The sequence below is a fragment of the Mustela nigripes genome, chromosome 7 (genome assembly GCF_022355385.1).
Source record: "Mustela nigripes isolate SB6536 chromosome 7, MUSNIG.SB6536, whole genome shotgun sequence".
NCBI classification, from domain to species: Eukaryota; Metazoa; Chordata; class Mammalia; order Carnivora; family Mustelidae; genus Mustela; species Mustela nigripes.
The window spans coordinates 56,531,322-56,675,500 of NC_081563.1; the positions used below are offsets into that span (position 1 = coordinate 56,531,322).

General features: G+C 39.1%; 1 long non-coding RNA gene and 1 pseudogene across 1 annotated transcript; both read left to right on the forward strand.

Annotated features, from left to right (window-relative positions):
* Window positions 1-11,030: 11,030 nt before the first annotated feature.
* Window positions 11,031-37,515, forward strand: LOC132022532 (uncharacterized). The gene is made up of 3 exons (XR_009405607.1): window positions 11,031-11,222; window positions 30,236-30,605; window positions 34,186-37,515. It is a non-coding gene; the product is annotated as an uncharacterized LOC132022532 (long non-coding RNA).
* Window positions 37,516-39,272: 1,757 nt separating this feature from the next.
* Window positions 39,273-118,763, forward strand: LOC132022348 (hsc70-interacting protein-like; annotated as a pseudogene).
* Window positions 118,764-144,179: the final 25,416 nt, after the last annotated feature.

Here is a 144,179-nt window from a genome sequence, read left to right on the forward strand (position 1 = left end):
CTACAAAGAGCTTTAGCCATCACTCCCTCCATATATTATTCTCAGGTTTTCATTTGCCTATTCTGAATCTAACATCTGAAGCTCTTTGCTGCACACTGATGACTTCTTTCCAAGCCCCTGGTTGCTATTATTGCCTTTGTTGTTTCCAAAGACAATGTGTAAATATTTGTTTTCATTCTGTGGAAAGGGATGCTGCTTCTGATCTCTGACAAAATATGTTCAGAAATACCAAATACTCTATCAGATTCCTAATCCTGGGCTACATTCCCAATTTGAGGAAACTATACTATATATGCCAGAAAAATCACATTTTTCCAATGATTTCCAAATTTACTCCAGGGTTTTCTACATGAAGGGAAGGTTTCCAGGCCATGTGCATTCAAAATGAAACATTATTATTTAGAACATGTATTTGGTTCTTTAAAAGAAATAAATTGGGGCAATTTGAGTACAAATCCTGCCAGCGTAATTTCCTATTTAAACTAAGCGGATTAACTCTCTTTTTTAAACATAACCAATTTTAGCCCTGCCCTGATCACAGGAAATGGGGGAAAAAGTATCTACCTTTTAAAAAATGTGCCAGTCATATCCTTGGCCACTCATGTTGTTTCCAAGTACTGTTACTTCAACTATAAGCTGTTATCAGCTCCAGTGATTAATTAATGGATTATTTACTAAAGTTAGTTTCTTTTCTTCTTTCCTCCTGAAAAAGATGCAGGAGACAAGTGAAGGAAAGCCAGACATGTGTATTCCATTTGAAATCCATGATTAAAAAGCTTAAAAATTCAAACCAACGTAAAAAACTGTTTTATTTTAATACTCTGGAAGGTTTCAGTGAACTCCATTATTTTCACTCACTATTTGCTTGAATAATTTAGGCAAGAAAGCTAAATTATACATAAAGTGTACAGTTAGAAGAAAAAGTTCATGCACAGCCCTAGGCTATAGCCTCCCCTAATGATGTCTGAAGTCAGTGAAAAGAACTCGTTAGACTGAGAGTAATTTCTCAGGGTTTAATTTTTTTTTTTCTTAAAGCAATAATGTTCTTATAAAAATCTGACAAATAATACACTAAAAGAAAAGCCACAAAAGAGAGTCTCCAGTTAAGGCCTCAGCCCCCGTAAACGTTCATTTAATTTCATGTAGCAGTTGGCTTTCCACACATCACAAAAGATGGTGTTGGCAGCCTTGAGTGATATGATTCAATAAGGAAAATACACGTCTTGATTGAATAGCGTTGCCATTTGGCCTCATTAGAACTCCGAAGTTACGGGGTTAAAAGGAGATGCTTCAGGCTTAGAGACAAACTGGAGATCTACCGTGGAAAGGAGATCAGCAGTCACTCAGTGTCCCTGGCACTCGCTAGGGTATCCTGCTTCAGGAGCAGCCCATACCATTATCCATTTGGGGATTCACTAATATGCTCAGATTCCCTTTCAGTTTAACAGAGGATCTGACTGCTATAAGATGGCAGGAATATCAAAATGGTACAGTAGTCACCTTTGATTTTTGAGCTGCCTTTGTTCTTAAAGTCTCATGATTGCAGAATTTGAAGGATGTAGTTCAGCTCCTTCATTCTACAGATGAGGAAACTGAGACCCAGAGAGAAATGAGGAGCTCAAGGCTAGGCAGCTAATGTCTTTGTTAACTCATTGCCAAATGTTTGTATAGACACGGAAAGGAATTCCAAGTAGAGACCAGTCATATGTAAATGTAAAAAAGGGGGGAACCAGCCTGATGCTTTGGAGAACAAGAGATACCAGTTATCACCTGGTCAACTCTCATCATAACCAACCCCCACCCCCAGCAAAGGAACCTTATGGAATCTATACCATGGCAATATAAGCTGGTAGGTAAGCACACAGAGAGTCTGGAGCCAGACTGCCTGAGATTGAATCCTGACTGTGTCTTGTAATAGCTGTGATCTTAGATCACTTCCTTCTATCTGATTTATTTTCCCAAAAGAAAAATGATGTTGGGTAATAACACAACCTACAGCTTAGCAATAAGGGTTATTTTAAGTCCATATTAATGCATATAAAGTGCTGAGTGACAATGTATAGCACTGGGAATTAGATAAATATTAGTTGTTACTGTTAATATTAAGAGAACATAAAGAGGATTTCATATTAATTAAGTCTTCTGGTCATAGGTAATCAGATAAGGGGTGGTGGGCAGCTGACCTAGGTGGAGCATTTCTCAAGCAGTCAATATTCTATGACTTATGTGGCCTGCATTTGAGGGGATAAATTGGTCCATCAAAGTAGGGCCATTAAGGAACTATGAAACAGACCAAGATCAGGGCTAAGTTAACCAAGAGACTGGGAGGAAAACTGATTGAGAAGAACCAGTGGTAGTACAGGCATTATGGTCTCAAGAGAAATGAAGTTTTACAGTTTGGGGGAAGCCAAATGTTTAGAGAGAAACATTGGACTCACACCACCCCCGCCCCCCGAACCTTGGTTCCTGAACACTTTATATGTCTAATCCAATTCTATGGGTAAAAAACTAGCTAACCCCTCTTTTCTTAGAGGTAACTGGAGTGAGCCTCAGGTCCTTGCAATCAGAAGAAACTATCAAAAACAGTTCTGCAAGATATGTGCATGACACTGGGGTAGAGACAGAGGTGAATTGCGAAAGGCTGGGTGTGCCAAAGTGGGTTTATATTGCCTCTTGAAAGCCACTATAAGTTACTAAAGGATTGAAACAGATGAGTCATGTCTGATCAAACCTGTCATCAGCTCTATAAGATCATCCATGCAACAACGCAGAAGGTAAATTTGAAGTACAAAAACGGTTAGAGGAGGAAGGCTAGTTAAGAGGGTTTGGGTCTAATCTGGGCTAGAATTCATCAGGACCTGAACCAAGGTAAACGAGACAGAAATAGAAAGAAAAAAACAGATGAGGAAGGTCGTAAGAACCTGGTGACATGTGGGGCATAAGGAAGCTGTTGGGAGTCCAGCAAAATTTCTGATTTGAGTGTTTAGATAGATGAACTTCAAAACATAGTTTTGGGACTAGAAATTGAAAGGTTCACCTATCCATAAACTGAGAGTTTGAGGTATCTTTAGGAAATTCAAGTGAAGATGTTCCTTTGCATTTGGATATGGAGTTACAGGGTGATAGATTAGGAGATATATAGATAAATCTATATTTGGATAAGAAATCTGGGGTGACAGATTAGGAGACTACAGGATAATGATGGTAGCTGAGACTAAGGCTTTGGCTGGTATCTTGTGAGGTGAGTGTAGATAATGAGGAGAGATGACCAAGGTTATGGTCTGGAGAACACCAATATGTATGGGGTGAATGAGAAGAAGGGCCCCTGGGAGAGTCTAAAAACAGGATGGAGAAAGCAAAGAGATCCATGAAAAAGTAGGAGTGAGCCTTAGGAACCAAGATGGAATGATTTTTCAAAGTCAAGAGAGTAATTAGCAATACAGAACAAAATTCACAGACAGCTAAGGGTACAGAACCATTCCCTGAACGTGGAGCATGGAGATTACTTCAGACCTAAGCTAAAGGGTGAGAACAAAATGAGGATGACAGTGGGTTGAGGCATGAAGAAGGAAAATATAGGAAGAAAGCAAGTCTACTCCAGTTACCAAAGAAAGAGGGCTGAAGAGAATGTGGGTTCAAATAAGGATTATTTGTTTAGTACAAACCAAACTTGACATATTGATGAACTGAGTCAGAAGAGAGGTTAGGGACGCAGGACAGAGGAGGCCTGATGGAGCCAGGTGTCTGCTAGGGAGGTAGGAAAATTCAAAATTCAGGGCATAGGTGGAGGAATAAGCTTTGGATGGGATTAGGGCAATGCTTCCATGGAAACAGAAGGAGAGAAGAAAGGGACAGAGGCCAATAACGCGAAGATTGCAGTTGAAGATTCAATAAGTTAAGGTCGCTTTGTATTTGAAGGAGTTGTTTTTCTCAGGGAAGTAGGAAGCAAGGCATTTTCTGAGAACAAGGAGAAAAGCTATGGTGCAAGGGGTTTGAAGAGAAAAGGGAATGTTAGAAAAAAAAACTGCTGGAAGGACCACGAGAGGGGCCGAAGAAGAGCTTACAGAATTATGGGGCCACGTAAGCGCTCAGCTGAGTTTTGAAGACCCCTGGTGTATGGTGGCACCAGTCTATGTGCTGATTTGATTTCTCCAGCAGTAGGTCATGTCCCAGACATGGGAGGGGAGTACTCAAAGATGGAGAGTGCAGGACAGGTTCAAAGGAAAAGCAAGAAGACAAGTAAGTGCAGAGTGATGATAGAAGAAAGATAGGTTCAGGCTTCAAAGGAATAGAAAAGACTCAAGAACGGGGTGTCTGTTTGGGAGGGATGAAACAGAGGGTTGTTTTGGAAGCTTTGCGATGGGTGGTCAAAAAGTGGGATTCCTGAGAAAAAAAGAGGGGACAATGAGGACAGACATTTGTCATCAGTGTGTAGGACACCAGAGTTGGAAATTTCAGAAATAAAGCAGTTCTTTGTTGCCCAAACCGAGAGGGAAGGCAGGTCTCCTCAGTTAGTCACAGATTTCCTTCTCTTAGAATGCCTCTGGCTCCTCTGAAAAGTCCCAGAGCCAAAACTAGAAGACCAAATGTGTTATAGAATGGCACGGACATTTGCCAGGATAATTTACCCTCTTTCGTCACTCAAGTTCCAACTGAGGCTGGGAAAGATTGAGAAAGTTTAATTACACTATTCTTCCGAGGCCATTGCAAGGCATTAATAAATAACTTGCTGTGATATTAGCAGTTTCACATCTTACACTAGCATCATTTTGTCACATTAGTTTAATAATGCCATCATGTAGCTTAGTATTAATGTGATACAGGAGTAAAATTACATGTGCACTTTTCATATTGTTATATTGAAATCTAGTGTGTCTATGACACTAATACTATTCAAATTCCATAAAATATACAGTCCCAAGTACAAAGACATTTTAATGTTATGTTAGAATAAGAATGCACATCATTACACTTATAGAACCACGCAGCGGAGGAGGAATGAACCGAAGGGCTTACCATTTGTGAGCCCTGGGGAAAACAATCTGAGGATGGTTTCTATACATGACAACTCAAATTCTCCCTTCCCTGGTGATCAGAGCAGTGCTCACGGCCTTAGAGAAACAAGAGTCAGAGAATATTCTCGAAGGGATCAGTCAGTCAATATTTTTGGCTTCGTGGACAATACGGTGGCAACTACTGAACCTGCCTTGGAAGTGCAAAAGCAACCGAGGGCAAAACACAAATAACTGAGTGTGGCTATGTTTTAATAAATTTTTATTTCTAGACACTGAAATTCAAATTTCATATGCTTTTCATACATCATGAATGAATAGTCTTCATTTGATTTCCTTTTCAACCATTTAAAAACGTAACAATACTCTTGGCTTGGGGGCCTTACAAAAACAGGTAGAGGATGAGGTTTGGCCCTTCAGCCACAGTTGGCTGACTTCTGTGTAAGAAAATTCTGAATCTGCAGGGGCACCAATCCAGGATTATGAATCTATCGGGGCACCATGAGTGGATTCAAGTTCTCTTGCCAAACTTACATATGCTAGTATGTATATTTCTAAACTGTCTTTGGTGGGGAGGAGACACAGTCTTTCCTCTCTGTATTCTCCACTACCCCTCCTTCCACCCAGAGAGAGCTGGCTTTTGGCTGAGGTGGCGCGCTCACAGCGACACATGCTCTGAGAGCCTGGCCAGAGCACTGAAGGAGGCTGTGACCTCATTTGTGAAAAATAAAAGGACCTAATTCTTTAGTTTAGACCAAGCCTTTGGCTGCCCTTCCCTTTCTATTCAGTAGCAAAATATTTCCCAAGCAGAGGCCAAAATTATGCTAGTAAATGTAATACATTATTTTTGAGCTACTCTATATAATTTAAAAAATTTAATTACTTTTTCTTAGATGTCATGTCAGGTAGCAGGCTTCAGATCAAATTTAAGACCATCTGAATCCATTTCAAAGTAACATTATAAAATTTATCATATCGGAGCTCTATCAGAAAACTAAACTTCTTCCCTCACCTTCTTGTTTTCTAACTTAGATCCAATAATGAAGGATAAAGACAGTCCTAACAGACAAAGACAATCCCAATCCAAAAGGATCTAAGTAAGGCTCAGGCACACTTTGGGAGGAAACCTAGACCTAGACTATCTAGAGCATTTCCTCAATGGAGAAAAAGAGGAGACTGGGGCTCATAGGTGGTGAAAGATGGCGAGGGGAGAGATGAGGGGACAGGTGGGAGGAGCTTCTCCTTATCATCCTGCATCTCCTTTTCTTGTGTTGCTCCCTCTAGACCAGTCATCACAGACCTGGCCTTGCCCTCGCACCATGGTGGGAGTGAGGGGGCCGAGGCACTGTCAGTAGTACTTCTGTGGGATGAGGACTACAGCAATGGGAAAGCTAATCATAGGAGTGCCATGACTTTAGACTGATGTTCTATGTCCAGAAGTGGGTCTAGAATCAGGTTCTTCTTTCACTTAGGCCTTGACCCAGAGATAAGAACTTACTGCAGTCTCATATCCCCTGGACATGCTGTAGGAAAAAAGTAAGCTTGCTGTCAAGAGAGGGAAGTTAAAATTTAGTTTCTGATGGTTTCACAGGTGGGCAGATGGAAAGCTTCTAACATCCCGCAAGGCCCCAGGACATTGAATCCCTCTTGTCAATTCTGGGGAAAAATATATTTCCAGTAGTGGGTTTCCATAGGTGTCAGGCTGCACTTGTTACCCCAGGCTACCCCAGAGAGTTGGGCACTGGGGCCATTCTCTATAAAGCCATTTGGGTGTGGTCCTGATTCTCCTTGAGGGCTAAGCCTTGAGAGGGGAAGCTTCCTAGTAACAAAGAATCTACTCATCCTTTGAAAACATGTATCTAAAAGAATAGGCTGACCATAGGAGCGGGTTTGCCTGGGACAATGCCAGGCATTTATAGTCTAATTGTTAACTATGCCCCTTTCTTTTAACAACCAAATGGGATAACAAATTAAGTTACCAAATTCCAAGGTTAGCTTTCTGTGTCATAAGCAAATCACAATCACCCACTTATAAATTGCCCACTTTACAGGGAAAGCCTCTGACCTTCAGCTACTTTAGGCAACAGTCTGTTTCAAAGTGCCATTTGCTTGGGACGGCTAGCCCATGTGACGAGAGCCATACTATCCAGAGAACAAAGTCTGCTGCAGTTGGGGGACAGAAAAGACTTCACAAAGAAAATATTTTGAACAAAGGGGAAGGGTGTTGAAGGCAGAGGGGACAGCAGACAAAAGGCTCAGATGTGCAACTTTTGGAGCATTGAAAGGTGATGAGTATGTTTGAAGTATATGGGAGTAAGATGGATGGAGGAGCCCTAAGAAAAGAGACTAGAGGGGAAGGTGGGTTCTGGATTACACAGGGGCCTTGATATTTTGCTGGGGAGTTTCAACTCTATCTTGCAGGTCACTGGAGTCACTCATACCTGACTAGTCTTCTGAAAACTCAGAAAGAATTTTAGATGCAGATGTATTCTAAGCCAAACACAAAATTTTTTTTTAAATGTAACTAAGGAATGTAAATATGTACCGAGTATTGAATATGTTAAAAAGAAACTATCCTTGTATTTATAATTTTGCAAAAAAAAAAAATCCAGTGTCCTAAATTTTTCTTTTCGGTGATGTATACTTAAGAACACAGGGATTAAGGGACGCCTGGGTGGCTCAGTTGGTTAAGCAGCTGCCTTCGGCTCAGGTCATGATCCCAGCGTCCTGGGATCGAGTCCCACATCGGGCTCCTTGCTCAGCAGGGAGCCTGCTTCTCCCTCTGCCTCTGCCTGCCTCTCTGTCTGCCTGTGCTCGCTCTCTCTCCCCCCTCTCTCTGATAAATAAATAAAATCTTAAAAAAAAAAAAGAACACAGGGATTAAATAATAAAATGTCAGGTTTTACCTCAAAATATTCCAACAGAAAAAAGGAGCAGGGATGAAAAAAAAATGGGGGTAGGTATAGGAAAATGCTGATGGTTGCTTAAGTGAAGGGATGATATATTTGCACCTTTGAGTATTCAAAAATTTTCTTAACAATAAGTAAAAAAAAATAAAATGTGTATGCCCTGGGTTTTACCTCATATCTACTGAATTAAGATTACTGGGTAATAAGATGAGATGTAGAAACTGATTTGAGGGGTGGATGTTGGGCAAGAGGCAGGGGAACCATCTGGAAAGCCAAAGCAATTGTCCAAGAGAGAGACAATGAAGGGTTGACCCTCAGCAGCGGAGGTAGTGAGAGGAGGTAGGCATGAGATGCATCTTGTAGTTTACGAGACAAGACTTATGTCTGATCAGATGGTGAAGGTGAAGTTGAAGGTGCTTCTTGAGAGAATGAATGAGAAACACAGAAGGAACAGACAGGAAGCATGAAAACCAGAGGATTTGCAGTTTTAGCTATTCTAAGTAGTAAAAGTATGAGTCGCCTCTGTTAATATCATTTCAATATTTTTGTCATATTTCTTATTACTTTAAATCACCCCAAGACTTGAATTCTATGCAAGGAATATAATGCAAATCTCTGTTCCATCTTCCAGAAACATGTCTATATTCAGAGTTTCTAGCACATCTGCCTATGAATTAATTTGACTTGATTCACTACTTACAAAGGCACATATCCTCAACCTCATAGCATCCCTGATTTTTTTGCTCTTTCCCTCTCTGCCTTTCCCACTAACCCACCACTCTTGCCATTAGAAAATAAGCAACAGGTCAACACATTTTAAACACATTTTAGTGCACAAATACAGTGTCCTTGCTTGTCTTTAATCCTCCCCCAAAGTGTGGAGGTGTACGCAAACACACCTCTGAGACCCCAAGACCTACTTCATGTGTGCTCTCAGCATTTCCCCCCACCCCCAGCCATTTCCTTTTTTGAGTTATAAGAACCTGCGCCTGAGACATGACATCTTTTAGGAAATCCAGCTAAAGCCCAAGCTTTCCAACAACTAGGTTTATATTTGCCCAAGGGACATAATGTGGCCTGTGTGTTCCCTCTGTGTTGAGAACCTCTCTGGAGACCTAGGGTTTTCCTGTAATCACCATAGGCTCTTTGCAGAAAGCTATATTTCTTCCAAGTCTTTCTTTTCATCCCTGTCTGAACCTGCCTTCATCTTCCTAATGGCTAATTAAAAAATTACAACCAAGAGCATTAAATACTAAACCCCTTCCCTGCTGTTCTCTGTTTAATTTCTGAGGCCCCAAGCAAAATGTCTTAAAAAGAGTTAGAAAGAGCCACCTTTCTGCTTGCAAATTGCATGATGAACAGCATTCTAGAAGGGGCAGAGGCCTTTATTCTAATGGGTAGCCCTTCAATGCAAGGTATGCTTGGATATTATTTACATCATGTTCCAGGAAGATAAAGTTTTGCGGGGGGGGTCACATTCCCTCCAACATTATGACTTCACTTGTGTTAAAGAATTTTGGTGTGTGTGTGCGTGTGCATGTGTGTGTTTCCTTTTCCCTTGGTGCCTGATTCCATTCCTGACTGTGAGTTTTAAAACTCACATTTCTTTTTCATTTAAGTTGGAGGTCTGAGCTTGATGAAAATTCATCCCAATTCATGATGTGCACACTTAAGCGGCTGCTTGATTTCATTTGCAAAGAGAGATCTTGGAAGGCAGTGTCTAAATAATAATCAACACAGTGCTCTACTTGCATTTGTTTATACAGTATCTTAACACTTTATTACATATTTTAATAGGACGGGAGTTTAAAAGCCGGAATCAGACATAGCCAGCTCACTCTATTTTAGATTGTTCTTCATCAATTGTTTTTTCTTGTGATTATACAGTTTTACTTTATCATCCCTTTGATAACAATTTCTGCATGAAAATTGACTTTATATTTCATTTTTCCCGTCTGTTATCTTAGCGGCATTCATACGCAAACACCCTTTGTGCTGTGCTGGTAATATAACTGATCAGGCGAAGCTGTGCCATAAGAAATCAAAACCATAATAATGTCTTTGGGTTTTGCATTTTAAATACTGCGTTCATTGTTGCACTGAGGTTTCTGATCCCTTTCCAGACATTACAGAGATTACCTTTGGTAATGCCTATTTCATTGTACTTTGATATAAAATAATGTGTGTCATAAATCATCTGAGTGACTGTCATTAAACAGAAAAGCACCTACTTAGGATATGTAACAATTTGCTTTTCTAATTTGAAGAAGATTGAAGCATTTTAATTATAGAAGATCTTTATAAATGAGACTGGAATTCAATATAAAATCATACTCTTTACAGAATTGTGGGTTAGAAATAATAAAATCTGTATTCATTAATTTTACATTATTTTTGCAAGTGCTAAATAAAAACATTCTTAAGAGGGTTTCCTAAATAAAGCCTTATACTTTTGTCACCATTAATCTCAGAAAAAAATTTGTTTACTTATTTGAGAAAAAGGCAAAAAAGAATCACTTGTTATGCGGGTAAGTTCACAACCGAGAATTTAAAAACTTTTCAAATGTAAAGCTGGGAACGTCATTACCTACAAAGTTGAGAAAAAACAAAGAAGGGGCATAAAATGACAAGGGGTGGGAGGAGAGAGCTATTTAAAGTTATTGGTGTGCTTCATAGTTTCAAGATTGCTTCCATTTGGAAAAGGATGGAAGTTTGGAGCCCTTCTCAGTAAAAAACAATTTAAAATTATTGGAGCCCTCCTCTTTAAAGGTGATCAGGGTTCTGCACACAGACACTGTAGCAAGATTTAAAATTATGAGAGCTCTTCACATTGTTTAAGACATTGATTTTTTTATAAAATGGATTTCTCCGTTTCATTTCTTCAGTGACTAGATAATTATAGTAGCCTAGAAACTGAGGTACTTCATTCTGAAACTAGTTTTTCTCTTTGGCTCCTTCTCTTCTCTTTCCTTCTGCCTTTTTTTTTTTTTTCCCCCTTAATAACTTTTCTCGTTTCCCTTGCTGCTGGGATAGACACATCATTCTTTGTTCTTGCTCATAAATCACTCTGTGACCAAGGAACCAGGAAGTTATTAGGGGTGAAGGGAAGGTCAGGTCGAAAATTCAGATTGATCTAACCTGTTTTTGCAAAATAGCACTTTACCTACCCCAAACCTAAAGCGAAGCGCCAATGCAGGGCTATTCCAATACGACTTCTACTCACCCTTCACCAGGGAAGAGGCTTCTGCAGCCTTTCCAGAGTGTGTTACGAAGAGTCGTAGGAACCGCCAGGTTGCCATAGGTAAGTGTTTAGTTACAATTACACTTGCCCACGCACATCGCTTCAAGTACACTTTTCCTTTTCTCTGTGTGTCCTTTCTCTCTTCCCTTCTCCCTTTGTCTCTCATTAATATGGACAGCTAAGACAGAAATCCTGAAGATTCCGTGTGGAGGCTAATTAAATTGTGGAGGGGTCCTTCCGTTGGGAATTGCAGTTGTTGCTTCTTCCCCTGTGTTAGAAATTGAGTCTACTGTGAACACACACACATACACACACACAGAGTCTTACAGAGACTATAGGGATTTGATAAGAGATAATTAATTCAAGGTCCTTAGTTGGGATAACAGATGTGTATTTTCCCCAGTCTTTCTCTCCATTCCAAAAAGAAAATTCCTTCCCCGGCTCTGTCCTCTTCCCTGTTGGTTAAGTTTTTACGTACAAGGCGGAAGCAGTGTTGTATGTGTTTTGTAAAAAGTTATATCAAAGTGAATGGAACACGGTATTAAGTTTTTGTCAGCTTGAACTCACACCTGCCACACACAAGGTTTTTTGGCCTTTCGTGCAAATCATAACTTGAGTCTAAATCTAAAGGAACAGGGAAAGCAATAGAGCAAAGCTATCCAGATGTTGCTCAGTCTGTGCGATTGTAAATTTCAAAGTACCAGCTTTCCATCCAGATTTTAGTGCATTGGGAACTATATGAAAATTCCAAGACATACTGGTTTATTGAAATGTCTGGCCATTTCTATATGAATTTTGCAACAGATGTACTGAGGTAAGCAATAAAACTGTGATAATAAGGAACATTTCCACATCAACTCACTAAACTACTAATCTATAATGAGGACCAAAACTCAGCAGTGCAGGAGGGTGATTTTCATTACTATTATTTTTTAATATAGTGTCAAGTGTTCGAATTTTTCTTTGATTTCACTTCTGGTCAGAATTTCAGGAGGCTTTAGGCTGAATCATATATATAAAATATATCTTGCTAGATGATACATGGTGTATGTGTATTTTATGTTATTCCAAATAAATTGAAAATTGAATTTCAATTGTCCTTTTTTTTTTTTTAGTTTTAATTAATTTTATATTTAATAGAGCTGGTTACTGGTTTTTATTTTTATTAACATATAATGTATTATTTGTTTTAGGGGTACAGGTCTGTGTTTCATCACAATTCACAGCATTCACCATAGCACATACCCTCCCCAATGTCCATCACCCAACCACCCCATCCCTCAACCTTCCTTCACTTTCCAGCAACCACCAGTTTGTTTCCTGAGGTTAAGAGTCTTTTATAGTCTGTCTCCCTCTCTGATTTTGTCTTGTTCCATTTTTCTCAACCTTCCTCTATGTTCCTGTCTTATTTCTCAAATTCTTCATATCAGTGAGATCATATGAAAATTGTCCCTCTCTGATTGACTTATTTTGCTTAGCATACATAATACCTTCTAGTTCCATCCACATAGTTGCAAATGGCAAGATTTCAATTTTTGATGGTTACATAATATTCCACTGTGTGTGTGTATACATAGTTTGAACAGCTACACACACACACACACACACACACACACAGATAGGTAGATAGATAAATCATCTTTTTTATCCAATCATCTCTTGATGGACATCTAGACTCTTTCCTTAGTTTGGCTATCGTGGACACAGCTGCTATAAACATTGGAGTTCATATGCCTCTTCATATCACCACATTTGTATCTTTGGGGTAAATACCCAGTAGTGCAATTGCTGGGTCATAGTGTACCTCTATTTTCAATTTTTTGAAAATTTTGAGGAATCTCCATACTGTTTTGCAGACTGGCTGCACCAGCTTGCATTCCCACCAACAGGGTAGGAGGGTTCCCCTTTCTCCACATTCTTGCCAATATCTGTCATTTCCTGACTTGTTAATTTTAGCCATTCTGACTTGTGTGAGAGGTGTTCTCTCACTGAGGTTTTGATTTGTATTTCCCTGATGCTGAGTGATGTGGAACACTTTTTCATGTGTCTGTTGACCATTTGGATGTTTTTTTTGCAGAAATGCCTGTTCATGTCTTCTGCCCATTTTTTGATTGGATTATTTGTTCTTTGGGTGTTGAGTTTGACAAGTTCTTTATAGATTTTGGACACTGACCCTTTATCTGATACGTCATTTGCAAATATCTTCTCCCACTCTGTCAGTTGTCTTTTGGTTTTGTCAACTGTTTCCTTTGCTGTACAAAAGCTTTTGATCTTGGTGAAGTCCCAGTAGTTTCATTTTTGCCCTTGCTTCCCTTGCCTTGGGCAATGTTTCTAGGAAGAAGTTGCTGGGGTTGAGGTCGAAGAGGTAGCTGCCTGTGTTCTCCTCAAGGGTTTTGATGGATTCCTGACGCACATTGAAGGCTTTCATCCATTTTGAGTCTACTTTTGTGTTTGGTGTAAGAAAATGGTCCAGTTTCATTCTTTTGCATGTAGTTGTCCAATTTTCCCAATACCATTTGTTGAAGAGACTGTCTTTTTTTTCATTGGATATTCTTTTCTGCTTTGTCAAAGATTAGTTGACCATAGAGTTGAGTGTCTATTTTTGGGCTCTCTATTCTGTTCCATTGATCTATGTATCTGTTTTTGTGCCAGAACCATACTGTCTTGATGACAACTTAGTAATAAAGCTTGACGTCTAGACTTGTGATGCCACCAGCTTTGGTTTTCTTTTTCAACATTCTTCTGGCTATTCAGGTCTTTTCTGGTTCTGTACAAATTTTGGATTATTTGTTCCATTTCTTTGAAAAAAAATTGATGGTATTTTTGATAGGGATTCCATTAAATGTGTAGATTGTTCTAGGTAGCATAGACATTTTCATAATATCTGTTCTTCCAATCTATGAGCATGGACAGTTTTTCCATTTCTTTGTGTCTTCTTCAATTTCTTTCAAGAGTTATCTATAGTTTTCTGAGTACAGATTCTTTGCCTCTTTGGTTAGATTTATTCCTAGGTATCTTATGGTTCTGGGTGCAGTTGTAAATGGGATCGACTCCTTAATTTCTCTTTCTTCTGTCCTTTTGTTGGTGTACAGAAATGCAACTGATTTCTGTGCATTGATTTTATATCCTGAACTTTACTGAATTCCTGTATGAGTTTTAGCAGTTTTGAGGTGTAGTCTTTTGAGTTTTCCACATAAAGTATCATATCATCTGCAAAGAGTGAGAGTTTGAACAGCTGTCCTTTTTTTAATCATTAAAAATAGTACAGGAACATAGTACAGGCCTTTGAAGTTATCTTAACAAAAATTTGATATCATTTTATCATTATATGTAAGACCCAAGAAGCCCAAATCTGAAGCTTGGAGTCCCTTAGAATTCAAAGTTTGGGTCTGATTCTCACGGTCTATGCTGGGAGGAGAGTATCACATTCCAGAAGCTGAGGGCTTGGCCTGGGCATGTCTTTAGTGGTGATCATTGACTTCACAGGTCATACCTCTGCATGAAGAAGGGGCACCATTTTGATAGGCTTTTCTTACAGCTTTCTCATTCTTAGCCACTTCCCAGCTGACTCCTCTATCTGAGGAGGAATAGAACATTCCAGGATGCAGTCCCAGGAATGAGATCACTGGGGTTGATACTAAACCATTTGTATCCCTTTCAGGGATTTGCAAAGCTGTGAGATTAGAGTTTGGGGATGAATGCGCCTACAATGAATTTCTCACCATTCCCCTTAGCAAGACTGACTATCGATCAAACAGGTCTTGAAATTCAGGGAAAAATTAAACAATTAAACAAAACCAAAAATGAAATCTCATCACTTATTTGATAATATGTGGAGCTTTTTATTCTTTCTCAACCTCTTCTCCACTAACCTGGGGTCACTGGAAATTATATATATATATTTTTAAATGATTAATTTAACCAGGAAGACTCCAAGAGACTCGGGAAGTACAGGAGGCAGTCTAGGGTCCAAGGAAGGGAGTGGAGGCAGGTCTGCAATCCAGGATATTGCTATAGGAGAGCAGTCTGAAGGGCCGGGTTGTAGGGAGGCACATCATAGAACACATGCAAAGCAGTTACAGAGGCCTCAGCCTTGTCCTCCTTAAGCTCTATTTTTTGGTCATATTTGGGAAATATTAGAGCTATTAAGATTCATTTTCTCTTCTCTGGATTTTGAAAATTATTTTCCTGACATTACTCAGTTTTCCCCAAGTAGGTTTTGTTTATATCTTTTCTTTTATTTTTTTTAACTATAACATGGTTTCACTGGTCACTTCATATATTTCCCGTTACTTATTTTGGAAGTCTGGCAGCCCTAGGAAAACAAACAAACAAAAACGCCAAGCCAGAGGAGGAGGTGGTAGATATAAAAAGAAGAGACCTCTATTTACTGAGAAAATCAGCTCGGTCTTCTCTGAGCAGGGTAGCAGAGGTGTTAGTGAAGCCTGGAGCAATTCCTTTTTTGTTGTTTTTTGTTTGTTTCTTTGTTTTTCTTCGGAAACTCTTAGTATATTAAAAAGCAAGCATGGTCAAAGCATGGATGAAAAATTGTAGTATACTTCAAATATTTACATTTAATAATCAGTGGTTGTGAAACCCAGAAATACAATGACCACATACTGAAATTAACTTGAAGATCAAAAGTCAAATTTGAGGCTTTTTTTTTTTAATGATTTTATCCATTTATTTGACAGAGAGAGAGAACACTAGCAGGGAGAGTGGGAGAGGGAGAAGCAGGCTTCCCACCAAGCCCAATGTGGGGCTCAATCCAAGGACCCCGGGATCATGATTGGAGCCAAAGGCAGACGCCCAAAGATGGAGCCACCCAGGCACCCCAAAACTTGAGGCTTTCATGAATGTGAACGGTGGGACAGATTCCCAGCTTCTCACTGCCCAGCTCTAAGCAGGACATAGGCCTGTCTGTGACTGTGTTACCTACATATTGTGGGCCAGGTACCTCACCTAGGGCTTGGCCAATGGCAGAGCTCAAAGATAGATTAGGTTCCTTTCCCTTCTGCCTTTTTTTTTTTTTTTTTCATTTTATTTAGACCTATCCTAAATAAGTTTTGAGCTACCTAGGGAAGTACAGGCTTTATTCTGCCACCCTGCTTTCTCCTGTTGTCCTGATGAACTATTTCTGAGAACCTAAAGCAGCTTTGATGTGCTTTAGTCGGCTTTGTTCTTTTTTTTTTTTTAATTTAATTTTTACTACAAAAAATTTCAGACATACACAAAAATAGACTAATATAAGGAACCCCCATTTACCTACCACTGATCTTGAGTGATGATCAGTGATGCACTTTAAAATATACACCTGTGGTAATGGCTGCAGAAAGATGGCGGTGGGTGCTTTTGCTCCACCACAGTCTCTGTTCACACCTGTGTGTTCATGGAACGAAACCTCATATACCTGCATCCACAGAAGGCTTCGTAATTGCTTTTGAACCAGGAAGACTGTCTCATTGCCATGGAGAGGGAGAGTCAAAGTGAATAAGGTTAGAATGACTTACTCCTAAGTGGATGCTTTCTCATTCTTAATTTCAGGCTTGGAAGTAGCTTAAAGATGTTTATTAACAACCAGGGGTAAAGAGGGAAAAACCACTGGCTGTACTCTGAAACATGTTTTCTTCTTAGTTGTTTGAGACAAGCCAGTTTGAGTGTGTCTCTATGAGTGTGTGTATACAAATGGAAAGGAAAAAAAAAAAAAAGAAATGGGAAGAAAAATCAAGATGGAGAAACAGAAATACCTCAAGAAAAGTGAAATTGTAGCTGTGCTAATCCATAGACTAGGATTTTGCAGAGCATACCTGGTTTCTGGAAGGGAGGCTTTTCTTCCTGTCAGTGATAATGTTAAGTACAGGGCAAAACAAAGGGTATTTAACAAGGCCATTGATGTATCCCATTGTGTAAAGGGAAGTATACAGCTCCATAACCAGGTTTTCTTTTTTTTCTTTTTTTTTTTTTTTTTTTTTAGTATTTTTATTTATTTGTCAGAGAGAGAGAGAGCAGAAGCACAGAGAACTGCAGGCAGAAAAGGCAGAGCAGGCAGAGGGAGAAGCAGGCTCTTCGCTGAGCAGGGATCCCGAAGTGGGACTTGATCCCAGGACGCTGGCATCATGACCTGAGCCAAAGGCAGATGCTTAATCGACTGAGCCACCCAGGTGTTCCTGTATCCAGGTTTCCCTTAGATATTATTATCATATGATGATACGGTTCCTAATGAAAAACTGTGCCAAAGATGGAGCAGAACTGACTTGGCACTAAGAGTGCTTATTTATGTGCTGTTAGTACGTGCCAGTTTAGTAAATAGAAGGACAGGGTTGCAGCCAGCTTTGGTGGCAACTGGGAATTGTGATACCCACTTTAGGGCTTTACCACCTATAGTGAAGGCTCTAACACTGGAGAAGTTACTTAATCTCTGTGCATTTCAGCTTACCACCTGTGAGAGCCTAAATTCTTGCGTTCTAGAAGAATGAGTGCCAAGAATGTTGAAAGGGTGATGGGTGGTTGTGAACATAAAATGCTATGGTATCCTTAAAAAAAAAAAAAAAAAAAAAAGGATGCTCTCTCCAGTCCATATTTTGTCCCATTCCACCGAAGGCTCCAGATTCTGGGCTGGCTTCAATGGCTATGCAATATATGCAGGCACAAGTGTCCCAAACTTGGTTAATGTGATGGCACCATCTTGAAATTCTTAATAGTTGAACAAAGAGCACCCCATATTCATTTTGCACTGGGCCCCACAATCCTATAGTCAGTCCTGTCCAGAGGCTGACATCAGGAAAGCTAAGATTCTAAAATATATGAGAGGAAAACTTGAGGTCAAGTGGACCTCCGAGAAGTTTGTTAAGAACTATCTACCCTGGGGAAATTAAAGCAGATGTCCTATAGAATGTCATTTCTTGGTGCCATGTTGACATTTCCAGGGCTCATTTTTTTTTTTTCTTTCTGCTGTATCATTTCTCTATGTCAAGCATTATTCGAAAAGTTCAAAGGTTTTTGTAGTCTTTGAAACACTCTGTTCTTTAACATTGGTTACATTTTGTTGGTTAAAATTTGAACACATCTTACTTTCAATGAAAGCAAACTCTTTTTATTATATGGTTTCTTCTAAAACTTGGATTTTCAAAAGAACAGCATTATTTGTGGTCCTATTTGCCTGCTCAGAGCTTGTAGGACCAGGGGTGATAATGAAACATCTTAGATTACATGTGTTTTTAGTTACTTCTGAAGATGATTAAGGAAGGAACACCACCTATCTTTAAGAAATTTTTTTTAACAAAAAGCTTTACATCTCAGTATTTGGGGAAAAGAGAGCCCTCAGGAAAACAGCTACTGAGGAGCCTGCGGCCTAGGTTAGCAAGATGGGGTGAGAACCCACTTGGTGGGCCATGGGAGATATGTGGGGCCCGATCAGAACCCAGGTCATCTATGGAATCTGCATTTTTATGAAGTCTGCAAGAGTGCCAGGGCACCTAGTCAGCACAGTGCTAGTTCTCTTCCACATTTCCCCAGGCTACAGAATAACTGGCTTTTTAAATTGCTAGAGGGTTTTCATTTATTTGTTGTGTAGGAAGCAACACCTCAAGTACCATAAAACCTCTTTCCTACCATGAGAACAGACACAAAGTGGGATTGCCCCCAGACCATAACTTGCACAGGCTGGATATATGATACAGTTGGAAGAGTTTAAGAAAAGATTCTTCCTTTTGTTCCCACTCCAGTTTAGCACTAACTGTAAGAGAGACCTAGAAGTCAGACAGATGGAAACTAAAGTATCAGCTTTGAAAAGCATGCTCATGTCCATGGGCAACTCAGCTTGCAAACACTGTAGCTCTGGATTAGAATCCCATTCACTGGTCATAGCAAGGGAAACGTTTGCTTGAGAAGTCCAAGGCAGGTACCCTGGGCCAGCAGAGAACTCCATAAGACAGAAAGAGCAAGTGCCAACCATTCCTTAGTTCCTTCTCTCTGGCTCACCAATCCAACAAAGCAATAGAGATGTGAGAAGAAAGCAACTCTGATTGTGCAAATTACTTCATATGAAAACATGAGGATTGAGAAATAACTGTTTCCCAGCAACAGAAACAGCTATTCCTCTTGAGTTTAATATAGGATATCAAAAAGTAAAACGCCATGAATACACATGCCAATAATTGAGAAGTTTTTTTTTAATGTTAAAAACATGTCTTTAAATCCTGTAAAGAAAGAACATGGACTAGCCCCAAAAATCCTGCGTCGTTTAAGGAAGGAAAAAGCTTACTTTCAAGAACTTTTAAGCTTACTTTAGTAACATGCAAAACAATGGCCACGTTAATAACGTTCTTATTTCTTATTCATGAAAATTTCCATTGGACTGTCTACATAGCTATACTACAAAAGACCTGTTCAAGGTTCCACACACTCTGGAAAGTAGACAGGCATTTCTTTAGGAAAGTCTTGAACTCATGATAATGACAGCAGTGAACCCAACAAGGATGTCTCATCTGCCTGAATTAGGGGTGCTTTACATATCAGTAAATCCAGGGTGGTGACACAGGGAGAAATGTGCTCACCCAAAGATCTTTTATGGCTTTTGTCACTGGGCTGCCTGTTCCCTAGAGATGTCAGTTTCCCCTTCAGCTCCTCCATAATGAAACTATTCATTTGGCTGAGGCACTAAGAGGCTCTCCAAGGCAGGAGGGCCTCCCCGGGGCCAGTCTGATGTGCTGGTCCTTTAAGACTGGCTTGCACAGGAGCCCATTCAGGCTAACCTGAAACCCAGCAGTGCCAGGAGTAGATTCAGTTCTGGTTTGAGTTAAGCTGGGTCTGAGAGATTCTCTTCCTTTACACAGAATGTTTGCAAACATTAAAAAGTGCACTGGGCTTCTTATTTCAGCGTGAAAGCTTTATGGTGTTATGCGACAAAGAGGAAGGTAATTCAGTTACGGAGTAACACAATCACCTTTGATAAACTACACTTTTAGGTCGTCTTGGATGCGAAAAGGGCACTGGATGGGGGCAGGGTGGTCTCCTTGACTAATTTATTCCCAAAGTCTGCCAGTGTTGGAAAGGAAGGGTTCTGGCTGGCTGTCGGGTTTTCTGCTGCAACATACCCTATTGGAGGGGATGTTTTGTCTATTTGCAGAGGGCAGCAGCCTCTCTTTCAAGTGATTTGTTATAATGACGATGATTATTGTTGGATGATTATAGTCACCCACTGGCAGGATTATAGTTAAAAATTTGGCAGTGTTTGCATTATAAATGACTATTTTTACAGCTCAGCCATAAAAGTTTACTTAGCTCTGAAATTTGACATACAAGTTCTCTATCCAGAAGTGCTTTCCTTTCAAACAGAATTTTTTAAAATGGTTAATAAAATTGGTCTGTCTAATTTTCCTGAGTTATATGAGTATTTTGGAAAAACAGAAATGTATCATTTGTATAGGACCTCTCCACTTTTCCTCAGTTGGCCTTGAGTTTAAACAAGATGCTATAACATTTAAATTATTTAAACTGAGCTTGGATATATTGGGAAGAAATGATATTGTGCACAGGGCTAGACTAGAGAAAAGGAGAGGAGCACACAGTCTTTCTATTTAACTTTAAAAACTCTATCTATGGCCCACAAGTGGAAGCCCTTTTGGAACAATTATCACTTTGCATTTTCATTATGCATTTTATACCTCTAAGTACATAATCACCTGCTCATGTCTATCTGATAAATAATGAGATTTTTATTTCACATTTGCATTGTTAATTACAGTATATTACAGAAGTAAGATACCAGGCATCTGTTATTAATAGAATGTAATTTTTTTTTTTTTAAATAACAAGGGCACTTTAAATAGACAAAGAAAAAGAACCCTTTATTGGAGGCCACCCAGATCTGTTGATAGCTTTTCATTTGCACTTTAAGGTAGATGAGGCAGGAATGGAGGAAAATACCACAGGAATTGAAGCTATCAAGATAAAATATAAATGTGACTTATAGTCTGGCAAGAGTTTATTTCCTTATCCTTGACGAAGTAGTCAGTTTTGTAAATGCCAATGCAATTAGAATACACTTAATGCTGAAAAGATGAAAAGTCCAACCCATGAAATTCCCTCTAAGAGTTTGATAATCTCTGGTCACAATATGAGGGTCCAGTTGAGAGAGCCAATTTTAATAGTCTCAGGATCATTATCTTTACTACCGAAAGATGATTCTTCTCAGCAGGGTCATTTATTTTCCCAACCCCCATGCCTGGGGTCTTACTGAGAGTAGTGTGGTGAGAAAAGCAACAGGCAAAAAAAATCTAGGAGCCTGGGAATTCTCCATCTGCCTACTACAATGACCACCTGGACTGGTGGTTACCTCTCTGAGTAAAGTAGGAATACTGGAACTGTACTAAGCATCAAAGTGCAATGAAGACACCAGGAAAAGCCGATGCATGATTAGATTGCAAAATAATCAAGTAATGACTGACCTTTGGGGAACACTCTGCATAGGTCAGTGTTGGGTGTATTCCTTTTGCCAATAGATTTACCACCTTATCAACTGCCACAGAGGGCTACAGAACTGTTCCAGAACCACAGACTCCCTCAAGTTACTTCTTACTAATCACACCCTCTATCCAACCCTAACCTGATGTAATCTCCATCACTATGATTGTCATTTTGAGAAAATTATAGAAATGGAATCATACAGTGTATAACCCTTTGAAGCTGGTTTTCCACTCAGGTAATGCCCTTGAGATCCGTATAAATTGTTCATGTATCAATAGTTTACTCCTTTATATTGCTGAGTAAATTTTTATTGTATGGTTGTAGTGCTGTTTGCTTATCCATTCACTCATTGAAGGACTGTTGGGTTGTTCCTGGTTTGAGGTTATTATAAATAAAATTGCTATAAATATTCATGTACAGGTTTTGTCTAAAGACAAGTTTTCATTTCCTTAGGAGAAATACACAGAAATATGATTGCTGGGTCATATGGTAAGTATATGTTTAACTGTATATGAAACTGCTTGTATAACTGTTTTCCAATACAACTTTGCCACTTTACATTCCTACCAGCAAAATATAAAATATGCAGTTGTTCTGCATCCACACCAGCATCTAGTATTATCAGTATTTATCCTTTAGCCATTTTAATAGGTGAGTAGTGGTATATGTCCTTGTAGCTTTAATCCTAATTTCTCTGTTGGCTAGTGACACTGAATAACTTCTCATGTATTATTTACTATCCATATATCCTCTTTGGTGAAGTGTCTGTTCAAGTTATCTGAAATATCAAGTTCAAGTCAAGCTTTGAAGAAGTTTTCTTCTGTGTTATATCTGCACTCTCCCTAGTGTATCTTCACAAAAAGCTGTAGTAATAAATTAAATTTCTCTCCAACTATTGTGAATACTGACCATGCTGAGATGGGACACAAGGCAGCATTTAAAACAAACAAACAAACAAACAAACAAACTTGTCATTTTCTTCTAATATATCTTTTCTTGGTTCTATATTCCATGTCTGTATGCTAGGAACATTTCTTTTGGGTCTTTCAGCAGGAACAGAAAAATCTCACTAAATTCAGATAACAAAAGGAAGAGGGAGAGTGGAGCCAGGATGCCACAAGCAAAATTGTAGGGGAAAAGACATTTTTAGAGAGATGTAGGTAGATTAGAAGTCTGACTCCTATCAAGAAATCATCAGTTATGTGTAAATATTAAATGTACCACAATAGTTGCTTTGGTGGGTGGCTAACTCCAGTAAAAACATAGAGTGAGAATTCAGAGTTGACTTTACAAAAGGAATCTTTCATCCAGCTTTAGAGTGCATTCAAAATATTAGTTGTCTTGAAAATCTCAATTTTCCAGGTCTGAATCTTTTTCTTAAGATACATCTAAAAATTCCTAGGAGAGTATGTTTTAAAAATTTACATGTGTAAATATTAAAAAGTATATTAAAGTAATCTAAGTAAAATAAAATTTATCATAATCTTACTCTGAAAATCTAACCAAAGCACACATCTCCTTTAATGGAGAAGAAAAGGTGTGACTTAAGAAGTAAAGAAATAATGAAAGATCCTTAATATGAAGAAGATTTATTTTGAGGATCTTTTATATTGGAATTCCTTTACTTTAAAGCTACCCCCTTACACCTGGGAGTTCAGACTCTGCCTTGTGTGCTACCTGTTAGAGACCCTGCTTTGGCCCAATACTGGTGCTTCCCTCCCTTCAAGGGGAAGATTCTGAGCAGTCAGTGGAATGCCCGCTTGGAGCCTGTTCTACCCCATCCCCCTTCAGGAACATCTCGGAGCCCAGAGACCTGGAATTCCCTTCCTAGAGGGACTGAATCTGCTTCCAGGGCCAACACATGCCTCTTCCTTAACACCTCTTTCATCTTCTTCTCCAGGGCTAACCAGGCTTCTGGGATGCTCACTGAGAGGGTCCAAGTGTGCCAGGAGTGGCTTTCGTGGGATATGGTTGTGGACTTTGAGTGTGAACTACATGCTAAGGTTTCCCGTTCATGTGTGTGAGGCCTTCCCTGTCTGGGATGGGGCCGGCCTTCGGCTAGGGTTAGGGTAGGAGGTGAGGAGCATTTGTACTCTAGCTCTAGGTCTCACAAACAACACTCGGTTGTAAGATTGACCTGTAAGTTTTCCGAAGAAAAACATTTCAAGCTCCACCTCAAACTTCACCAGTACCACAACTGAGATATTTCTGCTTTTTAATTCGTGCGGTGTGTTTCATATCGTAACAGAGGTACTCTGACAACTCCTATAATACTTAGTCTGTACTCTCCGTTTAGAACTTAATTCTATTCTGTCACTTACAATGAGCTGTTGTTTTATTTGAGTTCTATTTTCTTTTGTCTCCAACTAGAATGTAAGTCCCTAGAGACGGAAAAGAAGACTTATGCTACAGTGGTACATACCTACTCTATCTAGCAGAATTTTGAATACAAAGTAGGCAATAAATATTTGTTGCTTGATTGATAAACTTGTAATGCCTTATAAATATGTTAAGCAAGACTTGGGCTCACAGTTTTAAAACCCAAGTTTGTTGAGAAAAAGAAGCCGTTTCTCAGGTACAAAAGGAAACAATAAATTGGGGAAGGAAGAGTAAAGTCAACGGAAATCATTTGAGTGTCTGGCTTAGTTTGCACACACCCCTTCCCCTTCCCTGGGTCCCACCATCACCTCAGTCTTTAAAATTGATAGGCAGACCTAGGTAGGATCTAGGAGACAGGGCCATTTCAGTTGTAAAAACAGTGGTAAGCAAGGGATTTGTAGAGCTCTGTTGTTTCACAGCAAACAACTTATTTGTGCCCAGATCAAAAGTAAATAAACAGAATGGTTTTGAGTGTGATTAAGAGGATTACATGTTAGAGAATCTGCTTTTGCTATTACTGCACCATCAACAGAAACTGCCTCTGCTTTTCTGGTCTGACACTACCAAGTTTTCCCATTAAAATATCAACAAAAGTCAGTTTATTCTTCTCAAAATCAGTTTCTGTTATTTTTCTAAGGTTGGTAGCATGGATTCTTTGACAGCTAAAGGCTTTAATTTGCTTTATAACATAGCGTGATTTGAGGTGGCTGTTTTTAGACTCGACTAGCCTTGCCAGCTGCCTGTATGACTGGGTCTACTCTGATAATGGGACCATGCTGTCCATATAAAGCAGAAGATCTCAGAGTGTGGTCCAGGGAAAATGGAGAGCCCCAAGACTCTAAGGAGGTATGCAGAATCTATGCAATTTTTGTAATGATAGTGACATGTTATTGGCCTTCTCACTCTCATTCTCTTATGAACATACAATAGAATTTTCCAGAGGCCACATGACATGATGACACCTTTGCTCTGATGAATAATGGACTGTGTCTTGTGTATTCTGGGATCTTAAAGATTTCTCAGTCTCAATTTCTTTCTTTCTTTTTGTTGTTGTTGTTTTAAGATTTTATTTATTTATCTGAGAGAAAGATAGCAAGAAAGAACACAAGCAGGGCAGGGTGAGTGAGAAGCAGTCTCCCCTCTTAGCAGAGAGTCCACCATAAGGTGAACTTGATGCCAGGACCCTGGGATCATGACCTGAGCCGAAAGCAGACGCTTAACCATTTGAGCCACTCAGATGCCCCTTAATTTCTAATATAGAAAATACCTACAGACATAACCCACATAAATAAAAAGCTCTTTGGGGTCCTCAATCTTTAAGAGTATAAAAAGGGTCCTAGGAGTAAAAAGTTTGAGAAGCACCTCCTTAAAGACAAAAAAGACTACCTAGATCTTTAGTTAGTACTTGAGTATACCAAAGTTCAGGGGAAAATGAGAGAAATTTGAAAGGTAGAAAATCAGGTTTATAAGAAGAGGTGAAAGCAATGGGGATTGATCATCCTGGAGAAGAGCAGCTGGAGAGATGCCTTAATAATGATCTTCAGGTATGTGCAGGGCTGCTGTACAGAACAAGGAGAGGTTGGCTGACATGCAGTGTGTGAGATTCAAACTGGAGATAAAGCAGGCTTCTCTGACAGGCGCTGTTAAACAGCAGAGTGGGTGACTGACAGGCTTGTGGCATCTCCTCCTCTGGAGGTCTTTAAAAACCAGCTAGATTTCCATCTGTCTGGTCTGATTTAACTCTGGCCGTGCCAGAAAGCCGAGGGGATGGAACAGATGATGTCTTGGGCTCTTCTTCCAGCCCCTTGATTCTGTAATTAACTTGATGAAAGGAGCTGTGGTGGTTTGCAGTGCAGGGTTTGGACAGGAATGTGCTTGCCGATGTTGGGATAGGTCTTGTGTGGGAAAGCCAGAGGTTAGCTTCATGGCTGGTGGCGATCTGTATCATCCAGTAACATGATTGATGCCTGGAGACACCCATTTCAGGTCAGACTTAGAAGGATTGAGCCCTAGCTCCCTGCCCAACCTTTCTCCTTATCTAAGATCAGTGAGAAAATGAATTTGATAGGTTGATTTTAGTCAGCTTAGGTGGGACCTGGAAAATTTCAAATATTAGATGTAAATGTAGGTTTGTGGGTGTGAAATTCTCATGATTCCAAAAGAAAAGTAAATGCAGTTCTTAATTTTATAGAAGGACAGTATCAGAAAGTCCAAATGGAAAGTATGAGAATAATGCTCTTTGTGGACATAGCCTTTCAATTTTCCTGTATGGTGGTGCTTTCTTTTTCCTTACAGAGTCAGAAGAATTACATTCCTTTTTGTTTTCAAAGATACTGCATTTTGAAGAGTAGAGTTTGACATTTCCCTTTATTGGGTCAGAGATCTGGAGCATCAACCAAATTCCAAGGCAGTTTGTTTCCTTTGCTTATCACTTGAATTTCCCTGAACAAAGTGCCTGGGCCAAAAAAAGAGGAAGGAAGGAATGCAAATTTGCTGGGCTTACGGCTGGATCCTGAGCATAGGGACAACACAGAAGAAATCAGTAAAACCATCTGGGATAATGAGCTGGATTAGAGAATATAAATGAGATTTTATCTAAATGTAGACCCAATCACCACGGTCTGTGTTGACACTTAAAAAATATCTGGATCATGCATTAGCCTGTCTTTGGTTGATTGATAGAAAGCAGAGAAAGACTACAGAGCTGGGAAGACCCCCTTGGGTACTTTTCACAGTGTAGTTTGATCAGATATCATTCAGGAAAACAACCCTGGCAGATAGCAGATAACCCCATTGTGGGAAACGATTACCAGGCTCTACCTATCTCCAAAAGATTCCAAGAGGCTACTGACCTCTCTTTTGACACAGCCTTGGTGTTGAATGAGATGGGAAGACCAGGCCTGGGGCAACACAGTAAATGCGCTTTCTGTCCCAGAGAAGAGAAAAGTGGGATAATTTCATAGAAGCTGTAAGATAATAAACCTCTTTAATTATTAAGACTCATATCATGCAAATACTTAATTATGCCCCTTGATGTTTGAAAGAAAGGGGGTAAAAAGGGAGAGAAGAAGGGAAGGAATTTCTGTTTGAATTAATCTAGGAAAAGTATAATTCCAAAAGTTATCTAGTAAAATATCACAGATGGAATTTTAAAATGAGTCTGACAATATCCTTCTGTCTCCTAACCACTCTTGCAGCAAAGCTAGCTAAAACAGCAAAGGTAAGGACAGGCTGCTGCATAAGAGCTTATCTGCTTCATGGCTTAAGAAGGAAATACTCTTCTTTCTGGGTCCAGAAAACTTGTGACCCTGGAGATCTGAGTAAATTTTATGCCTAGAAGAGGCAATCATCACCGCTTTGCTTGTTGTTTTTTGTTCTGTTTTGTTGTTGGTGTTGTTGTTGTTTTAAATCCCCTTTTAAGCCAATGGCAACCCAATCGAGAGGCTATGGGTGTGCATTAAGGAACTTCCCAGTTTGAAGCTTTGACCTTCCTTCGCTTCATTGATCTAAGATGTTCTTCAAGTCCATCTTTTTGCCTACTGTGCTCTTCATTGTGCCTTCCCCCAACTGTCTTCCAACCAAAGTTTTACTCTTTTTCCAAGACTCAGCTCTCATTCTATTGTGGCCTCCATACCTCCCAGAGCCTTGGACCACCGCCTACCTGCTGCGTAAACCTATCTTAAGGCTTACTACTATTTGCTTGGCATCCGAGTTAGCTGTGAGTACGTCCGCATTTGTCACTTAGTTGTGTGCCCCCACAGGGCAGGTGCCAAGTTATTTTCTTCAGATCTGTCTTACACCTAGTAGTTGCCCAATTAACATTTACTACCAAGTCAACCCTGACCTTACACATCTTTTCCAGAAAAGGAATAAGATCCAGAAGCTAACTAGTAGATTCACTTCTGGATATATATTTATTAGACCATTCAGTAAAACAACATAACTTATACATTCAAAAATAGAAGTAATGCGAAAATCCATTTCTAAATGCACATTTGTTCATTATAATTCAACAGGTTAGTGACTGAAAGAATGCACATACGTGAATGCACATGTATGATATTATGTTTATGTATGAATATAGACAGTTCATATCTATATTTTAGTTTTTCTGCCACAAACCAAACAAAATCAAGAAGCACTAGAAATGAACAAAACATTTAAAACATCATTCTAAAATCCTTGGTGAATCATATCCTGATTTTTATATGAAAAAAAATGAGGAAGAGGAGAATAAGTTACTTTATTACTTTGTAACTTCCTAACATAATTTTCTTAGTTTTATAAAAGTACTGTGCTTTCAAAGACTGATACATTTTTAAAATTTTTATACTAATAGTTACCTGATGAAAAAATATGTAAAGATGACATCCAAAATGTAATATAGTCACTGTTTTTATTTTTCCTCTGTCCTTTATGTGGGGAAAATTATGAATTATTTTCAAGGGAGCAACATGACATTTCCACAGATGGGTACTTTCTAGGAAAAATGTAAATTGTAGAACAAATAATCTTTTTTCCCATGGGAAATGATCTCTGTAGTTGTTACAAAGCATTGAAAAATGAAAAACACGTTGAATAATTGTTGGAGGAGATAAAATTGCATTTAAGTTTCTGCATGACCTGAGTATTTATTCTCTCCCCTTCTGATTCCTCCACCAAATTTCTTTTTCAAATCAGGTTTCAAACTTGCATTAATTTCTGCTTTGTGTGAATTTAGATGTTTGAGAGTCTGCGCAAGTGTATTTTATGTTACATTTTTAAAGCTTCTTTTGGGAAATTTGTTTTTGGAAAGTTCACTATGCTTGATCACAAAGATTTTTTTTTTTCTTGTTAGGGGCAGAAGTCACATGCCAATTTTTTTTTTGTTTTAATGTACAGAACCAGAAACACAGAGTGGGTCCCACAGCCTGGCAGTGGCAGAACTTGGTTTGATTGCATTTGGGGGTTATTTTCTATATTCCACTCTTTAAAAAATTTGCATTGGTTTGCTTATTTTCCAGCAAAATAATGCCCTTCGAAGAGACTGTATCGATCACAGTGTTCATGAAAAGTGCAGAATCTGTGATCTAAAGAACATAGGCTCTAAAAAGATTGACTTGAAAGCATTTCTCATTTTATCCTTCAGTTTTCCAGAAGGTCCTGGGGAGAAGCACTTTTCAACGTTGATATGAACAGGATTCTCAGTATAGAATGGACTCCAAGTTTCATTTATTCTTCTTAAGTGGGTAGGAGAAGAATAAATGAAACAAGATGGGATTGGGAGGGAGACAAACCATAAGTGACTCTTAATCTCACAAAACAAACTGAGGGTTGGTGGGGGGGGGGGGTTTGGGAGAAGGGGGTGGGATTATGGACATTGGGGAGGGTATGTGCTTTGGTGAGTGCTGTGAAGTGTGTAAACCTGGTGATTCACAGACCTGTACCCCTGGGGATAAAAATATATGTTTATAAAAAATTAAAAATTAAAAAAAAAAAAAAAGAATGGACTCCAAGTTTGGTTAGACCACAATGAAGTGTGTTGAAAGCTATTAGCAATTAAGAGCATGGCTCTGTGCTGATTTGCTTTATGGTATATTTCATGCTGCTCATGCACAGTAGGTAATACACATGGATTCAGCATAAATTTAATTTTGCACATTAAGTAAAGTGCAATAGATAAATTATGCCTGAAGAGGAGCCACCAGCTGCTGTAGCCACTTCAACTAATGTACCCTGGAGGTGCCTGAGCACATCACTTGTGTCGAACCACTAATGCATCCTGGATATCTGCATGGATACATTTGCTGTGTGAAGTCAGGAGTAGCCTCCTGGCTCTCAGGGAGGGGCCAAGGAAGGGAACTGTTCCAGCTTCCTGGGGCTGAGCTGCCCTCCCCCGGGCCCCCTGGGCTCTTGAGCATGCTTTGCCATGCCTGGCCTCATTCAAGGGCTTGGTGGAAGGGTCCTAGACAGGATTTTCCCACGACCTGGGGAAGTGAGAAGGAGCAGAAGGGACCCCAAACATCTCTCCCCTGGCTTACTTGAAGAATCCCGAGTCCATATGAAATGGGCGTTCCACTGAGAATTCAGAGATCGGAAAGGATGCATTATTGCAAAGATGGCTGAATTAGAGCTGCTGGGGGAACACTTACTTTTGAATTTCTTGGCAACCTTGGACCTCATTTCTCAACCTTAATGTTCACTTTATGGTCATTTTTTTGTATTTAATATATCTACATCCCATACAGGGAATTGAAGCAGAACACTCTGAAGGCTTTAAGGAAGAAAACAGATCTCCACTCTGTGGCAAGATTCATTCCTGTAGCCGGGAATGGTGATGACATGCTTTAAGTTATTTGAGATGAGTAAGCAGTTACAAGTTCCACTGGAAATGTGGCTCCAGTCATTTTCAGCCAAACCCTGATAATGGAAGTTTCATCCTCTTGGCCATCCTCTCCTGGGGCCCTGTGACTGCACCTGTTTCAGGCCTCTGCTGTTTCCCACAAGGTGTGGAGGAATGCCTCGTCAACGCCTGTCATCGTGTCCTTTTGCCCATCGGAAGCACCCTACTAGGACTGGCTTTCTCCTACTAGTCCATTTGCCATACCCTCTTCTGAGGTAAACTACAAAAGTAGCTGCTGCTGCGTCCTAAAAAGGAAACCTAAACACACTGAGGCATGTGACGAGGGCAGACTGGACAATCAAACTGTAGTAACAGGAACCACTTAACACACATCACCCCCATGCTAAGTCCTTTACATGTATGATGTATCTAAATTCTCATGGAAACCCTAGTATCATTTTCATTTCACCCGAGGTTTTGAAATTCAAGTTACTTGTCCAAGGGCTAATGCGACTAGTAAAAAAGAAGAGCCAGTGTTCAAATCGAGACAGCTGGATGTAGGACCCATGTTCTACACCATCACATTACTCTGCCTTATACTGAACTTCAGTGCGCTTTGCCTTTTGGGCTATAATTCTTTTCCCTGTAAGCCAGCAGATGTTTTCTTCAACTCACTTTTTAATTTTTTTTTTTAAATTTACAGACAAAGCAGATCACTTTGCCTTTAAATGGAAACTTTCTTTTGAAAGGAAACTTGAGATATTCTTCATGTAGGAAATCTATTTGTGATGAACTGTTTCTGTTCCGTCTGATGTTCCAGAGAAAGATTCTAAGATAAGAGCGAAAAGAGACTCCTGTTACCCATTAGTTAGTTGACTGATTTAGAGATCAGCCTCACTTTGGAGATTTCCAACGCTCCTTCTATAAGAACACAAGTCACAAGGTAATGGATTCTTGGTCTGTCAAGGCCCTCCCTTGGGCTCACTGAGAAGGATCTAAGAGGGACCCTCCCAAGGGTGCCCTGGAGCCTATTTGCATGAGCTTCAAGAGCGCTTTGTGCATCCACTTTCCCAATTCTGTAGGCAGTGACATTATATCGGTAGCCTGAAATTGGTCAAGGAAGGAGTCTTTATACCATAGAAGTCTGTAAGCACTACAAACCATGGCTTCTCTCTCTCTCCCTCTTCTTCTCTTTTAGAGAGTCAGTTGTGAAACATTTACATATACCAGGCCAGCACCAGGAATATCCTCTGTGTCTTCATGGGCCTTTATGACTCTTCTGGATGCCTGATCATTCTTGCTCTACTAGCTCTCAATCCACAACCCTTTTTATTTTTTTTTTAATATTTTACTTATTTATTTTGACAGGCAGAGATTATACATAGGCAGAGAGACAGGCAGATAAGAGAGGGGGAAACAGGCTCCTTGCTGAGCAGAGAGCTCAATGCGGGGCTCGATCCCAGGACTCTGAGATCATGACCTGAGCTGAAAGCAGAGGCTTTAACCCACTGAGCCACCCAGGTGCTCCACAGTCCACAACTCTTGAAGAGAGAAATAACTCTCATCATCAGCATAAAACTCTTTATAGCATATAAAGCATTATTCTTGTGTTGGGTTTTAGCAATGCTGAAATTGGGCATTATTTACTGGGGCAAACAGAAGGTGTTGCAATACTAATAACGATGTTTACGTCTAACCCTGAAAGTGGGTATATGGTAGTGGAGTGCTCCAAAACTTTTCCCTAAGTACAACCATGTTAGCCTACACAAGAAAGAGAATATTCTAAGTATTTTAATGAAGAAATAAGAAAACATATTTTTTGGCAGAGATTATTGCTGTCGACAGAAATGCTCTTCACCAATGACTAGTTCTCCTTTGGATCCTGTTAACACTGACTAGGATCACAATGGCTATAAACTGGGCATTAGATTCTCAGGATTCCACACATAACTTTGCCTAAAATTACCCACAGGGCCTAGCCGCATCACTTGCATATGAATTGCCTCTATTTCATTTAGGGTTCTGCAGTTCCAGGCAATAGACCTTAATTACAGCAGAAAAGAAATTTACTAGATAATTTTTGGATGGCTCAAGGAACCGATGGGAGAACCAGACTCTGAGAAGCATAGACCAGTTACTTCCTTGGTAGCACACAACCACTGGGAAGGAATCAGCCACAGCCACATCCCCTCCGGTTACTACAGTCTGTTTAAGATATGGTGCTGGGAACTTGGGAGGGATAAGGACAGAGCACCTTCACACAAATAGGCAAAAGGCAATTCCCCTAAAGGGAATCAAGATGCATTACCAAAACATAAAAAAGTAGATGCAGTATGCTCTCCACAACCATCAATGGAGAAGACTAGCAACTACGGTTCACAGATTATTTATAAAATGTTTTAAACTTAAAAAAAAAAAAATGATTTGAGAGCAAGAGCATGCACGCACAAACAGGAGGGGTAGGGGAAGGGGGAGAAAGAGAATCTCAAGCAGACTCTGCATTGAGTGTCAGCTGGTACAGGACTTGATCGCACAGCCGTGGACCAGGAGATCATGACTTGAGCTGAAAAGCAGCAGTTGGATGCTTAACTGACTGTACCACCCAAGCGCTCCTAATGTTTTGAATTCCTATGATAAAGTCCTGAAAACCTTATTCATGAGCCTCATACTCTTGAACAGGTTGTTTTTAACTCGATACTTCAAAATCAAGTCAAATTTGTGCTTCATTTATTCAAGTCTGTGCGCTTATATTAGATCCATTCCTGGTTCCACTTATGTCTTTACCCTAGTGTTTTCTTTTTTGCTTTATGCCTACTTCTAATTTATATTATGTAGCTATATTTTATATATGTTCCTAAACTGCCTAGAATATTTCTTTTATTTCTTTTTTCTTTTCTTTTTTTTTTTTTTTTGGCAGCAAGGCAGCCTATAAATAGATACACACAATCATTTCTTAGGACTCTTCTAATTTTAATATCCTATTGTTCTCATTCGGAAAAATTGGTTATTCAAGGGAAGAGAAAATGTTCTCTTAAATTCAAATATAATCTCAGAGTCGACTTGTCTTGACTGATACTTACTCAAAACAGAGTTGCTTTTTAAATCTCTTTACTTAAATTCACATGCAGGGGAAAGCAATACCATAGAAGTAAGAGGAATGGTAATTATTTCCCCAGAGAACAATAATTTTGCAATAAATTTCAAAAACAGCACGATTTAGCAAATTAAGCTTACAGCCAAGGATATTAAATAGAGTTAACTTTGTAGAAATAAATTCTGATACCACAGGCTTCAAACATTACTTTAAATGTATTCATTTTGGGGGAAAAAAAAAGAAAGCTAGTGAAGGGGCCCTAAAGGCTCTGGTTTGAGATGTTGGGTTTTGTTTATAAAGGCTGAAGGAGTGAAACCTTTCTCACACCAGGCAGGATATAATGAATATATGTCTATATGAACACTTTATTTTGATACTACAAGGCTGCCAGTAAGCAATATTGATAGCAGCATCCCCTTCAAAGGAAACTTGTACTTTGCAGCCATGCTTCTGTGCTTTGGCAACTGCACATGGAAACAGTATTTCTTTGATCCTATATTTAGTACTGATATTGTTTATGTTTAAATGTTAAAAATAACTCTTTAAAGCCACATGCCAGAAGGTTAATAATAAAGGCACATTCTCACCTTTAAAAGGGTTTACAAGACATCGAGGGCCACTGTCTGTAGCCATATTCTAAACTAGAAGTCTGAGAGGACTTGAATTGAATGATAATTCATTATGAAAACCTTCCTTTTTGACTCTCTCCTCAGTGCATGTGCTTAGGCCCACTGAATTGTCATTTGGATTTTTTTTTCTAGGTCCAGTCTTTGCTGAAGAGAACCAAAGCATCAGCCTAAAAGGGAAAAAAAGATAAAAAGAAAAAGAGAAAGAAGGAAAAAAGAAGACGAAAAAAGATACACCTTGAATAACACACATACACCGCCTCCCCCAACCTGTCTGTTGATCCAGTGATCTCTCTAGTGATCTGGCGATCTATCTAATAATCTCAATCCATCTAATGGACACTGTTTTTTTTCTCTGCTTTAATCTGGGGAACAGTTCACAAATGGAAAGACAGAAGTTGGCCCTCTCTTACTTAAGCTAGAAGCATTCCTCCCAAAGTGCTGATGCTGGTCTATTGTCAGACAGCATTGCTCTCTCTCATTAATATTAACCATTTCCTCTAAAGTGTCTTCCTCTTTGACTTGCTCTGTTTTAAGGAGCCATTATTCTTATAGTGGTTGCTAAGTCACCATCAAAGAATTCTAAGATCTTTGAAGCACGAACATACAGGAAATCGGCATTATCAGTTCCTTAGTCTTTGCAGGTAGTGTGAATTTATTTTTGAAAGAGGTAGAGAAATTGTGGTTGGGTCCATCTAAGTGAAAATGCATTCTACTCCAGAAATGCATATCACTGAAGAATTAACCACACTGTTATCAATGTTATCTGCTACAGCATGTGTCATTAACTTTTACTGAAGCCTACCTAAATGTCTGTGTGTATCTCTGCATGTGTGTGGAGTGTGTTTCGCTAAAGATAACGTATGTTCTATTTATAGCTAGGACATTTTTGTAGAAGCAAACTGAGATTATACTTTGCCACTTCTACATAATCAAGTTGAGAATTTTTATTAATCTATTTACTGGTTGATAGGCTAGTTGGCTTCCAGATAGGGATGGAGAAGGTTCTGTTTAGTTTTTGTTTTGTTTTCTTGGGAAGTAAAAAAAAGGTGACTCTGTGGCTTAGTAATCAGAGATGAACTATTCATAAAAGTGTCTGGTGGAATGCTTTCTTTGATTGCTGCTGATGAATCAAATCTCTTTAGTTTAACCTTGGCCTCCAAACACAAACTCAATCCAAACTTGCTTCTAGAATACCACGTGTGGCAAATCTGTGATCCTGCCAAACCACCTGAAAAGAATTATTTTCCTTGCACACAAAAAATAATTGTCAGCTCTTTAAAGTTCAGACTGTAGAGGTTTTGATCAATTAAAACCGCTTCCATACCTCAGTAGCATTCCCAAAGGTTAAATACATTTCTGTTCTTGCATCTACAGGATAATTATGGGAAAGTGAGTGAATTTCTACTCTGAAAAGATATGGAAACCAAGTAGTTATTTGTGCCTGCAAATCCTTTTGGGTCTAAAGAACCAGCAAGATAATAAATTGTTTTGCTAAAAACAGGAAGTTTGGCAAAGATGCAAAAGTACAGCTAAACTTTGGCCAGGAAACCCAAAACATTGTGTTCTTCTTTGAAAGTATTTCCAGTGAGAAAAAAAAAAAAGCGGAGTGCCTTGAATACATAGTTTAAGAAACAGTGAAGGCATCTGGCAACATGAACTGCTTGCCAAACTTGTGGTCGTGCTGTGCTTGCTGATGGAAAGATGTGCCAGTTTTCAATGACTTATGTCATGCACAGCTGGAAACCCACACATAAGATCTCGAATGTTGTGAAGTCCAAAACGATTCGAGAAAATATCTCCCTTTCCTCTCCCTTCATCCAAACTGTAAAAAATATTAAAGAAAAGAAAAAGAATTACGTGGAGTTTAGATGGGGAAAAACCAACTTCAGATTTCCCTGGGAAACCTGTTTCAAGGCAGGAGCGTTCAATCAGTTGAGACATTCTGGAAGTTGTTAGGTTTTTTCCTCTCTCTCCCCTCCCTCAAATTCTTCATACTCACTCTTGCCAGCTTTATTAATATGATTGTGATTATGTGGCATCTGTTTTGGACAGAGCCGATAGGATTGTAATTTCCACTTCAGTCCATCAGTCTGGAAAGACTTCAAAATGTGGGCCAGAAAAAATAAGAAATTAACCCAAGACGTCTGGAAAAGAAAGTATTCTGCTTCTGTCTATTCCAGCTGCAGGGAACTCTGGGACATCTTGATTGGAGGAGGATGTGTTGGAGAAATGATGCTCCTTGGGCATGCAGGGCCTTTTCCAGCTGGAAATGGCAATGGGACTCCTTTTATTCTCCCTTTACAATGATTAGGCCTGGAGTTTTGAACTCAGGATTCAAGGAGAGGAACTTCCAACTTTAGTTCCTACCATTTATTTGGGGTGGAAGCAATTGTCCAGCTCCCTTATTCTCTCATTTGAGCAGTAGAAGGAAACAAAGCAACCCATCAGGGTCAGCAGCTGGAGTCAGCACCTCCAGCGAGGGACCTTATGAACACCTGTACCAGGGATCCAGAGGCAAGCAGAGAGGAAAGTTTCCCCTTTCTTTCTTCTTCTGAGATGGGCTTTCTTTAATCACTATTTTCTCCCTCTGTCTACTACTCCGTTGTTTGGTTTTACCTTTGATGTACCTCTTGGTCTTAACTGCCAATTGTTTTCTCTTGGTGGGGGAAATATTGAGCAGCTTAGTGTAGCCATGGAGTAGGGAATATGGACCTCTGGCCCCGGTTTTGTACCTGGTGACCAAGACAATTCTCTCTCTAAATCAAGATCTCTTCATCTGTTGGTGAGTCATTGTAATGGTACGTCAAAGACGTGGTGAATGGAACAAGGCACAAACTGCAACCCTCGGTGGGTTGCATGGATTCATATGTGATCAACAAATGGCCCCTATTGGGATGAAAGGAGCGAGCCCACAAAGTGATTTGCTCTACCCAGGAGTCAGTCTAGAAAAGTTTTTGGTTTTTCTCAGCATTAATTTGTTCTTTTTAGAAACAAATGCCACCAGCTTTGAGACTGTCATATTAAAAAAAATTTTAAATATATGGTCTTTAATTGCTGATTAGAAAATGACTGGATAATTTAGAGATTTTCAAGAGAGAAAAGAAACAAGAATATCCTTTAATTTACTACCTAGAAATAACTGATTTGTATGTTGACATAATTCTTTCAGTCTTTTTTCTATGATTTTGTTTTAAATTATCAAAGTGGCACACTGTTATATACCCTAAGCATTTTACAATACATTATTTTGTAAACATTTTCCCACTTTAAATATTATTTTTTAAATGCCTAAAAATATTATTCTAAAGGGCACTGTATCATCCCATTGTGTGGCTATTCGTACAGGAATTAAGGATTAAGGGTTCTTTCTTTCTTTTTTTTCTCTTTAAAAACACCGTGATGAATACCTTTGCATTTGTATTTCCTCAGGATGAAATTACTAGATTAAAAAAAAAAAGTCTTTTTAGGAACTCTTGATAAGTGATCATGAGGTTTGGAAATTAAGAGGGATTTACTTTCCTTAGAAAGGGTGGAGGGAAAGAGCTCTTACCACAACATGAAGCAGGGAATGCTGGCTGAAGCACACTGGGGGTTGAAATGGCTTCTTGCAGAACAGGTGGCCCAAAGCCCCTGCCTCCCTCTGTGTGTGTGTGTGTGTGTGTGTGTGTGTGTGCGCGTGTGTGCGTGCACGCACGCCCAGTATATATACTGCATGCGTGCATGCTCTCTTCCACTCCCACCCCACTTACCCTGGATTGGTTCTGATCTCCAGCAGGGAGGGACTGAGGCTAGAAGATGGAGAGGTTGTCCTTAGGGCAGACTTAGGGATTCTATGGGCACAAGAAATATTGCCTGGGAGGCCAAAGCAGCAGAGCGGAGCAGAGAGCTCTTCTCTCCACCTCTGCATGGAACCTCACACCACACTTGCCCCTTGAGGACTGACAGCTTAGGCTGTTTCGGCAGGCAGCACCCCTGCCTAGACAGGACTATTTTCACAGTCAGCACTTCCAACAGTGAAAACTGCAAAGCTTCCTCAGGTGGCTTCCTGAGTCCCTGAAAGGAAGGGAGCCTTCACAGTAGGAAGTCCACAGAACAGATGCCCACTGTGATGCTGCCAGCAGCGGGGTCTGTGAGCACTTGTAAGATGCCTCCGGGGAAGCTGGGGTCCCAGAAACAAAATCTGTTAGGGTGTCTGCAGGGACTGGACTTCCTGTTTGAGCATGCGGGGGCTTTTGCCAGGAAGAGGTGGGTTTAACTGCTTCATGACTTTATTTGTGCCACAGAATGACCAAGCTGCGGGGTACTGGCTGTCATAATAGGCAGTGCCTTAGTCAATGAAGTGATGAAAATGGAGCAGGAATTGAGAAAAGAGGGAAAATTGTGATTAAAGGGAAAAACTGAAGCCGTGCAAATCTAAAGTTTTAAGGAACTGGAACCTGGGAGCTAAGTGGCTGAGCAGAGCTACTTAGAATTACAGAATGTGCAGGCTGGAAAGAAGAGTAGAGGGCTTCTGTTTCCACCCCCTCATTTTACAGGGGAGGCATCTGTGGTCCCAGGGAGCTGTCACTTTGTCCAGTCATGCCGTCAGCCTGAGCCAGAGCAGAGTTCTGCTGGCCCTTCGCCTAGAGCTCCTCGCTCCTGCTGCCTCTCTCATCAGTGCCCTGATGCACATGGGGGCTCTTAGTGGGGGGGGAAGGGCAAAGCCGTTGTCCCCCCCCCCCCCCCCCCCAGTCTCTTTGGGTTGCTTCAACGACAGTTTATTTCTCACAGTTCTGGAGGCTGAAATTCCAAGATGGGGGGGGCGGGTTGAGTTCTGGTGAGAACCCCCTTTTGTGTTGCAGAGAGCTGACTTGTCTTTGTATCCTTACACAGCTGAATGAGAGAGGAAGGAAGCAAGCTCTCTTTCTATTCTTCTTATATGGTCCCTAATCCCATTCCTTCCTTATGACCACATTTAACCGTAATCACCTTCCCCAAACCCCACCTCCAAATACTGTCACATTGGGGGGTGGGGTTTCAACATAAGAAATTGGGTGGAGAGGACACAACCACCCCGTTTATAGCATCCCTCATAGAAAGTACACAGGAATGGGCTTCAACATTTGGTCCATGTTCTCCTGTCTGGCTTGAGAGCCCCCCAGACCGTTCTACAGTCCTGATGCCCAGGCTGCAAGCCAGACTGGTTAGGATCTCAGAGAGATCAGGATCTCTCTGGGGAGATGCCAGCACCAGTACTGTGTAAAGCTCGCCCATGTGACAGGAGCATTGTCACTGTGTCGGCGGCAGGCCCCAGGTCCCAGTTTTTACACAGCGTCAGCAGCGTGCTGCTCCGACCACTGGCCTGTTTGTTACCTGGTGATTGCAGTGCTTCAAGTCAGGACGGCGGGCTTTTTAAGACCCTCTCAGTTCTAGAAGCTGAGAGTCTGAGTATTAAGAAATACACACTGTATCCACATAGACTTAACGAAGCACACCTTTTCTGTTCCCTCTAATTCTCTTCTCTTCTTTCCCTACCACAAAGATTCCCATGACCTCTTCACTGGTCCTCAAAGAAAAAGAAATGAAATGTGTTGCATTGCCCTGAAATCACTGAAAGGCCAAACAGCTATTTGGTGTTTTGGTGATAACTGAGGCATGAGCCTTGCTCACTCTGTGTGCTCCTTGCCAACATCCCCCTCCCCCCACCTCCAGAGCCCCTCCTCACAAGACCTAATTTTGGAAACACCAACGTAATGCTTATGAAGTCACGCCCCATGAGGTTTGGTCTTGGAGAAGTGTTACGGCTGAGAGAACACAGTCCATGCAATCAGAAGTAATTTCAAAATAAATCAAGTCCTCTACTTGCACTTCTCAAATGTCCTGTGTGAACGGAATACAGTGGCCCTAACACTTCTCACATTCTCCCCTTTTCTTCCCCCATCCATTGCTCCCGCAAGCTACAGCTGGTTTCTAAAGCACTCCAGCCCTTCACTTACACTGCCCTTACATTTCTGTGGTCCTTTTCTCCTGCTCATTTTTACCTGAATCTCTATCTGGAAGCCCAAGAGTGTCCCCTCAAAAGGCAGCACTGACCTCAGAGGGCTGAAGGAGGTGAGCACTGTAAAGCCAGGATATTTGGAACCACCTTGAGGAGGCCCAGGGAAGAAAAAGGCAAGGAACACTCAGCGGCTAACAATGGCTATCTCTCCATACAGAAGTCCCTGGTGTGGCTACTGGAGCTCCAGACATGTCATGGCTGGGAATCAGAGCTACCCTGGTACTGAAGGGGTTAAGGAGGGAGAGACGGTGTGTGGGCCTTTGCTTCTTAGAAGCAGAGAGCTGGCTTGGGTGACCTCCTGAAGCTCTTCTTTACTGGGGACTGCTCATCTTCTCCCTTTTCACATACGGAAAGTATATTTGGCAGTATCTCGCCTTGGGTTCACTAAGTAGACTATCACTGTCTTCAACACAGCTGGCTGTAAAGCCAGAGTTCCATTAGGCTCCCTGACTAAAGTTCTTTGGTGAAGATGTTAGAAGCAGAGGCTGAGTAAAATCGGTTTAATGTTTCCTCAGTGTTTTCCTGAATGACAGGAAGAGAGCTCTTTCTTTTTTTCTTCTTTTGGTTTATTTATTGCCCCCATTTTTTTTTCTTACTCTAGCACTTGGGGTAAAGGCTGAGGGGCTCCAGAGAAAGCTCTATTTCCATGATTTAATTTTATGGACAGAAAGTTCCACTCTCCTCCTCTGTGAATGTTGAGAATATCCTATAACATGACATGGGGCTGGGCTCTGAAGATGGCTTGGAGCCCTCTTTGGAATAAAACAGGATGGAAGGAACTGTGTGGAGAGTCATCAAACACTTTATGGAAAGGGGAGCAAACTGTTGAAGGTGCCTTGGAAATCTACTGACTTGTTCAGCAGGGCAGTTAATGTTAAAACATATTCTAAGAGTATTAGTTATTCTGATATAAAAAAGGGGGAACTGAGCCATTGATGCCTATTTCATCCACAATGTGTATATCTGGACCAGTTCATGTTACCCAATATTTGTTTTCTCCCTGCCTCACTGACTGCCTTGGCATCAGGGTAGGAATGACAGAACTTGGAAAGCCACTCAAGGAGGTCCAAAGCCAGTGGCCACAGGGACTTAGAAGAGTAGGGAAATTTTATCTTATAAAGACCTGTTCTCTACTAGGCAAATTTCTCAGTGAAATGGGGGTGGGGGGGTAGTTAAAGGGGGAGTAGATTTTGGAGCTAGAATGACCTGGGCTTACATGATTCATTAACTCTGTGAGTTTGGGTCTCTAAGTTTTTGCATCTATACAAAATGTATATTAATAATTTCCACTACTTTATCCAGCCACTTAAGAATTAAATGAAAGAACATTTGTAATGTGTCTGGCATCGTGCCTGGCTCATAGTAGATGCACAATAAATGGATGTTTCTCTCCTTAGATACACATATACACACCTGGAATAATACTTCAATGGAGTTTTCTCAACGGGTTGCTTACTTTTGTTCTGAAACACCGGTTCCTAGCAGGCAGAAATAATGAGTGTACAGAACTGAGTTATTTCCAAAATATGGGTGAATGTACAATTTCTAAGTAAATAATTTGATGGGTGTTTTCATTATGAGGTGCTAAAGATATATAAAATCCAGCTTGCTTATGCCCTCACTGAGTATACAAATGGTGAAGCTGAAAAGATAAGTATATACACAGTCAACACTCTGAGATGAGGAATAAAGACATTTGAGTCCTATCCCTATCTAGTTTAGTTATTAAAGCTCTCAAATATGCCATTAGCCACCCTAAGGCAGCTAGTTCCTACTCTTCTCTTGTGTGGGGCCATGTGTAGCCTCTTTCCCTAGGTGACTCAGCTGCTGCTGGGAACACCACCATTATAACTCTTCCCCCAGACACCCTGAACTACTGCTGCCTCAGGCCCTGCTCTGGTTCCCCATCTGCTCTGTTTTGCTCTAGCCAGTCCCTGTGGAGGCTGCAGATTCCTCCCTGCCTAGGCTCCAGCTGCTCCACTAAGAACTGTCATTTCTCCCCCTCTCAGAGGATAAGACTCTACACATAGCACCTGTTTCAAACATCTTAAGATAGTAACATTAGTGATTACTAGATTGACTTTGGAGTCAGAATGAATGGGATGGGTTCAAATCCTACTTCCACCAACTCCTAACTATTACTCTATGCAAATTAACAATTAAGCCTCAATTTCCATGCCTAGAAACTTGGGGCTAATAAATATGAGGACTAAATGAGATGATAATCACTCAGCACAGCATATAGTAGGCTACCAGGAAGTGTTTGCTCTTCTTTGTTAACAATTACAGTTTTGGAGTGTTAGGTATGTGATTGATTTACTTTTTTTTGTTGCATTTCCTCAGAGGCTGGGCCAGTGGTCCTCTCCTGGTCTTCCTTCCCAACTCTGTGTCCCAGAATGGGACTTAAAATCTTGAATTCAGCTCTGCATTTGGGAAAGCTGTTTTCCTTCTAGGACCACTTCTTTTCTTACCAGGCTTTGCCACAGTTTTTAAATCCTTGTTTGAGGCTCATAATCCTAAGCATCAAGGGAAGTACTCAAGGTACTCAGCATCATTTCTTCCAAACACAACCCCAATTTTCCCATCAAAAGATCCATTATTTAGCCTGGAGCTTTAGCCTAAGGGAGGGATTACAGGCTTCCCACAGATCTAGAGGCTAGGGAGGTACTCCCAAGGAAGGTAAGCAAGCTCAGTAAGAATTCCCAGGAAAAAGCTTATGCATTCATTTGGAGTCCTGATCTTTGTAATTGTTTTTCATAGATTACCTTCAGATCTCCTGGTCTGGAGGCCAGCAAAGATTGCAATTGCAGTCTCAGTGGACTGCAAATATTTGCATAACTTTGCATAAAAAAAAAAGCTGTAGAGAGTCTGGCTTCTAATCAGCTTGAAAGTAAAGGTGCTGAGATTCTTCCCTTTGGGTCACTGACAGGTCTTGGTACTCTCTCAACAACAGGAGCATATCAATAATAGATCAGATAGCTTGGACAATCACAAAGGTTTAAGAAACAATCAAGAGCTAGAAAGTTGAACATGAAATCATCACCTACACAAGGCCATTCCTTCAAGACAGGGAGAGGTATAGCTATTTCACCTACTGCACAGAAATGAACAAAGAGTCAAGCAAAATGAAGAAATGGAGAAATATTTTCCAAATAAAGAACAGGATGAAACCTCAGAAAAAAGCCTCAATGATATGGAAATAAATTATCTATTTGATAAAGAATTCAAAGTAATGGTAACAAAAATGCTCACTGAACTTGGGAGAAATGAATAAGTACTTCAACAGACAGAAGATATAAGTAACAAACAGAAGTCACAGAGCTGAAGAATACAATAACTGAACCGAAAAACAGACTAGAGGATTTCAACAGCAGACTGGATAAAGCAACTTGCTAAAAAAAAAAAAAAGATTAGCAAGTTGGAAGAAAAAGCAGTGGAACTCACCCCCAGCAGCAAAAGAAAAAGAAAAAAATAAGGATAATTTAAGAGACCTCTGGGACGATATCAAGTAGAATAACATTCACATTATATGGGTGCTGAAAGAAGAGACAGAAAAAAAAGCAGACAATTTATTTAAAGAAATAATAGCTGAAAATTTCCCTAACCTAGGGAAGGAAAGAGACATCCAGGTCCAGGAAGCCAAGAAAGTCCCAAAGAAGATGAATCCAAAGGAAATCACACCAAGAAACATTATCATTAAAATGTAACAATCAAAGATAGAGAATCTCAAAAGTAGTAAGAGAAAAACAACTTGTTACATATAAAGGAAATCCCATAAAGCTAACAGCAGATTTCTCATTAGAACATTTTCAAGCCAGAAGGGAGTGGCATGACATATTCAAAGTGCTGAAAAGAAAAAATTTCCAAAAACAATACTTGAACCAGCAGATTTTCATTCAGATTTGATGGAGAGATATAGAGTTTTTCAGATAATCAAAAGCTAAAAAAGGTCACCACCATTAAACTGGCTTTATAAGAAATATTAAAGGGTCTTCTTTAAGCTGAAAAGAAACAGCACTAACTAACAAGAAAACATATGAAAACAGAGGCACCTGGGTGGCTCAGTTGGTTGGGCAACTGCCTTTGGCTCAGGTCATGATCCTGGAGTTCCGGGATCGAGTCCTGCATCAGGTTCCCAGCTCCATTAGGCATCTGCTTCTCCCTCTGACCTTCTCCCCTGTTATTCCCTCTCTTGCTCTCTGGCAAATAAATAAATAAAATCTTAAAAAAAAAAAAAAAGAAAACACATGAAAATAAAAAATCTCACTAGAAGAGGTAAATACATAGCAAAGTAGTGAGTTAGTCACTTATAAAGCTACCAAGAAAGTTAAAAGATGAAAATAAATATTATCTAAAGCTACAACAATTAGTTAAGGGATACATAAAATAAAAAGATATAAAAAGTGACAAGATGCCTGGGTGTCTCAGTTGGTTAAGTGTCTGCCTTTGGCTCAGGTCACGATCCCAGGGTCCTGGGATTGAGTCCCACATCAGGTTCCCTGCTCTGTGGGTAGCCTGCTTCTCCCTCTCCTTTTGCCTTCTGCTCCCACTGCTTATGCTCTCTTTGTCTCTCTCTCTCTCTGTCAAATAAATAAATAAAATCTTTTTTTTTTTTTTTAAGTGACAACAAAAACATAAAATGTGTGTTGGGGGAGAATAAACATATAGAGTTTGGAATGTGTTAGGTTATCAATTTAAAATAGACTTATATACATAGGATGAGATATGTGAACCTCATACTAACCATAAAGTAAAAACTCACAGTAAATACACAAAAGAAAAAAAGAAAGGAATCCAAACGTAACACTAAATGACAAAAGAAAGTCATCAAACCACAAGTGAAGAAAGAGAAGAAGGAAGGAATAGAGGAACTACAAAACCATCCAGAAAACAATTAACAAAATGGCAATAAGTACATATCCGTCAATAGCTACTTTAAATATAAATAGACTAAATTCTCCTATCAAAATATGTAGAGCAGCTGAATACATAAAAAATAAGACACATCTATATACTGCCAACAAGACACTTACTTCAGAAATAAGGACATGCACAGACTGAAGTGAATGAATGAAGAAAGACATTCCATGCAAATAGAACTAAAAAGAATGCTGGTGTAGCTATACTCACATCAGATAAAAAAATACTTTAAAACAAAGATTAATAAGAGACAGAGAAGTCACTACATAATGATAAAGGGGTCAATCTGGCATGAAGATAACATTTCTAAATATATATACACCCAATACAGAAGCACTGAAATATATAAAGCAAATACTAACAGACCTGAAGGGAGAAACTGACAGCAATATAATAAGAGTAAGGGATTTTAAAACTCTACTTATATCAATGAATAGATCATTTAGACAGAAAATCAATGAGAAAACATTGGTATTAAACAACATATTAGTAGATATACATAGAACATTCTACCTGAAACAGCAGAATACAGTTTTCTCAAGTGTACATAGAACATTCTCCAGGCTCACATTAGGCCACAGAACAAGTCTTGATAAATTTAAAAAGACTGAAATCATATCAAACATCTTTTCCAACCACAAAATATAAACTAATGAACTGCAAGAATGGAAAAACTACAACTATGTGGAGATTAAACAACTTGTTACTGAACAATTACTGGTTCATAGAAGAAATCAAAGGAGAAATGAATAATAGCTAGAGACAAATAAAAACAGAAATACAACACACCAAAATCTATAGGATGCAGCAAAAGGAGTTCTAAAAGGGAAGTACATATCAATGAAGGCTTTCTTCAAGAAACAAGAGACTTCTCAAATAAGCACTTTAACTTTACACCTAAAGGACCTAGAAAAAGAACAAGTCTAAAGTTTTTGAAGGAAGGAAATGATAAAGATCAGAGCAGAAATCAATGAAATAGAAACTAAATGGACAATAGAAAAAATAAAAGAAACTAAGAGCTATTCTTTTAAAAGGCAAACGAATCTGACAAACCTTTAGTTAGACTCATCAGGGGGAAAAAAGGATGCAAAGAACTAAAATCATAAATGAAGGAAGAGAAGTTAAAATGGATACCACAGAAATACAAAAAATCATAAAAGACTACTATGGACAATTATACAGCAACAAATTAAACACCCTAGAAGAAATGGATAAATTTCTAGAAATTTATAATCTTCCAATACTTAATATGAAGAAATAGAAATTCTGAATAGAATGATTACTGATAAGGAGCAGGAACTGGTAATCCCAAACTTCCCAACAAAGAAAAGGTCAGGACCAGATAGCTTCACTGGTGAATGCTATAAGCATTCAAAGGTTTAATACGTATCCTTTTCAAACTTTTCCAAAAAAACTGAAGAGGAGGGAAAGCTTCCAAACTCTTTTTATGGAGCCAGCATTTATTAATTTATTACCCTGATGCCAAAACCCATACAAGGACACCCCCCCACACACAGTTATAAGTCAATATCCCCAAAGAGCATAGATGCAAAAATCATCAACAAAATATTAGCAAATTGAATTCAACAATACATTAAAAGGATCATACACTATGAACAAGTGAGATTTATTCTAGGGTTGCAAGGGTGGTTCAACATCTGCAAACCAATGTAATACACTATACTAACAAAATGAAAGGTAAAAATCATATCATCATCTCAACAGATGCAGAAAAAGCATTTGACAAAATTCAATATCCATTTATGGTAAAAATTCTCAACACAGTGAGTATGGAGGGAATGTGCCTCAACATAATAAAAGCCATGTATGACAAACCTGTAGCTAATATCACATCCAACAGTGAAAAGCTGAAAGCTTTTTCACAAGATCAGGAATGAGACAAGAATGCCCATTTCACCACTTTAAAAAAAAAAAAAAACAATATTGAAAATCCTAGCCACAGCAATTAGGCAAGAAAAAGAAATAAAATGCATCAAACTGGAAAGAAAAAAAATAAAACTATTACTATTTGTATACAACATGACACTATATGTAGAAAATCCTGAAGACCACACAATAACTGTTAGAACTAATAAAAAGATTCAGCAAAGTTACATGATACAAAATTAATATGCAAAAATTGTGTCTTTCTATACACTAATAATGAGCTATCAGAAAGAGAAATCAAGAAAATAATCCCATTTACACTCACATGAAAAAAGAACAAAGTATCCAGACATAATTTTAATCAAGGAGGTGAAAAACCAGTACACTGAAATCCGTGAAACACTGATGAAAGAAATTTAAAAAGACACAAATAAATGGAAAGATATTTCATGCTCATAGATTGGAAAAACTAATATTGTTAAAATGCCCATACTACCCAAATCTACAGATTCAATGCAATCCCAATCAAAATTCCAATGGCATTTTTCACAGAACTAGAACAAATAATTCAAACAGTCATATGAAACCACAAAAGATTCTGAATGGCCAAAACAATCCTGAGACAGAACAAAGCTGAAAGTATTTTTCCTTATCTCAAACAGTATCACAAAGCTATAGTAATCAAAACAGTATGATATGGGCATAAAAGCAGATATTTAGATTAAAGGAAAAGATTAAAGAGCCCAGGAAGAAACCCACACAAATATAGTTAACTAATTTATACCAAAGGAGGCAAGAATATTAAGTAGGGAAAGGACAGTCTATCCAATAAATGGTATTGGGAGAACTGGATAACTACATGCAAAAAAATGTAACTAAACACTATCTCATATCACACACAAAACTTAACTCAAGATGGACTAAGACTTAGATGTAATACCTGAAACCACAAAATTCCTTAACCTGCCCTAACCTCAACACAAAAACATAGGCAATAAACTCTTTGACATGAGTCTTTGCAATTTTTTCTTGGATCTGACTCCAAAAAAGGGAAACAAAGCAAAAATAAGAAAACTGGACAACACCAAGCAGAACGAAGGAAGCTGTCAACAAAACAAAAAGGCAATGTGTGAAATGGAAGAAGATATTTGTAAATCATGTATGTCATATGGGGTTGATATCTAAAATACATAAAAAGAAGTCATATAACAGAATAACAAAACAAAGAAAGAAACAGTCCATTTTAAAAATGGGCAGAATATCTGAATGGATGTTTTTCCAAAGAAGTCATATAGGTGGCCAACAGGCACATGAAAAGATGCTCAATATCACTAATGATCAGGGAAATGCAAATCGAAACCATGAGATATCACCTTTTACCTGTCAGAATGTCTGCTATCAAAAAGACAAAAAATATCAAGTGTTGGAAAGGATTTGGAGAAAGGGGAACCCTTGGACACTGTTGTTGGCAATGTAAACTGGTATGGTCATTATGCAAGACAGTATAGGAGTTCCTCAAAAAATTAAAGATAAAACTACCACATGATTCAGCAATTCCACTGCTGGGTTATCTACCTGAGGAAAATAAAAATACTAATTTAGGGGGCGCTGGGAGCCTGGGTGGCTTAGTGGTTAAGTCTCTGCCTTCAGCTCAGGTTATGGTCTCAGGGTCCTGGGATCGAGCCCCAAATCGGGCTCTCTGCTCAGTGGGGAGCCTGCTTCTCCCTCTCTCTCTGCCTGCCTCTCTGCCTACTTGTGATCTCTCTCTCTCTCTGTCAAATAAATAAATAAAATACTTTAAAAAAATAAAAATACTAATTTAAAAAGATAGGTGCACCCCTATGTTTACTGCCTCATTATTTACAATAACCAAGATATGAAAACAACTTGAGTGTCTATCAGTGGATGAATGGCCAAAGAAGATGTGGAAAGATGTGATATATATACATGACGGGATATTATTCAGCCATAAAAAAAATGAAATCTTGCCATTTGCAATAACATGGATGGACCTTTAGGGTATCATGCTGAATGAAATAAGTCAGACAGAGAAAGGCAAATACCAGGTGATTTCACATACATGTAGAATCTAAAAACCAAAACAAACAGAACAAAGCAAAACCTAGACTCATAGGTATAGAGAAAATGTATTGAAAAGGGGGGGGGGGTTCGGGGGGGGGGGGGAATGGGTGAAGGGGATCTAGAAGTACAGACTTACAGTAAAGTAAGTCATGGAGATATAATTCAAAGCATGGGGAATATAGTCAATTATATTGTGTTAACTTTGCATGGTGACAGATGGTAACTAACCTATTGTGAGGACTATTTGGCAAGGCATACAAAGAGTGAATCATGCTGCACACCTGAAATAAAATATGTTATGCCAATTACACCTCAATCATAGTAATAAAAAAGAATGATACAAATGATAAATCCTCTTGGAGTTCAGTGAAAGAGCTTTGACTCCGTTTAAGGGTGGACACTGATTTAGAAAAATCTAGGGTTTGAGCTTCATCAGCTATGGCCTGAGAGAAATCAGTTAGGGTTGGGATTTTCCAAACACAAAATGGAGGTACCCGACAAGGGTTATCCTGACTAGAGAAATCTTCAAACATTGGCTACCAATGTTTTTAACATTTTGGAGTTTTTGACATTGAACTCCAAATGGGGAGGAACCAGGGACAGGGGTAAGAAGAGTTTGTTAATTCCATGGGGAGCTAGAAATGTCAATCAGAGAGTACTCTAGCCAAAGAGAACAAAAGTAGAAATGAGAAAGCAGAGGAATGAGAGGACAGAAGGAAAGAGGAAAGAAATCTAAAAAAACAAAGCTGTCATTTAATATAAGGAAGAAAAGTTGAATGAAAACTTGCTCAAGTCTCTGGTATTAAGCAACTTCAATCAACTGCAAAGCACAATGAGCATCTTGAAATCATCTAGTCTCAAGTGCGTGCTTCTTAGAAGTGGATTTTAACACTACACAAGAGCACATAGGTGAGACATTATGGGGCTTGGAAATGACATCACAGGCATCACAGATCCTTGCTCTGGACACTCAAACTTTAATTTGATCAAAATGAAAGTTTGCTTGATTCTCCAATATGATCTCATCCCTGACTCACAATGGTGCTTTTTGGAATGACTTCTATAGGTTTTCTTCTGCCATGTTATAAGATAGGACTGATTTGCTTAAGGAAAGTGATTTAAAAATATATCATTGATCTTGAGAAATCTTTTAAAGTCTATGACATTTCTTGGCTCAGCAAGGTCAATTTTTGTTCCAAAGTTTCTAAAGAAAAACTCTTATCTCTAAAGGGTTGGTTGATTTATTTTTAAATAGCAACATAATTCCTTCATGTACCCTATAAGCCATCTTTGTTTTAAATTTAGTTCTCTAAGGTCGCCAAACTCATTGGACCCAAATGAAAGAGCATCAATCTCTCTTTCATAATTCCTTCTGATGACCTTAAACCCACCAGGTGCACCAATGTTTCTGGAAATGAGGAAGGTGGAATTGCCCCAAGGTGTAATTGGGCACTTGCTTGGGGCCCTGTACTGTAACCTGTACTTTTCCAGGCAAGAAGTAGTTATAGGGCTACCTTGAGTCTTAGCCTAGTATCTGGCCTGTGGGATGATTTTATACCTAATGTAAACATATTGAATATAATCGACTAAGAAATCATTAAACTACCTGTTAAAGTGACAGAAGATTAGTAAAGCAAGGACGTACTAATGTTAAACAATGGATTTGATATTCAGAGTTTGATTTCCTTCAGTGTTCCTGAGCCTTCACCTGTATAGCCATGGTTCTTCTGCATGCCCCCTCATTCTTCTCTACTCACTACAAGGTTATCCCCAAAGCAGGAGACGCATCCCAGACTCTTGTACTGCACTAGCTGCATGACTAACCAAAGTTCCATATGCTACCAGGATGATGATGTTGTGATTTTGATTTACTTAACCCACATCCAAATTTCCTCCTGCCTACAAGAGATAAACCAACACTACATACTGTTTGTATGATTTTGGATATGTCATTGAACCCCTGGGGTTTCATTTTTTTTTTCTGTGAAATGGGGTAATTGGGAGGATTTGGTGATATCATGTGTGAAAGGCTTTAAATGCTATATATATCAAGAGGTCAGTGGCAGGCCTGCCCCCTAAAGTATGTGCAGTCTAAGGCAAAAGTATGACTAGAAACCCACATACCACATGTCTACAACTTTAAAAGTTACAAAAACAGTTAAGTATAAAGTTCAATCTTGTTGTCTTCAGAAAGACCTGAGGGCACTGTTTAAATTTAGAAATTCTGGACTCCTAATAGTTCTATGCAGGAGCATGACCCCTTCTCACACCTCTTCGCTTTTCTTTATAACCTCTGTTCAACCACAACCTTGTGTGGGCATCTTACTTCACTGGCTCAAGTTCTCCCAACATCTCCTTCTTGGCTAACCCCACGGCCCAGAATTGTGCCAAGACCCAGAAGTGGGAACTAAGAGTCATTCTGTTTATGATGCTCATGGGGAACGATGGAGCCTGTTCTCTCTTTTCTTTTCTCTCCTCTCCTCTTCTTTGGCAGTGAGTTCAATTTTTTTTTTTTAAAGAATTCATTTGACAGGGGTGCCTGGGTGGCTCAGTGGGTTAAAGCCTCTGCCTTCAGCTCAGGTCATGATCCCAGGGTCCTGGGATGGAGCCCCACATTGGGCTCTCTGCTCAGCAGGGAGCCTGCTTCCTCCTCTCTCTCTCTGCCTGCCTCCCTGCCTACTTGTGATCTCTGTCAAATAAATAAATAAAATTTAAAAAATAAAAAAAAAGGAATTCATTTTCCAGAAAGAGAGAGTACAAGCAGGGACAGCAGCAGGCAGAGGGAAAGGGAGAAGCAGGCTCCCCACTGAGCAGGGAGTCCAATGCGGGGTTTGATCCAGCTTGATCCCAAGCTGAAGGCAGATGCTTAACTGACTGAGCCACCCAGGACCCCCATGAGCTCAGTTTTCAATGGTCAAAGTTCAAGGGCCATTGGTATGTGTACTAAGAAGTCAACTTACTGAGACCATTATACTTAGGGCATTTTTCTAGCACAGATGACCATATACCAAAAATATCCAATGGCTGAAAAATGAATTTTGTATTTGTGATTTTATCTTCATATACTTGTGGAATTCCAAAACCAAATTCATATTCTCTGGTCCTTTTCTTTTTCTAGCTTTTACTTCTATTTTAAACAAGCTGCAGTTCAGTAGCACAACTGAGACTTGTTACAGTCTCAATGCAAAATACTGTCCACTTATGGTTGTATAACTGCTATCAGTTATTACGTTTAGTTAATAAAGTGCCCTAAGAACATACAAGGTTTTTGGGATGATTTTAAATTTACCTGGAGATTGCTTATTTCTTTATCAAATATTTCAGGCTCTCTCTCCTTAGTGTAATGGTTTAAGATACAAAAGGTAGGAAGACATTAATGTAGGAAAGTAATGATCTGACTCTATTGAACCTTTGACTACTACAGAGAGAAATATCACCACAGTTAGCACAAAGTTGGAAGACTGGTTTTTAACTGGCTGTCACAACTTAGAAAATTAAAGATTTGGAATTGCTGCCTTTAGATAGTGTGCCTTAGTAATATCAGTCTTTTGTCCACCTTATATGTATTTGGATGCTTACTATAAAAAAGACCTAACTTGAAATAGCACAAGCCATGATTTGAGCTGATCTCCTATAGACCCTATGGGATCAGAAACCCATCTAACATCTGTTTTATGCCTGTTAATAAGGAAAAGGTAAAAATTTGATTGATTTCTAGAAGATAATAAAACAGAGTTCAGGGGGTTCTGAGTTTGAGGTCCAAGGGAACAAAAGGATCCTCCAAATCATCTGTAATTCAAAGGCTGCAAGAAAGGGAAATGACTGTCCCATCTGTGCAAGAAATCAGGATCCTGGTCCAGGTCTGGTGAAATTCAGTGATTGATGCACACCAAGAACAGAGATGTTTGTCCTCTACCAAAGTCCATGGCTGTTGGTTGCATCAAGGCCTGGAAAATCTCCAGAGACAGGATGGTCTCTGGCACTGATCCACCAGCTCACTCCCTCCTCTCCCACAACCTGGGGTTTTTGGATTGAATGTCCAAGGAACTGTTGTCATCTTGCCTGAAGTTTCCAGTTCCACAAATCTGATCTCTCCCCAAGGTTTACCTTGATGTTGATTCCAAGTCTAGTGTATAAGGCTGATGATGATGTAAGAGACAAATGCTTGAAAACTGAACTTGGATCCTTTTCAGGCTATGGCAGAACTGAGGGCAAGGCTTTACTTAAGAAGTCAGAGGGGCTGTGTGTATTGTGAGGGAAGAAGACTAAGTAAGTATATACCAGATTCTCTAGCGTGTGTTCCCTGCAAACTTGAATACACGTGGTGCTGCAATGAGCAGCATAAACATCCTGTTCAAATCAGTGCCAAATGCAAAATGTGGCTTCCCCAAATGCATGTGGGCTAATATCCTTAGGTGCTCTGGCGAACCTCTGAGGGACAGTGGTGACAAACAAGTTTGCAAACTCTTATTATACACGAAATATTGCAACACTGAATTTCAAAGAATTAAAATTTAATCCATGTAAATAATGGGCATAAAAGTCATGGGCATGAAAAGTCATTTCACTTAAAATATTGAACTCATTTTTATACTAGCCTTTTTAGATGCATGATTATTATGGTGATAATTACTAAAGGCCACTTTTGGGGCACCCGGGTTGACTCAGTCGCTAAGTGACTCAGGGAGTCTGCTTCTCCCTCTCCTACTCTTCCTGCTGTGTTCCCTCTCTCGCTGTGTCTCTCTGTCAAATAAATAAATAAAATCTTTTTTTAGAAAAAGATCACTTTTTTATGTCCTTTATCATGTTCAGTGAATCTTTGTCTTGATGCTACTCTAGCCCAGTGATGCCCAGATTTTGAATTTCCTGGACTGGTAATATTAAATATAAATAACAAAAACAATGATAAGTATGACAGATATAATAGTAAGAGGGGATTGACATAAGATTTGGAACTTTAAAACTTTTCATTTATTTTTTATTTGCATGAGTAGTAGCTGAATATGTTAACCTTATTAAAAAATGTCAAACAATTTAGATAAAGAAAAAGTCTCTGGTGACCTCCATCTAATCTGTGTCTTTGAAAGAGGAAATCACTGTTATCAGTTTGCTATTCCTCCTTCCAGAATTTTCTCTACACATTTACATACATACATAAGTCTATATAAAAGTATATATTTCTGATGATTTATTTATATACATGGCATCATACAGCACATTTATTCTACATTTATTTAGGTTCTTTTTGTTCTCAATCTTGGTGATTTTTCCATAACACTGCAGCTCTATTTCACTCTGTTTAAACTGCTGTACCTAATTCCATAATGTGACTCTACCAGGTCTATCTAACATTCTGCATTTGCTTATCTGTGCTTCTTTTCAACCATGTGTGGGCATGATAGAGAAAGACTTTCACATATGCACAGGGATATGCATGCAGCTTGCCATTTTTTGTGAGTAAGGGTTTTAATAAAAGACAAGTTCCATTTGCTCTCTTCATTATTTTCCGAAATATAAAAGGACAATCACATAATTTAAAAGAGATAAAATTACAGGGAAAAAAAAGATCTTCTCCAAGACAGAATAAATGGACACCGTACCATGTTTTCATGGCAGATCAGTGAAAATGTCATCAGGGATGAGCACTGGTACCAGAATCAGATTTGGAGAACCACCACTCCAGTCTAAACTCAAAACCAAACGGGCTCTTCTTCCACCAAGTAACTGTTCCAAAGAAAATAACAAAGATGATAGCCACGAATACCAGGTTGTGGTGGCTGATCTCCCTAGTCCACTGAGCTGCTTGCTGCCCCCAGTCCCCAGCTCCCTTAGGAGGCTCCAAAGGGGCCAGTCTGTGTACACTGCCAGGAGGGTTCACTCACACCCATCAGCTTTTGGCCCTGTCCTGCTCTCAACAACAGCTGGTCTCTAGCATGGTGCTGGTTCCTAAATTGTGGTGATGTTCCCAGGAGTATGGTGAATGAACCCGTGAGGTCGCAAAACGGAAAAACATTCTTCATTATAAGCAACATGTATTCAATATGATATAATAACATACATTATTCGATATATAATAACTTCCTCAATATATGGTAAATAAATATTAGTTTAATATTCATTACCAAAAAACCTCCCGAAAAGATATTTAATATCAATGCATAGAAAAATCACCAGGGTTAAAGTAAAGCAAGTACTCTGTATGATCTGAGCAATTTAGTCAGCTTTCTGGATTCCCAGTCTTGTCTTCAAATGGGCTCAATAATACCTCCCTCATGACAACGTAACACGGGTTATATAATGTAAATCTTAGAAAGTGCCCGGAACACACAGGGTGTTGAGTATAATGTAGGCTTGTCCACTGTTTTTCTACTTTCTTCTCTTCCTCCTCCAGGATTCCCTTCTCTAGTTCCTAATCCAGAGTCTCATTCTGACCACGTTTGGAAATTTTGTTAGAGTCGAACTAAGGTCTTAACTGTCAATAACTATATTTGTACTCAAATGGGCAAGTTCTGAAAACTAAAAAGTCTTGTATACTCAAATGAATGAATCTCTCAGTGATGGGATTTCAGGCCCAGAGATGAAATTCTTGAGGAGGGAGTGATTCCTAGAGATGTCGAGTATTTGTTACACCTGGATGGGGTGCAGAATACCTGTCTGCTGTGTTTCAGTGAAGATCTGTCACTTCCTCTGGACCAAAGTATTTACTTTCTGGCATACAAACCCAAGATAAAAATCTATTAAGATCGGAAAAGGAAAGTAGTTTTTTGGGAAAAAAAAAATGAAACCGGCTATAGCTACTCATCTAGGATAATCTAGGGGAAGTGAAAGCTCCTGGTTCAGTTTTAAAACTGGGTTTTATTTTCCAGTGGACTGGAATGTACAAAAAAAGCCCAGCTTGCAGGAATCTCCCACAGGCCTCCCAGAGATCCTTTGTGAAAATGTAAGTTATACGTATTTTCACCCAGAGTGAGAGCGTCGTATATTGTCTGGAAACAATTAGAGGTATTTTTCCGTCTTGATCTGACAACCTCAGACACATAGGCAATTGGCGGGGGTGGGGGTGGTGGGGGTTGGGTTTTCGAAGTCTAAGTTCTACTGTTAACTATTTAAACAGTTAAAGCATAAAAACGAATTAAGTCGAATATGCTTGGAGCCCCAAAGGGTGGACACTGATGGAACAGGGAGGCTCAGAGAGGTTTAAAAGTCACCAAGAAGAAAAATCTTGGAGCTTGGAAAATATTTTGTGGCCGCTAATGATTTTCCAAGACCCTTCAGGAAAATAGTGTGACAATGAAAGACCATTCAGGGAAATGCCTAATCTGCCACCAGAGGATGCGTGCGGACCTTGGAGACTGCCGGGAGCCTGGCGTCACCCTAGTTCAAGGTATGACACCAGCACTATGACCCCAGATAGGCTGCAGAATGAAAGGTCTTTTTGTCAAGATGTACCAGTCTCTTGGAAATGGCATTTGGATTATTAGAAAGAGAAATTCTGCTGGCTTACCTAGTAGTTTGTTTTGAAAGAAGGTTGGCATGGGAGGAGAGGTCAGAGAGGGGTCAGGGTAGTCTGAGAAGGCACTTGGGGAAAGTGAGCCAGTATGGACAAGAGATATGCAAAACCTGAGACAGACTCATGTGGCAAGTTTCATGAAAAACCTTTTAAACTTTGCTTTCAAACTAAAGTTAGAGACAAATGTTCCCACCTCTCTCCTGTTTCTCAGCGAAGTTCAAATTGCCAAGTGCTATAAAGGACAATTGTGTCAACAGCACCAGGATTTGCATGTGCCAAATGGTAGTAAGCAAAAAGGCCTCACACTTGTGTAGGGACCTAACACTTGGCAGTGTGTTTTCGCAGCTATGGTTTAGTGTATCCTAATGGTAAACTTGCAGGGGAAGCAGGAAAGTGACACCATTTCAAAGATGGGAAAACAGGGGCTGGGACAAGTGGAAGATCTCGTACAGTACCACAGAGCTAGTGAGCGGTGGAGTGAGGATTCACACCTGGTCTACCCACTATAGTCAGTCCCTGTCCCCGCGCCATGTGTGGCTGCTGCGCTGCCCTCCAGAAAAGAGTGTGGGTTACTCAATGAGCTCATGGGGTGGGGAGGTGAGATGGTGACTAACATCCTGTCATCAGGATACAGCTGTTCATTTCTATTCCTGCCTTCCTTCCCCTTTCCTTACTTCCCAGGTATGTGTCTGCAGCCTCCAAATGGAAATGAGCAAGAGGGACTTGACTTCAGCCTGGGAGCAGAAGCAGAATAAAAAGCTATGGTGTGAGAGGCCTGAGGTCCTAAGGCTCACACCTAGGTGAGGTAGCACATTTCAGTAGGGCTTCAGAATAAACTTTCTAAAATACACAATTTGACAGAAAAATCTCTGACTGCAGATCCATCAGCAGACTGGGCCAGGAAAAAGAAGACATCTTGTTCTCCATGGAGCATCACTTAGGACCACTGAGTTCTTGAGAATATACCCTCTTCTTTAAAAATACCAGCTTTTCTAGGGGGTGCCTGGGTGGCTCAGTGGGTTAAAGCCTCTGCCTTTGGCTCAGGTCATGATCCCAGGGTCCTGGGATCAAGCCTCAAACTGGGCTCTCTGCTCAGCAGGGAGCCTGCTTCCCACCACCCCCCACTGCCTCTCTGCCTACTTGTGATCTCTGTCAAATAAATAAATAAAATCTTTTTAAAAAATGCTTTAAAAATACCAGCTTTTTTTCAAGGATAGATTTTTTTTTTCTTATTCAATAAGAACCAAATTAGCATTAGAGACCAGCATTATTAATAACATTGGTTCTATTCTGAAGAAAGCTAGCCCATCTTTTCTCAGAAGAGGGACTTACCTTTAGTCACAGGGTCTCAATTTTGATCAGAGATGAACCTTAGAGTCAGTAATATTTGTGAATATGACTCTTGGGTTAGGTTGATAATAAAGCTCTGTCTCCCCATCCATGATTCCAGAGTTAGCAGGGTTGCCTGTGCAGAACACCATAGAACTGTAGGCAACCAGACGCACAAAAGGCTTCCAGTGAGAGAAAAGCAGGAGGGCCCAAGACTACGTACCACAGCTCAGGTGATTAGCAGGACCTCTTGGTCCCTGATCTGCATCTCTTTATCCTCATTTTCCATAACATTGAAGTAATGTATCATTTCCTCATTTTGACAAATTTGGAGGATAGAAACTGGTCCACAGGAAAAAAGTGAGAGCTGAAAGCCTGACAACACAAGTAGCATAAGATGCACAAGACACCAACATAAAAACTACAGATATTCATCATTCTGGGGCCCTCTGTCTAGGAGCAAAGACTACCTCAAAAGACTTTAAAGCCAACACTATCCTCTGCCTGGTACAATAACTGAAATTTCAAAGTAGGAGTCGAATAAGATTCTGCACACACTATTTGAGGAAACAGGAAATGTATAATGTTATTTTTAAAAAGTATTTTTATCCACATAATAATAAATCTGTCAGTCTCTTTTGTTTTTTGGTTTTTTAAATTGTGGTGAAAAGCACATAACATAAAATTTACCATCATAACCATTTCTAAGTGTGCAGTTCAGTAGTGGTAAGTATATTCACATTGATTGAAACAGATCTCCAAAATTTTTCCATCTTGCAAAACTGTAATTTTATACCTATTAAACAAGCCCCCCCTTATCCCCCTTTCCCCAGCCTATGGCAACTGCCATTGTGCTTTCTGCTTCTGTGAATCTGACTACTCTAGATACCTCATATAAGTGGAATCCTACAGTATCCTTTTATGACTACCATTTCACTTAATAGAATGTCCTCAAATTTCATCCATGTTGTAGCACATTGAGGATTTTAAAAAGGATTTCCTTCCTTTTTAAGGCTGAATAATATTCCACTTTATATTTATATCCCACATTTTATTTATTCATTCATCCATTGATGGACACTTGGGTTGCTTCTACCTCTTGGCAATTGTGAACAGTGCCGCTATGAACATGAGTGTGCATATTATCTCTTGGAGACCCTTCCTTTGAGACCCTGCTTTTATTTTTTCATTTTTCATTTTTTAAGAGGTAATTCCTCTGCTACTCAGAAAACATGATCATCAAAAATAACTTGAAAGCGAGCCCTTTTTAAATTTAAATTATTTACAGAGAGCTGAGTTTCCCTCACAATCAGTACTTTTGTAGTTGGGTTAGTGACATGATAGGACTGGCAATCTTAACCTCTGTCTCTGAACAAGAATCTTATTCTCAGCCATGGCTGACCTCTTCTGTTTCCATCCAAAAGCTTCCTGTGTGAACACTTCATTCTTTCCTTTCTGTGTGCCTCTGCTTCCACCCTCTGACCTTCATTTCCCTAAACAGATAAAAGTCTTGACCTGTCCAGGGCCCACCCCCATATTTACCTGGAGGGGACCGCCACCTGCCTCACCTCATTGGTTATCATTATTACGTCATCCAGATCAATCACTGGGCACTCGCACTGTTCTAACTATTGCTTTGATCATTCGTTACACTTTGTTAGTCCCCATCAGATCCAGGCCCCACTAATCGGAAACAGCGGCCTTCCAAAAGCAAGGCAACCTGGTGACCAGGGGCAATTACTACATTGTTTGGTTTTTAAATTAGTCCCTTCTTGGTGCTCTGATCACCATCAGGAGGCTGGTGATTCAGAAACCCACGGGGTGCCTGCTGTCTGTTCCTCAAGCAGCCAGCCTGGATTCACACACACCCTGACAGTAGTTCCCAGCTGATGGTGACTTCAGCGGACCTAAAAATCACAGTCCATGACCTAGATGCTTAACCTCCTCATAAAAGAAAGCCCTTCCTAGGACTTCCCACTGTAGCAGACTTTCTCTGTGAGAAGCTTTGGGATCTTGTCATTAGGACCATGCCATACTACAGCTGAGGACCCTGGCTCAACAGAAGCCTGTTTCCTTCTGGCTCACACCTAGAAGGGGCCAGGAGTGAGAGTAAATGGAAGTGGACAGCTCCCAGATTTCCATATTACTGAGTAGGTGCTCAGGGTTCTAGTTCAAATGCCAGAGGCCAACCCTTGGAGGGAAGTTTGAGAAGGTCATTTGCAGGAAATTGAAGGGAAATTATGCCACCTTCTAGTGTGTCATTTTCTTCAATGTCAGTGTTTCCCAAACTTCAGGAATTTATGTAGAACTTCCATGATTCTTGTTATACACAATCCTCTTTTTTATTTTAAAGGAATCATTTACAAGAAAACTATTTCCTACTGTACATGGAAAGAAAGTATTTCTTGTCTTTCATTCAGCAGTGTCTAAAAATGTCATTTATTCCCACCTCAACTAGCACCTCGCCCCAGGGGTTAGCACATAGATGAATTCCCCTCATCCAGTTGTAGTTTCTGTCATGACTTGGGGTGGCAGTTTGGTGGCCCCTGAATAGCATGAACTAGATTTGGCAGATTATTATTGCTAATGACCCATGGTAGCTATTCCTGTTAAGGATTTTTATTACATTGGTATAGTAGAGCCTTGTCTTGGAGGAATGACTTTGATGATTCAATGACAGGCTGTTATAAAGAATAGGATAGAAGCTTTTGGGACAGAACACTAACTTAGCTCTCTTTGGAGTTGATATCAGGCAGGGTCTTATCTTCTTGTACTTGAAGGGTACCCACTGGAGCTGGTGTCCATTCTTCTTATCCTCTCTCTACACAATCCACCTACTGTCTCTGGGACATGTATCAACTCATACTTTCATTGGCCAGAAAAGTGGCATTCTTCTGAAACAAAGTTTTAACTTCCAAAATGTCCACTTGGGGACCTTCAAACTGTATCCCAGCACATCCCAAGTTTGCTGTTTTAGAGTTCAGCACAAATGTGGCTGGAGTAAGAGTGGTCTTAAGCTATTCTTGATTACCTCCTAGATGGAGGGATTTAAGTTTCTAAGAGAAAAATGTCGTAGGAAGCACAGGAGAAGAAATGCATACAGCTCCTGCTTTCCCTCTTCCATCTCAGAAGCTGCAGTTAGCAGGAGGCATGTAGCTCAAGCATGCCTTTTGATTTAAGGTAAAAAGGAGATATTTTGTTTTTCAGTAAGGCAGAATATATCTTAATGTAGTAATTGAATTTAGTTCTATTTAGTCTAGTTTGATGGGGTAGATCTAGAGTTGGGAGGGAAGAACTGACATTGTTTAATACTTAACAGATGGATAGAAAACAAAAAGTTTAGGAGATAAGAATGTCAGAAGGTTACCAGCTGCTGTGGGTATAACAGTATAATGAATTTATTTGAAAGGTTAGCTTGTGTTTATTAACACATACCTCTCTTTCCATTATATTTTAGATTTGCAAATTATTCAAAAGGAGAGCTATTATTTTTGGCTAAATCTTGAATAGGCTGCTACGTTCAAAAAGGTGTATTTGTGTTTCATGTGAGCTGTACCTTATTACATAAGAAGTAATGCTCTTGAGTGGTGGAGAATTTGGAGTAGTAATTTGTTAGCATGTTAACTCTATGAAGCAATAGTCATTGCTTTCTATTCTCAAATTTGGATGTCTGAAGATCACAAGATCAACAATTATAGGAAGGTAAGTAAACTCCTTGACATATACATTAATTTTCATGTCATGATACATGAAATTCTACTTCTAAGGCAAGGACCTTAGAATTCTACATTAAGCAAGGCACACTTCTATACTCCGGTAAGGGTAAATTTACCAATGAAAATGAAGGGAATTATTCCATTGGAAGTTTGTGTGAATAGAAGCCCCTTGGCACCAACTCCTCTCACATTATGTCTTGTATCAAATATGGAGTCAGTCAAATTGACAGCAGGCATTGAGGTATGATGTGAGCCTGATAGGAGGAGCTTAGCATTTGGAACCTTCATGGAGTCTGAGGCAGTGACTTCCTCAGGGATGTTGGTCAACGCTTAACCTGTGGAATCAGTCTCCCCAGCTTCCTGGTGGAGATTCAGTTGCTTAACTATTTAGCAAGGGTTCTTTAAAAAGCAGTGTATTACTCATTGGCTGAAAAGCAGTTTGAAGACATACTAAGTACCACTGTGGTTAAATTGAGGAAGGCGACTTTTATGCACACCTTCTGTAAAAACCATTAGATAATTCTTTGGGTCAAAAGGACAATGCATTAGGATAAATAAGTACGAAATAAGAGAAGTCATCGAATAGAAAGTGGAACACTTGACAGGAACTCCACGTGTGGTAGGATGGATGGGTTCTACGGTTACATGGGATCGCCAAAGGAAAATAGATTTGTGAGGAGGGCAGTAGGAGGGAGAAGGATGGGCAGGCTATTGATGAAAACCTGGCTAAACAATTGAAGCTCCAGGAACTTAAATATAAAACCAAACATGATATTTCCTTAAAGCACCAGCTCTTTAGGTCTTGGAAGCAAGTCATATCCGATCAACATTTATTTGTTGGGTATCTGCTATGCATTTATTACTGTGCTAGGATTTGTGAGAAAACTAAAGGGTGAGAAATTAGGAGTCTTAAACTTCAAGGAATTTATAAACCCATTGGGGAGCCAAGGGTTACATATAGTAAGAAACTCTCAAGATAGCAATACAATCAAGCAATGTAATCAAAGACAAATGCTAGGTTTTATGGAAAAGGATGTATTGGTGAAGGCTGCAGTTCTTATTAATAGAAACTTTGGGGTAATTGCCAAAGACTTTACAGGAAGGTGGTGTTTGACCTAGGTCTTGAAGAGTTTTACTGTTCACCAATTTTAGATGGAGAATTCTTCACTTTAAGCCATTTCTGTTTCAGACCAAGATTGCTATTTGTCATTCTTCCTTTTACAGATTTCTTCTACTACTTTCCTTTTAAATGTTGACGTTCTTCAAGTTTTGTACTTGACCTTTTTCTTTTCTACTTACAACCAAACACTATCAAAATGATGGGTTGAAAAGTTAAATGAGAACAGAAAGTGGAGAGATAATAAAAGATAAATCCAGTATATGGGTTATAATAAGAAGTTATGGGGCTTGTGGTAAATGAAGAGTTTTTGTCTCCCTAAAGGTATTCAAATTTAAGTTTAAGTTTACACACAAACATATTCTTGTTCAACAAGTCACCTCTAGCAGCTGGGATTTGGCTTGCCATTGGGTGATTTATGATCTAACTACTGACTTTTCCAAAACATTGTTTTCTAAACCTGAGCTCTTCTGAGTTTCAGACTGATTATTTTGAGTATCTGGTAGCCATCGGCACAGAAGTCCCCCAGATATCTTAAACTAGGGGTTGGTAAACTATAGCCTATGGGTCAAATCCAACCCACTCGCCCACCCCATTCTACTAATACACAGCCACATACTTTACATACTGTCTATGGCTGCCTTTGTGCCTCAGAGGCAGAGTTGAGTAGTTGTGACAGAGACTACCTAGCCAACAAAGCCCCAAATATTTACTATCTAATGCTTTATATAAAAAGGGTGCCAAACCCTGCCTTAAACCAACATGTTCCCAAATGAGCTCATCCTCTTCTCCCCCATACCAACTGTCTATTGGCTTTAAAGTTCCTTAGGTTCTTTCTTCTACCTCACTTCCCTCTTCTCAAGATCTGTCCCAAGACCTGACATTGCTCATATTCTCCTTATCTATACACGAACACCAGGTTTACATTTTTATAAAAATAAAAAGAGCGTGCCTGGGTGGCTCAGGTGTTAAGCATCTGATTCTTGATTTCAGCTCAGGTCATGACCTCAGGGTCGAGGAATCGAGCTCCAAATCAGGATCTGCACCGAGTGTGGAGCCTGTTTAACATTCTCGCTCTCCCTCTCCCTCTCTCTAAAAAAACCCCAAACTAAACCAAACCAAATCCATCCTCCACAAATCTGATCATGTCACTTCCCTACCCAGAATCCTTCAATGATACCCTGTTTCCTCCCAGATAAAGCACTTCTTTCGAATGGTACAATCCCTTTGATCATTTATATCCCTACCAACATGTTTAGCCTCATCTCCTTCCATTCTCCCACTTTCTCTCTGAAGTCTCTTACTAATGTAGTTATCACTGTCTTGAATGAATCACCCCCCCACCCCGTGCCTCTGAAGATGCACATACTGTTCTTTTATCTCTTGGTTTTATATCTAAGGAACATAATAGTCAAAATTCAACTTCAGCATCACTTCCATTATAGCACTGTTCCAACCCTGATCTCTCTTCTCCCTCTGCCCTGTGTGCTGGCCCCCAGATTTAGGGCCCCCTTCTTCCAATTCTGTAGTATAAAATGTCCAACTCTGTTAGGATGTGTCTCAAATTACATTTAGTTCTAATTACATACATTCAGTTCTCTCTCTCTCTGCTTTAGGTGTGAACTCCCTGAGAGAGCCTGTCTTTGTATATTTATATCCTTAGAAGTGATCATAATGCTTGCCAAATATTAGGTGCTCAATAAATGTTCAGTCAATTTTTTAAGTTGATTTTAAGTCAGTAAGTCTTTAACAAACAAGGATTAATCCCTAACTGAAATGTAGAACATTTGCTGAAGGACCACCAACCCTGGGCATAAGTTGTAAATACAAGTCCATGATTGATTAAATGATACGTTAATTCAGTAGAAGAGAGACCCTTTTGAAATGCAAATTACACCATGTTATTCCCACTCCTAAAGTCTTCCATGGTTTCCTTTGCACTTAGAATTAAAACTAAAAGCATTGAGGTAACCAACATCAAGCTTGATTCAGAAGTCCAGCCTCTAATCACTCCCTTTCCTAACTCACCACATTCTAGGCACATTGACTTTCTGTTTCTCAAAAGCACCACTTTTTCTGCCTTGGGGTCTTTGTACCTGTTTTCCATCTATCCTGAAGACTCCCCCACTCTTCCTCTGGCCAAATCCCATTCATCTTCACCATCACAGTCCAAAGGTCATGTCCTCTGAAGGGCTTCTCTGACCTAGAATTCTCCACTCACAGTGTCTGGTCTTTTGCATTCAAGTGCTCACTACTATTTACAATAGCATGCTTGTTTGCTGGTTGGTGTTTAACATCTGTCACTTTTTCATGTCATGGGAAGCTCACAGAGCTGAAGATTTGTTCACTATTGCCATTGCCTGGCACATGACAGATGCTCCATGAGGATTTTCTAAATAAACAAATAAATGAAAAAGGGAATATTCTGGATTTTTCTGAATAGAGAGAGGGGTGGTTAGATCTCTCAGCAAACTGTAGGACAAACTGGAGTGAGCAAGGATTAACAGAAGGGAGAGGCATTAGGAAGCCTTTGCATGTAGGTGAGGCAAAAGTATTTCAGATCAACTGTGATGAAGTGGAGATGGAAAGGAAGAGCAAAACTTATCATTCTTTCAGACTCTATTCTTTTCTACCCAGAAAACTCAAAAGAAAAGCCTCAGAGAATGAATAAAAAAGTTATATATGTTTGCCATTTTCAAAAATCTGTGTCCTAAAATCATAGTTTTGCTACATAATAGCAACTAGTTTGAAAAAGATACAATGAAAAAGTATTCTATTTAAAGTGGCAAACAAAAAAATTAAAATTATGAATAAACTAAATAAAAAATATATGATACACCCTTAAAAAAAATAACAAACTTACAAAGAAGACTTCAGTAAATCTTCAAATTACCAGATTCTTTAGTAAGAAGCCTCAATCTTACTGAAAGTGAATTATACCTACATGAATCTATATATAAATGTAAGGCAATTCTTTTCAAAGTGCTCAGCGGATTTTTACAAAATCTGACAGAAATAATTTTGAAGTTCATTTGAATGAATACTTTTTTAAAAGATTTTATTTATTTATTTGAGTGAGAGAGAGCATGTGTGTGCACATGCACGCCCAATGGGAAGTTTGGTGGTAGAGGTGAGGGGCAGAGAGGAAGGGAGAGGGACAGGAGACTCCCCACTGAGCATGAAGCGGGACATTGGGCTTGATCCCATGACCCTGAGACCATGACCTAAGCCAGAATAGGAGTCAGATGCCCAACTGACTGAGCCACCCAGGTGCCCCTGAATAAATGTTTCAGAATAACAATAGCACTATCAAAAAAGGAAGCAAAGAGGAGGATGCTGTCTTTCTAACTATTAACAATTTCAAGCTATAATAATATGTTTGGCAACCCGTGCAAGAACAACCAAAGGGAATACTGAACCAAACGGAAAATCCAGAAATGGAGTTAAGTATTTATAAAAGATTTTAATATGATAAACAAGGTATTTCAAATGACTGAGGCAAGGATAAATTATTCAACAAACAATTTTGATATACTATAAAAATAGTGGAAAAATTGAAATTAAATCTGTATTATACCAAAAATATTTTTTTAAGTATTTATATATATTAAAATGTAGCACATATACTATATATTATGGTATCAGATGATATATTTAAATGAAACCATTAAGATATTATGGATAATATTCATATAATCTTTTGATGGGAAAATACTTTCTATAATAATACCAAAGACAGAAATACTAAAAAAAAAAACCTGATTTATTCAATACATAAATTTTTAAAATTTCTTTGTTAGAAAACAACAGTAAGGTTAAAAGAGAAATGGTAATCTAGAAAAGTATTGGCAACATTTCATAATAAAGTTTCATATTCCTAACAGATAAAGAACTCCTAAAATTCACATTTTAAATGACTAATGTTCTCAAAAATTGATAATAAGCAATTAACATATATACACGTACAAGAAAAGAAATACAGATGTTTCACAGCATAAGAAAAAGTTTAATTTTACTAGTAATCAAAGAAATGCAGATGACAGAAGTAGCAAGATATAATTTTCACCCACCTACCTGACAAAACCAACATTACATGATAAATTAATATCCATTAATAACCACACTACTGGGGATGATATAAATTGCCAAAACTTCCCTAGAGAGTACTACATGTCAAAAGCCTCAAAACATATAAAAAGCATAAGCCTTTGAATCAAAAATCCCCTTCCAGAAAATTTTCCTTCCCAAAGTAAAAGTATATAAATGAAATCATTTGCAACTGTCATTTGTGCATTACACTGAGCACCCACCAGGTTCTGAGTATTGTAACTAAAGGGCGAGACACAGGAATAAATGGGAAAGAGACTAATCCCTGCCCTCAGAGAGTTTATGTCCTTACAGGAAGCACAGGCAGTAAATAAGGAATCAAATAAATAAATACAACAATTAGGGATTAATATGCTATGAAGAAAATAAGCATGAAAGCTGTTATAGGGAAGGCTTTTCAGGCTTTTCATAAGAGATCATTTAAGCAAGAGCTGAAGACTACAAAGGAAATATTTATGCAAAGAGCCAGGCAAAGAAAACTGCAATATAAAAGCCTCTGGCAGGAGAGAGCCTGGCACATTTAAGAACCAACAGAATCCAGGAAGCTGGAGAAGAGCCTGGTTGGGTGGGATGGTAGAAGGAGCAGGTAGGAGTGGTATTTCCATCGCAGTGAGGGCTGAGGTGGGCACTGTCCCCTCAAACAGGACTTTGTGGGGCATGAGAAGCTGTTTGGATTGTGATCTATCTACAATGCGAAGCCACTGATGGTTTTTATGAGGGAAGGGTTGGGGTCTAATTTGTACGTCAAAAAATTTCCTAGGTGACTATGTGGAGAACAGATTTAAGGGGTGCAGGTGAGAAAGCAGGAAGACTGTTTGGGAGGCGATGACAAAGTCAGAGAGAGAGGCGATACTGGAAACATGAGGATGGGACAGAGACGGTTACAGTGCTACAATATTTGGAAAAGGCCTCCACGTTCTGTGAGAGAGGACATACTCAATAAAGTTATGAACTCCTTATTAAAGCTGAGTTGTCAGAAACAACATTGGCATAGCAGGCACCTTTTGAATCTTAGGTGAATAAACTGATAAACAAACTGAAAACGTGAGGAAATAGCTGGTGGCACCAAGTCCTGGAGAACATGAGGAGTATAATCAAAAGCTGAGGTGAAACGGTACCCCTTGGCAAAGAAAGTCGTTTCTTCCCAGAGTGACCCCTGGCTCTACCTGCCCAGGACATTTAGTGTGCTGTGTAGACACAGTTCTAGTGTGTCGTGTTCTTGTGTAAGTATCACTGTGTCCCCTTGGACTCTCAGAAGTGTTCTGGGTTTGAATGGGAAACTGTATGGCCACTCCCCAGTGTGTCACAGGGAACAGGAATAAGGAGAGAATGGAAGTGTTGTGAAACAGTGGAGAGACGTTCACTGAGGACAGTGAGAGAGCTCAGAGAAGTGATCGCAGCCATCGTAGTGAAGAAGGAGGTCAGAGCGTCAGAATGCCTGAGAGAGGGTGGGCTGGGTCTTGAGCGGAGTGGACAAGGTTGGTTCCACCTGCGAGATGAACTCCTAGGGAGCCTTGGTGCATACGAGCACAGAGATGCACAGATGTTTCCAAGGGTGGACAGATGTCATCTACTTCACCTACACTACCAGCCTTGATCTTTTGAGTAGTAATGTTCATAATTTAGACTCAACAAAGAAAGGTTTTGTCATCTTTGGTATCATGTTTGTGGTAAACTTACATTTGTATTCTTTGAAAACGAGAAAACCGCGTATCTGAAATTCCCTTAGTCAGAATACTCAGAGCATTAGACAGAACTTATGATTCAATCCTTTTAAATAAAACCAATTCCTTGTATCAATAGCCATGAATTTCATTTTTTTATCTTTTTGTTTCTTCAAATACTTGTATATCTTAGGACTGTATCCCTGTGAGACAGCTTGAAACTGTCTCAAATACTGTCAGTCTGTCTATATTCCCACCTTCCTTCTAATGATAGACACACTTTCCAAAAGCCATTTTCCTTCATATGTCACACACAGATTCTTTTTTCCCTCTCCCAGTCTCAGCCTCTCTCCAACAAGCACACATTATTTTTTCTCTTTCAATATTTCTGTGTTTTCCTACATCCTCAGAGGCTAATGCATCAGATTTTTTTTTAAAGCTATACACACCAAGATTTAAATGCGGGTGTTTACAGAAGATTTCTTCATAATCTCCCCAAAGTGGAGGCAACCCAAATGTCCATCAATGAATAAATGAATGACAGCATGTCCATACAGTGGAATTGTACTCATCGTATAAAGGGACAGATATGTGGCTCAGTACGAATGAGTCTCAAAAGCATAATGCTGAGTGAAAGACGTCAGAGTCAAAGAGTTGTATACTTTATGACCCCATCTCTCTCTCTTTCTCTCTCTCAATATCTCTCTCTCTCTCTCTCTATATATATATATAGTAGAAAAAGCAAAAGTATAGAATTGTAAAATGCAGTACTTCAGATTAGGGTTGAAGAGAGAGGACTGACTACGAAGGGGCATGAAGAGATTCTGAAGGCAATTTAAATACTCTACACATCTTACTTGTTAGATGACTATATATATTTCTCAAAATGCAATGATGTGTATGTGCAGAAAGGATAAATTTTATCGTATGTAAAGCATACCTTAATAAACCTGACAGCTAAAAACCTCTGGCAGACTAGTTTTTGTTCTTCTGAATGCACAAACACAGAAAACAAGAGGAAAGGAGAAACAAGAGAAGGGAAGAAAGAGATGGATAAGATGGAAAAGGGAGTGGGATTTTTGTTAAGATTCTTTGTAAAGCAATCTAATTACTCGTTGACTGTAACAGAAGTATGGTAATGAACTGCTTAAAATTGCCAACTACATTTGTCAAGGACATATTAGATGAATAAAAGATCTTCCATAAATAAAATGTACTTAAAAATGAAAGCTATATCATTATAGAATAAAACAAAAAAATTGAGACCTCTCTTCAATTATGACACAGCTCTATTACAAATTCCCTCCAGGCCAGAAGACTTGTGCTCATCTGCACAGCTGTCTTAGAATAAAACAGACATGTTCAGGCCAACCCTCCCTACCACCACCACACATACTATAACCTAAAAGCCAAGGACACAGTAGTGGCTAACTAACTTGATTCCCAGCACCATCCTCTTCACAGACACAGCCATGCAAAGGCATTATCTAGTTCAGGTTATGGCCAGCAAAAAAGAGGGGTGGACTTGTGTTTTTGCCATTTAGAGGGTGTAAGTAAAATTAATATACAGGATTATATATGAAATCCACATATGGCATTAGATTGATTTTTCAATCAGAAAGTGGAGCTACACTTGGAAACACTTGGGCCTGTTAGTATGCATGAGTCCAAAGATAGCATAGAAAATACTGGTATTTAGGTAAACAATGGCAATTTAATTTACAGAAGGAGGCTGTCTAACTTGAGAGATGACTTGGCTTCTGGAAGGCCAAGACTTGACAGTGTAAAATCCATCCCCGCTCAGTCCCAGTCCCACCCCCAACCTTTCTTTCGAACACTCGCATTAGTGTTCTGGCTTGTTGCCTGAGAACTTGAAAATGAAGGGATAAAAAGTGAGCTTAATGTTCTTTCCTAGGCATAAGTCCCCTTTCTTCTTCAACACAGGCCCAGAAGCTCCACTGGGGATTAAAGAGTAAGAATCCAGTATTTTTAATAGAATGATTTGAGGGCAGCATCATAAGGATTTAGTGGGAGCCATAGGAATAGGGGCCTCTTTTAGTCTCTGGGGTCTGTTCCCCAGACTTTGGCCATGCTGTTTTCACATATGGGAAAATGCAGGTAGAATTTTCTTTCCAATCTTAACATCCTCTGGTTAAATCATATGCTTGTCTTTCTCAGCCACTTCTGTCCAAATATGTTTTCCTAATGAGGCATTATAGTCCTATGAAATCAAGCAGTTTTTCTTCAAGAAAGAGTATTTTTTTTTTAACTCAAACCTTATTAGTTTGTGGACAATAACATTATTATTTTAAAAACTGTATATGATGATACTCCCAAATTCTGGCAGCCACCAATTTTAATTTACTTGTTTTAGAAACACATTTTTGGAACACAGTACCCCCCAGAATTTACAATATGGAATACATTTCCAGGCTAGCCCATATAATTGTGTCTAATTAAAAGGGGGGGGTGAGTCTATAATAATACTATTGTAATGGTCAAAGAAAAACAAAACTGAAAGCTTTGAAATTACTGAGATAAAATGATATGCAAGAAGACAAAGCCCAGAGAGATTACAGAAAAAAAAAATCAGAAATTAAACACATCAAAACAAACATCCAAAGAATTTTTACATCTTGAATAGTTCAGAAAAAGTGACTAAATTGGAGGAAAATGTTTTAGATAGACTTGTGTGGAAATTTGGGCCAAGAGGATGGTCTAGGTACTTTCAGGAGTTGAGCAATTAATGGCATTGTTCTTTATTAAATTATATTCCTACCAAAATGAACAGATTTCCTTTTTGTTGGAGCTGCTAATTGCTAATACTAGGCTTCAGCTGGTGATCCGCCAATGGGGAGGTGGATAGGAAGAGAAAAACTGAAAAGCCGTGGTTTTCTTCAGGCTAGAGAAGGAAGCAGATTTCTTGCAATCTTTTCTCGTTACATGAAAACAAAGACCCTTCCCAGCCTATCTACACCTCTTCCCCAGGTGGCCTCTTTCTCACCTGTGGCTAAGCACTGGCTGTTAAATGCAACTAATGAATTGTTGAACACTACATCAAAAACTAATGATGTAGTATATGTTAGCTAATTGAACATAATAAATAAATAAAATATTATTAATAAAGAATGTCTGAGCACCATAAAAAAAAAAAACACATCCGTAGATTTACTTATTCATTATAAACTGATGACTTTTAAATTTGTTCCTCAAGCTCACACCATCTTTCTGAACTTCAGAACTACTTCATGCTACCTCATACAACCACTGAGTTGTCTGTGCCACAGATACATCATGTGGCATTTGCTCAGCAAGGACACTCATTCCTCCAGGAGTCCCCCCTCCCAATCCCCCTACCCCCAGAGGACAAGAAAAAAAAGGCCCTTCTCTTCCCATCTTAATTGACAGCCATCCTCCCCACCCCCATCATCTGGGCCAAAGTACTAGGGTCACAAGGACTTTTCTCCCTGAACCTCATATGTAATCAGGTCTCACATCCTCTCAGATTCCACCACCCAGTGTCTCCCAACTCCACTCTATCAGTCCCTTCCCCAGCCCTACAGCAATAACTTAGTTATTGTAATAACTGATCTGCCTGCTTGCAGGCTTGCCCCTTGCTGTCCATCTTCAAGACTGCCGACAAAATGAGCACTGCTCAGTTCAAAATCCTTCAGGGGCTGTCCATCACGTACCACAGGGCTGCACAAGGGGAGACCGCCTGCCTTAGAGCCAGTGCAGGGGTGAGGGGAGGTGACGCAAGAGCGTGCCCATTAAACTGCAGATTCCTGGGCCTTGCCCTGGGACAACGGAATCTGAATCTTTGGGGGAAGAGGAATTAGTAAGACCTAGAAGTTTGCATTTTTAAGCAAGTTGGGGTGATTTTTAAATACACTTATGTTTGAAAAGCATGCATTTAAGAGCTGATATCTACTCCCTTGCATGTGGTGCAAGGTCTTCCATACTCTCTCCACCTGTCCACGCATGCTCAAGCCTCATCCCCCTTCACTCCTGCACTTCCTGCTCTTCCACCTACACGGTGCTGTTTCCTAGATTCCCTCACATGCATCTCTGCCCTGCCTGGAATGTCCCTCTGGCCCCCGCCTCCCTGGTGAACATGATTCATCTTTCAAACCCCGGCAGATCCTGGCAAACTGAAGCAGAAAAAAGTAATTATTTGTGCTGAGGCCTCTGAGGGTGCTCCTGGAAATTCTTAGGGTGCATTTCAATAGTCATTTCCTACCTTTCCTTTGGTTTCCATTAAATAAATTACCAGAAACCTTCTGTTCCCCAACCCTTATTTAAGAAGAGAACCAGTGATCCTATTAAAAAATAGGACAGAAAGATAAGCTCACACCTGCCCCCATACATTTACACTAGGGTCACAACTCAGCCATGTATAAACAGGCTTTTTTTTTTTTTTTTTTTTTTAATGGCTTTGTAAAAGGAAAGACCCTCAAAAAGCAAGAATAATTATTATTTGTTCTAAAATCGAAATGTATATTTTTCCATCCTTTTTATTTACAATATAAAGTGCTTTTCTCAGTAAATCAACAAATATGAGTATTCATGTCACCAAGTGCTGATGATTAAAAATAATTACTTTAATGGTAGCTGGCCTGATGCCAAACATGATCAGGTTTTGCATTTCAAGCATGATCGTGGATAATTTACATCTCCTTTCTCACCAATACCCCACCACTCTTAATGGATTCTATTTTAGTTTTTATGAATTAATAGAAATTTAGTGCCTAATTCCCTATGTTATAGTCCACCATTTGCTTTTAGAATCCACAGAATTATCTCTCTCTTTTTTTTTTAAAGCGGGATGGCCTGACATCACATAACTCAAGTTTCTTATTTTAAATGTTTAGCTATCTGCTTTCCACGAGTCCAGACAGGAGGTGCAAAAATGGGACAAAATGGAAAAGAAAATTAGGACCACGTCTCACACCTCCCAGGGGACCTCTTATTTACTGCAAGGAGACTTCTGTGACCAAAGTGGCATGCTGTCTCTTTCACAAATGAAGTGCAGGACCCCTCAAAAATCCCAGTCATAGCCTGAGGGGCCTGGAGTCTTAACTACATAGGGGCCTCTCAGGGTGAGAGAAGACAGCACTGCCTCTTTTCCTGTTTCTTATTCCTTTGAGGTCTCATTTATAATGAAGATACGTCAAAATAGGGTTACAAAGAATTGTAGCAGGTTTTTAAATGTTTGCATTTAACAAGTTAACACTTGTACAAAAAAAAGTAATATAATTGTGTTATTCAGAAGATAATTGTAGGTTTATTAACAAGATATGTATTAATACATAGTACCCTAAAGGCAGTGTGGTCCAGTAATAGGAATCTAATTTCAATTTGTATAATTTTTTCAATCCTGTCTATGTATCTCTATAACACTTACATGGACAAATAACAGTATAGAGTCCTTTGAAGATAATATCAGAAGTAAAATTTTTTTTAAGATTTTATTTCTTTATTTGACAGACTGAGATTACAAGTGGGCAGAGAAGCAGATGGGGGTGGTGGTGGATGGGAAGCAGGCTCCCTGCTGAGCAGAGCCCAATGCGGGGCTCTATCCCAGGGCCCTGAGATCATGACCTGAACCGAAGGCAGAGGCTTAACCCACTGAGCCACCCAGGTGCCCCACAAAAGTAAAATTTTGATGTCTCAAGTGAATAGAATGACTGGATCCTTGGTCTCTCTACTAGACAGATTTGTAAATACAGGTCAAGTACATACACCTTTAAATGTATTAATTGTTGAAAAGGTCAGGGAGAAAGGGAGGAATTCCCAAGGATTTGGTTCAAAAGGTATGGTTGTGGTAAGCAAGGAAGACCCATAAATGTCACCAGATAAAGAGGAGGCCCCACTAGTGCTGCGGAAAGGGAACACAAGGGTTAAATGAGCAAAGGTGCTCCAAGCATATATAAACCCAGGGGAACCCACTGTAAACATTCCTTGCATAGTTTGAGTTCTGCCAGCCAATGGTAGGCATGGAGAAGACATGGCTTTATTTGCTTATTCTGATTTATGTGTTACTTCCACTGATCTCTCTGACATTGGGTAAATGTAACTGCAACTTTTATAGTGCATTCATTTGTAATATCTTCTTTGGCCAACCTTATGAAAGCTAAAGATAACTTCAGAGAAAATAAGTAACGGTACCATTTTGCAGAAAGACCTGATTGGTATTTGAGATGTGGGACTGGGCACACATTTTATAGTAGAAAAAAATTAATAAGTTCCATTTGCTTTAGAAAGGAAATCAATGCATGTCAGGTTATTAGGTTGACCACCAAGGAACGAAGCCCTTTTATATAATTACAAAAAGTTACTCTATCCCCAAGGATCAGTGGGTTCTTCCAGTTTGCATGGCTGAGAATATATCCTGTGGCTTGAAAACGGCCTTAGACAGTGACACCACTTATTCTCCAGCCTAGCTAAATTGCAGGGTCTGGTGACCTCACTCCAGTTAGACAGTGTGTAACAAAGAAACCTGAGGCATATGTGAGAGTTAAGGTGAAATAAATGTGGTGCGCCAAGTCCAGCCACCTATATCTTCTACCAGAGTCATCTGTACCTTTTACAAAAACTTCTCAATTTCTGAAAAAGTGACTACACACACACACACACATAACCACACACAAACATAAAAAATACAGGAAGGCAGAGAAAGAATTTGGAGAAATGTGGAGAGAAAGACACACCCCCCGCACACATGCACATACACACGGATAAACACAGGCTATAACTACAGTACTTACTTTCTGGTTGACTCTCCTGAGGATTATCAGACTACTCCCAACCAAGACACCAGTATGCACATGAGCCACCTGGAAGGTTACCCCAAGAAATATATCTTCTGCAATAACAGCATTCATTTTCCCTTGATTTACATTTTCACTCGACAGATATTTACCATCTACAATGCTACAGGCATCATGCTAGGCCCATCACACAACTCATCCATAAGACATACTCTTTAGTCTTAAAGAGATGACAATACAATGGAAAAACAGACATGACAACAGGCCATTACAGTATGGTGTAGAAAGTATCCTATGTCCAGTTATGTGCAGGGCAGGGAGGAAAGGATATGGGAATGGGGCAGAGCTATACAGGGAGGGAGTGGTCCAGCAAAGGCAAAACTCATGACCTTTATTTATTTAGAAGGACTTTGCAATCCTACTGGGGGAAGGACCAAATGAACTGATGAGCAAAGCAACATCAAATAAGTATGTCCTGTGCTCATAAAGTGAAACTGTAATTGTAATGGTTCAGGCAATCAGAGGAGTAGGCTTTGTGCAATTCAAGGGACATGCAAGAGGATGTTCAGGGAAGGCTAACGCAGTTAGGAACTACTGCTGCTTTCTCGGCAGAGAGCCCTGTACTTTTCCTTCATAATAATGACAATGGTTAAAATGAATTGAGTTGTTACTGGCATAGCATTTAAAATGATCTGATTTAATCCTTATAATAGTAGCCTGAGATAAGCACAAAGATTACACTCATTTTAGGAAAGGCCTAGGTGAAGTTTCCTGATTTTTCTTAGAGCTGGAAGTGATGGAGCCTGGATGTGAACATAGGCAGTCACATCCTAGAATCTATGAGCCCCATTCCTTGAGACCATTCAGCCCACTCTGTTGACTTAGGCCCACCCCTGCTGGGTTTTCTGCTCTTCTCTGAAGCTGTGGTATAGCACCCGACTCAGTGGCTCAGGGGTGAGGACCTAGACAGTGACCTAGGCAACTGCGCTAGGCACAGTTTGGTCAGCTGAGGTTCCTAGGCTCACTGTTACTGCAGCTCCATTAAAGGGGAACCAGTGACTCTGGGTGACTTACTGGTAAGTACATTAATTCTATTCTCCAATCTCCTCTTCTACCACCATGAACAAAGGTGGTTTTTGACAGCTTTGGCTGTATGTGTGTGTGTGTGTGTGTGTGCGCGCGCGCACGCACATGCACACACGCACATGCACACTGAACCAATTATGCTGTGGGCTACCTTTCCCCTCTGCTCAGCCCACTGGGCTAGGTGAGCCAGACCTTCTGTGGCCCTTCGGCTCTACTGCTAAAGAACACCCTTTCCTGACTTCTCATGATTAAACTGTGAATTCCCCCAGAAACTTTTCTTTCCTTCTCTCTACTGCCTATTGCCTGGTTGCTTCAAACTTGGTGGCCCACTGCTGATCCAAAAAGCAGCTTTCAAGCCATGTGGGTAATGAAAAGAAAAAAAAAGAAAAGAAACCACAAACTTACTTCATAATCAAGGCCATTCCTAATATATGGTGGAAGATTAGAGCTGGGTTGAGAGAGCCATAGGTATTATTCAGGTCCATGACTTATATAGGTCAGTATAAATTACCTTGGCATAAAATAGTTAACTTTTATGATGGGTGAGGCATCCAATTTAAGTGGATGGTTCAACATGCTTTATTGTGGTTAGAGCCAATGTTTTATTGAGAACAAGACAAAAAGATTGGGGTAGCAACTATACCTCATTCCTCCTTCATTTAAAGAAAGTCAGTAGGATCACTCAGACATCCTAGGAGTGTCAATTTTACCAAATGCAACAGAATTTCAACATCTCTTTGCAACTAGAAGCAGCTTTGGTGCTTTGCTAATGGATTTGTGGTCTGAACAGTCAAGTATAGCAAATATATGGTTAAGAGGAAGAGAAGAGATCATGCTTCATTTTTGGTAGTGTAATAGTCTTACTAATCTATTAGTAACTACTATTACTAATCTCTTTTCAAATATATGCAATTAAAACACAATTCAAAGATATAGTACATGCAACTTAGTAAGCTGTTTGCTAATTGTTTTTTCATTTGCTCTTATTAATTGTTGCCCAATACAAATGGTTTTAACCAGACTAGAATATTTCTTTCAAATCTAAACAGAAGCAAAAGCTTTTCCAGAGATACCTCTTTTAAACTCCTACAACTTCTTAAAGGTTCAGATACTAGATCCTGGCAATGTGAAAGGAATCCAAAGTACATGTACAATCTTGCTTAAAATCATGCTTCATCTAGTGTTGGCTGTTGCCTTGCTTCTGGGCCTTTTCTTGGACAATATATAGCTATCCACCCCTCACCCCAGTCCCCATGTATCTCTTCTTTCTCTGACAGTTCCTGACCGGGGTCACCTGCTGATCTCTGGATCTAATTGTTGACCTGGTGTCTGGCCTTCTGACCTACCGAGAACATAACATTAACTGAGGACCTCTTGCCATGATCAACTGGCTACTTACATCCTTGACTGATTCTACTGTTTTATAATTTCTCTGTGGCATTCTAGGCATTCCAGCTTTTCTGATATCCATAGTTGGATGTGACAGAGATAGAAATATATCAAGTATTGTGGTGTCACTGATCTGCTTGAACTTGTGATGTCTATTTGTGGATCAGAATGAAGTAATTCTCCACCTGCCCACCTCTTAACATTAGTTCTTTGCCCTTGGAAAATTTAATATAATTATGCTGATGAATTTACATTAAATGTTTCCGAAGTAATCATCTTTACAACCTTCCCTAGAAAGTCTCTCTACCTTGTTCTAATTTTCTTGATAACATTTACAACTATTAGATGCTAAATTTTAAATTTATTTACTGTCAATTTTTACCATTGGATATAAATTCCGTGAGAGTTGGCATTATGTTTTTGGTACTTAGAGCAGTGCCTGGCACATAGTTGGCAATCAACATATCTTTGATGATATGTTGAATAGATGAATCAGCCATAGGCCAAAAAGGGTTTGCAATCATCTAGGAGAGGATATTGCTGATTATCAGTATAATATTCTGATATTCCCTCTATAGTAATCTCTAGGACTAAGATCTCCACAATGTTTGCTACTGTCTTGCCTGATACTGGGAGGCAGATGATGTATTATAGCATACTGGTTAAAGGCCTGGGTTCTGGATTCAGACCACCTAGGTTTGAATCTGGTTTTAACTCTTACCATCTGTTCAAAATTTCTTGCAAGTTACTTATTTGTGACTCAATTGTTTCTTTAGAGTGAGGATGGTAACAGTGCCTGTTAAGGGTACTCAATGGGTTGTTTTGAAGATGAAATAAGATAATATATCTAAAGTTCTGCAGTAGTGATTTGCTCATGGAAAGCACAGTAAGTGTTGTGTTTCACTAATTAACATGTGTTTACAAATAACAGAAAACTCAAGTTGACTTAGTTGACTTAAACGATAAAGGGAATTTATTTGTTCATGTAACTGAAAAGTTCAGAGGCAAGATATGATTCAAACATGTATTGATACGGAGTCTGTTTTTCTGCTATTCACTCCATTGCATCCTTCTCTCTTTGGAGCTGTCACTATTCCTGGCAGTAAGTTGTTGCAGTAATTGTTGACCTTATAGGCACATCACATGCTTAGAAAAGAAAGAGATTCTCTAGATAGCTCCTATGGAAGGCTGGGGAAGTTCTTGCTAGAAGTAATACATTTGACAGAGTCCCGACATCTTCCTGGGAAAACTGTATCACATACCCATGACCCAACCACTGTGGCCTCTGGGATTGGATATATTGACAAGCACAACCTAATCACATATAATTTCTTGGATTAGAGATGGGATCAGCCTACACTGAAACACTTGGACTTCATGGTGTAGGAGGAGAAACACATACGAAAATCCGGGCACTATTAGCAATGGGAAGGGAAAACAAATGCCAAAAATAGCAAAATTACTCTACTGATGAGTAAACTATAAAGAACTTCTTTAACTCCACCAATGCTGTAAAACAAGCCAGAGGAGAAGAAATTTCACCATTGCCATCACCTTCACAAAATATTTATTTTGGTGAAATGGTTTACCTGATGCACTGCAATGGATAGAACATTCCTCCAAGCTCATGCATTGCTAAAAAACCTTTTTCCCCTCCAATCTCTCCCTCTTCAACAGTCCTTCCATAAACAAATACATTCTGTTATTTTATATTTTCTGGAATCTTTTAGATTTCCTGTGTACAATGTAAATTAGAAGACTTAATCCCTAATAACCTTGGATTATATTTTTAATTTTATAAAATAAAACTGTCTCTTGCAGTTAACTCTCTCATATAAAATAAAGACCAATAATAGTGAGTGAATTTAAAGCTGGAAGGTGGTAAATTTTATGTGATTTTTTTCCCTTATAAATCTTATGTGACTATGTCAATTTGCATAAGATACTGAAACATAACCATAATTTTATTACAGTGACTATGGTTCATGAGACAGTGTCAAGTATCTTGTTTTGGAAAATGTTCAGGCCATTTCTTATTCTTGCTTTTTGTTTTGTTTTGTTTTAATGATATGCACAAAAGACACTGCTTTCATTGTAACCTTCTGTATAAAACACTATTATTGACATCTGAGGATTAAGTTTTAATTGAAGTAAGATTTCAAATGGTCTATTATCTGTGATCCCTATATAATGATCACAAAGACATTCTAGAGCAGGCAATGAAACAGATAAATATGTTGAAAAGACAGCTAACAGCTCCATTTAGCTCACCCACGCTTGCCAAACTTGACACACACAATTTATCCCAGACGATGGAAAGTGAACATAAAATATAGCCAGACTGTGATAATATATGCTTCTCAGATGGTTTTTCCTTGAGCTGAAAATCAGGTATTTCATATACCCAGATAACCCATATGTGGTAGTAGATAGCTGTGGATGGGCTTTTTTGCCTAAACTCATCAAATTTTTTTATGCTTTAGTTTGGAACTTCTGTGAGAGCAAGTTTAATGGTGAGTTTCTTATCTATATATAGTCTTGGATGAACTAAGTGGTCACTTCTCTCCATCACAAAGAGAGGGGAGAGATCTAAGACTAAACCCAAACTAACTCCCATGGAGAATTCAGCAGCGATCCAAAAATATTTAACAAACAAGAATAATTTGTGACAGTGATTGTAAATGATAAGAAGTAAAAGATTTGTTGTAAAGGTGGCTCCAAAGGTGTTTCTACTCTAGATTTTTTAGAACTTTACTCAATAGTTTTTGCCAGGGAAACATGCCAAAGGGAATCCTGCTCTGTACTGATTTGAATGAGTCCGTTTTTCAAAAGTGATTCAATATCCTGGATCCCAATAGCCTATACATGCAATTTGGACAAGCCTCTGACTGCTGTTTCACATTGGATGAGGGACCAGACCACATCGGCAGCATTGTCCATTTTCATTAGAGACAACATCCCCCTGCCATGTGTGTTCCCCAGCCTGACCCCCATTCAGTCAGCCACTTCCCTACCTCCTAGCTCAGAACTTGCTCAGTCTGGGCTAAACTGAACCCAAAATATTCAGAAAGCCCCTGTCAGCAAGAAGCCAGTGAAGGAAATCTCTTGTAGGCCCATGCCTAACCTCAGAAAGGCCCATTAAAATGGAAATACGATGCCACTTCCCAACACCCCTGTTCTTTTATATTTGGGACACTGGAGACACACACAAATTGAGAGAGTGTAAGAGCTCAGGGGAACATGATGCCTCATGGCTCTGGTGTGGGTTTTGGTGGTATCACTCTGATAACTAAGGATGTTCTTGTTGCTATCACCCATCCCCTTGCCTCTACTTCTCTGACCCAAAGATCCCACTTTCCACCCTCACCTAGATAAGTCAGACTGAGAGCCAAATCTGGGATATAAAAAGCAGCAATTTATTAAAAAAAAAAAAAAGTCCTCCCCCTTTTTTTTTTTTTTAAGATTTTATTTATTTATTTGTCAGAGAGAGAGGGAGAGAGAGCGAGCACAGGCAGACAGAATGGCAGGCAGAGGCAGAGGGAGAAGCAGGCTCCCTGCCGAGCAAGGAGCCCGATGCGGGACTCAATCCCAGGACGCTGGGATCATGACCTGAGCCGAAGGCAGCTGCTTAACCAACTGAGCCACCCAGGCGTCCCAGTCCTCCCTTTTTTTAAAAAAATGAATTGCTTAGGTAAGTGAAACCAGTGAAAGGCCTTTGTTTTTGTTTTCCAAAGGAAGGCATGATAAAAAGAATAGCTGAAACAGAGACGAATAGGCAATATACTGTACTAAATAGTGTGAACTTTTTATTATTAGTAGTAGTAGTATTATCATATTAAAATGGTACAAACTGGGGGCCTGGGTGGCTCAGTGGGTTAAGCCACTGCCTCTGGCTCAGGTCATGATCTCAGGGTCCTGGGATCAAGCCCCACATTGGGCTCTCTGCTCCGTGGGGAGCCTGCTTCCTCATCTCTCTCTGCCTGTCTCTCTGTCTACTTGTGATCTCAGTCTGTCAAATAAATAAATAAAATATTTTTTTAAAATGGTATGAACTACAGGTGACAAGGAAAAGTTATCATTTGGCATCATTTTCAGAGAGATCTAAATATTTGGTAGGAAGACTGGCCCCAGGACCAGGATAAGCCACTCTGCTTATGGAGGTGGAGTTGGGTAAGCAGACATCAGAGAAAGAAAAATGTTTTGTTTGCATTTTTTCCACTTGCTTTCTTGAAGGAAGCTTACCTGCCTTCTAATGCAATTGTCCTTACCAATTTCTTGGAGAAATACTGCTGCCTCTCCTCCTTCCTTGGCCACACCACCCTCCCTGGGAATGTGGTTCTGCTCTTTCAGCTCTGAAGTGCTCCAGGATGTCCCCAGGAGAGCTCTCAAGGACTGCTGAGTTGACTAGAAGAGTCCATAGCATGCAGCCAAGAGCTAGGGCAGAATAGAAAGAAGAGGTTTCAACTAAACAGAAAGGAGTAAGGCCAATTTAAGGAAGGTAGCGTCAGGACTGCTAACTAGAGAGGGCTCTTCCTTCAGCCTGAAACCACTTTCTCCTTTCTCCACGTGGAAGATGCCCCCTCAGTTGCCAAAACCCTGGTTAAAAATCTTCCTCTTCCCCTAGGAGTCCCTCTGTAGACATTTCCAGTCAGAGCTGGTGCGATCATTCCTCATCACAGCAGTTGTCTCCTGCCGTCCTTTTTAATTGCACGTTTTCTCTACCCACACTGTGTACATTTACAGGATAGAATTCCTGCCATATTTGTACTTATATTCCCTCAACCTGGAGTAACAATACTATTGATGACGATGAACACGACGACGATGAAAGCTAACATTTAAATAACATTTACCATGTGCCAGCCATTGTTCTAAGTGGTTCACATATTCACTCCTCAATCTTCACAACAATCCTGTGAGGCAGCTTCTATTATTTTATTCATTTTACAAATAAGAAAACCAAGACTTAGAATGGCTTAAAAGTCCTTTAAAATTAAGTAGCAGGGCCACACAACTTCTGGGTGTCTAGACTGCTGGCATACAAACTCCACATTTTGGCTCTGTCCTCTCTACTCCCAGAGCACACCATGGGGAGTCAATAAATAATTTTTTCATGAATGAATAAATAGACTGGGGAAGCACTCAAAACAATGTCATCGAAAAGTGGTTTAGATAATATTTTTTTGTCCATGGGATAGATATATACAAAGACTGTATCTTGTTCTCAAACTCTTGCTCTGACAAAAGATTGATTTCTTGACTGATGAGTTTCTTAGTATGAACAATCTTAGAGAAGTTTAAATGTAAATACTCTTTAGTTATATACAACATATTGTTGCACGTATGTGGTGTGTTTAAAATTTAGAACATAAGGCTGCAATGAGTATTGAATCAAATGATCCCAAATGTAAGTCATCTACTAACCACCAATCTTGTGTTTGTATCCCTTCCACGAAGTATTCACTTATAATGATTATCCAGCCTTGGAATGAACTCCTCCAGGGATAAGAAACTCACTGCTTTCAGAGTAACCGATTCCCCCGAAAAAGGGTTCCACTGTTGAGCTTCTTCTTTACACCAATTTGCAGTGTACATGTAGCTTTAAAGTTACTCTGCTAACTTCTTGGAGCATCCACCCACTGAATCTAGCAGCAGGCAAAGTTTGGCTCTCTTTTCTCTATAATTTGCCAAGTTATTATGCATTAATCCCTAGGTCATAATGGAGCCAATCATTTAGATTTTTATCATGGCATCCATATCTGATTGCTTGATGTTGTTCCATTTTCTTGGGTTTTAGGAAAGAGGAGTATGAGACATCTAAAGAAAAAGCAAACAGGGCGCCTGGGTGGCTCAGTTAGTTAAGTGTCTGCCTTAGGCTCAGCTCATGATCCCAGGGTCCTGGGATTGAGTCCTGCATTGGGCTCCACTCGGCAGGCAGTCTGCTTCTCCCCCTGCCCCTCTCCCTGCTCATGCTCTCTCTTTCTCTCTCAAAAATAAATAAAATCTTAGGGGGAAAAAAAAAAGCAAACATGATGCTACACTTGATCTTAGCCAAAAGGCTTAGAAGTGATAAAAGCAAACATGATAATAGGATCTGTAAGTCCTTATAATTATGTTTCTCAAAATCAATCTAAATATGCACATGAATCTCCCGGGGATCTTGTTACATGTAGATTCTGATTCAGTAGTTCTGATGTAGGGCCTGAAATTCCATATTTCAAATAGGTCCCCAGTTGATGCTGAAATAGCTGGTCCAAGGAACACACTTTGAAGAGCAAACTTATGAAGGTGTGAGACTGCATAAGCTATAATTCTTCTGTTCTATGCATTTTCCTTTAATTTTCCTTTAAACTAGGACCCCTGCTTATTTAAGAACTCAGGTTTGTCCATTTACCTAACAACAGAATTTTTCAAGCTTTAATAACTATAAAGAATCACATGATGGAATTCTTTAGAAATTCAGATTCTTGGTCCTTTCCAGGTATACTAATTTGTAGATCTAGAATAGAGCCAAGAAATCTGAAGTTTTTAACAAGTGTGTCCCCTACATATGATTTTGATGCAGATGGCCTTTGGCTCAGGCTTTGGGAAACACTGCCTGGAATGAATAAGTTAAGTGGAAACACCAGTTTTCTACATAGCTCATCATTCTTAATCATCAGAGTGAAGGATGTCAACTAAATGGTGACCATATTTTGTAGGGGGTGGTAATGAAGGCCCAGAGTCACATTGGTCAAACTACTCTCTCACAGCCACAAGGACATGCCCCAAGAATGCCTCCCTAACTGGAGAATCCAGTCCATATGCTTTTGTTACAGGAAAACTTCAATAAATAATAACAACCAGAGAGCAAACCATGTAGTGGACATATGGATACCATTTATTATTGAATTAGGTGGGCCAAGGTGCCATTTATCTGGGTTCTGCCTCTTAACAAATGGCATCTTCATAAAATGAAATGGTGCTACAAGGCTTCTGCCAAATTAGTAGCATTCTTGTTTTAATCTGGATGGTTAGAAAATCATCTAGCTCCCTTAGGGCCTAGAAGAAAATCAACTACATTTAAAAATACCCCAGGGCATCTGGGTGGCTCAGTTGGTTAAGTGTCCAACTCATGATTTTGGCTCAGGTCATGTTCTCAGGGTTGTGAGATCAAGTCCTGTGTCAGGCTCGGCGCTGGGTATGGAGCCTGCCTGGATTCTCTCTTACTCTGTTCCTCCCCAACATTTCAATTAAAAAAAAAAAAAAAGACTCAAAAGACTATGAACTCACAACTCTGCTTTTCCAATGTGTTTTCTTCCCAGTGGATGTCAGGAAACAGGTAAATAAGGTCAGCATTCTTCACTAAGCCTTGGAAATAAACTGTTCAGGGGTTACCAGCAGATATGGTGAGCATTGGAAAGGAAGAATTGGTGAGACATATATGCTCTATGCATAATAGAGCTGCGACCAAGGAAATTTTCAGGTTGATTTCCTGAGATGCTGGGAGGTGGGTAGAATTTCTGCTGTAAATATTTCTTAGGAAACCAGGAATCCAATTTGCTTCCTGCTCAAACAGGCAAAATGTCACTGAACTCTAGCATAGACTAGGTAAAGAGAATGGGTGGAATGTGAATTTTCTTATTCTTATACCATGTGTATATCACCAGAGCTCTTGGCTCATTCACACATGCTCATAATAATTATTCCTAAATGACCCTGTTGTGTTGAAAGCTTGCTAGGGTTGTGGTAAGATGATGAAATGAAATCTGTGCTGCCTAGAGGGAAAACACTAAGAAAACACAAATTTTAAATGTGGATTGTGTGTGTGTGTGTGTGTGTGTGTGTGTGCATTTTTGTGTTGACTATGTGTTAGAACAAGGTGACTTTTGTATTGGGATAACTGGCAATGTGCCAATAATATTTGAAAATAAAATCACTAGGAAAATTATTATAACACAGACCTGGGTGTGGGAATCTTTGTTAAATAACAAGCACATCCACACATCAACAGAATTTGTACTCTTTCTACTCCTAAGTCTTCCTCTATGAGGCAGGCCGATTGGATATGGTGATAGAGGATCAAAGCGGTTTTGGGGACGGCCATCCCGTGACCTTTCCAAAGCAGACAAACACTCAGGGTTGCACAGAGACATAACAACATACAGTGACGCGGAGACTTCTGTAACAAGACACAGATGTAAACAACCAAAAACGTGCCCAACTCTGCCCCCTTGATTAGTGGTGGCTTTACCCTTTCAAAAAATTTTTTTCAACTCACCGATATTCCTTGGATTCATGAGAATTAGTAGGCTTCTTAAGAACAGATTTCTAAATCACTGATATTTGGGGACCATACAGTCCAACCCCTACAGTTAAGATTTCTGAAAGCTGAGGTTGAAAGCTGTTCAAAAATCGCATATAGTTAGTTGACTGCAAAACCTGAAGGTGGAGAATAAGGCTCTAAGACTGACACCTTCTACACTGCCTCTTGCCCTGCCCATTATCTGAGTACAGGAATATGCAAAATTTGTGTCATCCTGGCTATTTAACCTTGATACATTTATTTTGATGATATTATTTCTAACTCGTACCTCCTATGTCCTACATCTCTCCAGCCTGGGAGAGAGTGAACAGAAACCATTTCTTATGATATTTGCTGAGTGAATGAATGAATAAGTCTTATATTTCAGTTGTCTTTTCAGATTTTCAGTGTATTTTTACATCAGTGTATCCTTTTGGAATATAAACTGTGATTAAAAAAAAAAAACACTGTCATTTAAATTTCCATTTTTATGCACATTCCAATCACCACCAGCAGCACCATCATGATGACTCATCCTTAAAGCCAACAGAGTTGGCAGTTCCGAACCACTCATATTCAGTGTTACACTCCAACAGTCAGCTTCTCAGGAGGGCCTATTACAAATGGCAAATAATGTCTCATGGCATAAATATGCCATGTTTTCTAATCTTTATTTTGTTTTCCATTTCTCTTCCTTAAATCTGAGGCATTATGTTAACAATGCCTGATAGTTTCTGGTTGCTTCTTCTGCTGCCTTTCTTGTGCTCCTGATTGGTATGTGCCAGTGCTGGCTACCCCAAAATCCAGGGCCTTCCTTATTTTTCTCAATACTGAATGAGCAAAAGCAGTTTTAAGATAGAAAGGCAATGAGTGCAGTTTTTCCTTCCTTTGAGCTCACAGGACTGTGGAGCCAGTACACAAGATGTCTCCTCTCTTCCACACTTTTTTCTAGGTTAATCTACCTTATTCCAAAGTGGACTAGAAAGTCTTTAGCTGTCCAAGCTAACTTTCTTTTGACTTCCTATTGGCCCAGGTCATGGTGCTACCTCCAACTGAGCAAAATAAAACTGTGTAGAGAAAACTACATGGAGAGTGGACCCCATGGTAAGGAAGGCTTCTGGTTTCCCACTCCTCTCATTAGCTGATGTGTTCCTGTTTGTCAAATATATGTGTGGGGGTAGGGGCGAGGGCAGCATCAAAGCAAGAGGGAGGTATACTTAAGCTTATTCTTTGCTCATTGACATTTGATATTACTACTTTGGTCACATTTGTGTGATTGTTGGAAAAAAATTTTGTAGCCTGGATGCCTCCACCAAGATGATGTCTTTTAGCCAATCTGAGTCAGATGCACTATTGAAGATGCTCTTAGGATCCTCTGTGATTCTGATTAGAAAGCCCAGTGGAAAACCAAAACCCAAAAAACCCCCAATCCCTATGGATACCAAGGAAAAGAAACCAAGAGTTAGATTGAAACGCTCAAAATATTTTAAATTGAACTACTCAGTATCTGTATGTAATACAGGTTTCTCCCACTATTTGAAATTTCTCTTTACGCCACTTCACTTTTATGAAGAACTTATCTTAGTACATGTTTCACTAACTGAAGGAAATCCAAAGAGGATTTTCACTTTTAGGAAATGGTCATTGCTGGGCGCCTGGGTGGCTTCGTCTGTTAAACGTCTGCCTTCGGCCCAGGTCATGATCCAGGGGGTTGAATCCCGCATAGGGCTCCCTGCTCAGCAGGAATCTGCTTCTTTCTACCCTTCCCTCCCCCCCCGCTTGTGATCTCTCTCTCCCTCAAATAAATAAAATCTTTGAAAAAGAAAAAAAGAAAGAAACAGTCATTGCTTCTTTGCTTTTCATCCTTTCAGCTTATGAAAGGTTTCACAGCATGCTCTGCTTCTGGACAGTGGGAGAGACCAGTGTGTTGTATGCATACAAGTACGTCTGCGACTCTGAAAACATATGCTCATCTCTATGGTGACATCACATAAGTTTCTACTTATCTGTCGACAACTGACTGTTCTCAATATCCCAGTGCAGGTTCTGATATAGAAAGCAGAGTGCAGAAAGGGGGAAATATTTGGTGAGGGGCCCACCAGGTCTGATGTGGTATTGCTCGGTATGCAGGGGAGCTGTGGCCTAATAGAATCTGAGAGCTGTTTCTACTCAGCTTCCTTGAAGTGCCTCCTCCAAATCATCTCATGGGATCCTTGGACCAAAAAGAGATGGCCTTGACTCCCACCTACCTTTGCTTTGAAAATGTAAACTTAAGGGATCTCAGATGGCCCAGTTTGGGGAGCCTGCCTTTTGGTTTTCTTTCTTTTGATGCCAAGCATGATAAAAGAAATGGAAAGGGAAAAAAAAAAAAAAAAAAAAAAAACCAAGCCTTTGGGTTCTTTGTTAGGCCAGCACATTCAGGTCAGGACAAGCAGTTGGTGAAATGCTCCACCTGGCCCTCTGGAGCACCATCTCCACCCTAAGCGGAGGCCTCGGGATGGCTTCTGGTGCATGACTTCACCTTATTTCATTTCTGGTCTTGACTCCGTGTTTGCCTGGAGAGTATAGATGAGGCAATCATTGCTACTTGTCATGATGAGCCAGTGCCCTAGAGAACATTTCCTAACCCAGCTCCACCCTCCCTGCGAATGGGTTTAACCCTAGAAAGCTCCTTGAAAAGGTCCCAGAGGAGTCCTGAAAAACCACCACACAGAAGGGATTCTAAGCTACTGACAGAAGGCCACGTGGAAGGAACATGATACAGTAGAGACACTCCCTCCTCTCTCTTGATGGGTGACTTAAACACATATAACACCCTTTCCCAATAAACACATATTTTCAGTGCCCCCTTTTCTATCCTGTCCCATGTGCACACTTTCCTGTTTATACAACATGAATCCCCTCATCACCAAGCCATGTGGCCTAATCAAATAGATCCAAACCTAAATCCTGCTGTGCCACTTGACAGTTGTATAGCCTTGGACATGTTATTTAACTTCACATCCATCGATTTCCTCAGATGATAAGAATAAATCCTAACAGCTCCCCGATATGGAAGGCTGTGGAAGTTGGGAGAATCTTGCCCAGTGCCCTTCCCCCACATCCTTCCCCCACCCCTTATCCTCATTTCTCCTTAAGTGAATCCTACACTCTGTCCTCACAACCTCTCACTTTCAGAGGACTTGTGTTCACAAACCGTCCTGCTTTCCCCACATCTGGAGGGATTTCACCTTCTTGTACTGTAATTGTCCTCATCCATCCCCTCAACCGCCTGTTTCTATACGGGACAGCGAGACTCTTAGGCAGGGTTCTTCCTTTCTTCCCTCAGTCTCTCCTGCTTCACTTAAAAAAATACCTAGATGAAAATGGCACATAGCTGGAAGCACTTTCCTCAGCAAGAGAGCTTTCCCACTGGATCTCACACAGTCATCTAAATGTAGTCTTCACAGATTAAAATTGAGTGCCTCCAAGGGGCTCTCCCAGCAACCGCTCAGCTGCTTTCCTCTTTGGGGTCCAGGGTCTGTGCTCCCTGAATGAAGATCCCTTTGACTTCAACAAATTGGGATAACACCTATTTCAAATATATTATTTGATGAAAGCAGATGTCAGCAGATACTGCCTATGTAATTGATATTTGATTTATTCAAGATTTATGCATGCTGTGCCTTAGATTTATTAATGATAATCCCCGGCTCTTGTGTTTAATATAGTGGAACCAAAACATAATTTGCTGGGATCAGTCAGAAATGCATCAAAGTGATTAACTCTACATGCAAACCATTATCCAGTGACATCCCTACTGTGCACAGTGCAAAAGGAGGCAATAATACAGTAATTGGCTTCACTTATGCAAGTTAGATATTTGCCATGATTGCTAGTAAAATTTGGTCCCTTTTATCTCTGATTCTGCATCTCCATATTCCTTGTCATCCTTTGATGCTCCTTCTTCAGGCAGGATTTGAGCACACACACACACACACACACACACAATCCTGACCCAGCAATTATGCGTTAAGGAAGGTGCCCTGTCTTAACTAACCAAACAGGAGGACACCTGTCCTTCTCAGGAGACCCCCTGGTCAGGCACCACCTCTGAAGTGGTCACCTCTCTCTCTGAGGGGAATGCCAGCGCATAGAAATGATATCCCAGCTTCACTACCCACATCTATCACCAATATCAACATCCAGACAGGATGCAAAACCCTCCTTAGAGGAGACATTTGGAGCAATGCAAACAACTACCAAGATAACTTTTTTAGGGAAAACAGCTATTCATTTATGTTTATTATCTGTTTTGTTTTGGCTAATTAAAACTTAATTGGATGGACAACCTTTTATTATAAGGCTTGAAAATATTATGAATTATCAATGATAAGTAGATGACAGCAGTTATATTTAAATTTTGAGAGTAAAAATAATATACACATGTGGCACAATATTCAAAATCTATAAAAATATGTGAAATGAAAAATAGAAGTCTTCCTTCTCTGTTCTATTGTCTACCTCTAGTTCTTCTTCCCAAAGGTAATCTTTGTGTAGTTTCTTGTGTAGCCTTCCAGAAATATGTACCTACATACATATGTACCATATGTTTTTCATTTCATACTGTATCTCAGAGATATTTCCCTGTTTGTACCTGGAGAGCTACCTAATATTTTTCCATTGCTATCTATGATCATTTTTAATTTTTTAAAGTGCTGCATGGTCTGGCAAAGCTCTATAGTAAGCTCAATATTTGGAAATCATTTAAAAATTCCAGCGTGGGAGTTGGGGGCCACAATTTAGAATAAAGTAGCATCTTGTGAGGATTTATAGCAAGATGGAAACACATACTGCATCTCACATTTTACAGCAAAACTTATAAATGGTCCTTGCTTTCTCTGTTGCCTGGAATGTGCCATCTGTCTTCAGGGCATATGGTGGAACATGTCAGTACAGCGGCATGGCATCTTGATGGGCGAGGGCACTTCTGACTCCTGTGCCTAATGCCAGGTTTATATCGGGGTTTTAGTGTATTCGGTAACACATTGGTAAACACTGCTTACACCCTTACTTCATGGATCTAACATGATTCACAAGTAATCTAAAATGAAGTCCCAGGATGCTTTTTTGGGGTTTCTTCATGGAACAGCATCAATTGTTCTGCATCAGTTTCTCTTTTGCTCCTCAAGCAGTATTAGAGGTATCTTAAGAACATACAGGGTCAGCTCACAAGGAGGCTTCTTTTGCATTTTTTAATGCCATTCGGGAATTACCCCACGTATCAAAGGGGTATCTTTCAAAGTGCTCTCGCTTATCTTTTTCAATCCTTATGAACAATACCCCCACCCCCCCTTCTGGATGGCATTCTGCATGGGCGAGGCCTGTCAGCAAACATCCCAGGTCTTGGTCACTGAGAGCACTCTCTGCTCTGCAAACTCACCATGCTCCTGACCTGTGGACACAGTAGTTCACTCTCTGGACTCGTCTCTCTTAGCCGCTACAGAAGCTATTCCTGCTTCAGCAATCCAAGTGATCTATTTTTCCTGTCCTAAAAGTTAATTGATTCCTGCTTCTAAGTGCCGCGGACTATGAAGAGCTATGTCTTTGCTGGGCAGCAGTCTATCAGGTGAGGTCCAGCTGGACTCCCTTGGAAAGGCTGCCATAGCTCAGCACGGCCAGAGAACCATGGGCCTGAAGCCTGAAAGAAATTAGGGCAAGGCTAAAAGAAGCCTGGGGGAGTGATTTCAAAATGTAAAGTATGGCTGCCAATCTTCACAGTGTAAATCTTCAGACTCTCAAGAGATAAGGGACCATCACTGGTACAGAGGGGAGAGACCGGGGAGCAGCTTGCAAACTGATAACCATTACGGTGAGCTGACTCTTGAACTAATCCCAACTATACATGCTTCTTCTAGCTGAGAGACCTCAGGAATTACAGTGAACCATGCTGGGCCTTGATGCCTTATTCTGGGCAGGGCGAGGGGGCAGGGAGGGAAAGGTTTACTTGGGTGTTATGGAGAGGACAGGAAAATGTGTATGAGGAAATGCATATTAGGAAAATGACACATGATGCTAGCAGAGTGCTTGGCACCAATACTTGACGGACAGTGATAGCAATAACATTTATTACTATTCAACAAGATTTCAACATTCAGGCCACTAGAAATTTTCTCAGGGAAAGGCCATGAGGACTTCGAATAGCTAAACAATGCCCTAGAGGACATCTGAGGTCTACCAGGCCACTGCCTACTATCTCTCTACCACCATGGTCTTGAGCACACCTGTTCAAGTTTAAAAACCAGTCCTCTAAGAGCCTTTCTGTGAATACCGTAGGCTCATTCAATAAAATTTATCTTTGATAGATGGCAAGGCTAGTCTTTTACAGATCTCATTGAGATTCTAGGGTACTCACCCTGTGTGGGGAGTGGTTCTCTTCTATTCTATACACTTTAGCATTGCAGAGAACTCTATCATCCTTTAGAGATAATTCAAACAGTGGTTCTTTTAGACAAATGGCTTATAACCGAGAGATTTTGATCCCAATAATAGATTGTTTTAAATGAATTTGGCCAGTGGCCCAAACGGTTGCAATGGGATCATACCCAAATCTATGCTACTCCATAAAAATGATAATTTGCCAGTTATAAAAACACAGCACACCTTGAATTCAAAGAGTAATTTTTACTTTTCAAAACAGGTTTCCCATGCTCTATCTCATTTGATAATGCTCTATCCTGGCACCTTAGAACTTCCTCCTTCCCATTTGTTAAGGATGAATAAATGAAGAACAGAGAAGTTAGGTGAGTTCTCTAGGCCACACACCTAGATAGTGACAGAGTGAATCAAATCTCATTCTCCTGATACTTAGTCCACTGCTTTCTCTGATGTTCCAGGAAATATGTCAGACAATTTTCCAAGATGGGAATTTATAAAAGTATCGGATTCCTCTATGATGCTTCACTCTTTTCTATTGTTCATAATAACTTTACATAGGGCCTATAATTGTTGAATTCCCACTTCAGTGATTAGTTAGGGAGCTCCCTGCCCCATCCTGCTGACAGATGAGATGTGAGCTGTCATAACTAAAGCACTATTCCCTTCTGATCCTACTGGTGGGCATCTGTTTCCAGTTGTAACTGGCCAAACACTCCCTTTGCAGGAAAACTAATAACATCTTAACATATGGTCTTGAATCTGGGCCGCCTAATGACCTTGCATGGAGATTAATTGAAGGTGTTAATGGCATAGTTCCCAGGCAGGAATGTCAAAATACTGGCTTGGCCTCCTATGTACATGTTTTAAGAGGATTTGCTATTGATACTGAACTGGATTAACTTTAAATATTAAGAAAAATACTATAACTTCAGCAACCACCTGTGAAGCAAGTTTCTGTAGCTAAGGAGTCTGGATTAATGCTCCAAGCAGGGTGCAGGGTAATGAATTTGACATCCACTAGGCTCCCTGGGAAAAATTCCCAGGATACAATCTTCTTACGTGGCAGTATTATAGGGAGCAAAATTCTGTTGAGGGTGAAAAATTCATTCTATGACCTATAAGACTGTGCATGGAAAATGCCATTAGAGATTAGAGTTGATTTATGAGGGTTCTGTACTATTAGCTGTCCCCTCCCCCATCTCACCCTGGCAGCAGAAATGAGCGAAAGACCAGTGAAAAGAACTATACTTTGAACTACATTTCCTCAAGTATTTACACAGAAGTGTATTCAATTTACAGGAAACTTCAAGCTTAGTTATCATAATTAGCTCATGCTTTGATCCTGTATAGTTTCCCCTTCTATCAGTTCTGTTTTCTCTTTTTATTTCTATTTTAACTACCTTAGTGCTTGTGTATGTGTATGTTTATTATAATTCACCTGAAAGGCTTCCTGCGGAATATAAATTATAAAGGCATAAAAGTAAACAGAGAATAATCTCCTTTCATGCATATATTTACAAACCCATAAACTCTAAGGAAAAATGAATTGGATTTTTAAAAACACTGAGAATTACTTTTACTGGGATTTTCTTCACCCAGTTTATTCAGCTATTTTGGCCAAAGGAACCATACAAAATATGTCAAAACCATTCAACTGCTGGCTGCACAACTGACTAGAAAGTAAAAATTATTGACTCAGAGCACCACCAAACCAATCATGCCTTAGGGAACAGACCGCTGAAATTATAATTTCACAACGTTTTTTGAGGAATTAGTCAGTGCCTAGTTCTTGGGAGAATTCCTTCTCTGTGCTCTTGCAATACTCTGGACATGTAAGTCTCTATACATCATTGTAGAGTATTTGTGTGAATTTCTTCTATTCCCATTTGTCCTGACAAACTGTGATCTTCCTGAAGGTGGACCTGTATTCTATGTATCATTTTCATACCCAATGTCTCCAGCAATGACAGATGTACAATAGGCCTCAGTAGATGTTTTTGCAGATTAAGTATATAAATAAGGTCTGTGAGGTATACAGATAAGGTCTTAGATACCTTCCTGATTGCAAGGAGGTTATAGTATTTTTAGTGGTTTTAGTGATTACTTACTGAAACAAGCAGAATAAAATTAATCCATAGTATTACTGTCCACATTACACATTTGGTTTCACAAACTCACTGAAACCAGCTAGGCTGTTTTATTTGGACCACGCAATAACATACATTTGTGCTTACTGAGAAACATTTTATAGCAAAAGAGGAAAAAACGCTCTAAGTGTTTAATCAATCATTCTCACAAACTTAGCCCATTTTGTGCCTATGTACTTGTGCCAACAAGATTCCTCCTGTGCATTTTGATTTTCCACTAAATAAAATTTTTCCAAATTATTTTTTTAAAAAAATATTTGTTTATTTATTTGAGAGAAAGAGTGAGTGAGAGAGGGAGGGGCAGGAAGAGGGACAGAGGACCTCAAGCCGACTCCTTGCTGAGCATGGAGCCTGACGCAGGGGTGGATCTTAGGACCCTGAGATCAGGACCTGAGCTGAAACCAAGAGTTGGATGCTTAACTGACTACACTACCCAGGTGTCCCCAAATTTTTCTGAATTCTTAAAAAAAACAACAACAACAAAAATAGTTTTACCCACTAAGTTCGGATAAAGGTAGAGAATGGAGTGAATTAACTTTATCTAATTTTACAAATTAAATAAAATGAAACCAAACAAATGGATGGAAAAGCAACGTATGTCTGATTCTACACTTAGTTTTCCTATTGGTCAAACCACTCAGGTAATTCAGTTGAGCATGCTGAATGTTTTACACATTTGCCTTTCAAAATTAGGAGGATTGGCATGTTACCCACTGGGCATCCTGTGGAAAAGAGAGCCCTACAAACCATCAAATGAAGGAATGCTGAGATGAACTATTGTTGTCATGCTAGGCTCGGGTATCTGTGGGCTGTGAAACACAAGTAGAGTAATAATGAGATTATGTGGTCCTGGATATTGTGAATGCACTATAGACTCTTTCCCCTCACTAAAGCGAGGCAATGAAGAGATACCTCAGTGGAAAAAGCAATTAGTGGTAGGAAATGAAGTTCTTTACTTTTCTTTCCCCACTCTCTCCCTTCTAATCCTTTCAAGTCTCCCTTGAGTCCAATTTGGGAATTCTTGCAAAGGCTAAAGTCCAGCAGTTTAACAGCTATTAAACACGGTCGTAAAGTGAAGATGCAGCCTGTGAGTTGGGCTCTTGGCAGCATCAGAGGAATATGGCAAATGGGACGAGTCTTTTCCTGAAAGGAAATAATGGAAGAGATGAAGGGAGGGGGGTGTGTATAAACCAGATCAGGACTTGGAAAGGACGACCCAGAGAGCATACTAACCCACTCTGGTATTGCTATTTAGTACCTGTGAAGTCTACCATTATGCATTATTAAATTCATGTATTATTGAATCACGAATCCTTGTTCCCTGATAAGAAATGGAGATGATTTCTTAGTTTAAATTAAAGCCCTGCCTCCTTATTTAAATAAAACTGCATTACTGGCTGCCTAGCATGCTAATCAGAAAACTGCATTAAGCAGGTAGGACTATATGAATTAAAAAATAATGAAACAAGACTTTTCAGCCAGACATTGTTCCCTCGCCTGCTTTTCATGACAGCGGATTTCCTACTTGGAGTTGATAAGACAACGGCAAATGAAGATAACAACATGAGAGGAAAATCATTCACTCTAATGGGCTCCACCTGTGCAGACTTCAGCTCATTTACATGGCTGCAGAAAAATTAGAAATCATGCGGCAATTAGTCTGTTCTAGATTATGCAGTGTGTCAACTGATACCACTCAGGAGAGCACTAGTGCTAAAATGGTTTCAGAAGATAAATCTACTCTCCTATACAAACAGTTTTAATTACCTGGAAAACGGCATTGCCTATTGAGCAATCTCCATTGTGAACCTGGGCTGCTCTCCTGCTATTGGAATCAGATGTTGGGAAATTCCAATGTTTATGTAATTGACTCATATAATATTGGATGACTTGTTGAAACTGAAATTGGGCCTATTGGTTGGGTCCCCAATTGTTCATCAAAGGCCCCTCTAATGTCTACTTCAGAGCTGGAGGGTATAGGGTTTTTTTTTTTTTTTTTTTTAATGTTTCTGTTTACTGGTACCCTCTATTTCTTGAACTTTAGCTCTAATAGCTCATAGTAAACCCGATGATTATAAAATAATTTCAGATATGAATCTTGGGACAACAGACCAAGGAACTATGAAAAAATCCTTATAAATAAAAATGTTAAGACTATTAAGGTTTTAGATTCTTACTCAGGATATGGGATAAAATCTTCCTACATTTTTTGGCCTTGAAGTATATTTAAAACTTCTTTAAATACACAGAAGTATGTAGAGAAATAATATTCATGAAAATACAGCTTTTGCATTTATAAGGGATCATTTAAAGGTTTTGCTTTGATTTTCTTATAGAAATGTGTATTCACAACTAGTTTATTTGGTCATTATTATTTTTGATTTTGTAATTGTTTTATTGGATTTGGACGTAATGCAATAAAGTGGGGTTAATGGAGGCATCCTTAAGAGAGAGTTTGGGACCATGAGTAGGGATAAGGTCTTGGGATACTGATAAGATATTTGTCTTCCACAAGCACTTTTAAAGAAGAGAGGAAAACTCTTGGAAAATAATAGGTAAACACTTAGCACTGTCTAGTGAGTTTGCTCCCAAAGCAAACATAAAAAAATGGCTTCTGGTTGGGAGATGAGAATAGGCATGGACCATGCCTTAAAAGGCAAACAATGTGCATCTTCAGTGACAAAAGCAGGGTCAGTTTTACAGAAGAAATCTCACTAATATAGTGAGATTTAGCCAGGATAACCTCTACTGCCCAAGAGAATTTTCCAAACTTGCTCTCAAGATTGAGTTCAAGATTCTAATCCTGAATAAAAATACAGAGCTTCCAGGGACATTTCACATAAAACTTCAGTACACTGGTTTTAACTTTTTGCTCCAGAAACACTGAAGATTCCCTCCACAAAGGACTTCCAAAGATATAAATTTAGCAAATGTTGCTATAACCTCTTACTGAATAACAAAATGAATAGAGTTTGCTAAAAAGCCTTCAGATGTCCTACAGTAAAGAAACTTACTGAACTCAACATTTTCCAGATTTATCTGAAATAAATGAAATAAAATACTTTTCCCCATCCTTTTTGTAATGGAACATTCATTCATACCCGGTATCTGATAAAATAACTTTGGATCATATTCCTGAAATGGAAGAATGAATTGTCAGAGCAGGCTTTGCCTATGTATAGGTCACAAAGAAGTTAGGACCACAATTTATGATGCTGGAGAGCATAAGCTGATTTCACTGTCTGGATGGATTTTCTAAATTCTTTGGCTATTTATTTATTTATTTATTTGTTCTTAAATTCAATTAACACATAATGTATTATTGGTTTCAGGGGTACAAGTCTGTGATTCATCAGTCTTATATAACACCCAGTGCTCATTACAATACATACCCTCCCCAATGTCGATCATGCAGTTACTCCACCCCCCACCTACTCTCCCCTCAAGCAAACCTTAGTTTGCTTCCTATGATTAAGAGTTTTGTGGTTTGTCTCTCTCTCTGGTTTCATCTTGCTTCATTTTTCCCATCTCTTCCCGCTATGCTCCTTTGGCTTATTTTAAAGGCAATTTCCTCCCATCTCAAGACTTACATGCATAGGCATACATACACAAGCATGTACACAGAAACAGGCACACACAGCCCTGGACATACCAGATGCCTCAAAGTCTAACAATTTTGCAACTAAGGTTCCTTATGTGATCCACTGAACAGAAAATATTTTGAGTGACCATTTTCCCATTCTTTCAAGGCTTGTACTTAATCAGTATCATTCTAGATGCGTAGGAGAGAAGTTAATTTGTTACATACAATGAATACCTTAAAGCATTAGGGCATAATTTCTCCTGAAACCAGAGCATAGTGACACCCTAGTAATATTTTTAGGATAATCCTTTTTTTTTTTCTAGCAACACCTTTTCTTACTTCACCTTCTCTGAAAAAGAATGTAAAGTGTCATATAATATTAAATCAAAGAATGATGGGCCTTTTAATCTGGGAGGGATCTTAGAGAGAGTGCAGTTCCTTGTCCCTGTTTTATAGGTTAGGACAGTAAGACCCAGATGGATGGCCCAAGTTGCCGTGGTGATGCAGTGAATCAGGGCAGAAAAGGATTGTAGTTCAGGACTTTGGATTTATGACTGGAGTTTTTTCTGCCATTTCCCTATGCTAGGGGGACAAGAACACCACTCTTACCCAGGGCCATTCAACTAGGGGACTAGAACACCACTCTTACCCAGGGCCATTCAAGGGCAGAGAGGGCAGGCCCCATTCAAGTCTTAGCCACAGATGTGTACTCACAGGTGTGAGTTGGTCACCTCAGAAAAGTAGGTCACTCAATACCCTGAAACTCAGAGACACTGAGAACACTGAGAATAACTAGCCAGCCAGAAAGTCCCCAATGGAACTGTGAGTGTCCTAGGAGAGAACAGGAAACTGGCTGAGAGGCAAGTGAGTCAGTATACTGAAGCCACTGTCACTTCAGGGAATGTGAATGGTGCTAATACATCAGCAGTCATTCTATTTCTAGAAGGATGTTGATAAAGAGAGGTCTGGCCAGAGAGTATGACAGTACACGGCACACAGGAGCCTGAGTTCAGGATGGAGACTCCAACTAGTTCCTTACCTACACAAGAACCACTCACAGCATTTTCCAAAGAGGAAGTCAACATCAAAAACTAACAACATAATAGCAGCTCATCATTTTGTTTCTTGGTGCATCTATTTGATGGAATGTGGACTATTAATCACTAAAAATAATGATTCTTTTTGTTGTCTCAACAATTTTTTCTTATTTCTTAAACAATACTTGAACTAATCATTCACAAATTCAACCTATCCTTAAAAATAAGTGTTATTCATTTTAATATAATTCCATTTATGTATAAAACAAATCCTTTACATATTTACACTTAAGTAAGTGCACAGAAAAAAAAACACAAAAAGATATATATTATTAAATGCAAACACTGGTAACCTTTGGGAGTGTAATATGAGGAGAAATCACAACATTTTATTACATATATTTTGATAGATTTGAATTTTTCACAACAAATACATATTTATGGATTATTTTAAAAACTAGAAATAAATGGGATTGAGAAATATTTTTAAGCATAAGAACAATGAAAAAATAAAAAATCTATGGCTCTGATTAATAGAAGTAAAATATCTGTATGTTAGAAAATGTAACAAAATCGCAGGCAAACTGGTAAAGTAATTTGTCATCAGTATAACAGGCACATGTTTTAACACCCTGTCTGGGGTGGGAGAAGAGGTACTCTGTGACTTTTAGGTAGCACAAGTTGAATCAGCTATACATAATCCTAATGGAAACTTGATCTTGGCTATCACTGTTCTTTTCTCTTTAAAAATCTCTGGAGGTCACCAATGTGTGACAGTTTCTTTGAGCCACTGTTGATTCCAGCTATTGGACAATCCCCACAGTCTGCAATAACACATTTCATAGTATCCAAAGGTTTTCTACTTTGGCCTGCTATCTTTGATCTTCATTTCCTCAGTCACTTCACTGAAGACACTTGCAATGACCTCAAAATTGCCTTTAACACCCAGAATGACACCCTTCCTTTGTTTCCTTGCTGCAGGCCCAGCGCCAAAGCTTGCATCCTTTTAGTCAATATAAATCAAAGGGTCTGAAGAATACAGTAAGCGGCCGAGGAAATACAACAGATAAAGCCACACCTTTGCAAATAGTCTTGATTTAGTGAGAACTCTAGAGCAGGAGTTTCCTGAAGGGGTTTCCAATATGGTCCCCAGAGTATACAGGTACAGTGCACCGTACAGGCTTCCATCGACTAAAAGCTTAGTATAGGTCTCAGGATGGGGGGAATTAACACATGGGCTGTGAGCTTTGTAAAGCCCAAGAGGCTCAGTCCTTCATTTTATTCCCTATCTCTGCTCACTCCCTTGGTGATCTCATCCTGAATTATAGCTCTAAACACCAGAAAGTGCTGACTGCTTGGAAATGTATGTCTCCAGCCTAGTCCTCTCCCTGAACTCGGACGCATATATCCAAATGCCTACCTGACATCTCCACTTGGAAGGCTAATAAACATCACAGACTTGCACATTCCAAATGAAACCCCTGATCCTCTCACATATGCATGCCTTTCCCATCTCAAAAAATGACAATCCCATTCTTCCGGTTGCTCCCTCTTCTCTTTTTCTTAACCCCACCTTTGATTGAGCAGGAAATCCTGCTAGCTGTTATCTTCAAAATATATCCACAATTTGACTGCTTCTCACCACTTACACTGCAGTTGCCCTGGTCCAAGCCCTCATCATCAATCACTGCAGTGATCTCTAACTAACCTCCCTGAATTTGCCTTTGATATCTACAGACCATGGTCATCACAGCCGCCAGAGTCTATCATGTCAGACCTTTAACAAAGCATTCCCTGGTCTCTCAGAGGAAATACTCACATCCTTACAATGGCCAGAAGACTTTACTGGTCTGCCACCCAGACCTTACCTTTTTCACACAATCTTGTAATCACCTCTTACTCACACTGCTCAAGCTACATTGGCTTCCTTGAAGGTGTTTATTGAACATGCCAGACACACTTCTGCCTTGGAGACTTTGAAAAATTGTTTTTTTCTCTTGCCCGTATCATTCTCCTTCCAGACACCTGCATGGCTCTCTCATCTTCCTTAAGTCTTTGCCTGAATGATACCTTCTCAGTGAGCTCTTCACATGCCACACTATCTAAAATTGTAACCCTCATCCTGCTATTCCGTATTTATTTTACTACTTTATTTTGACCATAGCACTTACTGAATGTGAAATTATAACTTTACTTAATTACTTATTGTCAGTTTCTCTGCACTAAAGTATGAGCACAATGAAGTTAAAGATTTTTGCCTCAATTTTCCACTGCTGTAACCTCAGTGCCTGGAACACAGGAAACACTAAAAAAGTTTTTGGTGAGTGAATGAATAAGGGAAGGAGAAAACCCCACATATTTCATTCACATAAGATTAGATACTAGTGATAGAAAGACACAACAAATCAGTGCTGTGCAAGGCAGTTTATAAGTAATATTAACTTCTGTGACAAATACCTCCAAATCTCAATGACTGATATAAAAGTTCATTTCTCGCTTGTACCAAGTCCATTGTGAGTACTGCTGGTTGGGTAGGTCTCCTGAATGGCTCTCCTACAAGTAGTAACTCAAAGATCTAGGCTATTCCCATCCACCATTGTCTATATTCTCAAAACCCGTCATTCACAGCAAACAGAATATAAGGCAGGTGGACAGCTATTTCATCCAAGTCTGCATGGGGGTACCTGGCTAGTTCAGTGAGTTGGGAAGCTCTTGATTTCATCCCAGGTCACAATCTCAGGGTCCTGGGATCAAGCCTCATGTCAGGCTCTGCAATCAGCAGGAAGTCTGCTTGAGGATTCTCTCTCTCTCTCTCTCTTTGCCTCCCCCTCCCCCACTCATGTGCTCTCTCACACTCATGCCTGCGCTAAATGAAGAATAAATAAATCAGGGCATCTGGGTGGCTCAGTGGGTTAAAGCCTCTGCCTTCGGCTCAGGTCATGATCCCAGGGTCCTGGGATCGAGCCCCGCATCAGGCTCTCTGCTCAGCAGGGAGCCTGCTTCCTCCTCTCTCTCTCTCTCTGCCTGCCTCTCTGCCTACTTGTGATCTCTGTCTGTCAAATAAACAAATAAAATCTTTAAAAAATAATAATAAATAAATAAATCTTAAAAAAAAAAAGTCTCCATGGGATACTGCATGGGATAGGCCTGCAAGTGGCATATACGGTTTTCTTCATTTTCCTTTGACCAGAACTCAGGCACATCATCTCACCTAGGTGCAAAGATGGTAGTGAGGGGGCTGGAAAATGTAGCTTAGCTGTGTGCCCAGGAAAGAGTAGAAGCAGATATTGGTGAACATTAGCAATCTTTATAGCATATTAGATCATGTAAGTTGGTAAGATAAATACTAAGTTCCTAATAGACCCTGTATAGGTAACTCTTAGAAGAGAAAATCTATAAAGCTAATGGACATATAAAAGAATGTCTAACCTCAGCTTACAAATAAATGTGTAATAAATACTAATAATTTAAATGAAATCACATTTTAGTAAGTTATTTTCTAGTTTGGTAAGCGTTTTCATTTTGAATGGTTAAATTTTGTCCAAAAAAATTTCCTGCATTCATTATGTTATTTTCTTCCCTTATCTAGTATTACTAGTTATACAGATTGACTTTTGAGTGTTAAAATAACCTTGAAGTCCTAGGATAAAGTACACTTGATATATTAGCCTTTTTGTGTATATATATATGTTTTTATTTTTCTCTTTTAAACTATGATATTATTTTTATTTTGGGTGTTTTTGTTTTGTTTTGTTTTTAGTATATTTGACACACAATGTTACATTAGTTTCTAGGGTAAAACATGATTTGACAAGTTTCTACATTATGCTAGATTCACCACAATTGTAGCTACCATCTGTCCTCATATACCACTATTACAATATCATCTACTATATTCTCTATGCTGTGCCTTTTATTCTCAGGACTTACTCATTCCATAATTGGAAGCCTGTACTTCCTATGTTCCTTCGATTACCTTGCTTATTCCCCTACTACTTCTGCCTGGCAATCATCACAGTTTGTTCTCTGAATTTACAGGTCTGATTCTGTTTTGTGTTTGTTTTTTTTTTCATTTGCATTTTTTCTTTAGATTCCATGTACACATGAGATCATATGGTATTTGTATTTCTCCATATGATTTGTTTCACTTAGTATAATACTCTCTAGGTCCATCCATGTCAGAAATGGAAAGATCTCATAATTATATAGCTACATAATATTCCAGTGTGTGTGTGTGTGTGTGTGTGTGTGTGTGTGTGTGTGTACACACACCCCACATCTTCTTTATCCATTCTTCTATCAACAGACACTTGGGTTGCTTCCATATCTTGGCTCTTGTAACTAATGCTGCAATAAACATAGGGGTGCATATATCTTTTCAAATAGTGTTTTCATTTTTTGGGTAAATACCCAGTAGAAGAATTATTGAATCATATGGTATTTCTATTTTTAATTTTTTGAAGAACCTCCACACTGTTTTCCATAGTAACTATACCAATTTACATTCCTATCAACAGTGCACAAGAACTCCTTTTTCTCTGCCAACACTTGTTACTTTCTGTCTTTTTTATTTTAGCCATTCTGTCAGGTGCAAGGTGATATCTCACTGTGGTTTTGACCTGCAATTCCCTGATGACTAGTGATATTGAGAATCTTTTCATGTACCTGTTGACCATCAGGATTTCTTCTTTGAGAAAATATTTATTCAGATCTTCTGCCTATTTTTTAACCAAACTGCTTATGTTTTTGGAGTTGAATCAAGTTCCTTATATACTTTGGATATTAACCCCTTATTAGGTATATTATTTGTAAATATCTTCTCTCATTTAGTGGGTTGCCTTTTTGTTTTGATGATTTCCTTTGCTGTCCAAAAGCTTTTTATTTTGATGTAGTCCCAACAGTTCATTTTTGCTTTTGTTTCCCTTGTTTTAGGAGACATACTTAGAAAAATGTTACTACAGCTGATGTCAGAAAAATTATTGCCTTTGTTCTCTTCTAAGATTCTTACGGCTTCGGGTCTCACATTTGTCTTTAATCCATTTTGAGTTCATTTTTTGTGTATGGTGTTAAGAAGTAGTCTAATTTTTCTAGCACCATTTGTTGAAGATACTGTCTTTTTCCCCTGTTTATTCTTGCCTTTGTCATAGATTAACTGACCATTAATCACAGGCTTATTTTTGGGCTTTCTATTCTGTTCCATTGATCAATGTGTTAATTTTCATGCCAGTATCATACTGTTTTGATGACTACAGTTTTGTAATACACCTTAACATCTAGAATTGTAATACCTCCAGTTTTATTTTTCTTTTTCAAGGTTACTTTGGCTACTTGGGGTCAAGTAGTTTCAAGTAGTAGCTGTAGTTTCATAAAAATTTTAGTATTATTTGTTCTAGTTCTGTGAAAAATGTTGTTAGTGTTGATATAGATTGCATGGAATCTATAGATTGTTTGGGATAATATGGATATTTTAACACTTCATGAGCATGGAATATCTTTCTATTTGTTTGTTTCTATTTATTTATCATCTCCAATTTCTTTCAACAAGTTTTTATAGTTTTCAGAATGCAGGTTTTTATAGTTTTCAGAATGCAGAGTTATAGTTTTCAGAATGCAGGTTTTTATAGTTTTCAGAATGCAGAGTTTGTTTTTACATATTTTATTGTTTTGGTGCAATTATAAATAGAATTGCTTTCTTGATTTCTCTTTCTGTTACTTTGTTATTAGTATATAGAAATGCTACCAATTTCTGGGCATTAACTTTGTAACCTGCAATTTTACTAGTTCACTTACTACTTCTAGTAGTTTTGGGGTGGAATATTTAGGATTCTCTATGTATAGTATCATGTTACCTGCAAATAGTAAGAGTTTTTATTTCTTCTTTCCAAATCAGATGCCTCTAATTTCTTTTTCTTGTCTCGAACTTCTACTATGTTGAATAAAAATGGCGAGTGGACATCCTTGTCTTGTTCCTGATCTTACTGGAAAAGCTCTCAGTTTTTCACCAGTGAGTAGGATGTTACTTGGGTTTTTATATATGGCCTTTATTATGTTTAGGTATTATCCTTCCAAATCCAGTTTGTTAAGTGTTTTTAATAAGAATAGATGTTGAATTTTGTCAAATAATTTTACTGCATCTTTTGAGATGATCATACTATTTTTATCCTTCATTTTGTTGATGTGGTATATCACATTGATTTGCAAATATTGAACCATCTTGCATCTCCAAAATCAATCCCACTTCATTGTAGTGAATGATTCTTTTAATGTGTTGTTGAATGTAGTTTGCTAATATTTTGTTGAAGACAGTATTATTCATCCAAAAAGATATATATATTTTTAAGATTGCTTATAGTTTTAGTTGCTATTATAAATGGCATTGTATTTGTTTTCTATTTCATTATTACTAATACTATAGGTATCTTTATAAAAGTTGAAACAATATCTATCAACATCCTACAGATTTCACTATTTTGTTTCTTCTTTTGAGCTTTCTATTTTGATAATTATATCCTCCACATATAGTAAGTTTCATTTCTTCCTTCTCACACTTGTTCATTTTCTTCTTCTCCTACTTGAGATCTTTGATTCTCTAGTAATATGATGAAAAGTAATGACGATGCAGGTATTCTCATCTCATTCTTAACGGGAATGTGTGTAAAATATTTCCCAATATATGACATGGATAAATAGGGGCTTTTTTAGTTTTTACCAAATTAAAGAATTTTCCTTTTTAATTTTTCCTTCTTTTAAAAAAATATTCTGATTTAGGTTACATACATACAACAAAGTTTCCTTTGTTGTATATATATGTGTATACTTCTTAAAATAATAGCTTTGTTGAGATATAGTTCACATATAATAAAATTTACCTATTGATAGAGTACAACTTAATATTTTTAAGTATATTCACAAAATTGTGTAAACATCACAAAAATTTAGATTTCATCACTTCTCCCCAGTAAAACCCACAACCAACAGTGGTTACTCTTAGATATTACCATTTTCCCCCCACACCCTCCAAGCCCTGGCAAGCACAGTGCCTATTCTGGACACTTAGAATAAATGGAATCAATCAATCAATCAAAGACAACACATGGTCTTTTGTGTCTGGTTTCTTTAATATTTTCAAACTTTATTCATATTACAGCATGTATCTGTACTTTATTCCTTTTTATTGCTACATAATATACAGTCATATGAATATACTACAACTAATGGACTTTTTTTTCCCCATTTTGAGGTATTATGAATAATGCTACTATAGACATTTATGTACAAGTTCTTGTGTCAGCATACTTTCAATTTCACCCAAAGAGAACTCCTATGTCACAGTAGCTCTTTTAACCCTTTGAGGAAACTTCAGATTGCTTTTTAAAGTGGCTGCAGCTGGGGTTCCTGGGTGGCTCAGTGGGTTAAGCTGCTGCCTTCGGCTCAGGTCATGATCTCAGGGTCCTGGGATCGAGTCCCGCATCGGGCTCTCTGCTCAGCAGGGAGCCTGCTTCCTCCTCTCTCTCTGCCTGTCTCTCTGCCTGCTTGTGATCTCTCTCTGTCAAATAAATAAATAAAATCTTTAAAAAAAAATAAAATAAAGTGGCGGCAGCATTTTACATTCTTACCAGCAGTCTATTAGGGTTCCAATTCCTCTCTATTCAAGTAACAGTATTTGTCATTGTCTTTTAGGTTATAGTTATCCTAGAGTATGTGAAGCAGTAGCTCATTGTGGTTTTGATTTGTATTTCACTAATGACTAATGATGTTGAGCATCTTTTCATGTGCTTATTAACATCTGTATATATTACTTGGATAAATACCTATTCAAATTATTTCTACTTATAAAAATAATACTAGTTGTGTTAATACTGTTGAATTATATGAATTCTCAAGATAATTTTGATACTAGAGTTTATGAGATATATGATGTACAAGTATTTTTCCCCATTTTGCAAACCGTCTTTTCACTTTCTTGATGTCTTCTTTTTTTTGTTTTTAAGATTTTATTTATTTATTTGAGGGAGAGTGAGAGAGAGCATGAGAAAGGAGAAGGTCAGAGTGAGAAGCAGACTTCCCAGAGCTGGGAGCCCGACGCAGGACTCGATCCTGGGAATTCGGGAACATGAGCTGAGCTGAAGGCAGTGGATCAACTAATTGAGCCACCCAGGTGCCCTCTTGATGTCTTTTGAAGAACAAAGTTTCAAAGTGACCTCTTGATGTCTTTTGAAGAACAAAGTTTTCATTTTGATACAGTTTCTATTCTCTCTTATTTCTATGCTTTTTTATGCAATCACTTCCTCCAACTTTGGTTCCTGGAAATCACTGAATTGTTTCTAGTCACTATATTTTTTTCTTTGTACAGAATTTCACATAAATGGACTCACAGTATATAGTCTTTTGTATCTGACTTCTGAGATTTATATGTTGTTTCACTTAACAGTAATGTGTTCCTTTTTATTGCTTATTAATATTCCATTGTATGGTTATACCACATTTGTTTATCCATTCACCAGTTGATAGATATTTGGCTTGTTGTTAATTTGGGGCTTTTATGTAAAGCTGATATGAAAATTCAGATATAAGTGTTTGTGTAAACATGTTTTCATTTCTCTTGTTTAAAACCCTGAGAGACAGATTATATTGATCATACAGTAGTATACTGTATAAGTGTACTACTCATAAAATAAGTATACTTTATAAGTATATAAAGCATTGTCTAAAGGGCCTTAACACACCTTGCATTCTGAGCAGCAACAGATACAAGTCATCCCGATACCCTTGCCAACTTTGGTGTTGAGTGTATTTTGTTGTTGTTGTTGTTGAGTATATTTTTAATTTCAGCCCTTCTAGTAAGTATGCACTGGTGAGACATGTGGTAATATTTTGTTAAATAGTTTCTTTCACTATGTGTCTTGCCTTTTCATTTTCCTAAAATTTTTTTAGAATAGCAAAACTTTAATTTTTTATGAAGTTCACTGATCATTTTTGTCTTTTATGGTGCATGGTTTTAATGTCTTATGTAAGTCTACCTCTCCCAAGGTTATAGGAAAAATTCTCTTATATTTCCTTCTATAAGTTTTACACTTTCAGATATTACATCTAGGTATATAATCCATTTTGACTTAACTTTAATGTGCAATAATAATTAAGAGTTAGACACATTTTTTGAACATGGATATTCAATTGTTCCAGCATAACTTGTTGAAAAGATTATCGCTTTTCCATTAAATTACCTTAGTGTTTTTGCTAAAAAATAATGATAATTTATATATACATCCATTTCTGATATCTCTATTCTGCTCATTGTTTTGTATGTCTATCTTTATGCAATTTCCACACTGCTTACTGATGCTCAATGGAGTCTTGAATTCCATCTTTCTTACTTTTCATAATTGTTTTTGATCTTTTAGATTCCCTGCATTTTGATTTGATAATTTTAGAATAAACTTTTTAATTTGTCCAGAAAAGTTTGCCATGATTTTGATCAGGATTATACTGAATCTATAGCCATTCAAATTGACATCTTTATGATACTGAGTTTCCTAATCCATGAGCAAGGTGTATCATTACATTTATTTCAGTGTTCTTTAATATTCTCAGCAATGCTTTATAGTTTTCAGTGTACAGACTTTGCATATATTTTATTAAGTGTATTCTTGTTTCATACTTCTGCTGCTATTTTAAGTAGTTCTGCTTTCTAAGTTTCAACTTCTGGTTGTTCATTGTTAGTATATATAAATACAGAAGGAGTTTTTTGAATACTGATTTTGTATCCAGTGACCTTTGTACACTTACTAACTAGTTCTGAAGCATTTTTGCAGATTCTTTAGGATTTTCTACATTGATTATCATTTACAAATAAAAATAATTTCCTTCTTCCTCTACAATCTGTGTACCTTTTGTTTTTCTTTCCTTATTGCACTAGTTAGGATCTCCAGGATACTGGTGAATAAAGTGGTGACAAGTAAATTTGTGCCTTGTTCTTAATTTCAGGGGCAAAGCATTCAGTCTTTTTCCATAAAGCATGATGCCAACTATAGATTTTTTAAAAATATATTCCTTTTTTTATTAACATAGAGTGTGTTACTTGCTTCAGGGGTACAGGTCTGTGAATCATCAGTCTTAACACAATTCACAGCACTCACTATAGCTCATACCCTCCCCAATGTCCATAACCCTGCCACTCCATCCCTCCCACCCACCTCCTCTCCAGCAACCCTCAGTTTGTTTCCTGAGATTGAGAGTCCCTTATGATTTGTCTCCCTCCCCGGTCCCAAAAGATAGATATTCTTTATCAGACTGAAAAGTTCACTTCTGTTTGTAGTTTTCTGAGAGATCTTATTATGAGTGGATGCTGAATTTTGTCAAATGGTTTTCCTGTAATCTACTGTGATGATTGTCTGGTTTTTATTCTTTAGTCTGTTGATATAACAAATTACACTGTTTGATTTTTAAAGGTTGATCCACTCTTATGTTCCCATTATAAACCCCAAATAGTCATGATGTGTTATCTCCCTTTATAAATTCTTGTATTCAATTTGCTAAAATTTTAATAAGAATTTTGTCTCCAAATAAATAAAATCTTAAAAAAAAAAAGAATTTTTTCTCCATAATGATAAGATATATCATCTCCATGATGATAAGGTCTATAGATTTCTTTTCTTTGTCTGGTTTTAGTACCAGGGTAATGATGGCCTCATAAAACAAGTAGGAAAGTCTTCCTTTTACTTCTGTTTCTGGAAAATTTTGTATACAACTGGTATTTCTTCTTTAAATGTTGGTAGAATTCACCTGTGAAACCATCTGGGCTGTTTCTTTCTTAAAAAGGTTTTAATTATAACTTATATTCCCTTAACAGATATAGGATTATTAGGATTTATCTTTTTCCTTGAGTGAGTTTTGGAAGTTTGGTATCTTTCAACATTTTTCCCATTTCACCTAAGATGTCAAATTTATGGGCATACTATTCTTGCTTATAATATTCTGATCTTAATATTGTGTGGTCTCAATACTTTATTGAGGATGCTACCTGATGCCTTGTGTAATACCAGGTCTTGCCATCTTGCAGGTTAATACACAAAGTATTCCCAGCTCCCTCTGAGCTCTAGGGAATGTGCTGCCTACATTTTTCTAGTGGTTCTTTCCCTAGCCTCACTTTTTCCTCTCATCCATGCACAGATCAATAGCCAACTAAAGACTGAGGGGGAACTTCTGCAGGTCTCTAGAGCTCTCTTTCTCTCTCTCTAATTTTCTCTTTTCCAGTACTCTGCCCTACAAATTCTACACACCTTGACCTCCCCAAAATATGATCTCCATCTTTTCAACTCAACAAGACTACTGTTTGAATTCCTTTTCCTGTTCTAAAGCCCGGAAACTGGCTCAGTGGAAGGCTGTGCTTGTTTATCTTCCTTCAGAGATCACAATCATTTGTTGCCTATTTCTCAATGTCAAATCCTTGCTTCATATATTTGAGCTTATTAAATAATTTTATTTACATTTTCTATGACTTTGCCTCTCTTTATATGCTTAGCATACTTCTGAGAGTGATAAATTTAAAACTCTAAGAACTATTAAATTTAACTTTACCAGCAATGAACCAGTAGAATTTGAAATTAAAAACACAACAACAATTACATCAGCATAACCCAAGGATTAAATATTTAGGTATAAGTCTAATAAAATAAGTATAAGATCTATTGGAGAAAAACTGCAAAACTCTAATGAAAGAAATCAAAGAAGAACTTAAAAAAAAAAAAAAAAGTAGAGATAGTCCATGTTTATAGATTGGAAGACTCAACACTCCAGGATGGCAGTTCTTCACAACTTGATCTACAGATTACATGTAATCTTTTTTTAAAAAGATTTTATTTATTTATTTGACAGAAAGAGAGAGAGATCACAAGTAGACAGAGAGGCAGGCAAAGAGAGGGGGGAAAGAAGGCTCCCCACTGAGCAGAGAGCCTGATGTGGGGCTTGATCCCAGGACCCTGGGATCATGACCTGAGCCAAAAGCAGAAGCTTGGCCCACTGAGCCACCCAGGCACCCCCAGATGAAATGTAATCTTAATCAAAATCCCAACAACTTATTTTCAAGGTATTGACAAACCGATTCTAAAGTTCACATGGAGAGGCAAAAACCTAGAGTAGACAGCACAATATTGAAGAAGAATGAAGTTAGAGGACGGACACTACCTGACTTCAAGACCTACTATAAAGCTACAGTAATCAAGACACTGTAGGGGGCACCCAGGTGGCTCAGTGGGTTAAAGCCTCTGCTTTCAGCTCAAGTCATGGTCCCAGGGTCCTGGGATCAGGCCCTGCATCAGGCTCTCTGCTCAGCAGGGAGTCTGCTTCCTCCTCTGTCTGCCTACTTGTAATCTCTGTCTGTCAAATAAATAAAATCTTAAAAAAAAAAAAAAGACACTGAGGTATTTGGTGAAAGAACAGAAAAATCACAACAATGGAGCAGAATAGAGAGCCCTAAAAGAGATTCACATAAATACTGACAAAGGAGAAAAGGCAATAGAATGGAGCAAAAATAGTCTTTTCAACAAACAGTGCTTTTCAACAAATGGACATCCACATGTAAAAAGACAAAGAAGAAGAAGAAGGAGGAGGAGGAGGGGAGGTGGGAGAGAGGAAAATGAGGAGAAGGAGGAGGAGAAACACCCTTTACTTTACACCCTTCACACAAATTAATTCAAAATGCATCACTACTCTAAATATAAAATGCAAAACTATAAAACTCCCAAGGATAACATAGGAGAAAACCTAGATAACTTCAGGTATGAAAATGACTTTTCGGATATAATAACAAAGTCATGATTCAAAAAAAATAATGGGTAAGCTGGACTCTCATTAAAATTAAAAATTTAGGTTCACAAAACAATATCAAGGCAATGAGAAGATAAGCCACAGACTAGAAAAATATATTTACAAAAGACACATCTGATAAAGGACTGTTATCCAAAATACATAAAGAACTCTTAAAACTCAACAATAAAAAAACAAACAATCTGATTAGAATTGGGCCAAAGATCTTAATAGAACCCTCATCAAAGAAGATATACAAATGGCAAATAAGCGTATCAAAAGATGCTCTACACCATATGTCCTCAGGGAAATGCAAATTAAAACAACAAGATACTAGTACACCACTGCTAGAATGACCAAAATCCTGAAACACTGACAACACTATATCCAGGAGAGGATATGGAACACAGAAACTCATTCATTGCAAAGTGGTACAGTCACTTTGGAAGATAATTTGGCAGTTTCTTATAAAACTGAATATACTTATACCATGCAATCAAGCAGTTGCATTCCTTGGTATTTACCCAAAGGAGCTGAAAATTCAGTCAAAGACCTGCTCACAGATGCTTATAATGGCTTTATTCATAACTGCCAAACTCTGAAGCCACCAAAATGTCCTGCAGTGGGTGAATGGATAAACTGTGATACATCTGGAAAAATGAGTATTATACAGCACTAAAAAGATATGAACTATTAAACCATGAAAGGACATGGAGGAAATTTAAATGCATATTATTAGATGAAAAAAAAAATGAAACGGCTGCATACTATATGATTCCAGCTATACAAAAATTGGTAAAAGGCAAAACATGGAGAAAGTAAAAAGATCAGTGGTTTTTGGGGGTTGGGGGGGGGAGAGATGAACAGGTAGAACACAGAGTATTTTTAGAACAGTGAAAATATTCTATTATACCATAATGATCAATACAAATTATTATACATTTTTCTAAACCCATAGAATAGACAATACTAAGGGTATACCCTAATATAAACTATGAACCTTGAATGATAATCATGTATCATGTTGGTTCATCAGTTCTAACAAATGTGCCACAAGAAAGAGAGACATTGATAATAGGAGAAGCTATGCATATGTGGGACCAGGGAGCATGAGAAATCTCTGCATCTTCTTCTCAATTTTGCTTTCAATCTTAAACTTCTTGAAAAAAATTAAGTTTTGATAAAAGAAAACAAATGTCCAAAACAAAAGCAAATACCTCAACAATACAAACCATGAAAAAAATAAAACACACACACACACACATAAAATTTCCCTTTCAAGTAAAGAAATTTCCAAGTATAGTTTAATAATTCTGTGTCAAAAATGGATCGGGGTACCTGGGTAGCCCAGCTGGTTAAGTGTCCAACTCTTGGTTTCAGCTCAGGTTATGATCTCAAGGTCATGAACTCAAGCCCCACATTGGACTCAAAGCTCACACAGAATCTGCTTGAGACTCTCTCTCCTTTTCCCTCTCCCTCTGGCCCCCCTCCTGCTTATGTTCTCTCTCTCAAATAATCTTTATTTTTTATTTTTAAAATTAAAAAAAAGATTTTATTTATTCATTTTGAGAGAGAGACTAAGCAAGGGGAGAGGCAGAGGGAGAGGGAGAAGAAGACTCCCTCCTGAGCTGGGAGCATGACATGGTGCTCAGTCCCAGGACCTGAAGATCATGACCTGAGCAGAAGGCAGACACTTATCCATTTGAGCCCTAGGTGCCCCTCAAATAAATCTTTTAAAAAAGCAAAACAAACAAACAAAAATAGATCAGATTCTTCTGTGGAGAGAGAAGTGTGTGTGGTTTTTTTTTGTTTTTTATTGTCTTAATAAAGTCTTTATTTAAAATAGCATAAAAAGCACTATATAGCTACCTCTAACTTACTCAATTTGAAATAAATTAATCATCTGCCAGTTCACAGAAAACCTATAGCTCTTCTTCTTGTCACTTATATATGCAAAACTGATTTGTTAGCTACAATGTACAAATACACTCATTGTTGATATATCCCCCTGATTTATTGCTTATTTATCAGTATATAGTATTTCCTTTTTTGGAGATTTTCATAAGAGCTATTTTGTCCTGATATTGTAATTGATACTTTTCTATCCTGAAGGATGTTGATTTATGCAAATTTTTATCTTCACAATAATAAATCCATCATTATTTTAAAGAATCATATAAGTGTATATAATATCTTTTTAAGTTGCCATTATCTTCTTCGTTGTCAAATTCCTTGTGTAGTATTTCAGATTCTTTCATAATTCTCAGTGATATCAATTTTTTAAAACATTGTCTCATTGTTTTACACTTTTTCCTTGATTCAAGTTTTTGTCCTCTCATAAATAATGTATTTAAAAATTATCATACTTTACAAATGTATATAAAGAATGTCACTAAATTTGCTTAAAATGCCCTCTCTCTTAATTATTCTGAATTATTGAAAATGTCATTTTCACCCAAGTGGGACTAAGAGTAGTTAAATGTTGACAAAATATTTGCATATTAGCACAAACAGAGAGAGAAGGTGGATAGATTTGTAAAAGCTGTATTTTTCTTCCTCAAAAATTCTTTTTAAAATTACTAATTTGGGGATTGGAGGCAAGATGGCAGAGGAGTAGCAGACTGAAATGACATCAGGTCACAGGAGTTCAGCTAGATAGTTATCAAACCATTCTGAACACCTACAAACTCAACAGGAGATCAAAGAGAAGAAGAGCAGCAATTCTAGGAACAGAAAATTGACCATTTTTGCAAGGTAGGACATGCAGAGAAGTGAATCCAGAGTAACAGGAAGATAGGCCACAGGGGGAAGGACCAGCTCCTGGCAAGCAGTGGAGCAGTGGAACATAAAGTCAGAACTTTTAGAAGTCTGCTCCACTGAGGGACATTGCTCCGAGGCTAAGCAGGGGGTAAAGTCTCGTAGGGACAGCATGGTCTCAGGTCCCTCAGGGTAAAGAAGGATCGGGGGTGTCTGAGTGTAGCAGAGCTCACAGGTAATAGAATGGGGAAGCCAACTACAGAGACGGAGACAAGGAGTGATCTCTCAGCTCAGGGTTACCTTAAACTGTGATCTTCAGCACAGCTGGGCAACTGCTCTTTGAGCAGGGACCCCACAAGTGGCAGATCTGGGGAGGCCTCCCTGGAAGAAAGGCAGTGATCTGCTGGGTTTGTAAACTCCAGGCGGGGCTGTGTGCCAGAGACAGAGACACTGGGTCACAGGCCGGGGGAGCTTGGCATGCAGCCAAAGGCCAGGGAGACGGGAGTGATTGAGTGCTTTTCTCCAAGGGCTCACTGAGGAGTGGGGCCACAAGCTCTAGACCAGAGATTGGGAGGCCGCCATTTTCATTCCCATCCTCCAAAGCTCTACGGAAAGCATACTGGGAACAAAAGCTCGAAGAGCAAACATGAGCGATTACTTAGCATGGCCCCTGGCAAGGGCGGTACAATTCCACCTTGGGCAAAGACATTTGAGAAACACAGGCAACAGGCCCCTCCCCCAGAACAGCTGCAAGAACATCCAGCCAAGACCAAGCTCCTGGATCAAGGAAAAAGTGGAACTCCAGAGCTAGGGGAAAGCAATGCTTGCAATTCCTGGCTTTCCCCCCCATGATCCTCTAGTCTTGCAAAGTTTAATGAAATTTTTAAAATATTTTTTCTTATCAAATTTTTAAAGTTTTCCTCTTTTAACGTTTTTAAACTACTTTATCTTAACAATACTTTCTTTTAAAAAATCTTTTTAAACCTTCATTATTATAGTCATATTTTATCCTTCATTGTATTTAGCCTTATTTTTTGTATACACATAGGATTTTTTTTTTCTAAAAATTTTGGGATATAATTTCTTCTAATAGAACAAAATATACCCTAAGTCTAGCACAGGGATTTGTTCTAGTCTCCAGCCTGAGCACATTCTCTCCTCTTTTTTTTGTTTTCTTTTCTTTCTTTTTCCAACCAACTTATCAAATCCTTTTTTAGAATTTTTTTTTAAATTTTCATCTTTACAGTCATATTCCATCACTTTATCATGTTTACCCTTATTTATTAATATATATATTTTTCTTTCTTTAAAAAATTGAGAGGTAGTTTCTTCTAAGAGACCAAAATACACCCAAAATCAAGTGGGTGGCTCTGTTCTATTCACCAGTCTAATATAAATATATATAAATTTATTTATTTATTTTTACACTCCTTCTTCTCACCCCCCCAGTGTGGAGTCTTCTGATTTGGTTAGCGTAAATTTTTCTGGGGTCTTTGTCACCCTTTTAGTATTTGGTTCTCTCATTCATATATTCTTATCTGGATAAAATGACAAGGTGGAAAACTCACCACAAAAAAAAGAACAAGAGGCAGTACCAAAGGCTAGGGACCTAATCAATACGGACATTGGTAATATGTCAGATCTAGAGTTCAGAATGATGATTCTCAAGGGGCTAGCTGGGCTCAAAAGAGGCATAGAAGATATTAGAGAAACCTGTCTGGAGAAGTAAAAGCCCTTTCTAGAGAAATAAAAGAACTAAAATCTAACCAAGTTGAGATAAAAAAATGGTATTAATGAGGTGCAATCAAGAATGGAGGCCCTTACTGCTAGGATAAATGAGGCAGAAGAGAGTATTAGTGATATAGAAGAACAAATGATAGAGAATAAAGAAGTTGAGTAAAAGAGAGACAACTACTGGATTATGAGAAAAGAATTCAAGAGATAAGTGATACCATAAGACAAAATATTAGAATAATTGGGATTCCAGAAGAAGAAGTAAGAGAGAGGGGGGCAGAAGGAATATTGGAGCAAATTATTGTAGAGAATTTCCCCAATATGGCAAAGGGAACAAGCATCAAAATCCAGGAGGCACAGAGAGCCCCCCTCAAAATCAATAAAAATAGGTCCACACCCCATCATCTAATTGTAAAACTTACAAGTCTTAGTGACAAAGAGAAAATCCTGAAAGCAGCCCAGGACAAGAAGTCTGTAACATACAATGATAAAAATATTAGATTGGTAGCAGACTTATCCACAGACACCTGGCAGGCCAGAAAGAACTGGCATGATATATTCAGAGCACTAAATGAGAAAAACATGAAATCAAGAATACTATATCCAGGGGCACCTGGGTGGCTCAGTGGGTTAAAGCCTCCTCCTTCAGCTCTGGTCATGATCTCAGGGTCCTGGGATTGAGCTCCACATTGGGTTCTCTGCTCAGTAGGGGGCCTGCTTCTCTCTCTCTCTCTCACTCTCTCTCTCTCTCTCTCTCTCTGCCTGCCTCTCTGCCTACTTGTGTTCTCTGTCTGTCAAATAAATAAATAAAATCTTAAAAAAAGAATACTATATCCAGCTAGGCTATCACTGAAAATAGAAGGAGAGATAAAGAGCTTCCAGGACAAACAAAAAACAAAAGAATTTGTAAACACAAACCATCCCTAAGTAAATATTGAAAGGGGTCCTCTAAGCAAAGAGAGAGCCTAAAAGTAGTAGACCAGAAAGGAACAGAGACATTATACAGTAACAGTCAACTTACAGGCAATACAATGGCACTAAATTCATATCTGTCAATAGTTACCCTGAATGTAAATGGGCTAAATGTCCCAATCTAAAGACACGGGGTGTCAGAATGGATTAAAAAACAAACAAACAAACAAACAAAAACAAAAAACCAGACGCTGAGCTAATAGCTGTGCCCGGAATTGTGTCTCAACCTCAGCTGCACCTGCTGCCTGCCACTGCCTCTGGACCAAGGACCCCTCAAAGTGAACGAGCTTCGGGCCTTTGTGAAAATGTGTAAGCAGGATCCGAGCATTCTGCACACCGAGGAAATGCATTTCCTGTGGGAGTGGGTGGAGAGCATTGGGGGTAAAATACCACCTGCCACTCATAAAACTAAATCAGAAGACTATCATGGAAGAAAAACCAGATAGTAAGAAGGCAAAGGAAAACATAAAGACAGATGAACCATTAAGTGAGGAAAGTGATCTAGAAATTGACAATGAAGGTGTGATTGAACCAAATACTGATGCCTCTCAAGAAATGGGAGATGAAAATGTAGAGTTAAGCAAGGAAATGAGGAATCAGGCAAATGATAAAAGAGTGGCTGCCATTGCTGCCCTAAATGATGGTGAACTACAGAAAGCTGTTGACTTGTTCACAGATGCCCTCAAACTACATCCTCACTTGGTCATTCTGTATGACAAGAGAGCCAGTGTCTTCATCAAATTACAGAAGCCAAATGCTGCCATTTGAGACTGTGACAGAGCTATTGAAAGAAATCCCGATTCAGCTCAGCCTTATAAGTGGTGTGGGAAAGCACATAGACTTCTGGGCCATTGGGAAGAAGCAGCACATGATCTTGCCCTTGCTTATAATCTGGATTATGATGAAGATGTTAGTGCAATGCTGAAAGAAGTTCAACCGAGGGCCCAGAGAATTACTCAACATTGGAGAAGGTATGAGTGAAAACGTGAAGAGCAAGAGATCAAAGAAAGAATAGAAAGGGTTAAGAAAGCTTGGGAAGAACATGAGAGAGCCCAGAGGGAGGAAGAACCCAGACAACAATCAGGAGCTCAGTATGGTTCTTTCCCAGGTGGCTTTCCTGGGGGAATGCCTGGTTATTTTCCCAGAGGAATGCCTGGAATGGCGGGGGTGGGAGTGTACCTGGAATGGCAGGAATGCCTGGACTCAATGAAATTCTTAGTGATCCAGAAGTTCTTGCAGCCATGCAGGATCCAGAAGTTATGGTGGCCCAGAACCCAACGAATATGTCAAAATATCAGAGCAACCCAAAGGTTATGCATCTCATCAGTAAATTGTCACCCAAATTTGGAGGTCAAGCATAATGCCCTTCTGACAAATAAAGCCCTAGCTGAAGGAAAAGCAACTTCAATCATGTAATGGATGTCACAATAATACAAACCAGTGTACCTCTGACCTTCTCATGAAGAAAGCTGGGGTGCTGTGAAGAAAATCCCTACCTTTCTGTTCCCCATGCAACTGAAACATTCTATAATGGTTTGCCATTAGGATATTCATTCATATAATGTTTTCCTACTAGGAACTACAAACTTTAAACACTTTTTAAACCTTAAAAATATTTAAAAACATTAAAAGGGTGTGTTAGTCCCTACATTTTTCTTAAAAAAGAAAAAAAAAACAACTTTCGGGGCACCTGGGTGGCTCAGTGGGTTAAGACTCAGGTCACGATCTCAGGGTCCTGGGATCGAGCCCCACGTCAGGCTCTCTGCTCAGCAGGGAGCCTGCATCCTCCTCTCTCTCTGCCTGCCTCTCTGCCTACTTGTGATCTGTCTGTCAAATAAATAAATAAAATCTTAAAAAAAAAAACAAACTTTCAATATGCTGTCCAAAAGAAACTCATTTTAGAGCCAAAAACATCTCCAAATTTAAAGTGAGGGGGTGGAAAACAATTTACGATGCCAATGGACATTAAAAGAAAGCTGGGGTGGCAATCTTTATATCAGATCAATTAGATTTTAAGCCAAAGACTATCATAAGAGGTGAGTAAGGACCACTATATAATATTCTAAGGGTCTGTAAAACAAGAAGAACTAAAAATTTTAAATATCTATGTCCCTAACATGGGAGCAGCCAACTAAATAAACCAATTAATAACAAAATTAAAGAAACACATTGGCAATAATACAATAATAGTAGGGGACTTTAACACCCCCTTCATTGAAATGGACAGATCATCCAAGCAAAAGATCAACAAGGAAATAAAGTCTGTAAATGACACACTGGACCAGATGGAAATCACAGATATATTCAGAACATTCCATTACAAAGCAACAGGATACACATTCTTCTCTAGTGTACATGGAACATTCTCCAGAATAAATTACATCCTGGGGCACAAATCAGGTCCCAACCAGTATCAAAAGATTGGGATCATTCCCTGCATATTTTCAGATCACAATGCTCTGAAGCTAGAACTCAATCACAAGAGGAAAGTTGGAAAGAAACCAAATAAATAAAAGCTAAAGAGTATCTTACTAAGGAATGAATGGGTCAACCAGGAAATTAAAGATGAATAGAAAAAAACTCATGGAAACAAATGATAATGAAAACACAACTGATCAAAATATGTTGGACACAGCAAAGGTCGTCCTGAGAGGAAGTATATAGTGAAACAAACCTTTCTCAAGAAACAAGAAAGGTATCAAGTACACAACCTAACCCTGCACCTAAAGGAAATTGAGAGAGAACAGCCAAGAAAGCCTAAATCCAGGAGAAGAGAAATAATAAAGATCAGAGCAAAAATCAATGAAATAGAAACCAAAAGAACAGTAGAACAAGTCAATAAAACTAGGAGCTGGCTGTTTGAAAGAATTAATAAGATTGATAAGCCCCTAGCCAGACTTATCAAAAAGAAAAGAGAAAGGACCCAAATACATAAAATCATGAATGAAAGAGGAGAGATCACAACTAACACCTAAGAAATACAATTATATGAACATATAATGAGCAAATATATGCCAGCAAATTTGACAATTTAGAAGAAATGGATGCATTCCTTGAGACATATAAACTATCAAACTGAACCAGGAAGAAATAGAAAGCCTGAACAGACCCATAACCAGTAAGGAGATTGAAGCAGCCTGGGTGGCTCAGTGGGTTAAGCCGCTGCCTTCGGCTCAGGCACCAGGCTCTCTGCTCAGCAGGGAGCCTGCTTCCTCCTCTCTCTCTGCCTGCCTCTCTGACTACTTGTGATCTCTCTCTGTCAAATAAATAAATAAAATCTTAAAAAAAAAAAAAATCTCCGAAAAAAAAAAAAGAGCCCAGGACCAGATGGCTTCCCAGGGGAATTCTACCAAACATTTAAAGAAGAATTAATACCTATTCTCCTGAAACTGTTCCAAAAAATAGAAATGGAAGGAAAACTTCCAAACTCGTTTCATGAGGCTAGCATTACCTAGATTCCAAAACCAGAGAAAGACCCCATCAATAAGGAGAATTACAGACCAATTTCCTTGATGAACACAGATGCAAAAATTCTCACCAACATACTAGCCAATAGGTTCCAACAGTACATTAAAAGGATTACTTGCCACAACCAGTGGGATTTATTCCAGAGCTGCAAGTTTGGTTCATCACCTGCCAATCAGTCAATGTGATACAATACATTAATAAAAGAAAGAACAAGAACCATATGATACTCTCAATAGGTGCTGAAAAAGCATTTGACAAAATACAGCATCCTTTCTTGATTAAAACTCTTCAGAGTGTAGGGATAGAGGGCACATACCTCAATATCATCAAAGCCATCTATGAAAAACCCACAACAAATATCATTCTCAATGGGGGAAAACTGAGAGCTTTTCCACTAAGGTCAGGAACATGGCAGGGATGTCCACTATCACCACTGCTATTCAACATAGTACTAGCCTCAGCAATCAGACAGCAAAAAGAAATTAAAGACATATGAATCAGCAAAGTAGAAGTCAAACTATCATTCTTTGCATATGATATGATACTTTACATGGAAAACCCAAAAGACTCCACTCCAAAATTGCTAGAACTCATACAGGAATTCAGTAAAGTGTCAGGATATAAAATCATTGCAGAGAAATCAGTTGCATTTTATACACCACCACCAAGACAGAACATAGAGAAATTAAGGAGTCGATCCCATTTATAACTGCACCCAAAACCATAAGATACTTAGGAATAAATCTAACCAAAGAGGCAAAGAATCTGTACTTGGAGAACTATAAAGTATTCATGAATGAAATTGAGGAAGACACAAAGAAATGGAAAAATGTTCCATGCACATGGATTGGAAGAACAAATATTGTGAAAATGTCTATGCTACTAAAGCAATCTACACATTTAATGCAATCCCTGTCAAAATACCATCAATGTTTTTTTTCAAAGAATTGGAACAAACAGTCCTAAAATTTGTATGGAACCAGAAAAGACCCTTAATAGCCAGAGGAATGTTGAAAAAGAAAGCCAAAGTTTGTGGCATCACAATTCCAGACATCAAGCTCTATTACAAAGCTGTCATCATCAAGATTATGGTACTGGCATAAAAAAAGACACATAGATCAATGAAACAGAATAGAGAGCCTAGAAATAGACCCTCACCTCTATGGTCAACTAATCTTCGACAAAGCAGAAAGGAATATTCAATGGGAAAAAAGACAGTCTCTTCAACAAATGGTGTTGGGAAAACTGGACAGCCACATGCAAAAGGATGAAACTGGACCATTTCCTTACACTACACACAAAAATAGACTCAAAGTGGATGAAAGACCTCAATGTGAGACAGGAGTCCATCAAAATCCTTGAGGAGAACACAGGCTGCAACCTCTTCAACCTTAGCTGCAGTAACTTCTTCCTAGAAACATCGCCAAAGGCAAGGAAAGCAAGAGCAAAAATGAACTATTGGGACTTCATCAAGATCAAAATCTTTTGCATAGCAAAGGAAACAGTCAACAAAACCAAAAGACAATTGATAGAATGGGAGAAAATATTTTCAAAGGGCATATTGGATAAAGGGCTAGTATCCAAAATCTATAAAGAACTTACCAAACTCAACACCCAAAAAACAAATAATCTAATCAAGAAATGGGCAGAAGTCATGAACAGACATTTCTGCAAAGAAGACATCTAGATGGCCAACAGACACATGAAAAATTGCTCCACATCACTCAGCATCAGGAAAATACAAATTAAAACCACAATAAGATACCACCTCACACCAGTCAGAATGGCTAAAATTAACAGGTCAGGAATCAACAGATCTTGGAGAAAATGCGGAGAAAGGGGAACCCTCCTACCCTGTTGGTGGGAATGCAAGCTGGTGCAGCCCACTCTGGAGAACAGCATGGAGGTCCCTCAAAAAGTTGAAAATAGAGCTACCCGACGACCCAGCAATTGCACTACTGGGTATTTACACTGAAGATACAAATGTAGTCATTCCAAGGGGCACATGAACCGGAATGTTTATAGCAGCAATGTCCACAATAGCCAAACTATGGAAAGAACCTAGATGTCCATCAACAGATGAATGGATAAAGAAGATGTGATATATATATATATATATATATATATATATACACACACAATAGAATACTATGCAACCATCAGAAGAAATGAAATCTTGCCATTTGCGACTACATGAATGGAACTAGAGGGTGTTATGCTGAGTGAAGTAATTCAATCAGAGAAAGACAATTATCATATGATCTCCCTGATATGAGGAATTTGAGAGGCAGAGTAGGGGGTGGATAGTAGGTAGGAAGGGAAAAAATGAAACAAGATGGGATCGGGAGGAAGACAAACTGTAAGAGACTCAATCTCACAAAACAAACTGAGTGTTGCTTGGGTAGGGGTATGGAGAAGGTGGTTGGGTTATGGACATTAGGGAGGGTATGTGCTATGGTGAGTGATGTGAAGTGTGTAAACCTGGCAATTCACAGACCTGTACCCCTGGGGCGAATAATACATTATATGTAAATAAAAATAAATAATTAAGATTACAAATTTGTAATTGAACAATCTTAGCTTTGCCAGTCTTTACAGCTCACCAAGAAATTCCAATCCACATCCTTGAGCAAATAGATATTAGCATGTTTCATTTTTTTTTTTTCACCCTGGTTACCATGATTTAACTAAAGCACTAACCTTACTGAGTTTTTCTTAACATAAAAATCTGGTGCTTTATTAACCTCCACATATAAATGCATTTTACTTTCTCAGCTTTAGTGAAGAGATGGTTTATGTAACAGTAATCTCTGTGTTTAAGAATAAATAAATCAGAAAAAAAAAACTTCTCTAATATTTCCAGTAAAACTGGTATTTTGGGAAGATGTGCTCTTTTTATTTAGCATAACATCATATAGACACTCAGCATGCGTGTATCTATGGGGATATATGCAAAATAGTTTAAAATGATGGGAAACACAGGATGAAATATAAAGTACTCAAGTTGTCATGTAAAACACATCATAGTGTGACTGCCACCTACTAAGCCAACTTTGCCTCTATAGCTGCCTCACCTGCATCCTATCCTATAGACATATTGAACTATTTATTATTTGTTGACTCGTCATTTAGACCTCTGTCCGTTTGCACATACAACTCCTTTTGCCTTAAACGCCCTTACTCATCATCCATCAGGTAAAACCTTATTCACCTTTCAAGTTTCAGCTCAAAGTATTCTTCTTTGTGAAAATGTCCTTCATTCATTATCCCAAGTAGAAATAAGAATTTATTTTCTACTCCTATTTTTCTTTATGCTAAGTTCACATTATGCCAATTACCTTTCTTGTGTTTTCTCTCTCTTTTTTTTACCTTCCTTGTGTTTTAATACTCATTATTTTTAATAAAATATATTTTTCACAATTATCACCCAGCAGTTGCCTTCTAGCATAGTACATATTATTAATGTATAAGTATTTTCTGACCGAGGTATCTGGGGCCCAGTCATTTAAAAGACAGAGGAAAATACCTTCTCAACACTACTTTTCTTAGGTTATATTTATTTTTTCCTTAGAGAGACCAGGACTGGGCTTACAGAACTTTATACAAAACGGATGTGAAAATTCCCATCCACATCTTGCAAGACCCCCTGAAGTCCCACAGCCTCTGCCACTGTTCCTCCTCACTGACCTCTATCTTCTCTGAACTGTGAACACAGGAACCTCTAAAAGAGGCTTCAAAAGCCCAATTTCCCATTGAGAAAAACCTGACAGTCGTGGAGTGAGAGAATATATCCCTCAAACGTTGCATCTTTACTTAGTATTAAAATAAAACTCTCTTTTGCTGGTTGGGGGAAAATTGGGATAGATAGCTATTTCAAATGTTACATAAATCCAATAATAGTTTTGCTCATCTGTCACTTGGTTTGTCTTTTGTATTCTGTTGAAAGACATCAGAAGATGAACTGCACCCTCAAGGGTAGTGTGCAAAAAGGACAGGCATTTAAACCTGGGGCAGGGTAACCAGACATACTAAAAAAATATATACATGTTAAAGGTTGTGTATATCTGAATGTAGGTAGGTGTAATTTTTTTTCCAGTTTTCATGTCCTTTGGTGGCATTGTTTTTAGAACAAAATAGACATAAATTTGAAGGGTGATTCTACCATATATTTGCCTCTTAAACATGAAGAACTTAGGGATGGCCTCCTTAAGTCTCATTTTTCTCAACTCCACCTTCCTTTCTCATCTCTAAGGTTACCTAGAAGGGTGCACACATACACACACACACACACACACACACACACAATTTCTTCCTTGTGAACACAGTAGTCCAGATGTTCACTGACTTAAACATGCATACAGTAAGCTAAGAGAAATAATTCGGCACTCTCAAAAGAAATTTAGCACGTGACTGATGTATACTGTGGACTGCAATGGGGAATGAGGCTAGAACCAATCATCTTCCCACCCCAAACGGCCTCTAAGTTATAAGAGGAGAGTACTAAAAGCACACTGGATAACACCGAGCTAGTTCAATGCCCTATATTTCAATTGAGAAAACAGCCTCAGATAAGTGGAATGTGTTGCCCAAAGTCACAGCAAGCCAGAACTCCTCCTGAGACTTCAGACTTCTATCACAATGCCCTTTCCAGAGGTTAAATCTGATTGCATGAGACTCTCCTGATGGGCTAGACAACTCCCATTTGTCCTCTGGATCCACTCTATACTCTTCTACATGCTGTGTTTTCCTGGGTAGAGGAGGGCTGATCTTATGGACTGCTTCCTCAGCTTCTGGCTTCTAGTTGGTTTTGGTCAACAAAGAGGACCAGCAGAGGATGGGGTCAGGGGGCAGGAGAATATGGTTGGGGTTCCTTTCATGGCCGACGTCTGTGGAATTATCGGGAGTTGGCTGCATCCCTTGTCTGAAGGTCACAGCTCCTGTCAGGTGACCCTCTCTGCTTGCTCCTCTCTCTCTGGGTTCTGATAACTCCTTCTACCCTTTCCTCCTTGAGACTAGGGTGATAACAGCACTCCATTGTTCCTACCCCTAGATAGTACTGTACTATCACTTTTGGCTTCCCACCACTCTGCTAGCACCTTTGTAGAGCACCTTTATTAAACTTTCTTCAGGTTACCCAATTTGAATGTGCCATTGATTTCCTGTTGGGACCATAAATGATAAACTGGGGAGCTTTTAAGAAGCACAGATGCCTAGGAGGCTTCCAGTGTCTCCCCAGATGGTTAGCTTATAGCTAGAACTAAAAACTTCTGCACTAAACCATGACGGTAACGTTTGTTGTTATTTAGTCACTACTGCGTGTGCACACACACATGCACACACATTCACATTCACAGAGTGGTAATGCCTTTACCAAAAGTAAGGAAATATCATGAGATTCTGGTGATCTGTGGTTTTTGAAAACTACCGGTGAAGCTGACGAATGGATTGATACATGTGCAAACACTTAGAATCCAGCAGCCTTGTAAACACATTCAAAATATTTACTTTCATGCTGTTTCTTTCTTCTTTTTTCTAACACCCAAATGTCAATTTTAATGGAAGCCACATCTCCACATATTGATTGGTTCATCTTGATTTTGTTAAGGTTCAGTTTGACTGCCCAGGAAGCTTTTCTAGTGTTTGAAACATTACAAAAATGTCTATTTGGGAGGGGCAGGGAGGGAGACAAGGTAAGTGGAGGCAAAGAGAAAAAAATCACATTCTGTCTAAAGTAAAACACAGCTTGTTGCCAATATTTCATTAATTCAATAAATAAAAATACAAGTAAGCTCCAACTTCAACAAGCTCAAGTTTCCCTCCTAGCTGTGAAACCACAGCACCCCAATGGCTTCTAAATATGTCAACACATGACCTTACCATCCCAAACTCACCAGTGGGGAGAATATGATTTATGAGGGTGTCTGACCATCCCTGAAAGAGGTTTTAAATATTTTACTCTTATAATAAATGTAGTTCCCTCACCCAGTGGTAAATGATTGCGGGTTCTCAGAGAAAAGAGTGAGTTTCTAGGGGGAAAAAAAGACCCAAACTTGGACAAGATCTGCAAACAGCTCCATGGCACCTTATGGTGTGTGAGCTAATTACTTGCCCTAAGTTGCCTAGTAAACGGTCTTTGTTTGGGAAGCTTAAGTTTCACCTCTGTTCCAAAAACTCAGAGCCAGACAGGGAAAGGAAAAAATGATGGTGTCTGTGGTGAGGTTGGCAATGCTGCCCGCCGGCTGGTTATTTGGAAAGGTTTTAGAAGATGTGTTATGAGGCATAGTAATGTGTGTCATTTTTCATGACTGAAGTCAAAGGATTTAGCAGGTTGAGTGTGAGGACTTGGATTTGGCAGTGGAAAAAACCAAATACTGTGTGCATTTTGCATCCCACCTCTGCCTGAGCTCTCCTACTATCTGAGACGAAGGAAGAGGACACTATTTTTTGGACTGCCAAATATAACAGAGTTAGAAGATGAGAAATTTGGCTCACTCAACTCTAAAGTCATTTTCATGTAGAAGAAAAGTGAGTTTTGGTTGTTGAAGAAGTCCCTCAGTTTAGAACTTACTAATGGAGAACACGATGTTTTTTGAAAAGAATAAAATAGGTCAAAATGGTGGCATCTCCTATTCCAAGAAAGAGGAAGTGACCCCACAAGAAATATAATATGCAGGACATTTCCCTTGAAGTCTTCTTTTTGTTCTGATTTCTTGGAAATGTGTGTTCAAGGGGAACTAAGGATATATCTAGCCAAGGTTCTTTAGTTCCAAGTAATGGAATCTCACTCGAAATAGTGAAAGCCAAAAAGCAACATTTCTCATAAGGACACACGAGTATCTTATGGAAATCAACAGATCAAAAGGAGGTCAGTCTTAGGGGAGGCCAGAACCAGGAGCCAGAAAACTATGAAGAATCAAGGCACTGCTCTGTCTAGCTGCCTCTCTGGTCTCCTGCATTACATTTTCACTCCCTTCTGCTTCTCTCATCTTGTCCTGAAAACCGGCTTTCTCTCCTTAGGTCCAAAGCAGAAGATGACCAATCCACAGTGATGTCTTCCATTCCTAATCTGCTCAAGTGACCAGCCAAGGTTACAAGTGAGCTATCCCTCAGAGAGTGAGCTGTCCCTTATGTTCCAGACCCTAAGTAATTTTCATGTTGTATTAACTCATTTAATCCTCTTGTCCAACCTATAAGGTTTGTCCCCATTTTACAGATAACAAAAGTAAGGCAGAGAAATTAAGTGACTTGTTCAAATTCACATAACAAATGAGTAGTAGATATGGATTTCAAATCTAGGAAATCTAGCTTCAGGTTCTATGCTCTTAACCATGGCCATTTTGCTCTCTGAGTCTCAATACCATTCCCAAGGCAGAATGTGGTTAGCACTTCTCAGACTGGGTGAGAATCCCACTCTAATCAGACCGAGTCAGGGTGGTGGTGGATGGAGCTCAGGAGGACCACATGGTACAACACGAGTTACAGGGCCCATCTCATAGTTCCAGTGAGGAATCAGTTTTCACAGACTGGGAGGTGGGGACTGGGGAGATAGCCCAAAGTCTTCCATACTACTCTACAAAAATGCTTATCTTCTCTGAGCCAAGTCACAGGAAAGTGTGGCAAAACAGCATTGAAGGCCATTAAAATTTGTCAGGCAGAGAGGATGTTACTGGACATGACTGCTTGTAATGAGGCAACCCCATGTGTTACTGGTTACTTTTTTCTATAATTCTCTAAAAGATGAAGATTTTAAATTCCCCACATGGCAGGCAATTCAGCCAGACTCCTGCAGTCCAGGAGTTCTTCTCCCAGTCTAACCTCAATGCCTCTAATTGCAGCTGAAACTGATTTCTTTATCCTGCTTTCAGGGTACAAAAAGGAACATATGAGGATATTGTGAAGTAATTCTGTTTTTTTGGCTGAGTGTCACACTGACTTAATTAGAAAATTTTATCAAAAGACTAATAACAAATGCATTAAAAAATTCCTGGAATTATGGGTCTGGAAAGAGTTTCATCAATTTATGTTATATGTATGTGTATGTGTATGTGTATGTATATATATACATGGTGTACGTGTATGTATATATATACATACACATATGTACATATATATATATATACATACACATACACACAAATAAGTACATAAGTGAGGAAAGTTTTCCAAATCTGAGAGAACATTGGCTCCATAACAGAAATGATGAAGAAGATCAAACTGTGAACTAAGAAATAGACATTTTTTGGGGTGCATATTTCTAACACTCACCCCGTAAATGCCCTAATGCATGAGGCATTGGCCTATATGGAAATTTTGATTCATTCAACACTTTTCTAATACAAAATTCCATTGAATGTATATAATACTCTACCACAGAAAACGGACCAAGTGAAAAGAAAAATCAAACAAGATATGTTCATTTTACTCTAAATTATCCAAAAATGTTTCAGCTTATTCTCTTAAAGTTCTTCCCAAACTTGCTGAATTTTTGCTAATAATCTTTTTCACCCTTCACACACTCCAAATCTTTGAGCAGTCCTTATCTGCCTTCTAGGGCACTCAAATGAGTAACTGTTGGTTTGCTCCCACCCTTACTCCCCAACACACACACACACACACACACACACACACACATACACACTCACTTCTTGAGTCCACCTATTCTTTGCTGTCTTCCTTGCAATTTTGTTTTGGGTCTATACCCTCCTGGCCAAGCTATAACAATAAGCAGCCTCTAAGTCATTCTAGGATTTGTTTTCACTCTCAGAAAACAATAGCAGTAAGCTTCTATAGTAGCACACCCACTATGTTTCTTTCATTCTTTTTTCTAATCATGGTCTCTCATTACTTTGTAGAATCAGTGGAAGCTACAAACCAGAAGCCCTCTGTGCCCTTTCTAGAAAAATACATTTCACTCCATACCTCCACCTGTGATGTCACTCCGACTCTACTGAGCAACCTGCTCTCCCTTTCAATTCCTTTTAAGAATCCCATCTGACTTTTAAGTGATAATGGACCAGGGAATGTTCAAATGGATGAGTTATAAACTAATCACCTGTATTACCTGAGGTGACCAAAAAAAAAGTTTCAACCGTGGATAATCCCACAAAGTTCAGACAAGAAAAGATAAAGTAACATTTCTCTATGTATTCAATAATAAATGTTCAAGCTGTCCATACTCTTACAACCTCTTGTTTCGGAGTCATATAGCACCTTTCTGAGATAGGATGGTATGTATTATTCTTGTTACTATTAGACAGATGAGGAATCTGGCATCTTCTGATTCCAGGTCCATTCCACTCCCTATCTCTTGAGATTAGAACCTACTTCGTAGGCACCAAAGCCTTGGTCAAAAGTTCCAGAGACCAGACTGCAAGGCTAAGCAAATGTACACTAAAAATATTTGGTTCATTTATTCAACAAACATTTATTGAGATCATGTGCCAGGCACTAAAATAGTAGTTGGGATATTTACATCTTTTCTTCCAGCTTTCTGGAGATATTTGCTGAAAATACTGGCAGGATTTAGGTGCTGAGAATTTTAAGGGTACTGAGTAAGAGGCGATAGCCAATCTTTCACAAATGTTTTGTGGCCGTGACCATGCAGTCTTGCCCACTGATGTCCCTAGTCCTTCACTGACTCCTTCACTTTCAGTTTCTCTATTAGCCAATGTCTCTCCCCCCAACAATTCCTTCATCTGCTTTCCTGCCTCTCAATAATGCTCAGGGTTCTCCTTACCCTCCTTTCTTTCATTCATGAAGAAAGCTCATTGAACCAGCCAGTCTAGCTGCTCTCCTATTCCAGGAATGTCTTCTTGAAGGACAATGCTCAAAGGGGGCAGTATTAAGCTCATATGAGTGAGTTACTAACTGAATTTCAGACAATTTTTCCTTGGTTTACATGGGAATATTTAGCTACAAGGCCATTTTGGGGCCTGAAGAAAGGCTTCCTGAGGTGGCTCAAGACACCTTAAAGAGTCCACACCATTCTGTTTCCTCCCAAAGCCAATCCTGAAGGAAACTTTCCACAAACTCTTAACAAAGAAGGGCCTAGGACTCAACCTGAGTTGTCTGCAAAGTTGAATCCTGGGATTTGTTTTAAATCTTAATCTGTCTCCAGCCCCAAGTTCTCTGCCATCCGTACAGAAGCACTTTTCTTTGAGACTTAGCAGGCTTATTGTGAACACACTGGTCTTGAATTCCATTTCCCCAGACATAGTAGTATAGTGTAAGTGGGGTTGGGCTGCACAGCTGGTGCCATCCTATGTATGTGGATGGTGACTTTGAAAAAGACACACTCTCTGGGAACATGAGGAAGGGTCATATAAAGAAGGCATCTTTCAGGCCAGCTGTGGGGCGTAGTGGGTGAAGCATGCCAAGATGAGGAATCAAAAGACCTGACTTTCAGTCTCTGCTCTATTCCTTCGGGGGCTGAAACGTTTCCAAGGTTTTTCCCTCTCTGTGTCTAAAGCTGCTCATCTGCAGTTGGAGTACCCCAAACTCTTAAGACTTTCTGCAAACTCTTAGATTCTGGGATTCCTTGGACTTTGCTCTTAATCCTGTCTTTATGACTCTGGTTTCACCAAAAACTCTCTGTGAGGAACAAGGTCCAGCTGTGGGGAGGCATCAGTGAGACATCAAGTCAAACTGAGGGTGAAGGGAGCAGGAATGAAACATGCACTGTGAGCCACCAGGGCTCAGGATTCTTTTTTAGAGGTCAGGCAGGAAACTGTGGCTGGTCTATGACAATAGGACATTGTGAAACTTGCTATAAACTGGAGAAGGTGTGCCCTCCCTAAAAGCACTTAAATCCATGTCTTTTAAGCACAGCTCTTGTTAAACAAATCCATGGGCTGGCTTATACCCCAAAGTGGCAAGTTTGAGACCCCACACCATCTCCAGAATTAAAGAAAACACTCTTTTTTGAGGGCAGCCAACTTATTTGTCACCAGTCAAGAAAATTTTTTTTTCGGGTCAGTGGATTTCATTTCAATCAGATGCTTCCCACAGAGAGACAAAGAGGATGAATCAGACAGAAAAGAGCCTAAAAAGTTAAAAAAGTCTATCTGAATCACACTAGCCCCCAGGTATCAACCCCAAGGTTGGGTCTGCTGCTGAACTGAAATTCTTGTCTGCAGCTAAAATTATCCCCAACTGCCTTCTAAACTGTATAGTCCCTTGGAGCTGGGAAGAGTCACAAAGGAGTGTGGCTTTTCGGATGAGAGAACAGCAGGCAAGAAATGGAGACTTTTGCTAAGCCTCATTAACGTTTTAATAGAGCTTAAAGCAACAGTTCTCTTTGAAAATGCTTTATCCATAATTGACCAATTGTCATTAGATGTAGTTACACTTCATGGCATCTTATTAGGAGCTTCTTTGAATCAACCCCCCCCCAACAAGTATTCATAGTAAATTCCTAACAGATGATGTCATAACAGGCTGTTACAATCCATAACATGTAGATACCATTAAAGCAATGTGTGTGCCTTTTTGATACTGAAACATCTAACTTTATTATGAAGTTTGCTATAAAACCTGCTATGATGTATTTAATAATGTTAAAGTGTTTATTCTTTAATATTGAAGTCACACTGCCCCTGTGATGCCTGTTACTCCTGCCACAAATGAGAACTGCCAAATCTATCAGCTCAACTTTTAAACACTTCCTTAAGAGATTTCTTTCTTCTTTCCCTTTCCTTTTCTTCATTTTTTTTTTCCTATGAAAAAGCAGATGTTCTAAAGCTCCAAGTAACTGAAAACCAGCAATATATGCTCAAAGGCTGAAACCTAATATTTACAATAAGCTGATCCAATGAGAAATGTCTCCCCAGTGACCCTGGCCATGAAGTGGGAACCCGCGTGGTCATTGGTTCTGGCTGAGGCAGTTGTCATTTATCAGAACCCCATGCACTGTGATTCTCAATTAGGGACTTTCCTGACATCAGCAACTCCCCACCTACTTGATACAAAAGACAAAATAAATATGAAATCCATCCTTACTGTATCACATTTCATTAGCTTTACAATCACCATATAAGGCAGTTTATTATGGATCCAATAATTTATGTGAGAAGATTTGGGTTTTTGGGTGGTGATGGTCCAACTTTTTGGCTCTATCATTATAACAAACAACAAATTTCCTAACAAATTCTTTAGGTAGGATTCACTTTCATTAATATGTATTTCTAATTCCTGAGAGCTCTAGATACTTATGTGCAGACCAATGGCAAAAATAAGAGAACTGACATTCCTTAGAAGAAACCATGAAATTCAGATTGTGGTAGGGATCTGACTAAGTAAAGTACTAAACAGCTAACCTTGGGCTTCTGGGGAATATATGCATATGGGGGAGAAATTAGAGCCTTCCCTAAGAGCTTTTGGTTGAAATATGCTCTGTATATTCTATGAGTTACAGATGAAATTGGTATAACAAAGTCCTCTTTTAAAATGCAAGCATTCTTCTGAAGGGTTAAGCCTGTGGGTTATTATTTTTTGGTATACATTTCCTTACTTTAGTAATATTTAGAAATTCTCTTTAATTCAATCTACCCAATATTTTAGTGAGTACCTATTAAATATAAAATAGAGCACGATGTCCATTAGAGGGGTTATAAAAAGAAATATTGTCCAAACCCTCTCAACCGCTCCTCAGAGACTACAGGTTCTCAACAAGAAGTTTTTTCAAGTTCCTGAAGTAAAAGGTTCCTGTTCTTCCATGTCCTCAGAATTCAATGGATTTCTCTTATTATTACTCTGCTCTGTACCCATTGAGACACTGGATGTCCAATTTTTGTCACAAGTCTGCCTTTCTATCTGGAATTTCTTAATTCCATGGCTCCAAATGGTTACTCTCTCCTTCTAGAACCCTATATGGACCAGAGACCTGGGCTTCCATTTCCTAAGAAGAAATGCTCCATTTGTCCAGATGGAAAATAATGTATTTCTGTGGGTCTGGTACTCAGACTGCAGGTTATTGTTGGAGGAAACACTTATTCCCCACTCTACTAAATCCATGGATGGGATTCCAGATAGACTAATCCCTGTGGTTTTCCTTCCACTCCTCTCATTTATTGACCACTCTTAACCCTATTCCCAAAGAATTGCTGTATTAACTGACTTAAGAAGAAAAAACAGGCATACATGCCTAGGCCATTCTTCCCTTTTCTGGATTCATCTATTCACAAAAGGATGCATCTATCTGTTTGGGTCCACGAGTAAAGGGTCTCACCTCATTTAGAGGGTTCAGGTCAGATTCGATCCAGCAGAGTGTTTATAGCCCATTTGGTTCCATATTTAAGCCTCGTTCTTTACTCCACCTTGAGTCAATAAAAAGCCAATAGTTTGGATCTCCTCATAGGAGAAATGCCTCTTCTTGAACACAAGTAGGCAGAATGATCTGATTCAATTTTTACTACTGCAATATTAGGGAAGTAATGCTACATTTCCTTTCTCAGAAGTATCTGCCATGATTTTATTTTATTTTATTTTTTTAAGAAAGAAATATTTTTTTTAAAGATTTTATTCATTTATTTGACAGACAAAGATCACAAGTAGGCAGAGAGGCAGGCAGAGAGAGAGGGAAGCAGACTCCCCATCGAGCAGAGAGCCTGATGCGGGGCTCCATCCCAGGACCCTGGGATCATGACCTGAGCCAAAGGCAGAGACTTTAACCCACTGAGCCATCCAGGAGCCCCTCTGCCATGATTTTAATGGAGAATCACCCAAGGAATCAACTCACCCAAAGTGATGATTAGTAATGGTAGAATTTCAGGCCTATCTGAGCCAGATATTTGGAGATAAATCTCATCACCCTGCAACAAAGACAGAAAGTTTAAATGTTCCTGAAGACCAAGCAAGTAACATAAATGACTGAAGTTTCTGAGTATAAGAAGATATATATATAAGTATATATAGTATATACTTATATAGAGTATAAGAAGATCACCAGCTCAAATATGATAACTGGCAACTGGTATTTGGCTTTGGCATTAAGAAGTAACATGAGGTAGAAGGAACTCAGGCAAGCTATACACTATGGACACCAAACAGCTTCAGCCATTGTGCAGCAAATGCATTTATTTCAGTCCTTTTTAAAAAAGAGGCAGTCTCTACTGAGTGCCAAAATACTGTCTCCATACAGAACATGGTTAATAGATCTTTCTCATTTGCAGGCAAAGCAAGTAATAAATGTGCTTTTGTATGTAAGAATGCATCCTCTTCAATGTTAGCAATGAATTTATTAAGAAAACAAGATGAAACAACACTAACAACAACAACAACTGTAACACCCTATGTTGGCTCTAATTGTGTAGGAAGCTTGCAATTGTTCTCAGGCCCAAGCTGGCCCAGGGGTGCTCTTTGCCCTCTCTGGGCCTTCCCTCTCCCCTCCTAAAATCTGGCATTTTAAATCACCATGAAAATTTTCAATGAGGTGAGCATAGACTACAGAATTCTGCTAGCCTAAAAAAGGCTTGTCTTGAAGCCACAAACAGCTGCTAATACTAGCTTTAATGTGCGATATAACTGGTGCCTTCTGATGTTACTTTTTTAAAAAGTCGAATTATACCAGAAGAAAAATATGATGGAGTTATTATAAAATTCAGGCTCTTTCAAAGCACACAATTTTCCACCATGGACTCTAATATCTTTGAAGCCTGAACAAATCTGGGAATAAGAATATACCTTTCAAATTATAACCTTTATCAGCATTGCAGGTGTCTCTTCCTTCAGCCTCCCTCAGGTTTTCACCTTGAGACTTAGCAACTTTATCCTTCATACAACAACTTACTCCTCCAAGATGAAATGGATTCAGTAATCTGGCCCAAGTGAACCTTCAGACTGTTTATTTTAACAAACCTAAAAAAAAGATGAATTCCTCCACTCTATCCAGTATGTGATGACAAAGCCCTCTAGGTTTTATTTAGAAAACAACAAGGAAATTCGGTCTGAGTGCCAAAAAGAGTCCATGCGTATAACTGGAGCAGGCAGTGCTCTTTTGGGATCTCATTAGGGACTTGGTGCTATTCACCTAAGAGGCTGCTCAGCCCTATCACTTGAGAGCGGCCCCCCTGAGCCACCCAGGCACCCCTGTGGATGGAATCTTTTATACTAAAACATTATTCACTGTTATTCTGAAATTCAAAGTTAACTGGGTGTCCTGTACTTCTGTTTGCTAAATCTGACATCTGCCAGGAAAATGGGGAGGACTTTCACTTGTAGAACAAAGCTACAGGGACCAGCAATCGCACAGACACCAGAACCATTTCCAGAGGACTTTGAGGAACGTTCTTGGAGCCATCAAACAGTATTGCTATTGCAACTAGCTTGGGAAGACAATTAGAGTCAAAGGAAAAAATTGGGAATCTTTCTTTTTTTCTCCTCACATCTGGTGACCATATCATTTGTTGTCCAAGCAAGTGCACTTATTTGAGTAACAAGTACACTGAGGGCAAAAGGTTTAACCTAAGGCTGCTGTTCCAGGCTAGCCAGGCTTTGTGTTCACTCTAATTAACCACCAAATCCAATGTATGCTAGTGTGCTGTTTTCTGAGCTGTCAACTCTTTTAAGAGAGGAATTCCTGAATATTTCCCTGTTAAATTGAACTAAAAAGTATTTGACCTCCTTCCCTGCCCCACCATGTTTTGTCCTGGAATTCTGGGTAACTAGACATTAATCTGTTCAGATGCAACGGGGTTATAAACCCAAACTTCCTTTTTGCCCATGAGAAAGGCTGCAAAGAGGAGGGATGTGATGGCTTCAGTAACCAGAAGTCCATTTCTGAAACGAACAAATGTATCTGTAGAACTCATCATCTTAAAGCAGCACAGTTCTCCACAAGAGCTGAATTATGTCAACTAACCAGTGGTTCTGAGGGGAGGAATACATACCCAAAGAAGAATAGGCAGGTGTACTTCGGCTTGGGTCGTGATCCCAGGGTCCTGGGATGGAGCCCCGCTTTGGACTCTCTGCTCAGCAGGGAGCCTGCTTCCTCCTCTCTCTTTCTCTGCCTGCCTCTCTGCCTACTTGTGATCTCTATCTGTCAAATAAATAAATAAAATATTAAAAAAAAAAAAAGATTCCATTCACTGACCAGAGTTAACCAGTATGTCAGTGGCTGTGCTCCATGAATACCTTGTTCTGCCTGTGGGCTGCCCACTCATAGGCATTCCTTCACCAAAGCTGTGGGACATCACAGGGCCTGGACATCACAGGGAGACCTAGAGGAGGCCCCTACTTTCTTCACTGTCCTCCTCCCAGAGTCAAAACATTTTCTTTTCCTAGGTGGAAGATAAAGGGTCGCACAGGGAGGCCTACTCCTGGAAGATGGTGAAGTAAGACAACGGATTTTCTGGGAAGAAGGAAAAATACAACCCTTTGGAGGAATGAGCAGCTTCTTGTATGGTTCAGGACTCTGACTGGAACTCTCAATCCTTTATCCTTGTAATTCTTCCTTCTAGCACTAGAGCAGAGGGATGTGGGGGCCCTGGAGGGGAAGGAAGCCAGTGAGTTTGGGGAGAAGCTTCCAGTCTTTATCCTGACATGCCCTCAGGCACTGTGGTCTGAGTGGTCTGCCCATGCGGCTATGCATTAAAACCTGCCAAATTCCACAAATCACAGAAAATCCACTCAGATGATGTGCTAAAATTACTGGTTCAAAAAGTTTCATCACCAGATCTAGAAACTAGAAAGAGGACCTGCTTCTGGCAGAATTACAAAGTGAATAAAGTTCATTTTCCAAGTCATCAACCTGGATTTTCTTTCCCCTTTCTCTCTTCTGATGGCACAGCTTTCCTTACTGTTCTGACAGCACGGCTTCCAGCATCATCATAGGCTCCTGGGTACAGGTGTTTGAGGTCAGTCGTGGCATTCCCTCTTGGTGTCGAACGTAGGGGTTCTGAATGAAACCCCAATTCCACCAATAGAGAGATGCTTCATTCCAGGGAGAAAGTGATGGAAGAAATAAGGGAGCACAGAGGTCCATATCCTCATGAGCATCACAGTATGTAGTCAGTACTCACTCCATTGATGGCTGGGAATTTCCCAAGAATGTAGGCCCAAGGCAGACTAATTTGAAAGTGGAAACTTCAACTAGTAATAAAGGGAAAAGTTCTACTTGATCTCTGGATTTAGTCTCAGAGTGGTCTGGGGAACTACTGATTCTTTTTTTCTTTTCTTTTCTCTCTCTCTCTCTCTTTTTTTTTTTTTTTTCATGCACAGCTGGTCACCACTGAGGAATGAGGAAGGCTGTCAGTGGGAGAGGCTCATTCTATTCTTTGCAACTCCAAAGCAACACCATGTGACAGCTAACATGGTGAATCTAGCATGTGCTCAGGAAAGTGAGTTTCTCTCTAGCACCTATGTCTTCTGCTTGTGACTCCACAGCCTAAAGTGGTTTAAGAGAAAGTGACCCACGAATGAGACTGTCCCCAGAATGGCTGTATCTATCAGAAAGGACTTGAGCTGCAAACACAGCTGAACAAGCTTCCACTCTTGGGCTTCCTCCACTGGGGACTGTGGTGCCCAGAGATTTTGGCCAGGGTTTATGGATGCAGAAAGCCAGCTTGCTATACATCAACCTTACAACCCTTAGAGCCCAAGGGTCCTCTTTGCCTCCAGACACTTTTTTCACATTTCCAGCCACTTTCAAGGTCTAGCCCCTCCCAATCCAAAATTCCAGGCTGGCTCTCCTACGATTCACACTGCAAGCTTAGAAATGTCTCCTTTTGGCACTGGTAAGGGGAGAGGTGTTGAAAGGAAGCCTGAGCAGATGGGAATGAAATTCCATTACTTTGTAAATATCTGAATGGCATTTCTTTTTAATGCGATATGAGAGTTTTAGTACATTTAAAAATTTCCCTACCCTAATTATAAAACCCATTTTTATTAAAGGTGCACACACCTTGCTTGTAGCTGACAAAGTTTTGGCTCCAATGTTGGAGCTGCATGAGAATTTCATCCCTTGTGCTTAGCACTTGCCAGTTTCCCTCCCTGGGTAATGACAGAGATGCTAACACAATAGCAAAGCTGTTAATCCCAAACATGTTACTAATAAGGCAAGCTGCTTCACTCAAGGTTGCAGAGAGGAAGGAGAGATGAATGTGGAAATGCTAATATGCCAACTTGCACACTTTCTCATACCCACAGATTTGTGGATAATGAGGAATGACCTGTTTTTCTCAAAATATCACTGCACTTAATCAACTCAGAGATTCCTCACTAATCACATGCCATCAACTGATGTTTGGTATTTGGAAGACTGTGAAGGTGAACAGTAAATGTGAATGAGTTCACTTCATGGATGGCACCTGAACAAATCTTGCGAGACTCAACTTTCTTCATCATTTCTGACAAGGTTCTTTGTGTGGTTTACTGACCCTTTAGACACATGGCAGACTCTATAGCTATTTAGTGGTGAAAAGAAAATCTCTGAGAAACAAACTGAGGGTTTTAGAGTGGAGTAGGTGGGGGGGTTGGGTGAGCCTGGTGGTGGGTATTATGGAGGGCACATATTGCATGGAGCACTGGATATGGTGCATAAACAATGAATTTTGGAACACTGAAAAAATTAAATTAAATTAAAAAAAAGAAAATCAATAAACGTGTGAATGAAGCAAACCCTTCTCAATCTGGGCTATAGTTTCAAAAAAAAGAAAGTTGGATATTGTACGATTTATGTTGAATGTAGTTTTGAAAGCATAACATGGCCAAGTTCAAGAATTCTGAGGAGGTAGATAGAAGAAAGGAGAGAAGTCATGAAAATGGATTCTTTCCTCTCCCCATAGAACAGGTGCAAGCAGCTGTGGAGGAACCATACAAACTCCAACTTTGATTTTGGAAATAAGAATTGCACTCTGGATAACTGATTTAATTTTTACATAGCCTCAGTTCTAGTTCAGAATCTCCTTGTTAGTGGCCCTGGACATATCTGAAATTTGGTAGAATTCATCCTATGATGGATTTGCTGGTGGCAGAGAGGTATTCACTGACCAAACTGACTCACCTAGTTTGATATGTAGGGTAGTTCTGGAAAGCCATAAGAAATTCTTCAAATTAGCCTTAAATCAGAATTAACATCAGGAACTTTGAAAAAATATCGCAGCCCGAGTTAACCTTGGGAGATTCCGCTTCAATCAGTTTAGTGGGGGCTTCTGAGAACTATATTTTCCAAAGCTTTATAGATAATTCTGGTGCTCAACCATGTTTGAGAAGAATTCCTATGTTTTCCAGACTTTCACAGATGAGTTAAATTAAAAAAACAACAAAAATGGAGATTGAGTTAGGGTTGTCAACATTTGACTTTATCAACTAAGGAAAAACCAACTCTTACCACCATTATTTCATAAAGGAATGGACAGATTAACACCAAGGACAGATCTTTAAACACAGTGATCTTTGCAGAAACTCACAATGTTATCACGTCCATGGTTATAGCAGCATTGTTCATAAGAGGTGCCAAAAGGTTAGAGTAACTTGTCAACTGACTGATGAATGAATAATTTTTAAAAAATGATATATACACATAATGGAATACTATTCAGCCTTAAAAAGGGAAGAAATTGTGACATAAGCTATAACATAAATGATCTTTGAGAACATTATACTATGTGAAATAAGCCAGTTACCAAAGGACAAAAAATATTTCATTCCACTTAGATGAGATGTCTAGAGTAGCCAAATTCATAGAAACAGAAAGTAGAATGATGAAATCTGGGGCCAGGGAAGAATGAAAAGTTGTTATTCGGACCACATGTATGAAATTTCAACAGGGAAGATGAAAAAGTTTTGGAGATGGATGGTGGTGATGGTTGTACAACAAGGAATATTCTTAATGGCACTGCACTGTACCATTTTAAAAAATGATCATTTTCATGTTACACGTATTTTACTCCAATTCAATTCAAAAAGGTTTACGAAATTGTCTTTATTTTCTCATTATGTTGTACAAGTTGGCATTTGAAAGCCACTGCCCAGGACGAAGAAAGAGAAAGGAAGCTGGGCCTGTGGGTGCAGCCCAAGTGGCTGAATCCAGTTACCCCGGAGCCACGCATAGTCAGAATGCCTCTAAACTTCCTCCAGATATTGCAACAACCTGACCCAGGCTGGATGATGGAGACATCCTTCCAGATTATAAAACTCGTTAACTATGCCCCCCTGAGAAACTTATCTTCTCAAACACAGAAGTATCCTAAGTCAGGGGTCAACTTGTCCTTAAAAATACTTAATATTTTTTTGTGGGCAGAAATGTCCAGAGGGCAAGGCACCTAAGAAAGTTTTTAAGAAACCAGAGATTTGGTCCTAAGGTTTGTCTGAGTAGGCAATGACATTGGGTGACATCTTTTTTTTTTTTTTTTTTCTTCACAAAGCAATAGAGCAAAGCAGGAAAAAAACTGCACAGAGGTTAAAAGCAAAGCAATTCGATACCCACAGGAAGCCACTTACAGACAAGATGTTCTCTGGGACAGAGTTAATTGTTGGTGAAATTACAGGATTACACAAAGAGCAATAATGCCCCTTTACTATAGTGGTTGATTCTTATTTACTTACGTATATAATATACATAAACATATATATGCATGTACCCATATTAAATGGAAGTTTGTGATGACTGGTCAGTAAGTTTTTAAAAATTCAGATTAATCTGTTCTTGGCAATAGAGACTCTGATAGCCTACAAGGCAGGCCATATAGCTGGAATTTATAATCGTGGAATTTTCGTACTGCATTAAGAGTCTCTGTGGGTGATAATAGAGCACTAAAATAGCTAGCATTGCATTGATGTTTCTCACTCTCTACATTTGTTTAATTCCTTTGCCAGAGACACATACTTAACTTGTCTTGGTAGATTTTTGTAATGTGTCTTTCAAATGGAAAAACTGTATTCAAGCATTCCAATTTTATCAAGTGGCAAAAACACCCAGGCTGTTGGCCAGAATTTGCATGTTTGTTACTGCATTCCATACCCAGATATCTCAGGACTGAAGAATAATAACAATTTTCTAAAATATTATTGGATCCATAATTCTGGCAGCAGGTTAATTCACTTAGCCATTTCTATTAAAGCAATAATTACTGGCACATAACCTTAGGAATCATTATGCAGAATGATAATCCATTCCAGTTGAAATAGCCTTCGTAGTTCAATAAATGTTTATTAAGTACCTACTGTGTGTAATGCTCTATAATCTCTTACCTTTGTCTAGCACTTGAGAAATATGAAAACCACATTTATTATCTCCTCCAATTCTGACAGACCCAGTGAAGAATGTAGCAAGTTAATATACAGGGAAACTGAGGCAGAGAGATTAAATGTTTTGCTCATAATCTGGAAGCTAGTAAATGATGTAGTCACAAATAAAATACTGGTTTCCCAAGCCTATTCCAATTTTCTCTGTGCTGCCCCACATATCCCTCCTCATTGTCAACATACATTGTTACTATTTATATTGGATTGCTCTTTATTATTTCTCTGAGTAATTTTTTTGTGCCAGTATGTCTTTTTTCTGAAATGCTCTGTATCATCACTAAGCAACACACCACGTGATTCAGGTAATCTTATCTTCGTAAGTTTGGCTAACATGGCTACCAGTGACCACTATCTGTCTTCTGTTTTTCCCATCACTAATGATAACTTTCTATGCCTCTTTCTTCCAGAAGAAAAAATGAAAAGAAAAACTTTGCTTTTGCCCCAGTGTAGGTAGGCAGTGTGACATGGTGTCCAGAAAAGTGTGAGAGTCAAGAGACCTGAGTGATAGCGTTGGTTCTGCCACTGATTAGACATCACGCCACAATAGGCCTTAGAATTCCATCAAATAAGAATTGCAATGCCTTTTCTGACCTCCTCAGAAGACTGAAGTTAACAACAAAAATGTGAAGAAGTTGAAAATAATTAAATTTCACATTAATGTAAATATTGCCAAGTCTTTTTAGAATTCCTACTGATGCTAAACGTGGAAAAAAAGGAAACTTCCTGATGACTGTTGTGGGTCAAAACAGATTGTGATTACATCTCTTGGTGTCTGTAGGGTAGAAAGTAGAAAGTATAGATAGGAAAGGAAGAGGAGATAGGATATCACCTTTCATTTCAGGGACCTAATGCCTTTGTAATATTGTGAGATAATAGAAAAAATATATATGTCTCTGCTACTTCTTCTTGACACAGAATTCCTAAATCCTTACAATTTCTTAAATGATAAGAATACTAGGAGCATCTTTGGTTCTAATGAGGTGACTGTGGGTGGGCTTCCAGATGGCTCCTAAATGGGGGCTGGCCACCAGAAAGACCAAATCATGACTGGAAGATTGGAATTTTTAGCCCTAGCTCTTATACTCCAGAGAGAGGAGAGCTGAAAAGGGAATTAATAATTGGTCATGCCTATAAGATGAAGCCTCCTTAAAAACTCAAAGTAGAGAGTCTGCAGAGCTTCCAGCTTGGCAAACATATCCAAACCAGGAGGCTGACACACAACAACTCCACAGGGACAGAAGTTCCTGCACTTGTGACTCTCCCAGACCTCACCCTATGTAACTGTCATCTGTGTACTTTATCATAGTCCTTAATAAACTGATAAATGTGTCTCCCTGGGTTCTGTGAGCAACTCTAGCAAATCAACTGAACCCAAGGAGGGGTCACTGGAACCTCTAATCTATAGTTTCAGTTGATCAAAAACACAGGTGAGGGGTGCCTGGGTGGCTCAATGGGTTAAAGCCTCTGGCTTGGGCTCAGGTCTTGATCCCAGGGGCCTGGGATCGAGCCCCCATCGGGCTCTCTGCTCAGCAAGGGGCCTGCTTCCTCCTCTCTCTGCCTGCCTCTCTGCCTACTTGTGATCTCTGTCTGTCAAATAAATAAAACCTTTAAAAACAAACAAACAAACAAACAAACACAGGTGATAATCTGGACTTTGACTGAAGTCTGGGGTGGGTGGGTGGGGTGCAAGTGCAGTCTTGTAAGACTGCATCCTTAACCTGCGAAATCTGTTGCTATCTGTGGTAGTAAGTATCAGAACCAAGTTAAACTACAGGACAAGTTAAACTACAACACCCAGCTGGTGTTGCAGAGGATTGCTTGGTATGGGGAAATAGTTGCACACATCTAGTGACCAGAAGTGTCAGAAGTGAAGTGTTTTACATGACTACTAAAGGAGACATACAGAAAGAAAGACTTAGTAGGAAAGACACAGGCTTTTTCCTACATGGAAGGAGACTGAACTGGATTTTCCCTTAATAAATCTACATCTAGACTCAATTCTCTAAGTATTATAAGCTACCCTATAGTGTATATTCTAGACACCAGATTCAGACAGAATTTTTCTATTT